The sequence below is a fragment of the Thermobia domestica genome, chromosome 1 (assembly GCF_964235325.1).
Source record: "Thermobia domestica chromosome 1, izTheDome1.hap1.1, whole genome shotgun sequence".
Lineage (NCBI taxonomy): Eukaryota > Metazoa > Arthropoda > Insecta > Zygentoma > Lepismatidae > Thermobia > Thermobia domestica.
In genome coordinates this window covers 175,790,865-175,935,043 of record NC_137454.1, presented here as the reverse complement: position 1 = coordinate 175,935,043, position 144,179 = coordinate 175,790,865, and the positions used below count along the sequence as shown (strand labels likewise).

General features: G+C 36.8%; 3 protein-coding genes across 4 annotated transcripts; 1 reads left to right on the top strand and 2 right to left on the bottom strand.

Moving 5' to 3' along the window:
- Positions 1-17,214: 17,214 nt before the first annotated feature.
- Positions 17,215-33,955, top strand: LOC145691437 (nucleolar protein 16). The gene is made up of 4 exons (XM_081766900.1): positions 17,215-17,431; positions 26,848-26,956; positions 31,127-31,321; positions 33,750-33,955. Exons 1-4 carry the CDS (start codon positions 17,331-17,333, stop codon positions 33,897-33,899), a joined length of 555 nt encoding a protein of 184 aa, XP_081623026.1. The 5' UTR covers positions 17,215-17,330; the 3' UTR covers positions 33,900-33,955.
- A 15,859-nt stretch (positions 33,956-49,814) lies between these two features.
- Positions 49,815-76,965, bottom strand: LOC145691421 (uncharacterized). The gene is made up of 4 exons (XM_081766899.1): positions 76,563-76,965; positions 69,055-69,232; positions 62,470-62,651; positions 49,815-56,343 (listed from the first exon to the last, which is right to left on the bottom strand). The coding sequence occupies exons 1-4, from the start codon at positions 76,710-76,712 to the stop codon at positions 56,164-56,166; spliced, it is 690 nt and encodes a 229-aa protein (XP_081623025.1). The 5' UTR covers positions 76,713-76,965; the 3' UTR covers positions 49,815-56,163.
- A 22,447-nt stretch (positions 76,966-99,412) lies between these two features.
- LOC145691395 (uncharacterized) lies at positions 99,413-134,989 on the bottom strand. Of its 2 annotated transcripts, XM_081766897.1 has the most exons (5): positions 134,831-134,989; positions 126,384-126,590; positions 123,681-123,764; positions 112,405-112,610; positions 99,413-102,750 (listed from the first exon to the last, which is right to left on the bottom strand). In XM_081766897.1, the coding sequence occupies exons 2-5, from the start codon at positions 126,461-126,463 to the stop codon at positions 102,050-102,052; spliced, it is 1,071 nt and encodes a 356-aa protein (XP_081623023.1). In that variant the 5' UTR covers positions 126,464-126,590; positions 134,831-134,989; the 3' UTR covers positions 99,413-102,049. The 2 variants fall into 2 exon arrangements, with proteins under 2 accessions (XP_081623023.1, XP_081623024.1); XM_081766898.1 differs by lacking the exon at positions 123,681-123,764.
- Between the last annotated feature and the right edge of the window lie 9,190 nt (positions 134,990-144,179).

Here is a 144,179-nt window from a genome sequence, read left to right as displayed (position 1 = left end):
TAACTATAACATCAGCAATAAAGAAAGTAAGGTTTAATTTGCACTAATTATAAAACATTACGTTAATTAAATAATAATAATAATACGGAGCGAGCTCAGGCTACTTGTTAGGATTCTTGCTTCGCAATTGGATAACACCGGGTTCGAATTCGGGGTCCAGCCATCCTGACTGAGGATTTTCCAGGGTTGTTTCTCAGTTATACTGGGCAAATGCTAGGTTAGTACCTTGATCTAAGGCTCTGGAGACCTTCCTTCCATTCCTTTTCCAATGTTTTCATCTGTTGATTACTATAGTATAAAGTGGCCTCTGAGGATGTATCTGGAGCTTATAGTAAATAAACAATAACGACGTAATATATCTTCACGAAACGTGTGGGTTAATTTAACTACAGCCTTACAGTCCCAATAGATAGCTAAAGTTTTAATATCAATTTCCTGACTTTTAAATACTATTTTCATATTATTTCAGCTTTCAATTTTCTCATGTATGTTCCCACCGAGAATTGAACCTGAGATCACATGAACAAATGCGAACATGTTAAATATTTTTGAACACTTTAATATACAAAACACAAAACGCTTCAATGATACGATGCATGGATTTGTTTTGGTTATGTCCTGCAATGTATCATTAAAGAAACCTGGAGAGTGAAGAGAAAAGGGGCTCTTTCATATTTATTCCTTCAACAAACTCCTGACCTCAGAAGGGCAAGTCATAAGTTAGGTAATAAAGTCATGCAACGAACACAACCATATCGCTCTCCTGAAATTCTAGTGTGTATGTTTAAAAATCTACTGTTGTTCCACGTCAACCATTCAGAAACTACTATTAATAAAGAGTTTGATTTGTCTATTATTCATGCAATTAGAAGGGCCTTATATAAAAGATATTTCATTTGTATAGGAGAAAAAAGTTTATTTTCTAAGAATAAAATAAATATTTTCAATGTGAAGCTAACATTAAGTTTCGAAGAGGAGCTAAACAGAAGAATTTGTTACCATTTACATCAGTTTTCAGACAGTTCACTATACTCTGAAATGGGAAGAAATCAAACTTGGAAACATTTTACTAAAGAGACTTCGACAGAACATGTAAATATTGCAAGGTTAAAATAAAATAAAGAACAAAGGTAGCACAAACGTGTTATGGAAACATTTAAAAGCACAGCAACCTACTATATCAGTGAATCCGAAAAAAGTTTTAACAAATTTTAGATATTCAATTTTATCATCACAATTTCAGATGTAGGTTTGGATACGAATCAAGATCTGAGATTCGAATTTCGGATCCAGATCCGAGATCCGGATCTGAGATTCGGATCCGAGATCCGGATCGAGATCCGGATCAGACAAGATCCGGATCCGGATCCGAAAATTTTTGGCCATCCCTAGTAGATATTGCTCGTTTTCAAGCCACACTGGTGTCATCTTGCGCCATGTGAGCTTTTTTGGTGGACAAACACTGTGTACGTAGATTTTCTCGGCGTTTTTCCGTTTCCTCCTACTTTCTTCATTCTACCATTTCAGTCATTTCTCATCATTACCGTCTCCCTTAGCCTTGCTGAATAATCATGGGACGTTAAAGTATATACTTCATTTCATTTCAAAGCATATTAGTGGTGTTATTCTTCCAAAACTAAAGATAAATGTAGTAATGAACATCGGTAATACCGTGCACCATAGGTGTCGACTACATGGGTATGATCTTGGCTCCGAGACTCAAGCATCCGTTGGAAATTTTTAATGTGTGCTTATAAAATTAATTCCGAAATAACATTTTCATGACTGACAAAAACTTAGTGCATCTGACCGAAAGTTTGATTTCATGGGAAGATGCTTATACGTTGAATACTTGTTTATTAATATAACTTTTAGCCTCCTTAGGTATACGGCGCATCGAGGATTGAACGATATAACCATACCCGCAACCAGAGGGGGGCTAGGAGGGCCTTCCCCTAAACTTTTCGTGACCCCTCCAGTCATCACTATAAAAATTACAATTAAGGTATTTTAAGAAAATTTTTAATGACTTGCCCCCGAACATATTCATGCCCACCCCAAACCTCTGTGACTGGTTTCGGGCCTGAATATAACATTATACTATATATTATAAAATTGAAAGTCACTATTTTTGTGACCCCTAATCTCATGAACCACCCGACCGATCTCGATCACATTTTCAACATAGATGAGGTTTGGCCTGGAAGTGTTTTCATCATTTCACTTTGACGGTAAAACTTAGGGGAGGGGATAAGGGGAGCTATAAAATAATAAATAAAACTTAATAACTCTTGAACCAAACGACCAATCTCGATCAAATTTTTAACATAGATAAGGGTCAAGTCTGGAATGTTATCTGTCAGTTCACTTTGATGGAGCAAGTAGGGGAAAAGGAGGAGGAGTAGATGTACAAAAATCAATATAAATAAAAATAAAAGTGACTAAGTTTGTAACTTAATAACTCTTGAACCGATCTCAATCAAATTTTAAACATGTATGAGGTTCGGTCCTGGAAAGTTTTGTAGAGTTTGTTTCAGTTTGATGGTACAACCTAGGGGAGAAGGAAGGGAGGGGGAGGTATATATAAAGTAAATAAAACTTAATAACTTTTGAAATACCCAACCGATCTTGATCAAATTTTCCACATAGATGAAGTTCAGGCCTGGAGCGATTTTTATTATTTTACTTTGACGGTGACGTAGGGGAGGGGAGGAGGGAGATATGTGTAAAAAAATAAAAATATAAGTGACTGTGTTTGTGACTTCATCACTCTTGAGCCAGCCGATCGATCTCAATCAAATTTTCAACATAGATGAGGTTCGGACTTGGGGTGGTTTTTATCAAATCACTTTGACGGTAGAACTTAGGGAGGAGGAGGGGGATAGAAAATACATAAAAATAAATAAAATTTAATAACTCTTGAACCACTCGACCAAACTCGATCTCATTTTCAACATAGATGAGGATCGGACCTGAGATGGTTTCTGTCATATCACATTGACGGTGCAGTTTAGGGGAAGGGAAGGAGAAATATATTTAAAAATGATCTAAAATGACCGATATTAAAATGGAATTTATAGTTTTGGGGGTCGCTCAGATAAACAATGACACTTTTGATGCTGTTTAAATCCAAATTCATCCCCTGAGCTTGGCGGTGGGAAGGGAAGAAATATAAAAATGATCGAAAATGACACATAATAATGATCAAAAATGACCAAATACTGTGCCGGTGCTGTGCCATCAGTTGTAGCTCAGAATACTTATTAAATGAATGCAACAAAATGGGGATGAAACTGATGCACAACTCGGTGCATAAATGTAAATTATGTTTGAATTTAAATAAAATTCAAATGTTTATATTTTGAAAAATGACTAGTTGTGAGAAAGGTAAGAGAAAGAGAAAGGTCTTTAACTAAAGAAATGGAATGGGCACTAGCCTGATAGATCCAACGAGGTTGGCGTCGTCCTGGTCATCTGGAACGGTGAATGTCTTTCTAGTGGTGAGCCTGGATAAACTGGAGACAGTGAACATCTGGGTCTCTGTCCTGTTGATCTGCAAAGGGCGTCGAGTTCTCTCTTGACAATGCGTCTTTCTTTACCATAATGTTCTCCTACACCTTCATTCCTCTAGTCTCAACTTAAGCTCGATGTTTCTGCGGTAATAAACCAACAGAATGGTATTCCTGAGTTATGGAGCTGGTTATTCTCCAACGGTGCGATCCGCTTCTCTCGTCGATCCTGCACCTATCCTAACCGTATGTCGAATACCCTCTGTCGATGTGTCCTCCGTGGTTTTGTCTGGCTGTAAAATGCTTACTTTGGAGTTCAATGAATGGTGAAGTATCAGGCTGTGCGTAAAGATATGCGGAAAGGCAAGAAGGAAACTAGTCGAGTTTATTAACAAATATGTGATTACAGAAGCTGTCTGAAAATGTACAATCTTAATAAAAGTTTTGTTCCGATGGATTTTAAAGAGTTCATGATTCTGTAGAACATAGTCGCAATTTAATAAAATAATTGAATTTGGCGAAGTAAGTTAAAAGTTCACACAGTTATCTCACAGTCATGTCACTATAACTACACAGATACTTCACAATATTAGTGTCGAATTCATAGATTTCGGAGTCGCTAAAGTGAACAGTGATACTTCCGATCCCGTTTAAATGTAATGTAAATTCAGCACCGCAAATTAAGGAAGGAATGAGATATATAAAAATTATCGAAAATGACCATTGTCAATGTCGAACTCATGGTTTTCGAGGTCATTGAGATGAACAATGACACCTCCAATGCCGTGCCTCGCATATGGGGGAGGAGGAGACAAATAAGTTGATTGAAAATGACCGATATTAGTGCCGAGTCCATAGTTTTCGGGGTCTCTGAGACGAAGAGTGACGCTTCTGATGCCGTTTAAATCCAATTCACCCCCGCAACTTGGGGGGGGAGGGGAGAGAAATATAAAAATAATCGAAAATGATTCATATCAGAGAGCGCTTTACTAATAATAAAAAGTGACTGACTAAGAAAGTTATTATTATTATTATTATTATTATTATTATTATTATTATTATTATTATTATTATTATTATTATTATTATTATTATTATTATTAGTTTAACCCAACGAAGTGGGTAATTGATGCTAGTAGGTCTAATCCATATTCACAAGTAAAACTTCAAATAACTTGGAGTTTGATGCCGTGATTTTGTATTTCTAATACAGGTGAAAAGTATTTATATAAATTGAATTTACACAAAAGACATAGACAGTTAAGTCGTTTTCAGTTTTGACTCAAATATTTTAAAATATTAAGAGGTTTGGTTATAATAATTATTACTTTTATTTTCTCTCCCTCTTTTTTGGTCAATATTGCTAAACATATTATCATCATCATCATAGCTATTCTTCCATTATTGACAGGTTACTTGCTGCAACTGAGAAGGTTCGACGGTGTAGCAATTTCATCTAGCACGTCACCTTCGCTCCCTCCCCCACTTTCCTTCCACAATATCATCTAGCACGTCCCTCATAATACAGTTCCTCCTCAGCCAATATCCTAATAAGTTCCTCTTCCTCCTCAGCCAATGTCCTAACTAGTTCTTCTTCCTCCCCTTAACAATATCTAAAATTCTTCGTTTCCCCTACTCCTAATATTTCTAACACCTTCTCATTCGTTGTCCGTTCAACACAGCTAATTCTCTCCTTTTTCCACCATGCCCATGTAACGAAAGCCTGCAATTTTTAATCGCATTTTCTGCTCCATAGAATACATATTGGAATCAGGAAAACGAAATCGCAGTATTTTATTGGAAGTTTGTTTAATACAAGGATTAGCTAATCGTGGTTGAGAAGAAAGATCTGATGCCTTTACAGTGTAAAAATAATTTTGCAATTCATGGTATTTCAATAATCTGTGCCGTCTTGATTTTCTTTCATGCGGCTCAGGGATAGACTCTCCAGTTTGGGAACTAGCGGAGTGTTGGATCTGTTAAAAAATATAGAAAGATTACGAAACGTTGTGATTTAGGCATATCTTATAAGTAGTGAAGCGTGGGCACCCATTAAAAAGTAAAGGTCATCACCTATGTTGTACACTATCATTATACTTACACGAAGTTAAACTATATTACATTTAGTAACATACATTGTATTTCTATTAGTAGTGGCGCATTGTAGAGTTTATTATCCCTTATATCCGTAGTAAAGTTTACCTATGAAAAGCTTGAGACTTCTTAAATGCAAGACTTGCAAGACCAAGACCAAGATGAAGACTGGGTGTACAAGACCAAGACCAAGACCAAGACCAAGACCACCCCGGTCTTGGTCTTGGTCTTGCATTTGCTCATCACTAGATATGCTCAAGCAAAATCTTTGGAAAGCATACCGCCTCTGCTTCTTCCCCCCCCCCCACTCACTTCGCAATCACTATTGCACAATAATCAATTTGATGGCAGAAGTCTAAAGGCTGGTTCAACAATAGTAAGCCTAAGCTTTGCAAGCCTCTTACCTTTTAAAGTTTTATATTTGGATATTCAAAAATTTTCCTTTTAAGTTCATTTGGTTAATTGTCTCGTATACTCTTGGCTGCAGGCCAGCAACTAGAGAGGGGCTAGGGGTCCTGGCCAAGCCCGTAGCCAGCCCAAAAATTTAGGGGGGAGGCAGTCGAAGTTTGGGGAGCCCGATACAACCACATTATAATTCATCACCATATTATAGTTCACTTGTAAGCCTACCGTGAAAATTTTAGGAGGGGCCAGTAAAAATTTAGGGGGGACGGCCCCCTAGACCGCCTTGGATACGGGCCTGGGCCTGGTCCCCCTAAACTTCTCGTGGCTCCTCTAGACTTTAATACAAAAAAAAAAAAAAAAAAAACACACACACACGCAATTTAGATATTTGTAAGATAATTTTTGATGACTTGGCCCCCCTAACATGTACATAGCCCCTCAAACCTTTGTAGCTGGTTTCGGGCTTGCTTGGCTGTGTAAGTTGTCACGAAGTTCTGGAGTTGAAATTGTAGGCCTATTAAAGTGTTGGCGTATCGCTGTCACAACAGTGGATTGCGTTTTTTTTTTTTTTTTTTTTTTTTTAATATTTTATCGTAAACCGGCTGCACAAAACATGTTTCTGTTCACTAGATTTGCATTATGTGCTGATAATTATTTATCCAATATTGTGATGATTAGCAATATTAAAAGTTTCCATATTATTGAATGGAATACGTATACAATACAATGGAATACAACGGAAGAACGATATTCATTGAATACTAATTTTATAAATATTTATTTCTGTTAGGGTGATGATAGTGGGGAGTAAGACATTTACATATTAGTCCTCATTCACTCCCTCCCTCCCCCCTCTCTCTCTCTCCCTTTCTATAGATTTTTCATGTCAAAAATGATGCAAAACTGTCAGGAGTAGAGACGCTCTTTAGGGTTCTGTCAAAATTACTGCTCTAAGTGGTCATATTTGTTCCATACCGTCACCCCATCTGATGTCACTTTAAGCACTGATCTCGAGGAAGTAGGGCCCGCTCTTAACAGACAACTCCCCCCCCCCTCCAAAGCGTGTCACGTGAGACAACAGACATGGCGTCAGTGTTGGAAACGTGAACAAGCTGTAACTTTGTGGCCTCAATGTAACACAAAGAATGCGATTGTAGGTAAATTTGCGATAGATTTCGAAACGCAAGATTTTCCTTGACATAAGTAAGTCATAATATCATATCTTCATGTCGCAGAAAGATTAGATATCGTCTATCGTCTAGCGTAGTCTGCCCACTCCTCGGCTGGCCGCAACTTCTCTTTTCATATGAATACCTACTTTGCACATCACAAATAATTTTTACATTTTACTACACTTTTATTTTAAATTAACTTTAAATAACTAAAGGGAAGTTAACATTTACACGATATACATACTGATTTGATTGACAGCATAAGTGTTCAGCACTTGTAGAAGTTACACCAACGCTTACTGAGCCCAGTGCCGGCAGCTAGTGCTCTCAAACGCGTCAGGTCAGGCTTCATCGGGTCAGGGCTCGAGTCGAACCTCCTTGGGTCACAGGTCGGGTAAGGTATGCTCTAGCCACGGGTCGGGTCGGGTCAACTTTCTTATGCGTCGTTTCGGCTAAAACCTATTCGGGTCATGAGTCGGTTCAGGTCGACGTTCAACTCGACCCGACCCCTCGACCCGAGAAGGATTTAGCCGATTCCGCGCATAAGAAAGTTGACCCGAGCCGACCCGTGGCTAGAGCAGCCCTGACCCTAGCGTAGGTGACCTGACCCGACCCGTGTCTCAAGCAGGCTTGACTCGACCCCTGACCCATGAAAGCCTGATCTGACCCATTTGAAAGCACTACGAGGCAGCAAACAGTTAAGTTAATTTCGTGTTCGCCTGTTAAAGTTGTGTAATTTCAAGTAAAAATAGCCATAAAAGATAAGCTACAATTGACTGAAATCATCCAAAGACGTGGTGTATACATTATAATTTATAAACACCTTAGACAGAAAAACAAAAAAATACCTGACAAGTGTCCTGCAGTACTCGAATGAGTCACATCACGCTCATTTGTTTCTTGGGACTTCACAGATTCAAATAGCCTACGTTGTTTTGGGTCAGATGCAGCTTTTTTTAAATCACATCTTCGTTTGTGTTCTCGCTTTTTAGCACCACTTTTATATTTTTTTCTTTACAGTAATCTTACAATCACACCTACACCTACCATCCATACTGACACAACGACATCTGTCTTCCACGACAAACGGCACGTAACTGGTGTTCCAATAATTGAATTGCTGCTATCGGATTTGCTCTTCGATGTAATATACAAATAAAACACGAACCGAGGACAGCAACTTCATAGTAATTGTTTGAGATTTGTATAAAACAATCGTTGATAGTAGCGACTAATTTCTTTTCGCTTTACCGCACTAAAAAAAAAAAAAAAAAAAAAAAAAGCCTGATCCTATTTCTTTCTTCGAAGCTTGGTCTTAGGACAATTTAGTTCAAAACCGTTCCGGCTCCACCTCCACTTTCCACAATAACAATATCTACCAAACTATTGTTTCTTTAAAACATCGCCACTCGCTGGCTTGTAAAAGGAGCGGAGTAGGCAATGGTATCCGAATCCAATCACAGCCTGAAATCTACTGTTTCTTATATTTAAAAAAGTAGTAGTTAACGTGCTCGTTTTAACAGCTGCTGTATCACAAACCCCGCAATGTTTTAGGGCCTGACTGTCTCATAGACGGAACCTTTTCAAGTTGATAAACGTGAAGAATAAGGTCTGTACATGAAAGTTTTAACTTTATGTTTTTTATGCAAAACACGAGTTTACCGGAGTTACCCTGCCATATTTTTGATGCTGGTAGGTTTAATTGAGCACATCTTTTTAAAATTCGTGGAGGGGGCCCACCCTGCATTTGCAGGGTAGCAGGGTGGGCCAGTCCGCCCCTGAAACTGATACCGTTAAACTCAGCGACCTCAAAAACAATGATTTCAACACTAATATCTGTCGTTTTCGATTACTTTGAAACTCTCGCCGCCTCACTCGGGAGTTGAGTATGACCTTGAAGTTGAATTGGATTAAAACTGTCACTATTCATCTCAGCGACCCCAAAAACTATGAATTCAACTCAATTCAGATGTGTTTCCGAAGGGGGAGGCAAATTGTTTAGAGCACAGAGGCGCACAATATACAAATACGGGCCTGCATATATGTTTCACCAATTATTACTATTATTATTATTTCCTTGCCATACGCGATTGGTTAATTCTTGTGCCTTAAACCGTTAATGCTGCTTTGTTACATTAGCCTTGTTGTTCGTGAACGAATTCATCCTGAAAATAACGATTATTGTAGTAAAATAATGGTTTGTTCAAAACTGCCCCACGTATGTTCAAATCTACCCCATGCTTGTTTTAATCTACCCCCCAAGGGGGTACATTTGAACGATATCCCCTGCGCCCTTGCATAGAATGACAAGATCAAACAAAATGCTCTATTTTATGGCAAATATAGTGTATATTATATTTAGCTTTTGCTACAGTTCTATAAGGAAATTTACTGTGTGTTTGGAAGCAAAAACGAATATTCGAAAATAGATGTTCAAATGTACCCCCCTCTCCCCTACCTATAGTAAATGTTTTACTACCCACTACGATCATCCTAACAGAAATAAATATTTATAAAATGATTTTGCTTTCCTAAATTTTCGCTTGAGCATATCGACGGTCTAAATGTGGAAGAACATGGATGGTACGTTTACTTAAACATCGCATTTACAATAACATAGTGATCTAAAGTGGATTATGCTTTTTCGTCTAGTTTTCAAGGCACTCTCGTCTCGTCTCTAGTATCCAGTATTTAATAATTCTTTCCAATCTCATTTTTATTTTCAAATGATTCTGGTCTCCTCTTGTTTCGTGGTCAACATTAATTTTCTTACAACTGTAAACACCTACTTCCAGATAATGTGAAAAGAAAAATTTTGTTTTTTTTTCTTAAAAAAAATAAAAGAGTTCTGTCAATGCTGGGTTCGAATCCAGGTTAAAAATTTTAGGCGGGCAGTACGGTAGTAAGAATTCTTTTGAGTGGGAGAGGGTTGGAATTGCTTGCACAAGTATTAATAAAAATCAAGGACACAAATTCTGCCATTGAATAGGGTGATAGGGAAATATTATTTCTTTCGAAGCAGCAGTAGCGTAATCTTTGATAGTACAAACATAAGCCCTATTTGTTGACTAATGCTAACATCGTACTTATTTCTATATGTAATTTTTTTCACGGCAAATTACAATTTAAATCAGTTATTTTTACCGGTATGCCATACCAGCCGATTTTCTAACTTTCGGATGCATAACCGGCTCATACCAGCTCACTTTAAGCACTGCTCCGTAATTTCCGAAACGACACGATAAAGACATACACTCCTTACATTAACACAGATTTCGAGGGGGGCGGTGGCTCAGTGGTAGAGCGTTCACTCCGGTGCTTGGGGTCCCTGGTTCAATCCCAGCTCGCGCCGTGTGAACTTTGTGGTGGACAAATACCGTGCTCGTGGGTTTTCTCAGGGTGCTCCCATTTCCCCCTTCTTTCTTCATTCCACCATTTCATTCATTTCTCATTATCACCGTCTCTTTTAGCCTAACCGGCATAACCGTGGAAAAAAACTTAAAATATTAACACAAACTTCGAATAACTGATCACAGCAAGCCTTCTTGACTGATAAAATTGGCAACTACTGAAAGATAAAAACAAACACTCATGAGTGACTGAATAATACCAAAAGCACGGGATCTTGTTACAGAGGAGACCGTGCAACGTCGTGATATAATAAATCATGAAAGTGATCTCAGATCTCTTTCTGTTGAGTTTTAACTTGTTATTTTTCTTTGGCCAAGAAACTAAACTTTCAATAATTGTATTGTCTGGCCACTATACTTTCGGCTCCCTTTTATATTCTGCAATGGGAAGCTTGTTGGGTTTCACTATTGTTTTGCTTGCACCGACATGACTCTGAAGCTGGCTCATTCTTACTTTAAGAGGACGTGAGTCACAACAAAATTTTAATGAAATGCTAAGAGCTTGATGTATGCAAATTGCCGCCGTGACTGTTCACAAGAATGTTTGTTGTTGCACAAGTTTTCCACATTTTTCTGTTCCTCCTCATACCTTCTCTCTTTATTACAATTTTCATTTGGCCCCTGTCTGGGTGGCAATCGCCGCTTAGCCACCTCGGCCAGTCCGGGCCTGTGTATAGTAGAATATACCGTATACAAATCAGTTAATTAAAAATAGGAATATAAAGTTATCTCCGTTTGGGTTTTGATTAATTTGTTCTATGCTGTGGACTTGGAGAGTGTTTTCTCTTACGTATTTACCAAGTGTACATCTGAGTAATTACAGTGTTAACTTTGTTAATGTTCTCCAATGTGCTCCAATACGAATTCTACTTGGTCACTTGTCAAATGAAAGTATTGTTTAAACTGAAATAAATTCATGCCGTGGAAGTTGATTGTGCTTTTATACACTTTCTTAGGAATCTCATAATCACTTGAGAATATAATAACCTTCGAAACATTTCCAAACGACAACGGCTCTTAGTCAATCATTCAATCAAAGCGAAACTTCTCTTTGCAAAATACGACACAACCTTGCAAACTCTTCTATTGCACTTTTCAGTTTTAAGAAGATGGTGGAACAAGTCAGAAATTCCTGAGAAGTCTTTGCAAGTTTTCGCTTCGTACTTTTCACTTTGCAGATTTTTTTTTTTTTTTTTTTTTGGTGGAACATTAACCTTGTTGCATATTGCAAAGCGCAAAGTGAAAAGTTGCAAAGTTCAATGGTGGAATAGGGAGGCCCCTGGTCTTCAACTTTCATCAATACTTCTATTTATTCATAGATTTCTTCTACTTCCTCATCTGTGCAGCTTGATGTAGACATATATACTTGGATTATGGTCATATTTCTCGGTTCGGTTGCTATCTTCAACATATTATCCTTTCGTTGTATTTCCAACTGCCTATGACTTTCTGTCCTATCTTCTTATTCAAGACAAAATCGACTTCTGCCGTACCGTTTGCAGCTCCTCGGTAAATCATTCTGAAGTCCCCGCTCCACATGTCTCCTCCATCAGATCATCTAACTTCGCTGATTCCTAAGATATCTATCTTCATGCGTTCAATTTCTTTCTTCAGATTTTCTAATTTTCCGCAATGTAACAGCGATCGCACATTTCAGGTTCCTATCCTGCGGGCGTTTCGTTTGATGACGACCGAGGAGGCCCTGCTATGTTTCCCTCCATTGCCGGAGACGACCCTCTGTGAAACAGTAGTGTCGTATTCGCTAACATTACATTCTCTTATTTCTCTTTCCATGTTGTTTTCTAGGGACTGAGTAAAGTGATGGTGTCCCAGGTCCTTCCACCTCGCAGAGAAACAGCCATAGATGACATCCTATTCCTGTCTGTTTTTGTCCACATCTGAGCCTTGCCGATGTCAATCATCTTCAGCCTCAGTGTGGTAATAGTAGAGCTGCTGCCCACTACCATAATATCTCTCTTCGTCTGACTCCTATCCCTAAAGACCTGTCCGGCATGGGAAGCCCTCTGATAGCGAAGCTATTTTCGGCATAGCTCTTGGGATCATTAGAGTACGCAAGACACCCCCCCCTAAACACGGCAAGGTGGATATATATTGGGAGGGATTGTATATTAAATTCTCAAATTAATACTTTTCATTGCCTCAAAATTTAATAATAGTTATGGGCATGCAAGCACTGTAATTATATAAATCGTGAATATTATCAACAAAATATACTAACAATATCTCCCAGCGCAGATATTTAGGTTTTGTTTATTACTATAATGCATACTTGGAACATTAGATAATTATGGAAAAGAGCAATGAAAAGATATTTATTCAACAACTGCCGTTCTGTCTCACGACGCCATCATACTTATTTTGTATTTTCCTGGCTATCGAATGCTGCTCTTGAATTGGATTGTTTAGAACAGGACCGAAACGAAATTTCTTGACGAAACTATTGGATTCAAGACAAAAATGACGTCAGTGTTAACGTCTTTTTCATCAAATAGTCTTGAATGGTCTTGAACAAAAGTTTTGTTCAAGCTTTCTTGGATCGTCTACAAACAGTATAAGAACAGAACTCAGGTTACGAAAGCACTGAATAAACGCTATGGTTATGGCCCCTTCACCATCAAATATATCTTGATTACACAATGATCTAGATATCTTGCAACAATTAATTACCTTTCTTCCAAGACAATGGACATACCCTTTGAAATAGTTTAGTCATTATTTGATTAATAATATCATTTTTCTTTTATAGTTCATCTTCCGGTGGAATAAATGAATAGAATAAAAATACATTACTAAACATATTAGCTCTGTACAGTGGCGTATTTAGGGGGGGGCTTCCGGGCTTAAGCCCTCCCCGAAATCTTGCGTACTATAGTAAAGTATATGAAATATCTTGCAGAATTTTCACATTTTCAGGCAAAACCCCCCCGAAAGTTAGCAAAGCCCTCCCCGAAGCAAAATCGTAAATACGCCACTGGCTCTGTATATTACACAAAAATTCATTATACTGTATTACACACATATATAATGGAATTAACATCAGTCATATCAGGCACGTAACCAGGATTTCGAAATAGGGGGGTGGGGTCCGTGACGAAATACTGTGGTTATCACACCAGAGGCTCGATCATTCTACACTATTTTAGTGGCAACATATATTCGTTCGTTTACCCAGGATTTCGTAATCGGGGATAGGAGAGACGTGACATGAAATACTGTGGTTACACACCAGGGTATCGATCAATCTAAACTATTTTACTGGCAACATACTCATATTGGTTTTTTAGGACAATAAAATGAGGATATGTTAGTAAGTATTTTAATAAGAAAAACTATGAAGAAATCTTGAGTAAAAGAAAATAAAAAAAATATTGAAAAAGATATAGTCTTCCGAGGTTATTCGAACTCGGTTCTACATGTTTTCTTTCTTCTTTTTCTTATCTTCGTTAAATGCCATCAAGAATAGTAACGAGATACTCTTTTGGGAGTAAAGACCAAGGATGTAATAAATAGAGGATCTGCCCATATGTATCTTCATCCTATTAAATCGGTGAAGCCAAAAAAACACCAGAGCACCGGCACGTCTGATTGGCTACTCTCGTTTCTGCAATCGTCTGATTGGCTACTCTCGTTTCTGCAATCGTCTGATTGGCTACTTTCGTTTCCGCCATGATTGTTGGCTCAAAACATTGCGATTTTATTGGGCGGAGTGGGCATAGTAGGGTTGGCGAAACTGTGACGTATGGCTTCAAGATTTTGTTGTAAGGGTGGCTTCAAGATCCTCTATTTTATAAGATCCTTGGTTAAGACATCCTATAAAATGGATTAAAGGTGCCGCGAAATTCAAAATGGCTCATATTATTGGTGATTCTGGGAATTTCTTTAGTTCTACCTGAGAGTCTATGTTATCCATGCAAGTAGATGGAATTCGGAATGCTTCGTTACAATAATACCCATTTTCAACTCCTTCCGGTTTCCTCCACACAAAGTTCCTCATAAAAAAAAGTAACCAAACACTCGCTGTAGCTTTATATTTTTGACGCTGATTCATCTTTCTCTTGTTTCTTTTTGTTTCGTCCTTCCTTAAGTCCGTTTCACACGGAGCTGAACTAAGGCCTCAACCCAGGCTACAACTTAACAGTGTTGCTACAACTTAACTTCCATGCAATTTCTTTTATCTTTAGGAGATGTAGGGGTTACAGACGATCCTTAAAACTAGGTAGATTTTACCAGCAGAGCCTCTCGTGATCGCTGTATTAAACAGACGAAAAACGTTTTACACACAGGGCATTCATCTGTCGTAGTCATTGCAGCGATATTTGCTCTGTTGCTGACACAAAACCCGCCCCCCTCCAAAAAAAAAACGAGAGAGAGAGAGAGAAAGAGTAAAGAGAAGCTGGTAGACCAGAGAGTGAATTCTTCGCCGCAATAATGCACAGAAAAGTACCGTATTTTCAATGGTGAATAATCAACTACTTACCGAAGATCCTTGTTCCTACAATATATATATATATATATATATATATATATATATATATATATATATATATATATATATATATATATATATATAATGGATTATCCAGAATTACATACGCTATTGAAATTAGTGACTCCGAAAATTCCGCAGCGAGATACGAACATGGAGGAGTCTGTATCAGCTGAAAAATGGTCTGTTGATCCTTGGATCCACCAGATTGTAGAACTGAAAATCAAATGACTTGTCCAAATATGTAAATGAGGGCAGTTATCAGGTGCGGAAAGCTAAAATAAAGAAGAAAGAGCAATTTTCTAGTATAGGTACCTACAAAAATGCCCACATAGCCCATAAAGTTAACTTATACCGCGCCGGGAACCCATCTCATGCACTACACCCCGAATTTTTGCATTGCGCCAGGATTGTAGAACTGTTCCCTAAAATTTCACGAAAGCCACATTAACTCTCATTGTTTCTCTTTTTGGCGCTGGTTTACTTTCGATGCATCACATCTGAATTTTATGTTTACAACTGTAGGATTATTAGTCTAAAATTATTTCAAGTGCTTTACGACGAATAAAATAAGTGAGTTGATATAAAAGATGCCTGTATAGAAACTATTTTCCACTGGCGGTGAATTTCTGCACAGTTTACAGAAGTTTTATTTTGTTTACAAGTGGAACGCTACTAGTATCAAACCATGAAAAATGCTATTGAAACTCGTATCATTGTCAAAACCCACTCGTTTTCATTATCCTCGCTTATGCGGATACCCACTCGCTAACGCTCGGGCCCTACAGCTTCGCTCTACTATGACTTGGTTAGATAGCATTAGTGCTTTTTAGTGGCGACTTAACGCAGGTTGTTTTGTTTTTTCGGCTGTAGTTTTTATGCATGCATCCGGACGCTGTATTTATACGCAAATCGTAAAAGAATTATAATTTTTCAACAATTGCTTATGATACCCCTTTGAATTTTAGCTATGCCATGTGGTTATTTTCATGTCGCCCAGCATAAATCATTTAGAAAACAATAAGAAGGTAATTAGTGAAAGAATTCCAATTTTTGAACAATTATTTTGAGTGGTGGGCCAAAAGGAAACCTACACGTTTTTTTTAACATGTTACTTTTTTGGTATACAAATTGCGCAATATACTTAAATCACATATTTTTATTATTTTAAAAGATGTAATTACATTTGTTCACACCTGTAGTGTTCGGGCGGATACCTTCACTTCATACCTTCTCTAAGGTCTTTATTCTTGCACTTTTTTTAAAGAATATAAATCGTGCATCATGTTATACAAAAAATCATATTTTTCGTATGACTCTATTAATACTATTAATGCTTCTCTTGTCCAGGCAGCATTATTTGAAATTACAACGAGAAATAAAGTTGAATGTCGTCAGGTGCATCTCTTTTCTGATTGGTAGTTGTATGCAAGTCCAGAAGAAAATAGAAATTGCTTCTATTTCTTCGAAGTCAGGATCCAAATAAAGACAGCAGAAAATTTCAACCTGAACTAGGGGCAAGTTACTTCTCACACGATCGTTAAGTAAGGTCGTGAATAAGATCGTGAATCGCATCCTTATTTCAGTCCCGTTTGAGACAGGCTTTAATATTTTTTATTTCTGGATCCGAAGGGGAAGGCCCGACCCCCGTACCCAACCCCTTGGATACGTGCCTGGTCATATCTAACAACAAGAGGGAATGATTATTTCTCTCCTCATTTTTCAATTTCCATGGGAAGAGGTTAAAGCACACCTTGTAGCCAACAAACAAAATTTGATGAAGTTTCACTGTATAGATCAATAGATTTACAATGTTGGGAAGTCTTTAATTTTCTCATTTTATGTCGAGAACAGAGCCCAACAAACCCCTGCCGTCTTCTAACCCACTCCTACTTCTACTACTACTTATACTATGGATCCGTAAAGTAAAACTGCACGCACAATTTTCCTCCTTTTTCGACTCCAAGTGTGTTGGTAAAACAGATTTATGTCTGCACTCTGCTAATTTCATCTATCAATAGGTGAAGGTGAATCATTGCCACGACACTTGGGAACATAAGGGAGGGGAGAGTTTTCTTCTCCCTGAAGAAGTGAATTTAGTGACCGTTTGGGTATGTTGATCTATGGTGACGGTGAAGGTGAACGTGAAGGTGTGCTCTAATGCCTTTTATTTAATTTGTAATTTGTGAATGGTGTAATACTTAAAAACAATATATTATTGTTATATTGAAATATGGGATTTAAAACGAAGAAAGCCAGACGAAGAAAGAAGTATAGATATGTAAATCATAGAAAAGTAAAGGCAAAACACACAAAGTTGCCTCCTATTGCGTGGTAAGTAGTGCCGTGCAGGTTTACAATAGGGGGTCAAAATATATATAAAACTTACTTTTCTTGCTTTCAGTGATTGTCTGATGGTTATAGTTAAGGAGCCGTACTTCCCATTTAGGGAAGGACGAGAAACGCCATACTTTCAGGAATTATTCATTGACTATCTAGGATGTTAAAAAGTAGGTAATAGACTGAGTTCTTGCCCTTGTACTTAGAGTGTTTTTCTAAAAATATGTTGTTTTTTTTAATTTAATGTTCTTTAACTTGAATTAATCTGGCAAGGTTCTAGAACACAGGTCCCCCTTCCCACTGAATTGTAATAATGACAGAAAACAACGTGGCTTGCGAGGCCCTAACCCACCTTCACTTGCTGACGCTGGCTCGGCAATACTGTGCGTGAATTCAATATTAAACTTTGTTTCAGAAAGGAACCAAGTTAGCTACTTACCTATATGGGGGACCTGTGCTCTAGAATCTTTCCAATTAATCTTTCGCTTAAGTCGTTCGCTCTTAATTACGAATACTTCTTGTTATCATTCTTTGCTCTTCATAAGATATATGTACATCTGTATTGTGTTTCTGTGTAAAACTAGTACCCCCAACTGATAAGTGTTGTAAACTGTGCAGTATTCATTAATAATGCAAATGATGAATCTTTACTTTGATAAGTGTTGTAAACTGTGCAGTATTCATTAATAATGCAAATGATGAATCTTTACTTTTTCATGTGAAAGCATCACCTTACTACAGTATTATGGAAAGAAACGGGGTATGTTTAGTACAAGGGGTCCAGAAGCACGTAAAAAAACAAAATTTACAGGAGAAATGAGTGATGCAAGTATTTAGACGTAACATAACATAACCAAATCTAAACTAACCTAACATAAACTAACGTAAACTAACCTAAACTAACGTAATATTAGTAGAAATAAGCGAAATTCTATGATTTTTTGGGAAAATTATGCGGGACTCCTACACTAATATAACATAAACTAAACTAACCTAACGTAACCTAAACTAGCCTAACTTAATTAAACTAACCAACCCTACCCTAAACTAATCGAATGTGAACAGAAATTACCAAAATTGTGACTTTTTTAGAGAAAAGAGCTGGACCCCTTCTGCTAAACATAGGCCAAAGAAACTTTTAGAGTGAGGTTAGGGAGGCGAACCCCCTATCAAATACATGTTCCTAAGAAATGAAAAATTACAAAACGCATGTAAAAGTACTATTTCCGGTGTAGTTTTACTATATGGATCCACAAATTGCAAAATATACAGAGAGATTTGGGTAAGTGTTTAATTTGCCCATTTTATGTCGAGAACAGAACCCAACCAGCCCCTGCGGGGCTTCAAACCCGTTACTACTACTACTGCTAAAGTCGAGACGTTCTATTGGTCCCCAACCGGCTTCCTTTGTACTCAAGCAGAAAATTTATCCTAACCGCCCTCATAAATAACTCTCCAAATAAGCCATAAATGGCCTGTGTTTGGTGTCGAAGTGATACGTTGTTGCCATCGCTAAACGTATATTATCGATGGATACCTTATGTAATAATAATAATAATAACACAACCATCATTAAGGGAATTCAATATAATAGTATGGACAGGGACGCTCAAGGACGGATTTCTGGTAGGTGGCAAAGAAAGATTGTATTTTTTTCTCATCGGTCTTTTTGCGGCACTGATGCCTTACGTGGGGGAGGGGGGAGGAAAGATGCGATCCATTTAACATGTTTGATTCGTACAAGCGTTATCATTATGGAAGTTGAACAATATTAATAATGTGCTATATTTAAGAGTAAAATCAGGACATATCATGAAGCTAATGATTGATTTCTTTTTTCTCTTCATTAACACATATCCAAATTGAATTCAAATTAAATGAAATATTTCAGTTTAACGTCCCATAACTATGCCCTTCAAGCTAAGGGAGACGAAAGGAGGGTGCAACGAAAATAAAGTAACGAAAAATCTAGATAAATCTGTCTTTCTGCGAAGACTACTGAAGAATCAGTGCGCAACAGGGTGAAAATTGCAACATCGCTTTCTTTTTCAGCAGGTCAACTGAAAGGACTTGTTGAATTATCCCTCCCATGTAACAAAGAAACATGTGTTTTTCTTTAATGGTGTTCCGCTTCCTTTGAAGCCGCCTGGGGACGGTTTGAGCGATTTTACTTTACAACTACTACTTTTAGTATGGAACGGTATAGTTAAACTGCACGCTATTTCTTGTATTAGATTGTCACATACGTGGATATTTGTATTCATAAAATGTAAGAACTCCTAGGAGTAAATGCACTCTTACTGCCTTAGAAAGTGTTTGTAAAGAAGTTTCATTATTGAATGCAGATTGACTTTATGAGGACTGGTTATGGATAATTCTACTTACGGGGGCCACTCCTAAGAATTCATACTTTTTTGATAACTATTCTACTTTTGGTTATTACGTTATATTTACCTTCATGGTTTGTATTAACCCCTGATTATAACTACAGTATACCTATATGACGTACGAACTGCACATAAAACACAAACCAAGTTGTCCTAGGTGGCCATTAAAAGTATGAATTCTATCCAACCGAGTCAGAGCAGGAGCTAGCGTCCATAGGGAGCAAGCGCGTCAGTGACGGTGCGTATACACATAGACATGGATATTGGAAAATGACTTAAGGGCATAAAAGCACATGCGTTGCGTGTGACATAGTTTTACGACACATATATGATCACTTTGTCCACTGCCTTTACATATCATTTCTCTTCATCATGTCTTTCTTGTCGAGTTCTGCTTGGTGCATACTTTCCATTTCGTATTTCTACCTTATTATACATGTAAGAGATAAGACCCTGCCTACTTTTGGTTACTTATACAATCAACTGACGTATTTCTTCCGTAGATTTTACAAATTTATGCTGCTATAAAATGTACCATCCAGTACTTTACTCCATTTCATCACATTTGGTTCAGATGCGACTCTCCTCTTATTAGTTTCCACTCTACATCTCTGTATTTCCCCATGTTACTGCACTATGCACCTCCTAGGTTAGTTAATAGGATAGTGGGTTTGAAACAATGTCATTGTGCTCTATTGCCTGTTTACCTCATCACTTCAATATAGTCCATAGTCCAGAATTTTTCATTGTTCTCCCTAATTAATCACACTTATGACCTTTTTTGTTTCTCTCATTCTGACATTTCGTCTGATTCTGTTCATTTCGCCGTAAATTTATATTTCGGGGCTGCCATCTGCGGCAGTTATCTCAAATGATTTCCAAACACATTCTATACTGTTATTATCTAGCCACATGCCCAAATAATTGCGTACAGTCAATGTAAGCTGGTGTGCCATAAAAAATTCTTCGTGAAAAAAAAAATAGAGTTGGCTCAAGCATTGTCTCTCCAGGTAGATTTTTCCCTGTGTAGGGTGGGATACTGGACATATTCTGTGTTCCAGTCTAAGTTTTCTTGTCTGTCGAAGCGTGCACTCTGAAACGTCGAATTCCACCTGAAAAAACCCACTTTAAAACCTACCTGGGTTATTGACCTATTTGTTAGTATATTATTGATACAAGTAAGGTGATCACATTGTAAGTGATTTTTATCAGATTTTAGACTTTCCTTGGGCGAATTATAGGCTTTCACGCTAAGGTATACAAGGACATTCAACATCAGACCTTTATAAAGTTCTAAATGCACTCAATGAATTATTATTATATATTTAAAAAAAAAAAAAAAAGCTTGAGATAGTTATAGAACAAATTAATGTATGGGTTATGCTTATAGCCTATTTGAAGTAAATTAAGCAGTTTTGTACTTTAGAAAATATTTTCCGCGAATAGTATGCTCGTCGACTTGGCGACACCGAGGGACATTAACACTCATACGTTTGACGGGTTTAAGGTCATAGGTGCCGGTACTAATAGTACATATGTAAATACATTAGTATTATTTCTTACCTTTGATGTAAAACACAAGGTTCTTCAACTAAAATTTGGTTTTCCAACAATAACAGTTTAATTCAGTCATTTGTTGCTATTCTTCAAATAAGCATTCTGTAGAATCAACACCAGCAATAGCGTAAAAATTCTTGTCAAATTTAAGAAGCTTAATGCTCGGGGTTCCGAAGACTATGTGTAACGCTTAGTATTTCAAGTGCTGAGTTCAAATTTCCTTACTAGTGGAAGTTTTGATGTACACACCGTGAAAGAAGTGCTCGAGAAATTCCCGAATTAAACGCAGAAGGATCGGAAATGAATACTTCAACAATAAAACTATTTATTTTACGCTCAAGCCTGCCATACGTCCCGTTTTGGGGCCCAGGTGTCCCGCGTCCCCGTAAATTTAGTCGGGACAAAGAAATGTCCCATATTTTAACTCCGTTCCATTTCTGCTATCAATATCAGCTTATTCGAAAAGTGAAAAACAAAAAATTCTGGGAATCCTGTAATTAGTGAATGAACAGTACGCTGTTGCATGTAACAGTTTCGAGGAAGTTATAACACCACCCTGTTCGACTTGATAGCGAGCGAAAATTGCAATGCTACTTTTTCCATTGCACTTGATGGAAACTCGGATACTCTCCGGAACATACATATATATAAATGGCTTTGAGTGTTTCTACATTTACAAACAGGGAAGATGACTATTATAACCTTTTCTTCAGCAACACATTAGATAAGTTAACAAGAATTATAATCTTTCTCACAGGCTAGGGGCACAGAATTGTGCTTTGGTCCAGGTCTTAGAAAAATGTAAATCTGGTCCTGACAATTATACACGACACAAGGAGAAAAATCAGCTTTTCATCAGATTAAACTGACGAACATAGTTTTGGCGAAAAATATTGAAAGTAGATTGTACCACTGATTTAAATAATTTGCATATTGTTTTCCTGTAAAGCATTTTTATAGCACATCTTAAGTGTTTAGGCATCTTCAGTCTGTACAATTAATTGCAGGGTACGAACAGAGAAAAGCAGTTGCTGCTTAGTGAACTTTCGCCTATTATATTATTGAAAAAATATTAAATAAAATGAAATCTTTTAGTTTTAGTCTCACGGTTATGCCTGCTATGCTCAAGGTGACGGTGATGATGAGAAATGAATGAAATGACGGAATGAAGAAAGTGGGAGGAAACGTGAGAATCCCGAGAAAATCCACGCACAAGGTGTTTGTCCACCACAAAGCTCACTTGGCACGAGCTGGGATCGAACTAGAAACCCCATGCACTAGAGGTGAACGCTCTACCACTGAGCCACCGCGGCCTATTATACTTTTGTTCATAACCAGACTACAGTTCATTGCATTGTGTTGGAAAGTTGAAGGGGGGATCTGAGGTGTCCTGTATTCTCATGGAGAAAATATGGCAGGTTTATTTACGCTGGAAGAATATGAAGGTTCATTTTACCACAATATTTCATATAAGACATTTTAAAGCATTTATTTATTTCATACAACATGAATTGTATGTTTGTTTTAAATTAATAGACCCCTTTTGGTTCATATTTGGCGAACGTCAGTCAGGCTTCTGGATGACTTGATCTACTTTGTTCGTTTGTCTGCCGAGCTCCTTCATGGCTATGCGGTTAGTATACGCGTCTTCGACGGGGGACCCGGGTTTGCTTCCTGGAGGGAGCTCTTGTGGTTCGGATTCCACGTTAATCAGTAGGCCCGTCTCATATAGCCTCGCTGCTGAAAGGGACGTTAAACACAAAATCAACTCAACTCGTTTGTCTGCCTCTACCACACACACTACAGGGTACAACTTTCGGCCTTTTAAGTTAAAATTTTCAGAATACAAGCTCGAGACACTCTAAATTTCCTGTATAGATTTTGGCGGCATGCCAACGTAAAATATCAAAATGGCGGCCATTTTTTCAAAACAGCGAGTATCCACGCTACGAAGTGCAATTTTCAGTCTTTTAAGTTGAAATTTTGACGCTGGAAGCACGAGATATTCTAAATTTGCTGTATAGATTTTCTCGGCGATCGAATGTAAAATTTCAAAATGGCGGCCATTTTTTCAAAACAGCAGTAAGTAGAAAATTGTTGCAAGTTGTGACAATGACAATTTTGAAATGTAAATCGCATTTCCCCAAAGACATTGAAATATTGTGGTAAAAATGATTAAACCCGAAAAAACCTATATGAGCCCAGGTGGGTTGGGCTTTTTCAAAAAAGCCCGGGTTTTTTCAAACCCTGCTTTACATGGTGTGTGAGAAAAGTAATGAGACTGGCAGCACTGCGGGCGATCTGGCAACGCTGTGTCTACCGGCCTGTACTCTACCGGTTTGTTTATCCCTTCCACTTCCTCAGTTCGAGTTACAACTCCGTACAGTTAATACATTATTTTTGACAGCGCCATCAGTAAAGTTGTGTTTTTGTTGTGTGTCACAGAAATGCATCGGAATTTAGAGCAACGTTGTGCAATAAAATTTTGTGTTAAACTTGCTGAATCCGCGAGTGTGACTTTTGAAAAGTTGAAACAGGCCTATGGGGAACATTGCTTATGAAGAGCACAAGTTTTCCGCTGGCACAAATCATTTTTGGAAGGCCGAGAACACGTTGAAGATGAACCTCGATCAGGGAGACCTTTAACTTCAAAAACTGACGAAAACGTTGAATATGTAAGGGCTCTTGTGAGATCAAACCGTCGTTTAACAATAAGGATGATGAGCGAGCAGTTAAATTTAATCACTTTCACCGTACACCAAATTTTGACAGATGATTTGAACATGCGAAAGATTGTGCCAAAATGGTGCCGAAAAACCTCACATCTGAACAGCAGGACAATCGAAAAAACGTGTGCGTTGATCTTCTTGAGAGGATTGCCAATGACCAAGAATTCTTGAATTGTGTGATCACAGGTAATGAATCCTGGATATTTGAGTACGATCCTGAAACAAAGCGGTAAAGCGAAGAGTGGCACACTCCGTCATCTCCTCGGTCGAAGAAATGTCGAATGAGCAAATCAAAGATCAAGATGCTGATTTGTTTTTTTGACAGTAAGGGTGTCGTGCACAAAGAATTTGTTCTACCAGGACAAACTGTCAACCAAGTGTTTATAAAAGTGTCTTTGAAAAGCTCAGGAAAAAGAGTGATTTGTGTGAGACCAGACATTGCAGACAAGTGGATGCTTTATCATGACAATGCCTCGTATCACACGGCCATTTCCATCAATGAATTTTTGACCTCAAAATGCATTACTGTTGTTCCTCAACTCCCCTATTCACCTGATTCGAGTCTTTGTGACTTTTTCCGAAATTGAAACATGTCCTAAAAGGACGTCATTTTGGAACTCTGGAGAACATTCAAAAGACTGTGACCGACCAGTTGAAGACTTCCAGTGCTGCTACCAAGAGTGGGAACAACGACTCCGCCGGTGTATAGCTGCCCAAGTGAACTACTTTGAAGGGGAAAACATTGTTGTTTGAAAGACATAAAAACTCTAGTTAGTACAAAAAAGTCTCATTACTTTTCTGACACACTTCGTATTTTGAACAGCTAGGGCGGATGTATTTTGCACTACGCCAAAAGTATCCTGCCTTCGTAAACCGAAAGCACGCCCCGCTGCAACAGAATAACGCAAAACCAGACTCGACTGACAAAATGCAACAAGAAGTTCAAGAATTTGGTGGCATCGGATTGATACCACATCCAGCCTATAATCCTGACCTTGCTCTTTGGATTACTACCTGTTTCAGTCCATTACGCACTGAAATCAGGATACGTTACTAATTAGCAGGAGATGGAAATAGTAGTGACAGACTTGTTTACCTCTCAGGACAAGGCGTGATATCGAGGAAGTGGCAGGAAGATAGCTACAGACAGTTGAGCATCAGAGGCTATACCTTGAATGTCAACCTGCTTTCATTGTATAATAAATACAGGTGTGTTGTGTACCAGAGTGTTGCAACGCTTATGATTCTTCCCTGCAATGTAAAATTGGATCTGCAGTTCAGCGTCCCATTTTATGTCCTGTAGACTAAAATAGAGATATGATAAATGCAAATGATTAATGACGGAAAATTGCGCGGAATGAAAAAGTAGTCGTAAACGAAAGAATTCAAGTAAATCCACGGCCAGGGGCCGCGGTGGCTCAGTGATAGAGCGTTCACTTTTGGTGCACGGGGTCCTTGAGTCGATCCCAGCTCGCGCCAAATGAACTTTCTGGTGAACAAACAGCGTGTGCGTCGGTTCTCTCGAGGTTTTCCCGTTTCTTCCCACCTTCTTTATTCCACCATTTCATTCATTTCTCATCATCACTGCCCCCTTTAGCCTAGGCGGCATAACTGTGGGACGTAAAACTGACATATTTCATTTCATTTTCAAATTCACGAACACTGTGTTATCCACAACACTTACATGGCTCTTCACATCAAAGATGAGTTCTCTATTATTGTGTCATCTTGCCTCTTCTGTAGTCAATGTCAGTTATTTAGTGATGGATACATATTTAATATTGTAATGTTTTGGTAGAGTCAAATGATAGACCGGGTGTCTGTTCCCCTTTATCAAGTTTTATTACAAAATATAATAAATACAAGTGTCTCTAATTCAATGTCTCTTTCTAAATGTTTTGCGGGGTGCCCCTTCCACTCATGGCAGTTTCCAGAACACTTTGGCAGGTTGTAGGGTAAACTCGGATTATAAGATTAAGATGGAATCCCTAGTCCAGTGCGACATAGGGTAAGAAAGAGGTGCTCCTAGTCCACAGCGACATAGGAAGGTAAAGGTTAGGCGATCAGTTGGTTGACTGATGCTGGGTCCCTCGGTGGTCCTCCTTTTATTTGTCCTCCTCGGGTCCTTCCGTGAGGTCTGTCTGCTTTCGGTGTTCCTCGGTGTCCTTCGTGTCGGCTTCTTGTCTGCTAGGGTGTTTATAATCAATAGCACGTGTTGAGTTGACACGTGCGTCTGTTGTGATGTGGGAATCCTTGCAATATTTAAAGTGTACAAACATTTAGCATACACCCATTCTTGCAGTAACACATGGTTGCAAGGCTTTTTGTGTTCTTTAGCTGCGCTGGGAAACGTATGACATGTTCATGAATATTTTTTTCTTTATGGAAAATCCTGTCTCGAATAAATTAATTTGTAAAATTAAATTCTATGCATGTTTATTCCACACTTCCCAGTCATTATCGAAAAATTGTTATATGTTCCTCTCAGAACCCATTACAAGGCAGAAAAGCATTTTACAAATGATTTGGTGTACAGACAATTTGATCGTATTACATTAGTAATAATAAATCGCAATAATTGTGAAAAAGCTCATTCTCAAAATGAAGTAGCAAATGTAAAATATAATGAATATTTTAAAGTATTGATGGGTAAACTGACACTAAAACTCACTCTTTTAAATAATAATCAATAGTTCGATTGATGAGAATGTAACTTTTATTTTATTTTATTTTTAAGCAAAGAAATTAAAAGCGCTTGGGACGACAAAGCTTCAGTGGAGACGAATATGACTCGCATGGGATTAGTGTATGACCCAAATGCAAAAATAAAAATTCCTCGAACTAAGGTAAGACTATTTTATTTCGAAGTACTCTGGCTACATTAATTACTATTGGGTATTTTATTTGCATCAGTATTAAGAATGTAGAAATGAACTTAAGAAAATAAGTGTTTGTCAGTTTACTTTTGACAAAAAGAAACGCTTATATATAACTCTCGCAATGTATTTTATGGTGGTTTTTTTCCCATATCGTTCTTACTTATTTCATTTTAAAAATTTCTGGAATATATGAATGAAGTACATTACATTCTAGATGTTGTACAGGGTGGCCAAAATAAAACGGGCTCGAAAAGCGTTTATAATTCTAGCACTAAATTTACCCTTGTTAATGATCAGAACTGTCCTTTGCAGAAGATGCTGGAAATGGCCACCGTTAACGTCAATGCGGTGCTGTGCTAGATTTGTCAAACAGTGAGGCAGCTCTGCGTGAGGAATGGAAAAAATGGCGTTTTCAATATCACAATATTGCAAACGGTGATTATATTCAATGAGAAACAGCGGAAAGGCTATTACTCACCGCAAAAAAATATATAGCAGAATTTTCTTCTACATGCAACAGGTAGCGTTTTCGGAAGTTGCTACTTCCTTCATCAGCCTGTGGTAGACTTCAAAAAAGGATAAAAAACATAAAGAATAGATGTTAAGAAGAGTTAAATAAAGAATTAAATAAACTGTTCGATGAGTTTAAAATCAAATTCACCCTAGAATAAAATTTACGAAGGAACTTGAAGAAAATGGTGCTCCTAACTTTCTTGACACTACCATTAAAAGCCATAACAATAAATTTGTTACTTTGGTATACCGCAGACCTTCTGCTGGTACAAAATATATCAACTTCAAAATCATCACATTCATGGCTTCAGAAATTAAATGTTTGGAAAAAACTTTTTTAAGAGAGCTCTTTTACTTTCAGACCCCTCTGAGGATCTCAACACGGAAATACAGTATTTATTACAAATTGGACAGGAAAATAGTTTCCAAAAATTTTTATTGTTAAAATGGTACAAACAAGTACAACAGGAGATCGTCGATACCCCCCATCAACCAACAACAGATGTTGTAACTGACAGATGGATTGGTGTCCCTTTGGTTCCACATTTTTCAGCAAAAATCAAGAAGATTCTGCATAGACACAACATCAAAATTTCAAAGTTCCTCCAAAATCTATAGATAAATACATAACGATTTTAAAGCATTTTTTACAGACACTTTACAAAGCGGTGGCGTCTATCGGGTGAAATGTCAGTGTGATAAAGTGTATATAGGTCAAACAAAAAGGAACATTTGTACTAGAATAACTGAGCACGTTCGTACCTCGAAATCTCGGAATTCGCAACAGTTATCCGGTCTAGCAACGCATTTTAGAGATTATAACCATCAAATCGTGGAATCATATTTAATTGAAAAAGCAAAAACAGCAACGGAACGAAAAATTAAGGAATCACATTATATTCACAAAGAATGGCCTTCACTTAACCTGGAAAGAGGAGAAATAAATATTATTTGGAGTAATCTTTTCACTACATACTTTCACCATTTGAAAAGCAAGAACAGAAAACAGTGAACAGGAGTGTACAATGTCAGTGAGTTTCTGTTCCCGCGTGTTTTAATGTTTGACAAATTTGTTTTTTACATATCCTAACCTTTTAACCATCCTTCATGTTTTTATCCTTTTTGAAGTCTGCCACAGGCTGATGAAGGAAGTAGCATCTTCCGAAAGCGCTACCTGTCGCATGTAAAAGAAAATTCTGCTACATATTTTTTGCGGTCAGTAATAGCCTTTCCGCTTTTTCTCATAGCGTTTTCAGTGTTCCCATAACACTCAACAATGAACTCACACTGTTTTATCATTAATACCATATTATGTTCCATTCAGTTGATCACTAAACACGTCTATACTTCTCACTTCAAGTGTTCACTAAAGATTTTTGCATCTCGTTGCACGGGTTGCTATCACTTGTCTATGTATGCTCTTCTTCCGCGTGCTTATGTGTCTGTACATGCTCCTCTTACACCCCGTGTCTGTCTTCTGTTTACATGGCGTTTTCACGAAATTCCGAGATAATTTTCCGGACCAGTTTTATTTTAGCCATCCTGTATAAGTATCCAAGATTTGTCTTTATATTGTTACAATATATATGTAATATGCATTCATTTCTTAAGCAAAAGAAGATGTTGTTTTCGAAATTATTATTGATAGTCGTATAAAAGCAGTCATATGGTAAAGAATTTTTAGCTTGTGAGGTAGAACACGTTTATATTGTAAGGTTCGTACGGTTTCACATAGAAAAAGAACGGCTTCATCTTGCTAGACACTTTTCGTGTGTAAACTTGCAGAAAACGAAAACGTGTGGTATGACTTACGATGTAAAAGTATATGTATAATGTGTAACTTATGTATTGTGAAGTTAGATCTGCAGAGCTGAAATATAATAATTATAATTTTTCATTTTAGCAAAGATACAATGTGGAACAATTTATTACGATTAATTAACAGTCACTTTTTTGTGCTCTAGGATTCCTAATTGGATTATTATATTACTGGCATAATTTCGGCAACCAATCCTACTATAACGCTATATTAACGTATGCTACAAATTAATATCGAGTTTACCTTAAAGCTAAATATATCAGAACAATGAGAGCAAAACGCAACTGATCAGAAATCTGTAATACAGTTAAAGATATAGGGCCTTTTGAAGAGAGTCGTTTTGACTCTCTGCAGAGTCGTTTTGAAGCGCGATTAGTGCCATACTAAAGAGTTCGACTAACATAAGTCTCCTGCAGTAGTCAGTGTTTTAGTATGATGCTAATCATACTTCGAAACGACTCTGCATAAGGCGGATATACTTAAAAAAAATTAAATGAAATCTTTAAGTTTAACGTCCCACGGTTATGCCGGTTAGGCTAAAGGAGACGGTGATAATGAGAAATGAGTGAAATGGTGGAATGAAGAAAGTGGGAGGAAACGGGAGAACCCCGAGAAAACCCACGAGCACGGTGTTTGTCCACCACAAAGTTCACACGGCGCGAGCTGGGATCGAACCAGGGGCGGATATACTTGAGTGTTGTCCTTAAACAATTTCTAGGAATTAGAAATGAAATAATTGTTTGGAATTATTTGAGATGCATTTGACATTACACCACAGCCTGATTGAACTCAAGTTACTTTTCCTTACAAAGCCTACTTAATTGTAATGGCACAAGGTCTTAACCATTACATCCATCAGCATTCGAAATATTGGATTTAGTAATTAACATAGGAACACAAATTGCTGATATATATAAATTTGAACTGTTTTAACTCAGGAAGGAGACGTGTCATATGAATGCAAGTTGCACACCAAGGATTCTTTGGCACATTTTTTTCTGAGAGAGTGAAGTACACCACGTAAGTAAAGACGCACGTGAGAAGAGAGAGAATGACGTTGCCTGTAGGGGAAAAATTATATGAAAATACACTCTTTGACCGAAAACATTTCCAAAATCATATCATGAGAAGTTCATTAGTTTTAGGTGTAGCACATAATAAAATATAGAAATATGTTGATGTGTTGAGTAGGTGTAGAAAATGTTTTAAAGATTTTAAATCTCACAAAACGCCCTATCAACTGACATTAATTTCACAACAAGAGTTGACCCCATGAACTTCATAGCTGTACTTGAACGGAAAGAACGGTATCCAAATTCCTTACTGAACTTATTAAAAACTCGTATCTTAGTGTTTTCAACATACATCTAAAAAGTAATTACATAGAAATGGAATTTCTACTTTTCTTTAACCTCCCATTGAAACCAAGCGAATTTGGTTGAAACGAAACTACTCTCAGATTGAACCTTTCAACACAACGTCTGTAAGTCGAATATCCCAGTCGAGACTACGTGGATATAGTTGTGACCATATGGCAACTTACTGTAAAGGGTAGTCATAACTACGAAAAAAAAAAGTGAACAAGGTAAATACGCTCAGGAATACTACCAATCATCTTACATCAAATTACATAAATAAATAAATGAGTTCTAGGTATTTCTTGATTCTGGACCACTCGACATGTCCGTCATTGTCACCTGTACATTAAATGTTATAATTCTGGTTAAATCAGCCATATATTAAATTGCAAGTAACAGTTATATTTACTACTACGAATGATTTTTTTTCCTCTCTCTATTTGGTAGGAAGAGTTGAGGCCTCTCCGGTTAGAAGATGAAGAGCAAAATGACACAATGGATGTGGAAGAAGCACCTAAGATTCACGTAGCGGAAACTTTAGAGAAACAAGCAAAAATTCGAAAGCCAAAATTGTTTCGACTCCCAAAGTCTCAAGTACAGTGGATAACATATCTGATTGACAAGTATGGAGACGATTACAAGGTATTTGTTCACGTCTACTTTCATTCCGGTAAAAATATTACTGGCCATGAACATTGTAAGCACATGGTTCTGCAAGAATCATTTTTAAAATTGCATTTTAAGTTAATAGTTCTGTTTCAAACCAGTCTTAAGATTGATAGCTGAAGAATAAGAAGTTAACAGTACATTTGCTTATCACAAAGAACTTTCAGAATAGCGTGTAGCATTGGTTTCTCAAGAACAGAACTTGCGTAAAACCAAATGGTTAACGTTCCTGTGTTTGGTGCAAAGACCAAAGCTCGATTCATTATGAGAGTTATGTGATTCAAATTCCACTTTAACTGTAGAACCACATCTTATATAGTTTTGGTAAGGGGCATTAAACTCCGCACAAAAATAAACTACAATATTGCGTCATAAAAGAAAAGAAAATCCCGGGCCTCAATTGCTGTACCATTGTATTCGTCAAGTGAAACTTCCTTTCCCTTCTTTTAATCCGACATTGGTATTTTTATTTCTTCTTGCGTTATTGCGCTTTAAACATGGTATGCGGCTATTTTCGGCTTGCTTTCAACATTTTTGCACATGACATTTTGTCCTTGTTTCTTACTTGTAAAATCAACTTCCAAGCGTTTTTTTTTTCTTTCTTTCTTTCTTTCTTTCTTTCTTTCAACATCGTGTAAAGCTGATGTCGAATTGAATTATTGGGAAAATGTGAAGAAAATTCCAGTCTATAAAGAAACAAAAACTTCGGTACAGAATGTGTTTATATTGGCCTGTACTTGAAAGTATAATGCTTATGTGATAATTTTCTGCTCAAGTACAAGCACACCTCTATAAAAAGTTCCTTAACCCGAGAACTTACTGTTAAAAAAAAAATAGTATTACAATAAAAATATGCAGCATTTTTATTTAATATTGAAAATGTAGGCAGGACTAACCAGTCATAATGGGTAATGAATTTGTTGGGGAAAAAAACTTGGAAAAGCTGTCTGCATGTAATCCCGCGGACACTTGTTTTCGATCGAAGTTTGCTTGTAACTTTTGGTTCAGTTGAAGGGATAGATTGAGGATTTATTTCCAAATTGCAGAAAGTATTTTCTGTGCTGAATACGTGCGAACTGATGATAATTTCTGTCCGTTATGAAGAGGATACTAAAAGCTTGAGGGGAAGAGTATGGAGACGATTACAAGGTATTTGTTCACGTCTACTTTCATTTCGGTAAAAATATTACTGGCCATGAACATTGTAAGCACGTGGTTCTGTAAGAATCATTTTTTAAATTGCATTTTAAGTTAATATTCTGTCCATAGTCTGTTACTAGTAAGATAGTCTGTGTCCATAAAAGTGGTTTTCTCCCGTAATAAAACCTATTTTTGTAGGGAGAAGAAAATCTGTTCGTATTATGTAGGTATCTGTAAAGGGACGTTTCACTATAAAAACGTTTCGTATGTATGTACGAAATATAATAGAAATACCTAACGAAATAATAGAAACACCTAAAATTGGAATCACGTCAGTTGTCTGGGTTGGCAACGACCAGGTGACGACCACAGCTGCAGGCTGTTAATGGTGATGTGTTAGGTCAAATTTTGTACTTTGTGAGTGGCAGAAGAACGGTAGTTGCAATAAATGTTGATATATTACTAATATTATAAACATATTTGTGAAATTGCGCTTGTTTCGTCACACTGCTTAAAAGAGTTTACAAATACAATTCAGTATATTGGGAATAATAACTTCAAGTTGAATAATGTTTGTCGTTACTGCAATGTTTTGTAGAAAATATTGTTTTATTATTATTATTAATAATAATAATGAATTATAAACTCCATATTCTGAATACTCTTTTGGTTGCATTTTGTCTCCTAGATATGTAGTAGGTTAAATTATTAATTTAAAAAAAAAAAAAAAAAGTTAAGATTTGCAGTTAATGGGTGAATTTGCGGTAATCCGAGTCTTTAATTTGAAATGAATTAACAGTGTAATAAGTTTCATGTAAGTAATGGTAGCAAACTCTAAACAATACAATAAATACCTTACTCTAGGTGTTAATATGGGTATGTTGTACTGTCATCTGAAACCATTCCTAGTTTAAAGGTTCGGAATAAAGTGACAGCCTCGTCGTTGAAAATTCAGCAATTGCATACAACAGAAAGAAAAAAAAAAAAATGCGCTGGAAAAGATAATTACTTTTAGAAGGAGCTTTATAGGTTATTGTGAAATCTATTAATCCATCGAAAATTGAAAGGCAAAGACAATCCACTTTTGGATAAGACCGAACAATGTCTCGTAACTACTGATCTTGTGCAAGAACAGCTTGTAACATTTACAGATTCTGAAGGAGAAAGGTATAATTAGAGTCACGAAAGAAAAGAGGTAAACGAAGTAAAATTATACTTAGTTTTAATATGTATAGTGGAGAACTCATTTGCATGTTCTTTTCAGGCCATGGCAAGGGATTCGAAGAACTATTACCAGGAAACTTGGAAACAGCTTCGCGCCAAGATCAATAAATTCAAAAGCATTCCAGAACAATACGAGGCGTATTTGAAGTCCAAGCAGAATGTAGATGAAATTAAAAGTGAAAATACGTAAGAACTTGTGTACATACTGTATAAAAGTTTTATTAATAAAGAAAGCGATTTTTTATACTAATGGCGTTTTTATCAAGAATTTTGCAAAAACAACTGTGGCAATTCGATTTGAGAATTTAAGAATTTCATCTTGAGAATTTAATAAACAGCCCCCCAGACTGTGTTGATTTGAAATGCTATAACTAGACTGAAAGTTAATCTCTGAAAAGAAGGAGTATATGTTATGTGCCATTATATAGTTATCTCAAAAATACCCATTTTAGATTTACTATCACTTGTTGTCTGCGCCCTTAACAATATGCTTCTAGTGTAAAAGTAAATACTTATACGTAGTCAGAGACTTGTAATTAATTATTCAGAGAGCAATTGTTTTGTGAACAATCTATGGATACTTTGTCGTATAATAGTATTATTAAGTATTCTGCGTTTGGGCAGGTCTTGGGAGTAACGAGGATTTTATATCTTTATTTAAGGTTTGGGCCTGTGAATGTTTCTTCCATTTTTGTCGATCTTCAGCTTCCTTTTTTAACTCCCAGTAGTTTCTTGTATTTTTCAAATCATCGATCAGTTACGTTTTTCTTCTTCCTATTCCTCGCATTCCTTCCATCTTTTCTTGTATGGCTGTATAAAGAAGAGAATTTCTTCTCAAGATATGCCCAATCCAATTGGCCTTTCTAGGAAGGATACTGGTTAAAAGCGTCCTCTTCTCTCCTGTCCGTTTTAAAACATCTTCGTTTGTTACTGTGTTCATTTTATCTACTCCGTCTTCCTCCAATACCACATTTCGGAGCTCTCTAAATATTTCTTCTCTAACTCTAATTGTCCAGGTCTCTGAACCATACTGTCCAATACTCCATATATAGCACCTGACCAACTTTTTCCTTAGTCCAACATTAAGTCTGTTAGTTAAGAGTGATCGTTTCTTGTTGAATGCTTCTTTGGCTATGAAAATTCTTGACCTGGTCTCCTTGATGCAGTAAACGTTTCTCGTCAAAATACTTCCCAGATACTTGAAATTAACGACCTCTTCTTCAAGTTCTGTTTGTTCCATTCTGACCTTTAAGGGCGTGTTTCTACGGCATTTTCTCGTGACTTTCGATTTTTCGATGTTGATTTCCATTCCATATAGTTTCCCAGTATCTCCTATTTTGTCAAATCATCTGTAGTCCTTCTTCGGTTCTAGCTATAATAACTATCATCTGCGTACCTGATCTTGTTAATGATCTGCTTTCCAATCTTGAAATCTCCATTAATACTTCCTTCATTAAACATTTACTGTAAATGAATAATTGTAGGGCTGCTACGCGACTGGAAAAATTGGAAAAATCAGGGAATTTTAAAAATTTGAGCAAAATGTCAGGGAATTTTGTGAGGTAAAAGTTGCAACTTTGAACTGGACGCACACTCACTACATGCACTGGATACAATCGAAGATGAGGACGAGTCTGCAACTAAGCAAAAGTTTGGGAAATCATCTGTGCAATCATACACTCCTGATCACGCCAGTAATGCACCTACATAATGTAAAAAAGAGTATGTTAAGGTGCATTACTACCACGACCTGGTGTGCATAATTGTTCATCAGATGGTTTCCCAAATTGGCTGAGAAATTCTAGTGGTTTTAATTCTATGATATGATGGAAAAACATTTTGCTCTGTTGGCAACACTGGTCTTTATAGCGCATTTTGAGGAAGAACAAAGAACCAAACGGGAGAGTTGTAATACAGCGTAACATAACAGAAATTAAAAAAAAAAGAAAAAAAGGATACATTTCGTGTTCAGGTAAAATAGTTTTAGCAACACTATCCTAAAATCTGGTTTATTAGTTGGCCGTAGTAAATGTATTGTAAGTGCTATTAATGTTAACATTTGCTGTTAAGTAATTTTGCGCCCTGGTGAGTGATTTTTTTTATATATGATCTGCAAATTCGCACAGTAATGGATTACACGTTAAAAAAAAAGTTTGCGAAAAGCTTTGGGCATACGTACATAAACATGTTTAAAAAAAAGTATGAATTCGAAAATTTTAAACACCGAAAAGTTTCCTGTAGAAAGCATGATATTAAGAACTGTTTCCACTCTTCAAGTTTTCGCTCCAGTGTTCATACAGAAACATAAAATTTCAATTTCTATGAGTAATATACGTATTTGATATGACAGTTGTGTATATCCATCTTTCTTATACGACGGTACTTTGTTTCTCCCACAGGTTAATTAATGCACCTCATATTATGGCTAGCTCCAAGTATAGGTTGTGTTCTTTTAATTCCCAGTGGCTTACAAATAGTGACTTCTCTTCCTGGCTTCTGCCTTGTTAATCGGACAAATTCTCATTTTACTGTAAAATCTGTAGGAAAAGTGCTTCTCTTAGCAACATGGGGAAACTAGCGCTTGTTAGCCACATGAAAGGTAGAAAGCATAAGGCCGCAGTAACTGCTGCTAAATCACCCAGTATAGCGGCCATGTTCATGTTTTTCAAAGACAAACCGGTATCCATGTGTGAAAGAAATGAAGTGGTTGCTGCATCTGTCTGTAGTGACAATTCCCATGACTCGACAAATAAGGCTTCAGTTTCTGGACCTTCTCCAGAGACTGTCAATAAAACCCGTGCCTGTGGTAATAATGCCCCTGATTCGACATGTAAAGCTTCAGTTTCTGAACCCACTACTGACGAGGGAACCTATCGAAGTGTAACTCTGACTTCAAGTCGAGACTATGGCCGTTGGATACCTTGTCCCAAAAGAACATAACACGAAAAGGGATACATCCTCGATCGCAACCGTTGCCAAGATATAGGCGTGAAAAGTTAGAAATTGAGCTCCATACTATACATTACAGTCAGATTTTTTCGGGTAAGGAAATTCAGCGAATACATATCAAATTTGTGTGGGGGAGTCCAGCACCTTTTGAATGAAACATTTGTGTCCCTGGGGCACTCGCAGGGTCCCAGGCGGGGTCCAACTCAAAATTTGCAAATGGAACCGGGGTCAAGTAGCATATTGTATGAAAACTATTGTTAAATAAAAGAAGATATAACAATTTTCAATTCTCTACGATAACCCTGTGCAAACGGGCAACTGGTCAAAATGTCAATACAAAAAATGAAATGAAATCTTTGAGTTTTACGTCCCACGCTTATACCGTTTAGGCTAAACGAGACGGTGATGATGAGTAATGAATGAAGTGGTGGAATGAAGAAAGTGGGAGGAAACGTGAGAACCCCGAAGAAACCGACGCACATGGTGTGTGTCCACCACAAAGTTTACCTGGCGGCGGCTAAGATCGAACCCAGGACCCCAAGCACCAGAGGTGAACGTTCTACCACTGACAATGAGCAACCGCGGCCCCCAAAATGTCAATCAGAAAATCTATGGCCACGCTTCTAAATCCTTTAAGTTGCGACAATAATAAATCAGAAAGGCATGTTTAAAAGTGCAAGGTTGAAGTAAAGCAAATTGCTGCAGAATTTCTCCCTCAAAAGCACCCTCCAATATATTTTATTTCTGCACCATTATTCCAGTTTTCTCCAACCCCACTCCTCTCCAAGTTGCCTCACAGTTTCAAGGTCACTCCTTTTCGTCTTTACCATCATATTTCTCGTTCAGCACACAGTGCAATCTGTGAATTTGGGGTCCCGATGCGCGAAGCACATACCGTTGCCTTTTGGCCTTCTCACTCTCCACGACGGTTGCGATTGACAATGTATCCTTTCTCTTCTAGGACACGAAATCCAATGGTCATGGTTATTCTATGGTCCATTGGTCATTCGAAGTCACACTTATACTTGGACCGTTATGCAACTCTGTGAGAGACTGCAGCATTTTGCTTTACTTCAATACCTTGCACTTTTAAACGTGTTTTTCTGTTTTGTTATTGTCGCAACTTAACGGATTTAGAAGAGGGCCATAGATTTTTTGATGTAGGTTGTATTGACATTTTGAGCAGTTGCCCGTTTCCACAGGGTTATCGTAGAGAGTTGAGATTTGTTCTATCTTCTTTTATTTAACAATAGCTTTCATACAGTATGCTACTTGACCCCCGGTTCCATTTGCAAATTTTGAGTTGGACCCCGCCTGGGACCCTGCGAGTGCCCCGGGGACACAAATTTTTCATTCCAAAGGTGCTGGGTTTCCCATACAAATTTCATATGTATTCGCTGAGTTTCCTTACCCGACCGTTTCCGAAAAATCTGACTTTGTAATGTATAGTATGGAGCTCAATTTCTAACTTCACGCCTATATCTCCGCAACGGTTGCGATCCAGGATGTATCTCTTCGTGTTATGTTCTTTTGGGACAAGGTATCCAACTGCCATAGTCTCGACTCGAAGTCAGAGTTACACTTGGATAGGTGCCCTCGTGAGACTAAAACCCGTGTGTGTAGTGATAATCCCTCTAACTCGACACATAAGGCTTCAATCTCTGGAACAACTACAGATACTACAACCCGTGGAATGCGAAAATTTCTTACCAAGGAGCAAACAACAAAAGCAGAAATATTATGGTGCTTGCAGTCAGTTTATGTTCATTCGTCCCTCTCTGCAGCTGGCCAAATCTCAAACTTGTTTCCAATTATGTTCCCTGACAGTGACATAGCTAAGGAAATCGCAATCGGCAGAGCAAAAATGGCATATTGTCTAGTTTATGGTTTAGCACCGTATTTCTTAAAACAAACAAACAAGCGATGCATCTGATAGTAATTGTTTTTCTATTTCTTTTGATGAAAGCCTAAATAAAATAAGCCAAGCTCAACAAATGGACTTTCTGATCAGATTTTGTTGAAGGAAGAGAAGGTTGTTAGCAAATACTTTGGATCGTCATTTTTAGGACACTCAACAGTAGCCGATCTGTTAGTCGCGTTCAAAGAAAAACTTCAGTCCTTTGACTTAAGACGTCTTCTGCACGTCTCAATGGATGGACCGAATGTTAATGTTAAGTTTCTCCGGAAATTTAAAGAAGAATTGTGTCAAGAGTTAGATGGGGGTCCAGTTATCCTAGAATTTGGTACATATGGCCTACACAATATGAATAATTCTTTCAAAACTGCAATAATATCTACCGAGTGGAATATCGTAGATTTTTAAAGAGCTATATATGTATTTAAAAACGTACCCGCAAGAAGAGCAGATTATGTCTCCTTTACTGGTTCATCAAAGTTTCCGAAGAAATTTTGTGCCGTACGTTGGGTTGAGAATACGGAAGTAGCTGATAGAGCACTAGAAGTGCTTAAGAACTTAGTTAAGTATGTTGACGTAGCAAAGAGAGAGAAAAAAGAACCAAAATCCGCAAGTTACGACACTATGAAGAAATATTTAGAAGATAAAATGATTGGTCCAAAATTAGCATTTTTTAAATTGCTTGTTTCTGATGTTTCGAAGACATTTCAGGCCGAACAGCCCATGGTTCCTTTCTTGTATTCTGAATTATCAAACAGTGACAACTGCAATGAATAGATTCGTGAAACCTGATGTAATGGCTACAGCTACAAACATTGCTAAGATTAATATAACAGATCCCGAGAACTTAGTTAGCGCAAGGAACATCAACTTGGGATATGGCGTTCGTGATGCTATTAAACAAGTTGAGAATGCTTCTCCGAAAGATATACTTTTGTTCAAACAGAGTTGTCGAAAATGTCTGCAGACACTTTGCACAAATTTGCTTGAAAGACTCCTCTGAAATTCCAGTTCACGAGAAGTCTGTCGTTTTGTGATCCCGATGTAATCTCTAGAAACCCGGAAGTTGCCAAGAAACGGCTTCGTTCGTGCCTTGAGACGTTTGTCGAAAACAAGTGGATTTCTGGAATGTGTGCTGATCGTGTAGAGAGGGAATTCACAATTTCATGTTCGGATCCTAAGTTTCTGGAAGAGATTAGAAATTACTCACGGACAATCCGACTTGATACATTCTGGAAGAATGCTACTGCATGTAGTGGAACTGAACTGATGCCATGTAGTGGAACTGAACTCTGGTTTCTCGCTTATTGTACCTGGAAAAATTTCGAATTTGACCTGGAAAAATCGGAATTTCATTTCGCAAAATGCGTAGCAACCCTGAATTGAGGCGTCATATTACATCCTTGTCTGACTCCTCTTCCAATCTCCACACTATTAGTTTCTCCTTCATTCAAGCGCAGCTTCACTCGTTGTCCTATGTACAGGTTACGAATGAGTCGTGGTCTCGTGTTGACCCCAACTTCTTTAAGTATCATCAGAAGCTTGGTCCAATCAACCCGATCGAAAGCTTTATGTCAGTCGATGAAGCACAAACACAACTCTTCCTTTACGTCAAGAACTCATTCTGATATAATTCTCATAAACCCAATAGCATCTCTGGTGCCTTTTCTTTTCCGGAATCCAAATTGATCTTCGATCTTATTTTCCAGCCGCCTGTTCAGTATGCGCGCAATCTTTCCAATACGGGAAGTAAGGCTAATGGTTCTGTGATTTGCATTTCTTTGCTTGCGTTTTCTTAGGTAATTCAATCATTGTAACATTATATCCTTTGGCCATTCTCCACTAGGAATTAAATTGTAATGAAGTAAATTATCTTGGTGGATTACGATTTAGTAGTTTCCAAAAAAACGCATTTGTTTTTACCATGATATTCTTAAGAAAAGTGTATCGCTCGTTTCATTTAAGAGTCAACGTAGTTTTATAATGATTAACAGACAATCGTAAGCCCACGTTTTTGTCTTATTCTTATTTGTAAAATTAAGGTATTAATTACGAAAATCTTAACAAAAATTTCGAGAAACAAGTACAAGATGACACAGGGAGTATACTTGTTTTTTAATGAACATTACACAGTTAAATTAACACGAAACTGCATTATTTTTGTTGTAAATTGTGTGTGAACTGATACCATTTATTTTACATTTACGAGTCGTGGTTGGTGGAGCAACACGTGTTTACGTACGATGCCTATGTTAGAAACGGCGATACAGTTGTTATTCTGCTGGTACTTCAACGTAGTTCTGCATGAGGTAGTTCCAACATGTAAAATCATCTGAAAGCGGGTTAACAATTTAAGACCACAGACATTGTAATTCTGAAAACACCTCCAAGTGTTGAACGTGCGGTGAGAACACCAGAGAATGTGGAGAGAGTGAGAGCAGCAATTCTCTGTAGTGCACAACAGTCGGTTCGGCACTATTCATTAACATTACGTTTGGGACGGGAATCGGTTAGCAGAATTTTGAAAAACTATTTTCGTTGCCATCTGTATAAGATTGTTTGCATTAATTACTCGCAACAGAGAATGGCCAACGGGTAATTTTGCTGTACAAATTCAGGTTTTCATCTAAACGAGTTCGCTAACCAGCAAAACGAGATATTGGACACCGGAAAATCCAAGGCAATTGCATTAACGACCTTTCAATTCACTCTCAATGACAGCGTCATGTACGGTATCCAAGCGTAACGTTATCGATTCCTATTTTCCTGAAAAGGATGGTGTAACGATAATAGTGAATTCCAATCATTACCTGGGCATGATAACCACACTTTTTTTTTCTGTCAGAACTACATATGTTGCACGTGGAACAAAATGTGTGGATCGAGTAAGATGGTGCTACAGCCCACAGAGTCTCACACTCCATGAACATCCTATGAGAATTATTTCCTGATTATGTGATTTCCAGGTTTGGAGTTTTGTCTTGGCCTTCTCGATCTCAGCATGGACGACTTGTTTCTGTAGGAATATTTAAAGAAGCAATTTTACGCCGATAAGTCCATTCATTAGTCTAACTGAAGATAGCTTTTTGTAGAGAGGTGCATCAGATCACTCAAAATATATTGGATCGCTTGTGGGGCAGCTTGAACTCGACTTGAAAATTGTGTTATGGAAGATGGACATCACTTTCCAGATACGATATTTTGTACCTAACATAAATGCTATTTCTTTCCACACCTATTCAGACCAAAGTTGTGAAGTTGAGTATCATTGATTTGGAAATTCATTTCGATTTCTTCAGAAGGGGTTGGACAGAAATGTTCGTGTTGGATCAGTGGTAAAGCACGGGAATTCTAATCGTAAGGTCATTAGTTTGATTCCCAATTTGGGACAAACTTTTTGGTATTTAATTATACATTCCTCAATGCAATTTCGAAGAATCGAGACTGGTTAATTAAACAATCTTATGAAGTTAAAATATTATTACGATACTACTATTTTCTAATACTATGATTTGTTAGCGAAAAATAACTACAAATTTATTCAGAATACAAGCATTTTGTAATAAAAAGTTCTACCATTAAAATTATTTTTTATTGTAATAACCCTCAAATTAAGCAAAATTTGTGAAAAAACAAAAAACTTATACACGCCAAGTGGAGGAGGAAGGGTTTCGGCCTTGTGTTACAAAGTGTGTTAAGTGGGAGGATGAGAATCATAAATAACGTTACGTAATATGTGAACGGCCCTTAATTGCCGCCAGCGTTCTTTGGCGCATTTTACTTTCAAAAGGTTTTATTTCGAGAATGTGGTTAGGTAAGTAAAAGATAAGCGTAAATATCATAATGCTGTTTAACTTGAATTCCAAGAAATTCGTGCAAAAATTACTTAATTTTAAGCAGTGTTGTTAACTTTACCAATTTTCATTATATCATTAAAACGGGTTCATATATTAAATTGCTGTAAACAGCGTACATGATCTTTACATTTATTGTAAACTACCTACCCGATTTGATTATACTAAGCACTTCAGGGTGGCGATAAACCGGAAAATATCAGGGAAATTGAGAAGGCCGCTAAAGGGAATTCTGCTGAGTGTCATGGAATTTCAATTTGTTTGCTTGTTCTTTAACTGGAAAGTTAGTTGTGTTTTCCACTACCGATGTGTAACGAACTTCTGTCCTGTAGTTGGACACATTACTTGTTGCTTCGTTTGTGCAATGGAGTGTCATATTGGTGAATCATCCACAAAATTCAGTTGGGGATCAACGATCCAATGGTAAATTCATTTACGACGCATGCATAATTCCAATTGTTTTTCCGTTTCGTTCCCACTAGTTTCGATTTTATCCAAGTTTTCCTGTTCTCCATTCTTATCACACGAAAGAATTTTGGAATACGATTACTCGCATTTGAGCTACTGTTTTTTCATTGTAATGTATTTTAATTCGCGAAGAGGTTTATTTCAGAAATGCTTATGAATTCACAAAAATGACTGATCAAGTTGCAGTTCAATATATGCATTGGGTCTATACTCAGTGGATAGCTAGGCTTATTTCATCGGATTCTTGATCTTGAAATATAGGATACGTCTATAAGATACCAAAGGGTAGTTTCCACTTTGTGCTTACAATGAAAGATTTATTGTTATACATTTCCAGGTACATGTTTATATTGGTGTTCTATACCTTGTTTTAACCAAAATCCTTAAGTTTTGGAGAACTAGGGAAGCAAATAGGTTCCTTCTTGCTGACATTAAATTATCACACGTAACATTTAATGAAGGGAACTAATCCAAGTGATCGATCATATGTCAGATTGTGGGTGTGAAATGTACATATGGTATTAAAACACAAATTTGGTGGCATAGTCGTTCACTTCTTGCGCCTAAGGTTCTTCGTAAAAACCTTGGGTGCGCGATATTGGTAAATAAAAACCAACTGGGCGTTTCCCCCTATTCACATCCCTTTCTTTTCTACATCCTTCACTCAGTAATTACTATCTCGTTTGTGGGACCTTAAACTAATGCTTTAATGTGAAGTACAGATATTAAGTAATTAGTTTTCGTTTCTCAATAACTGTAATGCATCTTCGGGAATCGTGAAACTACATTTTCACTGATTGACTTCTTTCAACCGTGTAAATAATGTTCCGAAACGCGATTTAATTTTCTCAGGAATAAGCTGTTTTATACTCGCTTTCTAGCATTTGTTTTCGCGATAGTATTCGTTGCTGGAAAATAAAATTTTGTAAATATCCAAATGTGCGAACCTAATAGTTTAATACAAATTAATAAAATCATTACTAGAGACCGGATATTTAGGCATTAAAAACCTGGAAAATAAGCACTAAAATGTACTTCGAAATAATAAATATAAATAATACTCAATACAATTAAAAGAAGTAGATTCAACTCATAGATGATGATCAAAGAATATAGAAACATACCTGTTTGTTAATATCTTCTTTTACTGTATATATAAAAACGAAGCTTGATATGCATTCCATATACAGTATATATATATAGAGTAATTTACCACGTGCTTGTGTTTACAAACACCTTATATATATATGTATGTGTGTGTGTTATTATATATTTTCACAATGAAGACTTACTTTGAAGAAAATGCATAGAATAGGCAACATTAGGCACTAAAGCAGTTATTTAGGTAGTAAGGGGCGACATAGGAAAAATAAAATTGGCTTAAATCGAAACTATAACCATCTATATGAACTTTAAAACGTTATTTTTGATTATATTTTTAATATTAAAGAATAGGCATTTTGCCTGATATCCGGTCTCTAGTCATTGCTACAAAAAATACCGGGTGAATAAAAGGCAACTTGAGAATAAGTATATACAATTTATTAAAACACGCGAACGTGTTTCTTCTCATTTTCATTTCTTATCCTAGGAACTTGACAATGCCTAGACTGGTAGTCCCAAAAGAAAAAGAAGTACCCACATAACATTGCATTGATTTGATGCAGTGGATCAAGGTGGCATACGTGGGAGTAGAAAAATATTTTATGCAATCGTAAGCAACACTTTTATTTACGATTTAGTATATTGTTGTTTAGAAAGGCGGTCGAGAATCAGAAGAGTGCATAGTAAAAGTATTTTGCTGGTTCAGCGTAGTTGTTCAAGCTACAGAGGCAGGATCGAAAATGATGAGCTGTTGTAGTGAGGTGTATGCAGTGTTTCTGTGTATATAACAATCATGTCAGTTTTAAGCATTCCAAAATCACGTTCATTCTTCTTAGGTTGTTTGATAATTCTTTATAATAGATGACAATTTTTTTGCTCTTGCAACATTTGCCAGAAATCTTTTCATGAGACGGCATAGTTTAGCGAGTCACATGGTAGGTTAAATTCACATACAGATGCCCGCGTGCACTTCTATAATGGGAACAATTATTCCTTTGTAAATCAATAAAAACAATCGAGTGCTCTCTGACTATTTGTACCTCATCTGTACAGAACTTAAAAAGTTTCTGGCGATGCAAGTGGGTACGAGTTCAGCATACATTTTAGTTTACAGGTTATCACCATACGTTGGGAGTGAACTAATTCAGTTGTAAAAGGGAACATCTACGATTTTGAAGTACCGTAAAAGGACAACTGTTTACGTGTTGTTTGACAAGGGCGCTTTTAGGTAATTCTACAGCTTCTGACCTTTTAATCGCTTTCACCCTTCAACTTAAAAAAATGATTCAAATTTCAATAGATGGCCCTAGTGTAAACTTAACATTTCTGCATATCTTTAAGTCAGATAATCAAGATGTCACCAAATGACCCTATAATATAGCAGCATGTGTGTTACCTACTTTGGATATATAAACTTTAGGCTGCAATTAAGGTAACGAATTGGAGAATCGTTGAATTTTAAGAGTCCTGCATAACCTACTTAAAAATGTTTCAGCACGCCGTGCCGATTACATTCCTATAGAGCTAGAAAATTTTTCAGTGAAGTTTTGTTTTGTGTTGGCTTTAAAATACCATTGCCCAGCACGCCATTGACAGTTATCCGCATCTTCTGTTGTTGCATATTCAACGTGTCAGGGAGGATAAGAAAGTTCCGAGCTCTTCGAGCTATCAGATCGTGTAAGGTGTGCTGGAAGAAGATAAAGTGTTTATTCCTGACGTTATCTTTAAGGCGCTTGCTTCAGAAGTAGAACCTTCCCTTACTGAATTTCAGATTGACTCTCTTCTCAGTCCATTTCTTTATAACACTTTCTCGGACGTGATAAACAAATGTGATGCAAAATAAGTTTATAAAACTAGAAACTTCTGGTTCTTCGAGTTCATGTATACAAATTGATGTGGAAAATAAAAACCTTCCTGTGAAAAACGTTGACACTGGCCTTTACGATATATCAACCAATAATGGATTTGGACATTTTGGATTTTCGCAAAAGTATATACGGAAATTTGTTCTTAAACTTCTCCTGAGAAGTCACCTTTAAATTATAAATTGACTAGAGCTTTTTCGTATTTGAATCAGAATCCCCCCCCCCTTTTTTTTTTAATTTTAGTAAATAACTTAGACAATGAAGATTAAAAATGTAGAAAGTGGTCAAATATTATCCATAAAACTCAATTAAATGAACTGTTTTCAAGATCCTCCGTATCATGGGCGGCGATTAGGGGGAGCAAAGGGGCAGTTGCCCCCCCCCAACTTTTTTGAAGTAACTTATTAACACATTCCGGACAGACTGCGAGCATAGCTCGCAGTGGATGTTTTGTCCCTGTAGACGGGCTGCGAGCTATGCTCGCAGTGTACTATTCTTTTTTGTAGCAATGAAACGATGGGCGACGCTCGCACCTCGTTTCGTGTATTTGTAAATGGTAAGTACGTGGTTCAGATTCCAAGCGCTAGGTGGCGTGTGTGTTCAGTTTTTGTCACAACTGAGCTGTAATTACACCTTTGTAGGGATACGCGGTTTTTGCCTTTACTTGTGAAAATGGCGAAGAAGTTGTTGAACTTTTTCACACAAAGGCTAATTACCTGCGATTTTCGAGTTTCTATGTGGACATAACAAGTATCATTGTTGAAACTCTCACAATGTGTATTTTGTGGCTCTTTTCCAACTATAGCTTACATATTACATGCGTATAGGATATTTTTGTAGTTTTCGTTACATTGTAAAAATTTTTCTCGCTTTGCGTAATTGATATATGTATATATGCAGTAAAAAGTTAGAAAATGTATAGCAACTGTTGAATGTTACACACCTGTGTAAAGGGGAAGTTTTGTAGTTTATAAAATGGTATAATAAATAGAATTGTGTTGAAAACTGTATTTTCTATGAATTTTTAAAATATGCCAAAAAACCGTCGTCTACAGGGTAAAATCAGGTATTAAAAGGCCCATCCGGAATGGGTTAATGTATATAGTTTCATTTGGAAATGTAAAGCTTTTGTATGTGTTACTGGTTCATAGAAAATAATGGTTCCATATAGACTGATATTTATTTATTTTGTAAATTTATTAAATAATCTGATTACACAATATTCCAGACAGAACTTTAAGATGTTCATGAGCAAGGAATCAAATCTCTTCTTACACCTTCGTTGTTTAATAGTACAAAGGGATAGTACCTACTTCCGTTCCTCTTGTCAATTTACTTAATAAAATATGAAATACGATATTTTAATCGAAAAAGATAGTATTCTCTTAGTCATATAACTTTCCGTCAAACAAAGTGTTAGAAACAACCAGTGAAACTAAGATTGATATGCAAATATTCAGATCATGTCTTGCCTAACCACTTTTAACGTCCAATCGCCGTATAGTGTATAAATTTGAGTGCCCTTCTGGTCTATAGTGAAAAGTTTGAGATCGGTTACTGTCTTTTTTTCCCTATATTTTTGACATTCCTCACTGCTTTTAAGTTATTCACTGAATTTCAAGAAAAGTGGGGCGTGAGATTAGTGAAAAGCCTTAATTCCCAGTTCTGAAGAGCTATCCATAACAAAAATCGATCAGGAGTCTTTCTTATAGCTTTCGAGCACTTTCTTTTTTCCACCGGGTCTACGTGATCTTTAGTTCAGTTCCTTCGTAATATGATTAACATACGACATCCTACTCCCAAAATACTGCTCATTTTACTCTGAATTTTATGTGTGGACGTTAGTAACATTTCAACTTTTGTCCGTTTCAAAAAAAGATATTCTTTTTCTTGCCCAATTTTAGAAGCCACTGCTACCTGCTTCCATACCTTTGTCATTCCTCATTTCGACAGCAGACCCTTCCCATTCTCATTTAAGCGATCTTCGACTTGAGAAATGGTTTACCTATGATCAGCGTTGTTGTACTATAAATGATGCACTTATTACATAATGGACGTTCTTGCTTTAAGAACATATCACATGTGATTAGATGTAATGCAGATTACAGATGGCTCCTTACAAAGTGAAAAAGTCTTCATCCCCGCATTGCACCGCCCGATGGCTTTCCCTCCCAAACAGTGATCAAGATGTCAGAGGAAGCGGTAGCCAGTGGGAGAGATATTAGGAAAATATTGTAGGTGAGGAAGTTTCATCCTTTGCGCGACATGTGGGCGATTAGTGTCGTCTAACATGAGAGCATCATGTCTGTTGACCTTTGAATGGTTGCGGTGTCTCATGGAGTTCGGCACTACAACGATACGCAATGATGGTTTCACCTCGCTGAAGATAGATATGATGGATCCCTCATACCATACTAGCACAATACCTTCCGCCGATGGGAGCATTGTTGTTCAACCATTGTCCTGACGGTTTACAATTGTCACAGCAAATCAATTTTTCATTTGAAGAGACAATCCGATGTAGGAAACTTTACCGGATGTTCCTTACACTCAAGAATCTGCACACCTCCAGACAGCAATTCTTCTTGTTGGTCGGTGTCAACTCTCATGTAGCGCACACAGGCTCATATTTATATATTGTGCGCGCCTGTGCTCTAAATTTCCCACCTTCCGCACAAAATTTACTCCCCCCCCCAATACACACACCGAAAACGACCATTATTAGAATTGAATTCATAGTTTTTGAGGTCGCTGCGATGAATAGTGACAGTTTTAGTCCAATTCAACTTCAAGATCATACTCCACTCCCCAGGGAGGGAGAGGGCATTTTAAAAGTAATCGAAAACGACAGATATTAGTGTAGAATTCATAATTTTGGAGGTCGCTGAGTATAAAGGTATCAGTTTTCATTATGTTCATCCGCACTCCTTGGGGTGGGGTGGGAGAGGATGACTTTTTAAAAATAATCGGATAAGCTGGCTAATTAGTAACTACTGTAATTAGAGCGAACTGAACACATTTTCTCTCGGGTCTCTGCGGGTTGTTAGTTTTAAATATTACTTCATTGTGAATCTTTAAAAAAAAAAATCAAAATTTTGCCGCCCCCTAAATTCTGCCGCCGTGTGCTCGAGCACAGAATAGCACTTACCTAAATACGGGCCTGGGCACACATGAGTCCAATTTTCTCACCTTACCGATTGCACGGAGCCGTTGATCGACAGTAATATGGTCCATTCTGTACTCGTCTGCAGTGGGACCAACACTTTTCCGATGGTCCGCTTCCATGGTGTTCTTGAGGTCATTCGAACACGATGTTGTCGATGTCCACGGGGCTCATTTTGTAATGCTGTCACCGGGGTGAAATTTGACAAACCAACGGTGAACTGTGCGTTCATTCGACATTCTTGGCCCTTTGTGTGGCTTTACTCCAGTTTGAAGCCGTAAAGAAAAATCATTCACAACTGTATTCTTCATGGCCTTGTTTAACAACGCACTGCCTCCTGACTTTGGGTACTCCAGTTTAAATAGCAACACCGGAAACTAATATGGATTTAAAAATTACTCATATTATGTCACTGTGATATGACATCATCATATAAAATTCAAACACAAGGCTGTGAAATCGAATGGCGAAAACAAAGAACTCTTGAAGACTATATACAATATTTTGCATATTTATTTATTTATTATTGAATTTTATCATTTCTTTTGAGCACAGACGAGGAACCGAACAACGGTTTAAGGTGGAATGCGAACCACCGTATTGAGTCTAATTTTAATGCTCTTCCACCGGGTATCGAAACCAGCTGGAAGATTAGTCAAGTATCTCACCAAACATTTTCTACAAGAGAAACGATATAGGGAACCATGTAAATAATTGTCAAAATACTTCTCAAAGGAAGGAGCCACTGTTTCCATAAGAAACAAATAGTTCATTAAAACACATATCACAAGAATCTGATACGGCGCTTTTTATTTCTGGTCCACTTTGAATTTCTGGAGAGAGACAGAGAGAGAGACAAAATTACAATTTTGCTATGCTGTTTCACAGAAGCTAAGTATATTAATATTGGATGCATCTATTATGTATAAAAAAATACGTTCGTGCAGAAGTTCTTTCATCTTACAAATATTGTCAAAAATATACCGTTCATATTAGCCACTCTACGATTATTTTTTTTTTCGAGCAATTATTTCGATATGACAATAATAAAGCGCAAGTTATATTATGTTTTGATATTAACAAACACCATCATATTATTGAGAATATATTTAAACCAATGACACACGTAGCTTGTCGAACTTTTAAAATAAAAATCCAATAAATTATATTATACCTGAGATACAGACAAAGAAAACTGACAAAAAAATTTGTTCATCAAAGTAAAGCTACGATTACAACATATCTATACATATATATATATATATATATTATTTTTTCACAAACCATGGTTTCACAAATATTATAAGTAACAATATTTTAAAGCTTAGGAAAATATTAACATATCAAAACAACCGCATCTAGAGGTTACAATTTTTTTAAAAAAATCTGATTATATCCACTGAGAAAATAACAAGACTCAAAATGAAAGCTTAAGTACAAACAACAGTATATTTATAAAAAACAACAGTCAAAGACAAAAGTATTGTGCTCATAATTTAAAACGTTTATATAAATCTATTCCACATATTCAATCTTATGTTAAAATCAGCTTCTACAGAAACTTATCTCCTCGTCTTGGTTTTCAAAAATAGAAAATCAAAAAAACTAGGTCTCATAAACTCGTTCAGAAATTCTGCAATATTTACAGTCTGAAAACAACATATCTGTACTCTTATGCACAAACTTCATTACTATTATTTCTGGGTAATCTTTATGTTTCAACTCCTGCTTTCATATTTATAACTATAAGCTAAGATCTTAACTTTTAAAAGAGAGCGAGAATCATAAAATTTTAAAATATGACAGAACAGGAATGCTCAACACAAGACAATCTTGGCTTAATTTTAATTCTTACACCGCAACTTATATTAAGAAAACGTGATTTGAAAGCTATATTCGAGCTGTAGAGATAAAAGAAATGCCTATGATTTTAGTCTTTGGAAAGGTTTACTTTTAAAATGTCATCTCAATCACTATTTGGGGCTTTACACGACGAACTGCGATTCCACAAATTTATGGGTGCGCACACGTTTCGGAAGCGGCTGCAGCCAAGAAATTATAGTTTTAAATTAGACAATCTAAAACTCAGTTTTCCCGGTAATTAAAAACCTTTCTTCTCCCTAATAGTTTTTGATTTGTTGTTTGCAGTTTAACGTCTCTTCAACTCCAAGGTTACATAGGATGCTGAATTACTGTTTAACGTAGGACTCGGGCTACATGTACCATTAAGAATCAAACCGTCTTCCGACATCGACAACCATTTACTCATGAAGAATGGCTTGTGACCAGGGTGGAAAGAAATCATGATATTAAAATAATAATAATAATAATAATAATAATAATAATAATAATAATTTTTGTTGATTTTTTTAAAATTTAAATCGATTTGTTATTTAAATTAAGTCTTTTTCCTCATATAATACAAGTACCGAACTGAAGAAAAAACATTAGGAATTAGTATTAAATGTCAATTATGCCATTGAAGTGAAAGTATTAGGGCTAAATTTTGAATTAATCCCTAATTGTTAACCTATTTCAATCTCAAAAATTGTTTCTTAAGCATGAAGGAAAAAGTACAGCAACGTTTATCAAAATGACATTTTTTCACAAAAGTTACTGATATGTGGCAGGGGTATAGTTAAAAAAAATCGAAACTAGCTTGCGACACAAAATACATAAATTTCGCCTAAAATTATAAAATCTTAAAAAAAAAAAAAAAAGTTTTGAAGATATCGGACCCCTCTAAATACGCCCCTATTATCTGGGAACAAACAAACAAACGCGCACACAAAAGAATTTTCGTCTTAAATGTCGATGGTGATTTCCCCGTTGAAATAGTTAACGATTTACAATATAAACCCTATGTTACGAAGAGGAGAAAACGGGATTTTTCCTAATCATCCTTTGCATGACACGTGTTTTCATACTGTACTGTACATACATTTGAGTTGATGAGTTGATTTTGAGTTTAACGTCCCGTTCAGCAGCGAGGCTATATGAGACGTGGACCTACTGATTAACGTGGAATCCGAACCACATGAGCTCCCGCCGGGAATCGAACCCGGGTCTCCCGCGCCAAAGGCGCGTACACTAACCGCTTAGCCACGGAGGAGCTCTGTACATACATTTGAGTCTCATTGCATTATGATTATTATCTTTCATAATCGAGATAACAAAACAGAAACGAAATTTCACTTATTTTCACTTTAAATTAATTTATTTCGGAATTTGATTTATGTCAACGATTTTTGTTTAAAAAATCAAGTGATTTATATCTTAATTTAAATCAGACTGATTTAAATCAATCCATCCTGCTTGTGACCATATTCTTCAGCATAAAAAGTTAGTATATTTAAATAAACTTGCCTTACTTTAATCATTCTGCTGGATGTAGTAGAAAAATAATGCACTTACGAATCATGTCAATATACTTGAAGGGTCGAATTTTAACCTACACCACAATGATATATTAACTTCTAAATAATGACATTTTTCATTAAAATAATTCAGGACGACTATAACACTTTATTTGATAATAAAGGGCACGATGTCGTATTTTGTTAAAAATACTCAAGAAAAATATGTCGTTAAATATTATAAAATACTAGTTAGTTAAGCAAACACAATATACTGTACGTAGTTCAATCTGTCAAACTACTCATCAAATAGATTATGCAATAAATGATATCGAATTAATATATATATACCGAATTTATGTTATAAGAAGAGTTTGTACTGTGCTATTCTCTAGTTACATATGAACTCAAAAAGCTATCATTAAAAGTATAACGCTGCGAATTCAATGTAAATATGCAATTACTGCAATCCAACTCTACAAATGATCATATATTTATAGATTCGTCAAGAAATATATAAGCAGATGATTTGTTTGCTTACCACGTTCATTTTCAGCACCGACGCGTTAACATAAAGTGTTTAATGGGAGATCCAAACATATGCGCCAACCAGAAATCTAACCTGCGGCCTTACACACAGACGTCACGCTGTAGTCACGCGGCTACTCGTGAGCCAAAAAAACAGAGATAGAAATAACTGCAAATTGAATTTCTGACGCTTCTCTTTACCAAATTTGTGAAGATACAGCTAACCAGTCTCCTAACAAATAACATTTTAATAAATTCAAGTAACCTTCTCTTTGACAATGGAGCAACATCAAATTTCTGTGCTCAACGGGACCTCCCCAAGACACTAGTCTTCTAATACTAGAATAGAACTGATTAAAATCAAGTTTTAGAACTGCATATACATACTATAAAATTATGTTAAATTACAGGCAATAACATTAGTATTTACAAACGAATTTTATTGTCATTCAAAAATTTTTGCTTTCTAATATTTTGCGGCTGGTCAAGCACAACTGAACTTGTCAAATGGACTCTTGACTGAACTGAACATATATTGACGAAAATGAAGACGTCAAAGGTTTCTGGGTTATGCAAAGACTTTAAAAAACAAAACTCTGGAATATCTTCTTTTTTAAGAAAGTGCTACTATGCAACACATACTCCAATGAAAATATTAAGATCTGACATCAATATTTATGTTCAGAACCCATACTAGTCTACTGAGAAACGTAGTAGTTACTTGTTTACAACATAATTAATACTTTTGTCCAAGGTTGTGATTTTTACAAATATACAAAGTATTTAGATTCTGAAAGACATAAATATATGCTAATACTACAGCCTTACTATATATATATATATATATATATATCTTATGTAAAACTCATTATTTATATACCTGTTTGAGTTTCTCTTAGTATTAAAGAGAGCTACATTTAAAAATTAACAACAGTTTCCAAAACACGATGATATAGCATGCCACAAATAATATTTACAAATTCAAAATATACAGTTCAAATATGTCTGTACCATAAATCATTTCACACACTTGTCACTGCAATCCATACCTGATACTCAAGATCATTGGCACTTATCATTCTGCTTTTATTATTATTATTATCATTATGTTATTATAATTATTGAATAATACATCAACTTGCCTAAAAATATGCATTCTTTTGCAAAATTCAGTGATGGAATGTCTATACATATTTCAGTCTTTATTAATTTTGCTCTTTGGCAAACTATTTAACTAACATCTACATTCCAAGGCAATATAGTGTATTTTCTTCCCGCAAAGAGAGATTTGAACCCAGTACCAAATACATTTATATCATGTGCACAGTTGAAGTTTTATTGACATGTCTTAATACTATAACATCCAAAGCAAATATGAGTTCCGTAAAACAATTTTTACGTTCAATTCAAGAGAAAATTTAAGATTAACTTTTTCCCGTCATTATTCCATGGATATTACAGTAAGAAAAACAGTATTTTAAGAAAGCTATGCTAATGAAGACTGAGCTCCTAGCGGGAATTGAACACAAAACCGAGCGCATCAGCCACTTAGCAGCTGGGATTGGTATTGGCGAAAGATGTTTACAAGCTATGAAGACTTAAATTGGAACTACACTACAACCTTAGTTGTGGACTGACTTCATTGGCAACTAGAAACTAATAACACAACTATGATCGTGTGAAACGATATGACTAATTTACACAGCATTTAAACGAATTAGATACGAATCACCCAACAATGATCGGAAATGGAATTGCTATGATGTATGGAAGCAGAAGGTTTTGATAACGCTCAAGAATCTATCAGTCTTATCACTTTTTGTTATTTTCAAAGTCCAGTGACCAACTTAATATTCTTTGTGGTTTACTATGAACTGATCACTATTGCAAGTTGGAAATATATACAATTAGGCTCGTTTAAATAATATTTCCAACTCCTAAATCTGGAATTAAACGATGAAATGAGAAATTAAAATCAATGTTAAATAAAAATTCATCAAAGGAAGGTTTTGGAGTTTAACAACTATTTTCAACATTGCGATCCACTGGTTAAAGTGGGATTTCAACCACTACTTACGCTTTTATCGCAGTCTTAGAATTCCTATTGAGGATCGAACCTGGTTTTAGGCGCGTCAGCTACTTGTGGATGAAGTCAAGAGTTGCCAGATATAAATTTTCAATCAAATAAGAATTGACAGCAGTTTAACTTTTCCTCACCATTTAACCTGTCTCGTAAAAATTTCCTCTTGCAACTGATTTGAAAAACAAAAAAGTTACGGCTTCAGACCTGAAACTTCGAACAGAATAAATACATAAATAAGAAAGGAAGTATATCTATAATTCTAAGCAGTTCCTATGCGTGCATGTTGATGTTTTTTTTTTTTTTTTTTTTTTATTTATTTATTTATTTATTGTACTTATTACAATATTAAACTCAGTTTCAAATTACAAATTCAGTTGTTACGAAATACATGGCTATTGTTATTCTATCTCTGTAAAATCAAATTTACTTTCAAGAACATTTCTTTCTGAAAGGTTATTACCTTTTTGTTAAGGCACAAATTTTGAAAGCAAAAATGTTCTTACCCCTTGAAGTATTTTCGCTATTTTGATATGATGTATGCTGACTGTCCTCAATCGTATCTCCTAAGATGAACTGAATAACTGAACAACAAGGATTCTATTCTTTGACTGGTTTTTTTTTTCTTTCTTTTTAATTCATTCACTGCTACGAAAAAATGCAATCTTAACTTTCCTGTTCCCAAAAAAGAATTTTTATCCCCAATCTTACCTCCTCCCCACCCAAAAAAATTCTTTAACCCATTATGCATTTCTGAAACATGGGTTTGCTGGTTTATTTGTTCATATCGTGATTAGACTGATTTCAATAAAGGAAATCAAGCACAAAATACGTTCATACTCGTTGAAATGTTTCTGAGTTAAGAATTACACATTATGTAACGGGAAGCACACACGTATCATGAAATTAAAATGAATATTATTTTTGAATATATATGTCTTTTCTTTTACCTTGTCTCCTTTGGGTTTAAAAATTAATTAATAATATTATACATTTTATTGCTTCAGAATGTAGACTAACAAATCATGTGTAATGCACTCAGCTCATGAAGCTAGCATGTTCAGTCATGGAATTCATCTTATTTATAACATACATACATTTCTTTTTTTTTTTTTTTTTTTCATTATTTGTTGTGCTAAAGCTCATGTAAACAAGAGATACAAAAGAAAGAATTAACTACCATTACTCATGGTAAGTAAAGCATGTTCCACTTCAGCTAGTGATGGATGTCGTGTTGTAGCACCAGGAGGGGCTTGCGTTCCAATGACCTTCACTTTGTGTTGGGAGGAAGGTATGCTTCCTAAGTCAAGAGCATCAGCCACTTGATCAGGAGATAATGCCCCACGCACATCCTGTTAAAAATGATTGTAAGAATTATAAATAGCTATACAACGATTGAAAAAAGTTTTTAAAGGTTAAGAAATGAAATAATTCAGTTTTACGTCCTTCGGTTATGCCGTGTAGGCTAAAAGAAACGTTAATGATGAGAAATTAATGAAACTGTGAAATGAAAAAAATGAAAGGTATCGGGAAACCCCGAGTAAACCCAGAAATTTTTTGTATGCACTTTTGGATTGTGTATGCGTGACTTTCCTTACACTGATATAGACTACCATCCACAGATTCTCAAATTCGAAATAGGGCCTCTTGAAATTTTGCTTTTTCGCGATTTTGGACTGCCCTAGCTCTGAAACTATGCACTTTACGCCATAGGTCCATATGAACTTTTTCTCTTATTTTAATGTAAGGAATCAACTCTTACAGTTTGTTGGTATAGTTCATATTTTATATATACAGATGGTGATCAGAAAAATGGAAACACCTGTAGTTGGCAACACGTCAGATGTATGGGTTGGCAGTGGTGTCGTGGTGCCAGCAGCGCCGGACCGGTGGTGGTGGTGTGTTAGGTCGGTCTCCATACTACGTCAGGCGCAGTGGAACAGCAGTGTCCAGTGGCTGCAGCAGACGAAGGTAGTGTAAAATGGGAGACCTCTCAGATTTTCAAAGAGGGCAAATTGTTGGTGCGCGGTTATGTGGAGTGAGTGTGACGGCAGTGGCTACTGTGTTAGGTGTGTCGCGTGCGACAGTGTCGAAGGTGATGACGGCCTACACAACACACGGGAAAAGCATATCGAGGAAGCGGAACAGTGGGCGGAAGAAAATCATGAGTGACAGGTCACGCCGGGTATTAAAGCGCATTGTCACGCAGAACTGTTGTGCCACTGCGGAGCAAGTGACGGAGGAACTCAATCAGCACCTCCCCCACCCTGTTTCGACAATCACAGTCCGCCGCGAATTACATGACATGAACTTACGGGGTCGTGTTGCACGAGCCAAACCGCTCATCAGGGACCATAACGCTTTCGCACGCCGCAAATGGTGCCACGACCATGCAACTTGGACCGTTGAGAACTGGAAACGTATGATATGGTCGGATGAGTCATCCTTCACCCTATTCCCAACCACGGGCCATGTTTATGTGTGGAGAACGCCCAAAGAAGCTTATGATCTGCACTGTCTCCGCCCAACTGTGAAACATGGCGGCAGCTCGGTGATGCTGTGGGCCTCCATATCATGGTTTTCATTGGGTCCTGTGGTCACACTTAGCGGACGAATCACTGCCAACGATTATGTCGCAATTTTAGGAGACCACTTGCATCCTATGGTCCGGATGTTGTTCCCGGACAATGACGCCATCTTCCAGGATGATAATGCACCCATTCACACAGCTGGCGTTGTTGCAGCGTGGTTTGAGGAACATCGGGATGAAGTTCAACACCTCCCCTGGCCCGCCCAATCCCCAGATCTCAACATAATTGAACATCTGTGGTCCGTCTTGGAAACACGACTCCGGCGACGATTTCCACCTCCATCCTCTCTCACAGAACTGGCCGATGCTCTGCACGAGGAATGGTGTAAAATTCCACTTGCTACCATTCACGACCTCTATGCCTCCATCCCACGTCGCATCAAGGCTGTTCTGAAGGCGAAAGGTGGCCCGACACCATATTAATCTGGTAAGTTGCAATTTCGTTGAGGTGTTTCCATTTTTCTGATCATCATCTGTATATACAGGGTGGTTCAGTAATGTTGGACAGCCCTGAATAAATCGGAAACGAGAAGAGATATTAGTAAGAATGTGGTGGATCCAGATATTTGTGGAAAGGTGAGGTACCACACAATGTTACCAGCTCAACAGTGTTGCCAGCACAGTACAAAGTTGTATTTTTTTAAATGGAACATATAGGAGTTTATGCCATCAAAAGAATTAGTACAGAATGTGAATACCAAAAAGCGAAACCGCTCCTGTCAGTATTGCCAAATAAGGAAATTATAAAGCTTCAAAGATCAAGAAATTAAAGTGTCCGTAGAGCAAAACGAGCAAAAAGGCAAAAAAAAAATAATAATACGGAATGAAAGGGGGTAACCGAAAGAGTAAACCAGAGAACGCACAGCATCCACCACAGCAAAGGGGAAAAAATTGAAAATGTTGCAGTTGCCATAGGAGGAAAAGTACCCATATGACGTAATGCTGGAAACACCATAGAAAGTCTATGTAAGGTTCAAGAATCCTAATAGCGTTTGTTCGAAAGCGATATCTCTAACCATTCCCGAGATACACCAAAGGTGTGTGAGGTTTGCAACACTGCATAATAATTCCCTCGCCCTCCAAACTACAAGAACGAGTAATGAAAATGACACGCCAAACAAAATGTAAGAACTACACGGGTCTAATCGTCAAATAGAAGGCAATGATATCTTTATGTTTACAAGAACATATGATGAAGTGTGGGATTTTCCCCGTAACTCGCATGGGACTCGGAGACATCATTGTCACGCAACGTCCGTGACAACATACACATTATGGTACACAAACCAGATCAGCTGTTCTTGTGATGTAGTGGTTAACGATTCGGGCTACGACGTAGATCGTTGGTTCGATCCCATTCAGGACTACTGTTTTTTCTTGCAAACATCACTATCACTGAGGCAACTACATTACGAGAAAAGTACGGTAAATTACTAAATAGAACGTACCTCATTCCAGCAGATGCTCAAAGTGTTGACCATTGGCATCTAAATACATTCTGAGACGTCGAGTGAGAGATTGGGTTGCTGCAATGGAGTGTTCTCGGGTAATGGCGTCGCAGGCACGTTCAATGCACTGTCTCATATCCTGAGGTGTGGTTGGCGGTTTCCTATACACAATACTTTTGAGGTATCGCCACAGATTAAACTCATGGGTCAGATCCGGCGAGCGTGCAGGCCAATGGATAGGACCACTGCGTCCAATTCAATGTCCAGGAAACGTGGCATCTAAGTGTCGCCGATTTACTCTTGCATTATGTAGAAGTCAACCATCGTGTTGAAACCACATCTGGCGACGTTGAGCAAGAGGAACATCTTCCAACAACACTGGAAGTGTGTTAGAGAGGAAATCATAATATCGGGCGCCGGTGAGATGCCCTCAAAGAAATACGGGCAAATTATCCTTCCATTGAATATTCCACACCACACATTTACGGACCATGGTCGTTGATGGACTTGCTGACGCAACCAACGTGGATTGGTAGGCGCCCAGTAGTGCATGTTATGTCTATTTATTACACCGTGATTCGTCACTGAAGCCTCATCTGAACACAAAACATGTAAAAAGAAGTCAGGATCCCTAGCAACCTGCTGAAGTTCCCATTCACAAAATTCCACGCTTGCTATAAAATCAGTAGGCACTAGTTCCTGATGGAGCGACACATGGTATGGGTGGTAACGACGACGAGATAAAATCCGCAATACACTGGTGTGACTAATACCTCTTTCTCGAGCAATGTCTCGGAAACTTGCGTGAGGGTTCACAGTAACCGCTGCTACGACATCGATTTCAACATCCTCACCAGTTGCAGGTCGTAGACGTTGATTTGTATGACAAGTATCAACACGTCCTGTTTACCGCAAACGGTCACAAAGTGCAGAGAAAACTCGTCTATTGGGATGATGTCTGTGCGGAAATCTTTCTGCGTACACTCTCGCTGTTTCTGATTCATTTTGTGTGCACTCTCCATACACTAATAGCATATCCACATATTCATGCCAACGATGCTCCATTTTACGCCTACCCCACTTAACGCGTACTTCCACACTTCCTGCATTGTGTCGTTGTTACAGCAGTACCGAGTGTATGAGATCTTACTCGAATCGAACGATTTTAACACGAACTCCCTGAGCTCATGGGTTACCACAAGGTTGCAAGGGAGACAGGCTGTTTGCCATTACAACAAAGCATGCAAATAACGAAACTCCCTTGTGCCGTTACAATATAATTTTGCGCATCATTTGTTTATGCCTACATATTGCTCTTCATATGCTAGTTTCTTATACTGTCTGGATACAGTTTATTGATCATACTAATACTAACAATAAATTTGTGAATCAGTGTTAGATAAAGGCAAGAGAAATGACGTAAAACCTACCTTGTGCAGTCGTCAGCAAAAGAATAGGGACCCCAAGTAATGGAATTATAGTTCTATAGTCCCCATTCTTTTGCTGGTGACTGTACATACCGGTACCAGTCGATGTTCAAAGTTACACCCGTTATCATTTAACACAGTTTCAGTGAGATCGCATTAACAACATGAAGTATTCAGGGGAAACGGTGGTGCTGACATGTTTAATACGCTACTGAAGTTGAGGAGATGGTTTCATTTTCATACAAGATGTTACTCATATTCCCAAATGTAACATTCTTCCATTTCAGATGTCCATCTGTAACCAAAGTCCTACTCTAGGAGACAGTCTTGTATGATTGTGATGACCATGGTATTATTATTATTATTAGAATTGTTCTTTTCCTTTCTCTTTCGTTTTCTTCTTCATAGTAATAGTAGTTGTAGTAGTAATGATTATGGTGGTGTTTCTTTTTATTAGAAATGACAGCTTGGCAAGGTTGGCAGTCACTTGCTTTTAGCATGTCAGACTTTATGTTGTGAGAACCATCAACAAGCATGCTACACTATTGATGATTGTTATAACTGGCCTATTCCAGCGTTCAGTAAAACTTATTATTCAGAACCATGGTTCACTGCTACAATCATGTAATTGTTATTCTTTGTAGACTTTGGAATTCTTATGTGTGCAACCGACTACATCCTAACGCGAAGCCAAGGAAGGTTACTAAAACGTTTCATAGAAATCGTCTCTATCTAACTTAATTATAGTGCTTGTTGAAAGAACAAACACAGTAGCCCTGAATGGGATCGAACCAACGACCTACGTTGTAGCCTGAATCGTTACCCACTACATCACAAGAACAACTAATCTGGTTTGTGTACCATAATGTGTATATTGTCACGGACGTTGCGTGACAATGATGTCTCCGTGTCCCATGCGAGTTACGGGGAAAACCCGCACTTCATCATATGTTCTTGTAAACATAAAGGTATCATTGCCTTCTATTTGACGATTAGACCCGTGTAGTTCTTACATTTTGTTGGGCGTGTCATTTTCATTACTCGTTCCTGTAGTTTGGAGGACGAGGGAATTATTATGCAGTGTTGCAAATCCCGCACACTTTGGTGTATCTCGGGAACGGTTAGAGATATCGCTTTCGAACAAACGCTATTAGGATTCTTGAATCTTACATAGACTTTCTATGGTGTTTCCAGCATTACGTCATATGGACACTTTTCCTCCTATGGCAACTGCAACATTTTCAATTTTTTCCCCTTTGCTGTGGCAACCCTGTTACTCACTGGATGCTGTGCGTTCTCTGGTTTACTCTTTCGGTTACTCCTTTTCATTCCGTATTATTATTTTTCTTGCCTTTTTGCTCGTTTTGCTCTACGGACACTTTAATTTCTTGATCTTTGAAGCTTTATAACTTCCTTATTTGGCAATACTGACAGGAGCGGTTTCGCTTTTTGGTATTCACATTCTGTACTAATTCTTTTGATGGCATAAACTCCTATATGTTCCATTTAAAAAAATACAACTTTGTACTGTGCTGGCAACACTGTTGAGCTGGTAACATTGTGTGGTATCTCAAAAGACGTCCCCCTTCCACAAGTATCTGGATCCACCCCATTCTTGCTAATATCTCTTCTTGTTTCACGGGAATAGAAACTCACTGACATTCTTCTATTTCCGGATGTTTTAATGTTTGTATTTTACATATCCTAACCTTTTAACCATTTTAAAATCATCCTTCGTTTTTTTTTTTTTTAATCCTTTTTGAAGTCTACCACAGGCTGATGAAGGAAGTTGGATCTTCCGAAAGTGCTACCTGTTGCATATAGAAAAAAAATTCTGCTACACATTTTTTGCTGTGAATAACAGCCTTTCCGCTTTTTCTCATTGGTTAAAACAAGTTAAAACTGAAATATAGAATGTTCTATAATGCAGTTGAAGCATAGTGAGAACGTGACGATGTACAAACCTGAGGATAACAGTTTACTTTGTGATAAAATGCTTATCATGCTAGTTACCTGTTTGTTGGCAAGTACAAGTACTGGCACTTTAGCCAACCTATCGTCTCCCAGTAAGGCTTTCACCTCCTTCACTGCTTGAGGCAAGATATGAGTATCAGAAGCATCTACTACGAACACTAGTAAATCTGTGTCTTGAAAAAAGTTTCCCCAATAACGACGTACGTTTTCATTTCCTCCAACTGAAAGAGAAAAAAAGAGAGATTGAAAGTATAAAATTTACTAATTTCTTTATCCCTCAGCAAATGGTAACATCCTAATCTCTATTAACTACATGAGTGCATACTATAACTGGAGCGAGTTTCTATCATTCAACTCAATCGGCATTATTGTGTGTGTGTGTTCCATGGTAACCCTAAAACTTATTCGACTTCAATAAAACTTGTTATATATTTTTCACCAACCTTCTGAAATAAGCCTATTGTTTAGGGTTGGAATCCATGAAGAACAAAGCAATAAAAGGAGGTCAAAGGCACCCCATACTACAAATTTTAACATACGCATAGAAAACAATTTTGAAGAATAAAATTCATACAAATTATTTGATTTTTTTATATATATATCTTGGAAATATTTTTATAGATACAATGAATATTTTAAAATAAGATCAAGTTAAAAATATTTTGCGGTAATACAACTCTTCTACGGTTACCCATTGAAGCATATGTTTAGTGCCTCAGGACATGTCTAATTTATTTAGTTTTTTTAAAAATGTTATATTTATTTGATTTTTTTTGCGTTCTAAAATAATAATATTTTTTATTTGGAATATAATATTCAGGCAGAAATTGCGTGAGTTTGGTGAGAGGAGAGTGGTTACAGAAGGAAGATTTCTTCCAGTGCCTTTCCCGGTGGAAGCGTTCCTAGCATCGCTGCTACGTTCCCTCTTTGCTGTTATTCGATTATAACAAAACATAGTGTATATCTTCTTTAGGAGATTCTGATGGTCCCCACAGCTTGGGATTAAAATTTGTCAAAAATGAAAGACTGAATTCCCCCTTCTACTGGCGTATGTTGAAATTCTGAAAGAGTTTACTATAGCTTCTATAGGATAAAATGTTTACAATACAACAGCATTTCTCAATAGCCTACATACCATACTTCGATTATTCCATAACGCATGCATAACTGCCTTCGCAATAATTATGTGTCTACTAGAAGTTGTAAATTAAGCATCTTACCTGAAACTATCAAGGTCGAACTCAGAAAATGAATTCCAAAGAGATGTAAATTATTGTTTAAAAAACTTGAAACTGACTTAGAATGCAGTTTTATACAATGTAAATTTGAGTTGTCATTTCATGGACCTTGGACATCCTGAACTCTTTTTTTCCCGTCTTCTGAACAACATATCAGAATTAACTTTAGTTTTTGAAGAGGTAGGTTAGCTGACGCAGAAACGCTTGAATTCGGCATTGCTACTTGAACACAGTAATAAACAGGAGCTCTACCACCACAATGTATAATCAACACAAGTTAACAGTAACTAATTACACTGTAAGTTTTTTTTTCTTTCTTTCATTTTTTCTTGGTCCAGTAGTCAGAGCGCGTAAAGGTGATTTGTCGGGTCAGGAATCGAACACACTACAGAGGTCAGATCCCACTTTAAACTGCAGATCTCGTCTTTTATAGCTTCGTTATGGATACAGAGTGTACATGCAAATCAATCATTAGTTTCGCTTCGCTCCACTGCACCTTATTTGTTCTATTTGGAAGGGTGATCCAAAAACCAACCATGGTAGTATCAAAAGAACATATGGAAAACGTAAAATATTGCAATTTGAGTACATGTATTATATTCTTTCCTTTATGTTTTTGAAAAAAGATACTGGAAAAAGTATTGAATGTAACAAAATATACTAAATACAATTAATCTTGTGTTGACGGAAGCAATAGGTTTTACGTCGTCTGCTTAGTCTCAAATGTTTCTCAGGCGACCACCAAAACTACTACCTCTTTTCAGTAAATGAAGCTTCCGCCTCTGTACGATTAAGCAGAAAGTTATGAGGTTCTCGCAGAATTCAGTGGTCCACTTGACTGCTATTTGGCATGTGTTTCATCTCCTCAACATTCTTCCACGACTCGTAGCGTTGATACATATACGTTGGTTGCTCACTGTGCTGCAGCGATATACTTGGATTTTTTTTAATCCGTTAGAAGGCGATGGAGTTTGTTTTGGACTGAAGCACAGATGACATAGTGGAAGCAAAAGGGCATTATAAAATTGTATTTTGAAGAATTTCCCTAATAAAACATGTTTTAATTATTTGTTTACCGGCAGTACACGCGGTAACATACATAAAACGCCACTACCCCCTTCCAATTCAAAGTATGTTCCTGGCAATTTTCGTTTTTACAGAAAAAGGTTTTGATTTTCATGTAATATGGCGTGTGTTTTCTTTGAGACTTCACAGTCATCTTCTGGATTTGTGGAATTTGTAAACCATTCTTAGATTTAAAATAATAGGAGACAAGGGCAAGAAAGAATTGCTCTGACTGCAAAGAAATATATGAAACTGAAGAACATTATGGTATCGATGATTAAGAAATTGAACCTAGAGAGATGTGAGGATCACAGAACTATTAGTCTCTTATCACAGTCAGCAAATATTTTGTTTCGAGAACTAAACAGAAGTTACAAGAACAAATAAAAGTTACGGAGGAACAGTTCGGGTTGAGAAGAAGTAAGGACACAAAAGATGCAATTGGATTATTAAGGATGATCGGTCAAAGGTTTATAGAAAAAGGGAAAAAAGTGTATGTTGTATTTATTGATCTAGAAAAGGCTTTTGACAGTGTGAATTGGGAATAATTATTGAGAGTTCTAAAGGTCATTGGGTTGGAATGGAAAGATCCTAGACTCACAAGAAACTTATATATGAACCAACAAGTAAGTGTTAAAATAGGAGAGTGCAACTGGAAGGGGAGTTCGAGAGGGATGCTGTCTCTCGCTTACATTATCTAATATCTATCTAGAATAGATAGTGAAAAGGAACCTACATAATGAAGACGGCATCTCACGGTTTCTAGATGATATGGTGTTTGTGCGGAATCTGGAAAGGAAATCAATAAGGCTTTGGAAAACTTGAGGAAGGACTGTGAAGAATATGAGATGAAAATAAATATTAGAAACACTAAAGCTATGGTAACTGGAACGAAGCGGCCGGTGTCAAATATAGAAATGAAATGAAATCTGTTTTGCGTCGCACACTTATGCCGGTTAGGCTAAAGAAGACGGCGATGAGGAGAAATGAATGAAATAGTAGACTGAAGAAAGTGGGCGGAAACGGAAGAACCCAGAGAAAACCCACGAGCATGGTGTTTGTCCACCACGAAGTCCACACGGCGCGAGCTGAGATCGAACCAGGGACCCCAAGCACCGGAGGTGAACGCTCTACCACTGAGCTACCGCACCCCCCGTGTCAAATATAGAAGTAGGAGGGGAGAAAATAGAACAAGTGATAGTTTTTGATACCTGGGTAGTATTATTAGTGATAAGAAGTGTGAACGTGAAATAAAAGCAAGGATAGGAATGGCGAAGGAAGCCTTTAGAAGGAAGATAAGTCTATTTTGTGAGACCTTGAATAAACAGTTAAGGAAAAGACTCATAAAATGTTTCGTTTGAAGTATTTGTACTGTATGGGGCAGAAACATAGACATTACGCAAAATGATGAAAAATTACTGGAAGCTTTCGAAATATGGGTGTGAAGAAAAATGGAAAGAATTAGCCGGGTCAAGGGGGAAACGAATACGAGCGTGTTAGACATAGTGGGGAAGAAAAGAACACTTTTAGATATTATTGAGAAGAGGAAGAGAAACTGGTTGGGACATTGGGTAAGATGGAACTGTATCATGAGGTACGTGATAGAGGGAATGGTGGCAGGAAAGAGAGGGAGGGGGGCTACGAGGCTACAATTGATGGACGATATTAAAACAGAAGAACTGTACATGAATACGGAGAGGTAAGACCGTGGAGTATGGAAGCTTCTCAGTTGCGACAAGTGACCTGCCAATAATGGCAGAATACCTATGATGGTGGTGGTGATGAGAACAAAAGGGTGAACTTGTCCTTCCCCCGGTTAAAAAATATGTTCAACGATTACCTACGTAAACATTATTCCCTTTTTAATACAATATAATGCACATGCTATCACAACTCCGCAACGCTTGAGTTGATGTCGAACAAAAATGAATATTCATTTTCACTCCTCCCTCCTGGCCGTATACACCCACATTGTATGACTATAAAAATATGTTTCACAGTAGCTTTTATACAATAAAATAATTCGATTTTGGTGGAATACGGTGTATCTTTTCTGAGGATTTCCAATTGTCGTTATTTCTAAAGCCGAAATAGATCAATAATAAGTGAGTGATCCCCGCCCAATTTTAAACAAAATATTTTCCATGAAAATTCCCGAAAGTACTATCAGTGAAAGTACGCTACGCATACTGAGGATTGCTGCTGCCGTTGGAGACGCTGAGGGCTATACTTTGTCTCAAAAAGTATTTATGAGATGCTTCATGATATTTAAATTCTAAAATTTTACGACACCGACCGGGAGCCAGAGGTACAGATCACTAGAGATATTTTATAGAGACAATATACTTATTCTCGGTGTCCAGCTAAAGTAAACCAATTTACGAAAAGAAACTCTTTGTGTGTATAATAAAATTCATAAGAATTTAGTTTTCATGTTTATTTTTCTATGTATTGAAATATTATTTTGCGAAATTTATAAAACCGAAAACAAACGACGTGATCATAAACATGAGACATACAGATCTTCATTAATAAACTAAAAAGGTACTCCTCTTGATCTTCTATATCCATAGTTAACAAATACGTAAAACGTCGAATTTTCCCTGGCAGAATTCAGTAGTAAAGACATAGGTAAGAAAGATTTTATTACAAATAGGATGTACCGGAATTATTTACAGCGATTTTTTAAAAATATATATTTGTAACTAAAAACTATTTGCTGCTACCAGGGTTGGCAAAAACCATGGTTTTTATTGAAAAAAGAAAAAACGGTCTTATTGGTTTAAACCCGATTTTTTTGGTTTAAATAATTTGCTCTATGTATTTATATCCCATATGGACACAAATAAGTTTGTTTCGCCTTAGTGTCAATATGCAAGAACCGGGTTATGCTGAAAGGGGTCACATAAGCATAAAGCCCAATCCAAACCGTTTCTCGACTTACATCCGAGAGAAATTGTTCTCCATTTGAACTCGAAACCGGGACTAATTCGCCACAAATGCGATACGTCTGCTGACACACTCAGGAAGGACTCTTGATAAAAATGCGTTGTACTGATCTTTACATACTTGTTAATATAATTGTCAAGAGTAATTTCAGAAGGATAAAAAGATAAACAGTTGCACAAGTGAAACCATTATACAGAATTACATATGGACCATTTCAAACTACTGCACAGTACAAAAGAACTAATTTAGTCCAAGTTAGTTCACTACGACTTTTATTAGTCCAAGTTAAAGCAATACAACGACTTCATTTGCATATCACTAAAAAAAGTCAATAAAGACACCAATAATTATTTGGAACCACTTTGGCTCTGACCCATTTATACATAAATAGATACCAAAGATACTTCTGATTTCAATAAATGCCTCTCGTGAGGTTTGTATGACTCCCTCAATGTAAGGCATTTCGATGTATTTTGTCAATAGTAAACATTATTAAAACGAAACAATATTTAGAATTTTTCTTTGATTGCAATTGCGTAACAATTAATAACAAACTGTAAAAAAACACAAAAGAAACATTCATAAACTATAAAAAGAAAAAAAAAAGTTGCTTTTGTAGTGTAATGTCTGAGTAACGCATGGGAATTTAGGTCTGAATATAATACGAATAATATACGGGAGTGAAACGTGATAACCCACAAATGTGTGTTCATTAAGATTTCGAACACTTAGATTTTTACGAACATTTTTTGTCTTTTGGTTTAAATCATTCTTTTTTTAAAACAGCTGGTTTACACCAAGGTTTAAACCAGCCAACCCTGGCTGCTACACAGCATAAACACCTTAAATCTGTGTTGTTATCCTATGGTTGAAACGATTCCCATATATCCTATCCGCGCTAAAGTTTTTCTCACCAACAGGGTGTCTACTAAAATTCCAAAATGAAACTTCGTGACTTTTTCGTGACCTTTTTTTTTTTTTTTTTTTTTTAACAAATCATAAAATTTCGTAACATTTTCAAGAGCGAATTTGGGTGCGAATCAGGCTGAATTTTCATCCATGCGATAAAAACGTAATTTGCTTGCGATTTGGTAGCGTCTAAAGCCGAACGTAGACATTTTTGGTGGTAAATTTTGCCGTTTTATACAACAAAATTTTCCAATCTGTACTTACATTTGCAGTTAAAAAAAATAAATAAATAAATTTAAAAAATCGTGATCCAAAAGCCAAATTTCGTGACTTTCATGGCCGTTTTTTGATTTTGTGACTTTTTCGTGACATTCGTGACCGATAGACACCCTGACTAAAGTTTTAAATGCGGACACAAATAGAACATTCTCAAGCGGCTTACAATATAATGAAGCATACTTACTCTCCCAGATATTCAATGAGAGTCCGCCATTATGAAGACAAGTAACGTTGAATCCCTCCGTGGGTCGTATTTCCTGATGATTTTTACATGAACCGGAAGTTATTTGCTGTAAAAGTGTGCTCTTCCCACAGCCTTCTAACCCAAGTACAAGAATTCTTCTTTCAGGACTTTCTTCCAACTGAAAGTACAGAAAAAAAAAAAAAAAACATTAACACAATCTTGAAATGCTTTGAAGATTGCATTATAAAGGAAAAGTCAGCCCAGAGCAACTAATGTAAGGAGAAAACGCTATACATCGATCCCTGTATGTCTGTTTTAGAAGTCTTCGTCAGTTATAGCCTTCTTAGTTCCTTAAGTGTACTTTTTCCTAATCTTTCTATCTTTTCTTTTAAACTAACTAACTCTATGGCCTATGGAACCTGGAGGTTCAATGCTGCGTTTACAAAAGCTCTCCACTGACTTGTATCCTTAGCCAACTGGATTCTGATTCTACTTTGTATTCCCATTTCTGCAAGATCCATCTCAATATTGTCCTAAAATCTGTGCCTAGGTCTTCCTAATAGTCGTTTTCCGTTTGGTCTTCCAGTTAAGACTTTGAGAGCGTTCCTATTTTCTTCCATCCTAGCCACATGACCTGCCCACCCGAGACTCCTAGACTTGATGACTCTAACAATGTTTGGTAAACTGTATAAATTATGTAGTTTCACGTGATGAAGTTTCCGCCATTCCCCGTTCCTGTTCCTCTTCCTCTTGGGTCCGAATATTCGCCTCATGATCTTTTCTTTTAAGCGTTTATTTTCCTAATAGTCCCATGCATGAGGATCTAACAAGAGTCTTCGGAGCTAGACCTGAAACTTCTCAACCGCTAACAGTGTTAATATCAGAACTAATAGACTTCGTTATGTTAATGTTCACGCATAACTTAACATAGATGTACCGAATTTGATTGTTCTTTTCCAGTTTCAAGACATGATGTTCCAGTTCCATAAGAAAGATAATGATGAAGTGAATCTACGCGAAGGCAATGCACAGTGTTCACAGAAGTGTCGCTAACCTGTGCCACACACAAGGCATGTCTTTTATGCCACGTAAGGGTCATTCCACGTCAAATCAACCAAAATTTTGGGGAAATTTAACCAACTATCGCAGATTTGGATGATATTTGTTAGAGTTATAAAACTTTTTATGATGATTGCAAATATATAAATTTTATTGCAAGCCGTTCAGAAGTTATTGCATTTCAAAAATGAGAAGAAAATCTAGTTTTAACAGTCATGGCATGATATTTCCCAGTTTTGTAAAAAATCGGTTCCTACTATTCCTAGAAACATGTTTCTTTATTTATTCAGATTGTCTTGAAGTTGTTTACCATGAAAAAAATGAAAACTTCCCGTAGAGTTGACAGAACATTTATAAAGTCATTTGAAAGGTAACATTTTGAGAAAAAAACTAAAACGCCATTTTGTAAACTTTAAACCTTTATTTCTCAAAATTCCCATCATGGATTTCAATGAATTTGTTTCTGTTTGAAAGCTTATTACATCTAGTTTCACATATACAAAAATTGTGAAGGGCCATTCAAGCACTGAGGAGATATCCCAGTCAGTGTTGCCAACTGATTGCAAAATAAACTTTTTCCAATAACTTCCATACGATTTAACATACACACTGCAAAATTGGTGTAAGTACTCTTTGGTATCCTAGAAACACGTCTGTGAGCATTACCACTCCTCCCAAGCAACTCAGTTTTCAGGGTTACCAACCAATTTCAGTGTTGCCTGTCACAGCGTTAGACGTATTTGTCATATTTTGCAGTAAGTTTATTACATCTATTTTCACTATACAAAAATTGTGATGGGCTATCCAAGCACTGAGGAGATATCCCAGTCAGTGTTGCCAACTGATTGAGAAATAAATTTCTTCCAATAACTTCCATACCCCCCCCCCAAAAAAAAAAAAATATGGTATAAGTACTCTTTGGTATCCTGGAAATACGCTTGTGAGCATTACCACTCCTCCCAAGCAACCCAGTTATTAGGGTGTCCAACCAATTTCAGGGTTGACTGTCACAGCATTAGACGTGTCTGTGCCCACACTTTGCATTATTACCTGCGACATTACAAATATACGAAATCGTGTGGACCAAATACCCCTAATTACTGAACTACCAATTTCGTAAAAACAATATATACAGGGTGGGCCATTTTAATTAATCCACGGAAATATCTGAAAAATGATAAAACATAGAAGAAATGTTTCAAGTACACGTTATATATTGCTAAGGGGGAAACCCAATTCCGCCAAAAGTACCCCTCTCCGCCCCCCTAAATGGGGGTAAAGGGGGGTAACTTTGAAATGTCAAATGGGAACATGGGTCGAGTAATATCTCGTTCGAAAGGTCTTGGAAAACTAAGTAACGCAGTACCAAAAGATGTTCCATATTGTGCACCGGTTTCAAAATGGCCGCCATAATATGGTTCGGAAATTCCAGTACCCGTAGTGTGAAAACCATGGAAGGTAAATGAATGGAACAAAATTGAAATACGTAAATATCATAGGGCATATCGAACGGTGTGGTCCCTGTGATCCCAGTGGCCTCCCTAAAGGGGTCTTGTGGGCTAACTTCAAAATTTCAAATAGTAACATGAGTCGAGTGGTACCTCGTTCGATAAATCTTGCAAAATCTAACATATTGCAGGAGAAAACGATTGATGTGAAATGGCAGTGTTCTCAAAAGGCCGCCGAAACATAGTATCCGTGTCAGAGAAAAGGTTTAGTTCTCATAGTATGAAAGCGATTGGAGATAAATCAACAAAAGAAAAACTGGAGTAGCTAACTGACGTAAGGCACATCGAGAGGTGTTGTCGGGGTGACTCCAAGAGCCACCTGAAAGGTACCGGGGGCCAACTTGAAAAATTCAAATAGCAGCTTGAAGCGAGTAATATCACGTTACATAAACAAATTAATATCAAACAGCTTCTGTAAGAAAATTTTCGACATGAGACACCGTTTTCAAAATGATCGCAAAGACATGGTGACTGTGTCTAATAAAACGTCTAGTGCCCATAGTATGAATACGGTTAGACATAAATGAAAATAACGAAAATTAAATAGGAAAACCACGGAAGCGTTCCAAGGCTCGAGAATAATACAACAGAGATAAAAATATTAGAGTAAAATTGCCAAAATGTATAGAGAGAAATCCAAGTCCTGCAAAATAATCTCTCCCTGCGCTCTGTATGTGAGTGGGGTGGAAAGTAAAGTGAAAGTTCAAACGAGAACTCTACTTTAATTCGTAAATTAAGGCTAACCTTACAAATAGGTATGGTGTGGTTGAAACATTTGTTTGTAAGGATGACGCTGTAGTGACTAAAAAAAGAGAAACTTTTATGCAATGCGTGCTGGTTATTCAGAAAGCATTTCGGGGATATACGTACACACCGTTTCGTCCCTCAAGCTCACAATATGACATGAATGCTAATAGTTAATCAAAATGTAACTGTGGCCATCCGCGTTAACTTAGTGCACCAATTCTCTATGCATGAAGTCTGCCTTCCAAACAGCATTGGGTAGGTCAAGCGTACGCCCGAACCGTTGTCCGGTCGGACATTGAAATTTTGAAGTTAGCCCACAAGACCCCTTCAGGGAGGTCACTGGGATCACAGGGATTACATCATTCGATATGCCCTATGATATTTACGTATTTCAATTTTGTTCCATTCATTTACCTTCCATGGTTTTCATACTACGGGTACTGGAATTTCCGAACCATATCATGGCGGCCATTTTGAAACTGGTGCACAATATGAAAAATCTTTTGGTACAGCGTTACTTAGTTTTTCAAGACCTTTCGAACGAGGTATTACTCGACCCATGTTCTCATTTGACATTTCAAAGTTACCCCCCGTTACCCCCATTTAGGGGGGGCGGGGAGGGGTACTTTTGGCGGAATTGGTTTTCCCCCTTAGCAATATATAACGTGTACTTCAAAAATTTCTTCTATGTTTTGTCATTTTTCAGATATTTCCGTGGATTAATTAAAATGGCCCACCCTGTATATTCAATTATACAGAACACTATGTGTTCGACACCCTACTAAGCTGTACGTAGGGCTCAAAACCCGTATTCACTCTGCTCTCATTTCCAAACAATAGTGAATTTTTTTTCTTTCTTTCTTTCTTTCTTTGAAAATGTCTATGACACTAGAAAAAGTACTATATGGTTCAACGCTCCCAATCTTTCCGAAAGTCAGAGTTGCTTACCCCGCACAACGGAGGGCGTATCAGCTAGTATATCTTTAACAAGTAAAGTTTTATGCTGCTGTTCTGGTATAGTATATATTGTTAATGTTAGAATTAAGGAAACTATTGTATTCCAATGTGATTCCCCCAACTAATTATGACTATCAACGCAAAAGTTACTCCATTCTTTCAGATGATATGGAACATGACGTACCAACGGTCTTTCAAACACAGAAACTGGTAATGTCGGATTTAAAACGAAAGTTTCCTCATATAACAGAAGTGGAATATTTCACTGATGGGTGTGAAGCCCAGTATAAAAACCGCAAAGCCTGGTGCCAAAATGGTCTTCTTTTCCTACCAGACATGGAAAGTCCCCATGCGATGGAATTGGTGGGACTGTGAAGCGGGTTGTTACAAAAGCAAGCCTTCAGAGACCATTGTCTGATCAAATAAATACATGTGCCTTTATGTTTCATTTCTGTACAGAAAACGGTAGCACGAAGTTCTTCTTTGTGCACAAAGAAGAAATGCCTATTGTTCGTGCCATATTTCAACAAATATTTCTGAGAGCAAAAACTATCCCGGGGACACACGTGCAATGCATTGTTTTGAAAAAACCGATCCATTCAAGATGCGAGCAAAGCGTACAAGTCTGGATGAAGATTTTAGTCAGTGAATAGTGATGGAGGTGATGCATCAGTAAAATTCCTACATCCTCATGGTCCATCTCCTGCATATTATTGGACTGAAAATGATTCCTGTTATGTTCCGTTTAATCACATCTTATGTAAAGTGGATATAACAACTGCTACTGGCAGAACATACCACTTATCTCCTAGTCTCTAAAAGTAGTTACTTCAATGTGGGAAGCGTTTACAAAAAGCACTTGATGTTAATATATATAACTACAGCAAAACCGAAGAATTATTTTATGTATCGCCCTTGTACTATACAGATAAGAAAAAGATATAATAATAATAATAATAATAATAATAATAATAATAATAATAATAAGAGGAGGAGGAGGAGAAGGAACGGGTTAGAATGCAATTCAGCATTCCTTTGTTTCCGTACGATGTTGCCAAACGTAACGCGCTTACAATGCCTTCTAGCTAGGGCTGAGTGTATTTCGAAAATATATGGCTGTAATCATATTTCTCGACGGTTGACGCTAGCGTTGTAACTACCAGAATACGCTACGAAAGCTCACATGTAATTTAGGAATATTACAAGAGTTGGCATACATTCTCTCTCTGTTAAAATATTGGGATCAACATTATTATCGATCAATTCTGCTGGTCGAATCTTTGTTTCATTAAATGTTTGTTGTTTTAAATTTTACAATCACTTCTGCTTGTCCATCAGGGCCACTTATCATACGTCCTCCCGAAAATTTTAAATTGTAAGGCTTGTAATTTAATATTTCATTGAAAAGATAATGGGAAACATCTTTTATAGGGAAACAAGTCCCTCAAGTCCGTTTACAAGTCTTCTTCTCCCGTATTATTGACCTGCTTTTCTTCTAATTGCATTTTTTTTTTTTAATATTTAAGATTTATGGGAAGTTGGCCAACTATGTTTCTCTGATTCGGTAGTTTTATATACCTTGTTTGTTTTTTTCAGTTAAAAATGTTTCGTGTATAAAAATTGATTGTATTTCTTTGTTCGCAAAATTTGTGAAATTAAGCTGCAACACTAGTAAACGACAATGATTTATTGTAAAACTTAAAATGAAAAGATTTTACACACACTTTACTTTAAATACAGTGAATAAATATTAGCCCATGACTGATTTTTAAAAAGTCAATTTTAAATTACGTCACTGCTTGTATATTTCATTGTGTTTCTACTATATGTAAGAGCAGGGGTAAAAGTAAAGAGGGTCGCGGGAGGGCACCATTCTCCCACTTCCAAAACTATCTACGGCGTCCCTCCACTTCCAAAAAAAAAAAAAAAAAAAAAAAAAAAAAAAAAAAAAAAAAAAAAAAGCAAATATAGGCACGGGGGACGACGTGACGTTATCCGTCCCCCTAAATTTTCAGATCTATTTTTAGCCCTGTGTAAAAGTAAACTGAGAGCATGACGATTAACGTTTAAGAATAAAGGTTTTCGCTCATAATTGCACGAGTAAAACAGTAATAGAAAATTATGAGTTTTCATAACTAGTATAGATCTTAGGTAGTTATTTAGTAGCAACAGGATATAGGGAATATACACTTTTAAGCAAATTTCTGATATAATAGATTTTCACTGTACTGCTACATGACAGTGTTGTGGTAGAACTAAATAACTTGAAGAGTAGATAATGAGTGCGGGTAAGACGGACTCAGAAGGATATATATATATATATATATATATATATATATAGCCTATATATATATATATATATATATATATATATATATATATATATATATCATTATAACACGGTCTTCTAAAAATATTTTTCCAATTTTCAGAACTAAGGGACCATGCCCCCCCCAGGATATTATCCTAGTTACGCCTATGGTAAGAAACAATTTCTGAAGGAACATAGAATTGATTGCTTGAAGAAAAAAGGGATGGCATTTAGTATTTCCCCAACTCGTCTCATAGTTCATAGTACCTTGTTTTAGTCTAAATTGTGATAAAGGCAGAAGTACAAAGGCCCTGGGGGCTTCTAACTCCCTTCGCTAGCTGTCCCTAACTGAGCTATGTTTTATAAAGTAACACACTGTAAATCTTACATGTGCAAGATTGGGGGAGATACTAAATATCAGCCGAAAAAAATACACACGTAATTAATAGATGAATCTATATTATAAATCTGCACCAAAACTATAAAATGCGCGGACTGTATCAACAAAATGACAATGAGAAACATCATCTGTGTATTTAAGATTCTCGACAATAACTCAATCCATTTTGGCAGTGCAGTTAAGATAAACTTCGCAATGTACACTCCAGCTAGGCATTGATAAGTAGGGCCGCTTTAGAAGGGTATAGTAGAGCTGGGTATAGCAGAACACAGCAGATAGGGGATGCAGTTTTACAGATACAGATTCTAAAAAGTATCCTCGTGCACGGGAAATCAGAAGTAGCTGTTCTTAACTATTACCCTTAAATACACATGGAAATAAGCTGTTTACCTGTATTATTTGACTTCAGCAATTAGGAACTACTTAATAAGCCAACTTATGTTAGCTCGATTCTTCTTGATTATTTTATTCATGTCTATGACCTTGACATTGTACTTGGAATAACAGTTATGTTTTAATGACATACCTTAGAAACATCTTCGAACCCTTCATCAATACTCTTATTATCTCTTCTTCTCCAATACTGAAGAACACTATACGTTAAAGCACTCAGTGCAATGCCTGAACCAAATATAACTAGAGACTTGGCGAATTTATTTGCCCAAAATGATTCCATAGTTTCTGTCTATTCAAATCGAATACAATTTTTCACAATGTAAAATTGTCTTTAAAAATATAAATTATTTACAAATAATCGCATAGGTTCCTGAAATGTAACATAGTTTTGTTTAAGTTATAAACATTCTTGAAACAACCTAGCTAAAACATATTGTCATTCATTTTTCACAAACTCCACAATTCTATTCCGTGCTACGGATAGCACAAGCACCGGAAAAGTTTTGACACACACACACATACAACACTCAAGCTAATCCTGCCAGACTGCCAGGTCTTACGTCTGGAATCCTCATCCTAAAACGAAATATTCACATTATCGGAAAAAGCTCTAATTGTATGGGAACTAATTTCGTAGCGGTTTCAGTCAATACAACCACTTGCACTTTAGTTTGTAATATTCAATCACATACCGATTTTGTAATATAACGTCAGAAATGGAAAATTTAAGTTTTGGATTTTTTATCACCATAAAAAGTTCTCAATTAATATTTTGTGTTGTAATGCGATCTGCAGATTTCGCGAAGAATGATGCTGAATGAGGCCCCCACACTTTTGCTCTTTAGGCTAAAAAGAACACAGGGGCGGACCAAGACCTGGAATACCTGGGGCGCCACAGTCAGGGGGCGTCAAAACAACCTCAAAAAGTAAATTTTATAACGTGTTTTCTACTGACTTTTTTTTTTTTTTGGTTTGCGAGGGAAATATATGATGCATTATATGCACTGTTTATTGATCCCAGAGGTGATAGCCCACAGGATTGAGTTTCAAGTTCATTTTCTGTCTCGTACTTTGACGTACAGTTCTTTTCAGAATCAATCTTGTAAGCAAATACTCCAAAAAAGAAGAAATACACAATCAAAAGCAGTTGAAATGATCGCAGAATTGAAAAGTCATTTAGAAGCAATGCGGACCGGTAAAGGGTTTGAAGAGCTGCTAGTGAATGCAAGAGAAATAGCAGAAACTTTCGAAATCGAACTCCTATTTCCAAGTGAGCTGCAATTACGACCACGGAAAACCAAACGTCAGTTTGAATATAAGGATCCTGATTAAGTGCATTGCGGATTACAAACTTTCTTTCAAAAGTATCTTTTATTTTCATGTTTTGGATCAAGCCACAAGCTCACTAGAAGAGCCTCACTAATGCCTAAAACACTTTCAATATGCATGAAATGTATTTAAGCCACCATGGTAACCTATTTGGGTTTTTATACAGGTAGGGATGCGCTCGAGTCGAGACATGTCTCGAATCTCGACTCGACTCGACTCGAATTCGAGTCGAGATTCGAGTCGAGACACACTTTGTAAAATTCGAGACGAGTCGAGACAAACGTATTTCTCGACTCGAATTTTCGAGTCGAAACTCGAGTTGAGTCGAGACAGTTGGTAAAAATCTCGACTCGACTCGAATGTCTCGAAAATTTTTCTATAATTTTTAATATTATTTTGAAGAAAGTGCTCGATCAGAAACACTCGGCACGAGAATTTCGGAAACTGCAGGCCTTGTCAGGTGTTCGAGGAGTGCTATGGTGATTGTCTTCAGCAAGTGGCGAAACCAAGGGGAAAAGACGTCAAAATGTCGAGGGGTTGGGTGCCCCCACCTCATTACAGATGTCGAACGTCGTAGGCTGGGCAGACTGGTAAAACAGAACAGGCGGCGAACTGCGTCGGAACTAAGATCAGAGTTTAATGCTGGGCAAAGTACAAGTGTGTCTGAACTAGTGTTGTCAAATTTCCGGAAATTTTGAACTTTTTTTTAAAAAAACGTTTTTTTTCGAAAAATTGAAAAAAATAAATATGTTTGTATTAGGTTAATTTTACTAGTAATGATATATCTTTTTTTTTCAAACACGCGAAAAATTTAAGTTAAAAAATTTCAATATTGCGAATATTAAAAAATAGCACTCGAAAATAAAACTATTCCAATTATTATCTATATATTAAAATACTAGATTTACGCGTATATGTTTCTCCTCACAGAAAAGTTTATATGTTTGTCTCCAATCCTTTCAACAATGAGATCTCGAACCCACAAGTGCTAGAAACGTGCCGTTTTCATTTGTCGATTCCAAATTTTATGTAAATTGTCCAGTTCTAATTGAATATTTTTATATAAAAAAACATGGCCATTAGTTCTTTATTACATTTATAGGGGTACACAAGAAGTACTGTGGGGCGCGGTGACTCAGTGGTAGGGCGTTCACTTCCGGTGCATAGGGTCCCTGGTTCGATCCCAGATCGCGCCGTGTGGACTTTGTGGTGGACAAATACCATGCTCGTGGGTTTTCTCGGGGTTCTCCTGTTTCCTTCCACTTTCTTCATTCCACCATTTCATTCATTTCTCATAATCACCGTCTTCTTTAGCCTAACCGCCATAACCGTGGGACGTAAAACTAAAGATTTCATTTCACTAGAAGTACTGAAATTTCTGAAAAAGTAAAGCACCATACCCTACGAGTTATATATTCCAACATCACATAGTTGTATATAGGGGTTGTATATCTGTCAGGCGTTTGTTTTATGGCCAAATTATAATGAAAACGAAGGATAACCATTTCTCCAGTCTAAGATTAATCTTCATTGTTTGGTGAGGGTTTTTTTTCAATAAACACCGTTTATCACTGACATAATTAATTGTGTGTGTACTTTATTTACTTATTAAATAATGCATGCAAATGCATACATACACGATATGGGCATTCAGTAAATGGATACTTGAATATTTGAATTCAATTATCTATACAAGCCGGCTACGAGTCTTTTGTCCAAACTACTCTTTGGGATGAGCTTCTTACCAGATGTGTAGCCTACCGAAGGACCACACATATGTTATCGAAACTATTGTGCTATTGTTTTTTTTTATGCTTTGGCAGAAAGTTCTGTAGATATCGAAGCCCGCCAGTGAAGCCATATCTAGCATCTTGGTGCTAGATCTAGCATAATTCACTCCCATTTAGCATATGACATCTTGACTTTAGCATCTTGGCAAAATCTCATTCTTTCCTCTGGAGAACAGAAAAAGAACGAAAATTTAGATGCCTCACTGACCGTTGGGAATTATCCCTTAGTTGAAGCGATGGTTGGAGAAATAAAACCAGTTAGTATTTCCGCTGTTGTATTGTTGAATTCACAGAAATGTTCAAAAATAAGCAAAACGTGACTGTACAAGATGTTTACTTACCCATAGTTTTATTATTGTCAACTGAACCCTGAGTGTCTGGGATGTTTCAGTCCCTTCTCACTTTACAACTTGAGAGGGGAGGGGGTATGACCGCTATGTTTTGTATATATTTCTTAAAATGTTATCCATTCTTAAAGTATAAATTCCCCCTTCCTCCCCTGATTCTCTTTCCAATACAGAGAACCGACTCTTTAAATGAGGAAAGAACCCTGAACCCTCCCGAAAATGCAAAAATGAATGATGCGTACAAATAACAAATCTGTGGATGAATCAAATAATGCAGATACATGAGAAGATGATGACGAGGATAACAGTGCTTGATGCAGCGCAGTCCACCACATGTAAATAGATTTGAAGGATTCATATTTGTGTATGTGTACGTGTGTATGTACTTGTTTCTGAGTATTTATATGCGCGTGTGTCTTGTAATTGTTATATTAATATCCACTGGATTAAGTGAAAGTATAAAATGGATTTGATGACTGCCAAATTAACGTCACCTTGGTAAGTCATTATTTTTTAATATTTAGTAATATTAAATTAGATTATAGTTTAGCGTCGTTTTCAGGAGCAAAGCTCTACAAGACGTGAACGTACAGTTTAACGTCGGATTTGAAACACATGAGCTCCTAACATGAATCAAACCTCGTTCGAAAAAGGCGCATACGCTAACCACATAGCAACGGGGAGCTCAACATTTAGTGATATGTATATTAAGTTGTAAAATTATATTCGTTTAATTTTCACTAATATAATCTTCACAATGTAAAGCATTCGCTAGGCACGTTATCTTGTTTAAAAACAAAAAGCCTATCTCTTACGTTTCCGTCTCGGGGTTGGACTGCGGGATGATAGAAATCCGAAAGAGATGTTTTTATTATATTTTGTACAGTCGATCTACTCCTTCATAATCTCCGTGTTTGATAACAATGAACCTCCCTGGCTCACGTATACGTAATATAACAAACCATGCACATTATATGCAAGACTAATATAGCAAACATTGAAGATGCCCCCTAGAAAATTTTCTTCGACCGCCCATATCTGGAGGTACACAATTTCGCAACTCAGTGGATACGATGTGGATGTATTCAAAGTCTACTGATTTACCCATAAAATTTAAATTTTATAACAATATTCTCAGTGAATACTTACCTGAGGAGAACTATTTTTTTAATTCGATCGCTAAAGGAGTTTTTTTTTTCCACCAGGTCTCGGTAATCGTCTGGCACGAAAACTGAAGTTTCTACAAGTGTTTCCCCAGCATTTTTTTTTTTTTTTTTTTTTTGAGAAACGGGTCCTCCAGGAGCGTTATTTAGGGTGTAATTCCTGCGTTTGTTATATACATACATAGATATACATAGATATAAATATAGATATACTGTGTATATATATAAAGATAAGTAGGAGCGGGTCTTTAAAATTAGTTCGGAAAGATAATATGATAATCTGGCATAATTTGCAAGAATCTATCTAGTCTAATATAAATAAAATAAATAGTTTGTTTGTGTTTGTCTGTCTGTATGCAGCCTGGGGACCAGACGAGTGGACCGAGAGTTACCAAATTTTAGTCAGGGGTACTCTGGCCTAGGCCCCAGATCAAGACGAATCTTTTTTTTTTTTTAATTCGAACCAGGGGGTCTCAAGGTGCGCTTACAGGGTCATGTAAAAGTGGTAGAAAATGGCCGATATTACTGTCGAATTCATAGTTTTCGCGGTCGCTGAAATCAATGGTGAAACTCTGATCACATTAACTTACAAATTTACCCTATTCGGGCCGGTGGTCACCGGGGGGGGGGGGGGGGTCGGATACCGAGACATGTAAAAGTAATCCAAAATGACCGATATTAGTGTCAAATCCATAGTTTTCGCGGTCACTAATATCGATGGTGACACTTCCATTTGCGATGATTTGCAAATTAAGCTATAATTGTATGCGGGCCGGGAAAAAATCTTTGTTTTGCGTCCCACGGTTATGCCGGTTAGGCTAAATGAGACGGTGATGATGAGAGATGAGTGAAAGGGTGGAATGAAGAAAGTGGGAGGAAACGGGAGAACCCCGAGAAAACCCACGCACACGGTGTTTGTACACCACAAAGTTCACTTGGCAGGGCTGGGATCGAACCCGGGACCCCAAGCACCAGAGGTGAACGCTCTACCACTGAGCCACCAGGGCCCTCAATGAGGTTGGAAGCTGGTCAGTCATGGCGGGAGGTGGCCCATGCCATAGGAGTGGCACAGAGTGTGATTTCCCGATTGTGGAATCGATTTCAAACAACTGGAAGTGTTCGAAGAAGACAAGGACAGGGCCGTCCACTAGCAACCAAAGCCAGAGACGATCGTTATCTCTTGTTAACAGCCCGTCGAAACCGACGTCAGAATACAACTTTGCTGCCGCGAGTCTTCCGAACAACAACAGGACGCACAGTATCTACTCAAACGGTCCGCAATCGCCTTCGAGAAGGTGGTCTCTACGCACGTAGGCCTATGGTGTGTGTCCCATTAACTGCATGACACCGTGTTGATCAAAGAGCGTAGGCGGAGGATCATCGTGGGTGGGGACGCAATGAATGGGGCAATGTTTTGTTCTCTGACGAGTCTCGATTTAGTGTAGAGCCTGATAATCGACGTGTTTTCGTCTGGAGAGAGTGTGGAACACGACACAATCCCATGTTTGTGATAGAAACATCCCAGTATCATAGTGGTGTACTGATAGTGTAGGCAGGAATCAGCATTGGTGGGCGTACTGAGCTCCACATCATCCAAAATGGCTCTTTGACGGCTCTCAGATATAGGGATGAGATCACGAAAACTCTTGTTCTTCGTTATGCTGGTGCCATTGGTGATTCGTTCCTTTTTATGGATGACAATACTCGTCCTCACACATCTCGGTTAGTGGATGAGATGCTGGATGCTGAGGGTATCGCTCGGATGAAGTGGCCAGCATGCTCTCCGGATCTCGTTCCAATTGAGAAAGTCTGGATAATGCTTGGCAGACGAATTGCCGCTAGGCCAGTAAATCCAACAATCATTCCAGAGCTGGAAGTCGCTCTTCTGGATGAGTGGCACAACATCCCCCAAGAACTCATCGATAATCTAATTGAATCCATGCCACGCAGGTGCGAGGCCTAGTTGGCTATTCGAAGTGATCATATGACATATTAAGGAACAATCAGTGTTGTTGCCTTGCCTATTTGTGAGCAGTTCGAGAGGTGTACACATAACCGTCTTGTGTCATGAGCCATGTGAACAAGGTTTTCCGTGCCCTAACACCAGTATGTACCCCATTTTTCTAGTGTATCTTAAAGCATTCCTTCTTGTATGATAATATGAGTCAAACACAAGCTTATTCATACACTATCTTAACGTCTTGTGTGATATTTCAGCTGAACCCCTAATTTTTTTGAGCATTATATACAGTATATATATATATAGTGGCGGATCCAGGATATGATCAAGGGAGGGGCTAAACCATAGTTTGCAGTTTTATCCAGTGTAAAGCAGGATTGAAGCCCATTTTATGCAGTGTATACTTGAGTGTGAAGGGGGAGGCTATAGCCCCCTTGGATCCGCCTCTGTGTGTATATATATATATATACATGATCGAAAATGGCCTCGAATCCATACTCGCTGAGATGAACAGAAGATGCCGTTTAAATCTACAAATTCAGCCCCATTAGTACTCTAAGGAGAATGGTGACATGTAAAGATAATTGAAAATTATCGATATTAATGTCAAATTCATAGTTTTGGGGCTCCACAAGTTCATTGGTGAGAGTTTTGGTGCCCTTTGTGTCCAAAAATGAAACGTATTCTCCCCGTGCGAAGAACGGATATTCTGCTAGTCTGTAATAACTAACGGAAGTTTCATTTAATATATTTCTCGCTGCTCAAATTTACTCACTTGTGCGGTATATGTGTGTAAAGTAGAATTAAAACCTGTTGCTCTAAGTATTTTTCCGTTAGCGAAATACATTGTATATACACTAGGACGTCGATAATCCTAACGTCAAAAATCCGAACGCGGTCCCTAGAAGCTTTTTACATTTTGTCTTAACCCTAGCGATAAACAAACAATAGCGTGTCCATCGACGTTATGTGAAGTCAGTGTTTTTACAAAAGTTCATTTATATGTAATTGTTTGTCATGCATTTTTATTTTTATTTTTTCTTAGGCCTATAAGTTTTAAGTGTGACTTAGAGTACAAGCAAGTTCTTCAGAAACATTAAATGTAAGTAGCCTTACGTACGGTATTGTAATTACTGTATGTACTGAATAACCACTGTATCGATAGAAGAACATACCGTACAGTATATGTAAGCCTAAAAGACATTTTCTTGGTCATTTTCGAAAATCCGAACAATTTGAAAATTCGAATACCTGTGGTCCCAATTAGTTCGGATTTTCCACTTTCCACTGTATATGTTGCAGACATGTTGCAGCAAGGAAGATCACTAGCATCAGGCCAAGAAATAGTTTTTAAACTACATTTTCCTGTTTTTGCCAATATTTCCGAACAAATGATTTTTTCTAATTTTTTCAAAATTTCCGAATTTTACATAGAACAATGAAGATATCTCTATGAAATATATGTTTGATTTAACATATTAACTAAAATGATTCTGTGATTAACAAAAATGATGATTTTGATAATACCCAAATTTTCCGTTTTTTCCCCAGCTCGGGAAAACAGTAAAAAAACTGTTTTTTACCCAAAATTTCCGTTTTTATCACAGGCCTTCACAACACTAGTCTGAACACACAGTGCACCGAACACTCCTAACGATGGCGAATGTTAACACCGCGACATCGGCAACTATAACTGAAATGAACACGTGACCATCGCCACTAGACCTTGGCACAATGTCAGAGCGTTGCATTGTCTGATGAATCCCGATATCTTCTTCATCATGACGATATGAGGTTGCGAATACGTCGTGTTTAAAGGGAACAGCTCCTCGACATCTGTACTGCGGGACGGAGACAAACTGGCTGCGGCTTAATTATTATCTAGGGAACATTCAGGTGAGCATCCATGTGTCCAGTGGAGCTCGAGCAAAGCACCATGACGGCCGAGGTGTCGCACGCTGCTTGCAGACTACGTACACCCCCTTCATGACGGCCATGTTTTCCATCGGTAGTGGAATTTTTCGACAAAATAATGCACCATGTCACAAGGCCAGGAGTGTGATGGAGTGGTTCGAGGAACACAGGAGCGAGTTCCAAGTGATGTGCTGGCCCCCAAACTCTCCGGATCTGAACCCAATCGATCACATCTGGGATGTGATTGAACGTAACGTGAGGGTGCATCACCCCCTCCCGGGAGTTACGGGAATTAGATGACCTGTGTGTGCATATGTGGTGCCAACTCTCTCCAGCGACCCACCGAGGAACATTGCGACCATGCCAAGACGCGTTGGCGTTGTTATTCGTGCCAAAAGTTGGACATACTAACAATTAGGTAGATAGTCATAACGGTCTGGCTGATGTGTGTGTATATTTTAACTCGTATATTTTGTCTCGACTCGAATTTCGAGACGTCTCGACTCGAATTCGAGTCGAGTCGAGACAGAGACTGTCGAGTCGAGACACGAGTCGAGACAGCACCATATTTTCGAGTCGAGTCACGAGTCGAGACAACATTTTCTCGAGACGAGTCGAGACAGGCTTAAATCTCGACTCGACTCGACTCGAATGCATCCCTATATACAGGATCAAAAATGGAAACAAGGATTCCCCCTTATGAAGAAATGTACTGACCTTCAATGGCTTTAACAGATGAAGAATATTGTGAAATTGAAGGTTTCCAACTTCAACAGAACAATTGGTTTTACTCTCCTTACTACCAGATGAAAATGCTAGAAACCCCCTTGAAGTATTGAAATACTTGAGCTGACTGATAATCTCCCTAATGTATCAATTACACTTAGAATTGCCCTCACTCTTCCTGTCAGCCTGGCTTCAGACAAAAGGAGTTCCTCAAAATTAAAATTAATTAAAACCTATTTGAGATCTACCATATGCCAGGGGTGTCCCGTGGGACTCTCGCATGTCGATTAAGTTCGACATTCTTCAAGACATTGACAAATATGACATTGCCAGAGATTTTGCAGACAATAAAACTCCTCGGAATGTTATATTGTAATTGTGTGAGGTGCTGAAAACAATTGTATTTCAAATTGTTTAATTTGTTGCTAATTTTCAGTAATGATGGGATTTAACTCTTTATTTAGTTTTTCTTAAGTTTTGTTATGCTATTAATTGTCACGCCTGAGGCCAAAGGTTGCAAAATTAGGAAAACAATTTGTATAAATTATTCTAGATTTTAAGGTACTGTTTTTATGGAATAAAAAGATATGCATGCTTTCTCATAAAGTTCTATAAATTGATTTGGATATGATTTACTTACAAAACTTACGAAAGTTAGAGGATTTCTTGTCTTGATGAAACCTGTTATTAAGTTTTAGTATTGTAAGAGTGATAAGCTTTTGTATAAATTCATGAGATACGTTTTATGAATGCTGAGTACTCCTACTAGGACCTATATAAAAAGAGTTATTTATATTGCTGTATGCATGAAATGTATTTATTGGTATTTCACGTTATTAGAATAGATTGTCACATAACGTGTATATGATCGAATGACTCCTGTTATTGATATAAATTGTTTTCTTATATTGATAACAAAACAATTTGCAATATAGCAGTAAACATATCACCATTAGTAGTGTTCAAAAAATGCTGTTCGATATTGTTTATGTTTATATACTTAAAGCGTTTTTCACAGTCCTTTGCACCCTTCAAAAACAAACCGCGTAACTCGATGATGTATCACTGCGAGCACGACTATTTGCTGATTGGTGAAGAGGAAATTGTTTCGTCTGTTTCCCGCAATATCTCTCCTGCAGCACGTGCATGTATTTCTGCCACGCCTCTGCGATGTGCATTACTCGTCTCACTCTCACACCATCGCTGTGATATGGGGCAAAATATCCAGTACTATATAATCTCCCTCTCCTTTAAGAGCAACTGAACATTATTTTTCTCCAAATTGTAATTACAGATGAAACTACAATGTGTTATGTCAAATTACACTAGTCAACAAGATTTTAGCTAAAGAACTAACTAACTAACTAACTCTATAGCCTATGAAACCCGGAGGTTCAATGCCGCGTTCCCAAAAGCTCTCCACTGACTTCTATCCTTAGCTAACTGCATCCAGTTTCTACTTGGTATTCCAATCTCTGCGAGATCCATCTTAATATTGTCCTCCCATCTGCGCCTAAGTCTTCCTAATGGTCGTTTTCCGATTGGTCTTCCAGTCAAGACTTTGAAAGCGTTTCTACTTTCTTCCATCCTAGCTACATGACCCGCCCACCTAAGCCTCCTAGACTTAACGACCCTAACAATGTTGGGTAGACCATATAAATTATGTAGTTCCTCGTTATGAAGTTTCCGCCATTCCCCATTCCCGTTCCTCTTGGGTCCGAATATTCGTCTCAGGATCTTGTTCTCAAATACTTTCAGTCTATGTTCTTCCCTCAGAGTAAGTGACCATGTTTCGCAGTCATACAGAACAACAGGCATAATTATCGTTTTGTATATTTTAAGCTTCAAATTCCTCGATAGAATTCGCGACGACAAGAGATTTTGAACCGAATAGTAACACGAATTCCCTGCTTTTAGTCGACATTTAATTTCTTCGTGAATATGATTTTCCTCTGTTAATATTGATCCTAGATATTTGAAACTATCCACTTTATCAAAAGTATTATTTAATATTTTAACGCATCCATAATTTGCTGTATTCCGGTTCCGACGCACTTCCATGTACTGTATTTAGTTTTCTCTGCATTTACTTCTAAATCCATGTCCCTGTAAGCGTTTAATAAGATCTCTGCATTTCTTTCTATTGTTCTCCTATTAAATTTACATCATCAGCATATGCCATAACCTGGTGAATACCGTTCAACTCTAGGCCCTGGTTGCTATCTTTGATTTCCCTTATAGCGTATTCCAGAACGAAGTTAAATAATAATGGCGACAACGCATCTCCTTGTTTCAGGCCATTTTCGACGTGAAAGTTCGTGGACAAAAAATTTCCTACATGGACTTTACTTTGGGATTCATTTAAACATATCTTAATTAATCTAATTAGCTTTCTCGGTATTCCAAGTTCTGTAAGGACGTTGTATAATGTTTCTCTCCTAACCGAGTCGTACGCCTTTCTGAAATCAATAAATAGTTGATGTACCGGGGTATTGTATTCCCACTTTTTTTCGAGTATTTGGCGAATGGTAAATGTTTGGTCGATAGTTGATCGATTTCGTCTAAATCCGCACTGATAATCTCCAATAATTTCATCTGCGTATGGGGTCAGTCTTGCTAACAGAATATTTGAAAGGATTTTATAGGATGTTGACAGAAGAGAAATGCCTCGATAATTATTACAGTCAGTTTTGTCGCCTTTCTTGTGAATTGGAACAATGATTGATTCTTTCCACTCTTGTGGCAATTCTTCCTTGTTCCAGATAAGGAGAATGAGTTTGTTATCTTATTCCACAATTTTTCGCCTCCAGCTAAAATTAACTCAGCCGGAATTTCATCTACACCCGGAGATTTGTGTTTCTTTAATTTCTTTATAGCGGTTTCTACTTCTATTCGGTTGGGTTCTGGAATATATGGTTCTGCGGTTATCACCTTTTCTCCACGCACACTAGTTTTTGGTTGCGTGTTGAGCAAATCGTCAAAGAAATCTTTCCATCTATTTAAGATGCTATCCGTATCAGTGAGAACTGCACCGTCAGACAGGGGCGGATCCGGGGGGGCGGGACGATCGCCACCCCAGAAGAGGAAACTTTCTTATTTTATATATATAAATAAAACCCATTCAAAGTTTGGAGCCCTTAAAAGTAGCAGTATGACAACCCACCGCCCCCCCCCCAGATGTCGGTCCTGGATCCGCCCCTGCCGTCAGATTTTTTAAATATATAAGCACGAGGTTGATAGCCTTTCTTAAATTCGTTGATTCCCTTATACATGTCCCGAATGTTTTTATTTTTACTATTATCTTCAAGTTCTTTAATTTTAGCTTTAAGAAAATCGCGTTTCTTTGTTCTAAAAGTTTTGGAAGTTTCCCACCTGATATCTGCGAAATTTTGTGTAGTTATTTCATTCGGATTTTGTAGCCAGCGTAATTTTGCCTGTTTTCTCTTCTCTGCTAGTTTTATGCATTCCTTGTCGAAACATGGTTTGTTCCTACGTATTTCCGCGTGTCCCAATTTTTCTTTTGCTGAAATTTTAATGCTATCTCTAATTTCAATCCTAGTATCCTCAACACTAGTGCCCTCCGAATCTTCTAAGGCCGAGAATCTATTCGAAACTTCAATCTGCTATTTCTCTCTTACCTGGCTCTCTTCTAATTTCTTTAAATTGAATCTCTCCGTTTTCGGACAATGAATATTACCTTTATTCAACGATAACCTCTCTCGTATTATCGCTGCTACCAGGTAGTTGTCAGTGTCACAATCAGCCCCTCTGAACGATCGGCCATCAATTATGCTAGATTGCCTTCTTCTATTTACTAAAACGTGATCAATTTGATTGTGTGTTTTTCCGTCTGGTGATGTCCAAGTGTATTCATGAACGTCGCGATGTGGGAATTTTGTACTCTTCACGATTAGGTTTTTGGATGTTGCAAAATTCACGAGTCTAACACCGTTGTCATTACTTTCCTTATGCAGACTTTCGTTCCCTATGGTCGGTTTAAAAATATCCTCTCGTCCTACCTTCGGATTGAAATCCCCTAATAGAATTTTCATATGGTATCGCGGGAGTTGGTCAAATATCCGTTCCACTTCTTCGTAAAAACTGTCTTTTATATCGTCCTCCTTATCTTCAGTTGGGGCACGTAATTTAAAACAATATCACACCACCGTCCCTTAAGAGTAATAAAAGAAAGTTTGTCAGTAATAAATTCAACCCGTTTAATTGCTGGTAATGTTCGTTTGTGAATGAAAAACAATGTTCCTAACTGGTGATTTTTATTTCCTTCTCCGTAAAAGAACGTAAAGACTTTAGCACAGAAATGAAAGTACCTGATTCTAATAGAACTTTCCACGTAGAATTCGAATCTGCAATCAGTTTTTCTCTATCACCCTCAGTTTCTCCGTGACAGAGGGAATTTTGGAAAATTTACCCTCAAATTTCCCCGCTTTTTTTTTTTTTTTTACAATTTTTGTACAGCTGTAGCTCGGGTATCTTTAGGTATATAAACCCACAAATTGTATTGTATGTTAGCTTGATTTATACTTAGTAAGCCCTCTAAGTTTCATAAGAATCGCATTATTCTTTCTAGAGAAATAAACATATTTATATAAAAATATGCTATGTGTACTGTTCACTTTACCATATTCATTAGTACAGATAAAATCACATATAACTTCCACGAAAATTACAATATAAGCACGGTTTATATCTCATTGGACTTCCAATGAAACATATTTTCAATGATGTGTACATCATGTCGCCATTTTTGTATGAGGGAATTTCTAGAAGGATTTTGAAAATTCCCTCCAGAAAGTAGTTTATAAGATTTTTTTGGTCTCAACTTGCTATTTGTATATAGTGATACAGAAACAGGAACTGCACTAAAACATAATTTTATGTCTACTTAATAAATAATGTTAATTTCATGTGAATCGCATTATTCTGTACTCATACTGGCATAGGCGCAGACTTGAAGAAAATATTGGGGGGGGGGGGGGGTAAAACAATGAATAAATATATAATCATTTTCAGCCGTTTCTTACCAACTGCTGGATAAAGGACCCCTTCCCTCGAGATCTCGGTCTGCTGCATCCGCTCCGCTGCTAAATTCATGACCTAAGTCAAATTTGTGTAAACGCATTACAACAAATACATTTTCATATTCTGGGAACTTCACTGCACCACATTGATCTTCTCTTCTCATATCAGTGTTGCCATAGTGTTGGTTGAAGCTTCAGTGCTCTATTAACTATTTTAGGATTTTTGGTAACTTTTGTTACCATGGCGTACTATTGTCTTTGACCTCTTATTTAGGTTCTACAACAGGTACTTAAGTCGTTTTTTATTAGTCAAGTCAAGGATGGACCAAAGAACGCCCCAGATGCGTTTTGGAACCAGATGGTCAAGTTGGCTGCGCCAAGTGGGTGCGGAAGGGCGTGACGTTTTACTTTTTCTTAAGGCGAATTTCAAAATTTTTTCACGCCTGTAGTTTTCATGATATCAGATTGGAATTGTATGTACCTTTGGATATTTCTCAAATTTTTCTGAGATCTCTACGTGAAGCCGAGTCCGGGCACGAGGGCCGCAAATGTTCCGAAGGGCTGATTTTTTCAAAAAAAATCAGTTTTCCCGATTTTTCCGGTTCAGGAATACGATACGTACATGTGTGTGACACCGTTGGAAAGGGCTTGTTATACGAAAGAAAATAACGTTTAAGCCATTACTCTAGCCTAAATAGTAATGACGCAGTAAATTTTTATAACAAGTATATACGTATGTGTGTGTATAAAGAGAGAGCCTAAATTCAGACTTCTTACATGTTTCTGCCCTTTGTACTTAAGATACAAGATTGGAACTTTGCACGCGTATTATGTACATTACAATGTATTTTTAGCAAAAATTGAGATCTCTACGTCAACCCAGGCCTAGGCCAGAGGGACAAAATGGTTTGGTTGGATTTGCAAAAATACTTCTGAGTTTTTCCCTAATTATCTGGTTTAGGTGTATGATACGGACATATGAGTGATACTGTTGGAAAGGGCTTATTATACTGAAGAAAATGGCGTTTGAACCATGACTCTAGGCTAAATAGGAATGACGCAGTACATTTTTTAAAAATATTTTATACCTAGCTATATATAGAGGAAGTTAAGATATTATGGAATACCATTTTTGTTTCGCTTGTAACTCAGTTAATAATTGCACATTGAAACAAAAAGGAAAACAAGTATACGCCTTACATATTTGGCTTTATTTATGTATATCTTGATAAAGAAGTTTCGTTACAGGGGTGGGTAAAATTTATAATTTGTAAAGAAACCACTTTGGAGGGTAATATGGAATACAAATGCAATAAAGAAAAGAAAAAAAGTTTTCTGTTGAACATACAATGAATATAGTGACAATATATGAAAATTCTGAATGCCAAGCAACAACTGATTGTGATTACTTAAGTCATAAATATAATACTCTGCTTCAGGATCGGCACAGTCATTGTGTGCTCACATTAAACATGATGAACGCTGGACCCAAGCTCACCCCTTGTATCATCAGACAATTTGCTGTAATAAAAAATACATTTCGCATTGTTATCATCATAAATGTATGTTTAATTGCCCAATACCGATAGATATTTTTGTAATCGGAATACCATACGGAATATGGAATACCATGCTTTTCTTGCGGGTATTTCATATTGCCCTTCACGCCAGCTTGGAAACGAAAGAGCTGTTAAACACATTCGAAGGCGTATAGGATAATGGCGCTTATCAAACTACCACTCTGTATATCCAACGTCATAGTAAATAAAGAATTGTTGTTCTATTACATTTCAATAGGAAAATACAGGTTGTAAACCACTTACCTGTAAAAGTATTCCTGAATAAGAAATCAGATTTTCACGTCTACCAACAACAACGAATGTCACAATCACATGGAGACTGACTGTAGAGCATCATAGGGACGTGAGGTAGTAGTTTCTTTCTTCTCCGCTTGGAAGCAACACATCACAGGCGAGCTAATGATGTATTCCATATTATCCGACTATTCCATAATACCCGAACTTCCTCTATTTATATACATATATGAAAAGATGGGTCACCTTCAGACTTTCAAAAATTTCTCCCGACTTCAGTTTTCACGATACAAGAACGAAATTTTGCTCACGTATTATGTATATAACAAGATTCTTTTTAAAGATTCAGATCCCTATGTGAACCCAGGCCCGGACCAGAGGGGCACAAAAATTTCGATTTTTTTTCGAAAAATCTCATGTTTCTTTTTTCAATTTTCTTATTGCTGGTGTATAATATGGACAAGAGAGTGGTACCGTTGGAAAGTATGATCTATCCTGAGAAAAAGGAGGTACGAACCACGATCCTACGATAAATAGTAAGGAAGCAGTAGCTGTTTGAGTGAAAGTCTAAAATTTACCTCAAAAAGTGGAAATCCTAAAAAGGTTAAACGCCGATTTGAAAACGGTGCTTTTTATCAAATAAGGATCTTTTTGTTCCTAATATTGAATTAAGGGCACGACGTAATTTACGACAGAAGTTCTTGCTCCTCTTTGGTAATTCTTCCTCAACTGGATTATATTGGGGGGGGGGCGAGGACCCCACCTTTAAATATTGGGGGGTCCAAAAGTGCCCTGCCCCCCAAAGTCGGCGCCTATGCATATTGGACACCAAGAAATTAAATTAGGGTAGCCAGAGGGAAAGATACTTATGCTAGTGGCTGTACAAGAGTGTCAATTCCGGAGGTGTTCCGGTCCTCAAGCACCCCACAAGAAAGAGGAAAGAGAAAACTAAAAGCAAAACTCTCATATTCCATCGCAATTCTTAAATGACCCTAGGGCTTTTCAAAGACCGGAGATAGGCATATAAACTTTGAATAGACTTTAGTAACAATGAAAACAACTTTAGGGAGGGCCAATTTTAAAATTTTTTCGTTTAAAGACGATCTGCTACTCATAATTGGTATTACATACCAACTGGTGCATTTAGATTTAGCAAGGGGAGACAAGATTGCCCAACGACAGAGTTTGTTTATTATTATTATTAGTAGTAGTAGTAGTATACAATTTACTGAGAAGCATGTTTCTCAAACTCAGAGTGGAGGCAATTTCCCTCATGCCATGACTTTCAAAACCTGAACCATTGACTCTGCGAGTTGATGTTACGCGTAAATATGCAGAAAGCGTCCTGACTGGCACACGCTGTAATTCGAAACATTTCTTTGATGTGACGGTGCAGGTTGAAAAATAGATAAAATATTTAAAAAAAAAAATGATAGGAAGAAGAAATTTATTATGATTGATACACATGTACATACCTTGGTCAGGGCGCTAAGTGATGGGACTGGGGAAGTACAATGTTTCTGCCATTTGGTGGTGCTAGCGCTGTTTGGTGAACTAGAGACTGAGGAGATGCCAGAAAATACCTTGCTTAGCGCAAGAAAAACACGTAAATATCTTTGCCCATATGCACACACTAGATGAAAAAAACAAATATTAACCATAATAATTCATTTATATTCAAAATAACAAACTGGAGCTCAGTATGTAGAAAAAGAAATTTTAAATGTAAATTTAAAAAGACAAATGTTTTAAGAAATTCTACTTACCCTAGCTGGAGGAAAGTTTTGTCAATTTTCTCGTCGATTTTGCAACTGATGCAGAACTTCTTTCTCTTGACATTTCTTTCGAGCGAAAAATAAAACGACACTTAATGTAGTGGAATACTAACTTTGGTAAGTACATGAACAGGTGATCCTCTGAACAACAAATTTCGGAACACGGGTATTTCGTACATTTCCATACAATCAAAAAATACGTCACCCCAAAGTGCATCTTCTTTTTGTAGTTTCTGTTCCAACACCTTGTCGACGTGTCTTATTACATCATAAAATGCTATAGAGGGGTATTTGAGGTAACTATAATGGTTGCCTCCCAAAATCTTTTAACCTAGTAAGAATTTGAACGGCATTTGTATCGCTGGGAGATTCAGAGTCACTTTGCAAGGATGCCAAGCAATTCTTGCACGAAACAAGTTGTTTACTTGCACTGTCAAGCAAGTAGCTGCACAAATAATAAATTACATTATTCCCCCTTATGGTTGTGCTCTCATCACTAGCGGATAAATTAAAAGGGCCTAATTCCGGTTCAATGTCAGTTAATGTAATTAATTTCTTTATGTGGTCTTGAATGCCTTCCTTTATCTCCTTGGTTTTGTTTATCTCCATTTGAGCCATAGATTTTATCTGATGTGTAAAGGATGTTAACTTTCCATCAACGCAATCTTCAAAGTTTGCTTTTGAAGAAAGTGCTCCTTTCACGGGTACGTATATGGACTGAAGCAGGTGAAGGTGGAAGAAATCAATTGATGTCGGATGTTCATCACTACTCAAAATACGTATAAGATCAAAATGTCTTTCAGCAGGATCTTGGTTAAATTTAGCTGTTAAAACATATTTGTAGCTTGAGGACCAAAGCAATTCGCACAATTCAATAGTGCTTTTAACTGTCACTCGAAGATATTCTAAAGTTTGTTTGGATGCAAAGGTGTTGTTTGAACGCTGAAGAATTTCGAAGAAACGTATCAATACATTGTGAAGTTTGTCTCCTTTTCGAAGTCCTTCTATTGGGCGTTTGGAATTCAATGCGTCAAAAACCTGATTTATGTCTTGCGTGAATAACTCTGTATCTTCGCTGCCTTCGAAGCCGGGCACTCCAAGTTCTCGGTAAAATTTCATACCTGTTGCAACAACTGTTCTACTGAAAAGCTGTGTGGCTAATTTTACACTCATCTTCTGAAATGCCTTAGGGTTTATGTGAGAGGAAGTTAATTTCGGAACTACTCTCTTACTAGTATGTGATTTGGTCTCGGAACCATATAGTTTTCTGCAGTAATCAAACCGCACAGAACAACCAAAGTAAATTACACTTCCAAATTTTTGAAAATTATTCCTAATACATTTGATGATATGACAAATGTCTGTCATTGCCTCAATTTGTCTATTGGCATCACAGGGAATGAAATTCCTATTATTGCCTAAATTTCCTGATATTCCTAAATTTTTCCAAGGGTTTTTGTTTGGTTGACTACCATCGCATGTGAAAGCCACTACCCTGACGTTATTATTTTCTAATTGGGTAATCACTTGTAAGATGACTTTTGCAAGTGTATAACCATCAGTAGCATTCTTGCTTAAGTAAATTGCAATGGGTTTCACCCACGATTTCATAAGAGGAGCGAGAAAAAATACTAAAGCATGGTCGCCTAAAACATTCTTATCTTTTTCTTTCGTGAATTCACCCATGTTCATGAAACCATCGAAACTACACTTGCTCTAATATCCTCACGTAATTTTACTTCATCAAAAATCAGAACACAATTACCACCATTTTTGTCACTATCTTCCATGTACTTAGCTATAGCTGAGAGAGCATGAGGATTTATGCCATAATTACACTTGAGACCGTGCAATAATTTACGAAGTAAAGAAATGGAAGGCAACGGTAACAATTGATGATTCACACAATGTTCATATCCTTTCCTTGATTTTATTTTTTTTTTTTTTTTTAAAAAAAAAGCAAACTTTCCAAAATGAATTCTGATTCATAGAGCACTCCGCATTTCTTTGATTAATTCTTCTTTGTCATGGTACGAACGACTAGCTTTTGTTTGTCCGGTAGTCTTTCCGTTTTGTATTGCCTTATAATAGTTCGTAACTCTTCAATTTCTTTAACGTGATCACGTCGCTTCTTCTGGTTTCGAGTGAGCATGTGTTTTAATCGTTTCACTTCTCTATGAAGACGCATTACTTCATTTACAGGGTTATTTGCATTACTCGCACTTGAGCTATCTTCAGCACTATAAACTACTGGTGTCGCACTACCTGGTTTTGGGTTCGCAATTATTTCCGATTTCTTTTTCTTCCGGGGTGAATGGGGCGCCGACGTTTATAGGGTATTTTTCATTTACGCAGATTGAAACTTAAATAGCTTGGAATCCCGGGAAAATTATGCGGCACAGCATTTGGGGTTAGTTTTCATTTGTCATGCTTTATTTCCACTAGTTTCCCACCTACTGTAAAAGAATCTACTTTCACTAACATGTCATCACTGAAATGTATATCACAGACAGGATTAACGCACGGTCACTTCTAGGAATTTTTCTGTTCCACTCGTCTACACAATCTTTCGAAGGTCTAAAAAAATGCCTACCATTGCCTTTAGTATGTCCTGACTTACAACCTCGCATAATAATAATAATAATAATAATAATAATAATAATAAACATTTCAAATGATTTAAAAAATTCACCGGCACTAAAATTACACGCAGATATATACTTTGTTTTCCCTCCGTTTTCACCAAACGAGCGGCGCGCCGCATGGTGTTGGAATTTGGAGCTATTTGCGTCTAACTACGGGATCTTCCACTTGTAATTTAAAGCGCCCTGCCTTGGTCAATTTTCGGCGTGGCACAAGCTCCCGCATACCCGGCGTGTAAAAAGCGCCGCTTGAGTGTGCGCAGCCAGTCCAGAACTAATCGCTTGAATACTTCACGATCGTTAAAACATTTCGATGAAGGTACATTTTCAGGTGAAGAAAAATATATCACTGAAGGAAAGGTCGAGGCAGTAAGAGGGATGATTACATAGCTTCCGTCGAAATTTTTGAATTGTTTCAACAGTACGAATAACTGCATGAGGCGGGCGTTGTTATGGATCAGAATAATTCCAGAGCGTAGCATTTCTCTCCGCCGATTTTGGATGGCGCGTCGCAGATTACTTAGTGTTTGGCAAAATACATATCTGCCATAATTGTTCGTCTTGGTTACAAGGATTCCACAAGAATCATACCATCTTATCAAAACACGGTTGCCATGATTTTGTGAACTGATGATGTTTGTTTGAATTTCTTCACTTTAGAGTGCCGCCACTGCATTGACTGCTGCTTCAACTCTCAGTGGGTACGACATCTAGGTTTCATTCCCCGTCACTATGTAGAAAATAGGCCATCTCCATTCTTCCCCAGTAGGTTAAAATTACTTTCAGCTGTCCTTGTGTTCCTTGTGAGCGTCTCTCAATATTTTTGCACCGGTCTTGCACTCAGGTTGATATCCCAGCTTGTCGGGTCACAATTCGATGTACTGTTATCGCAGACACTCTTGGAAACCCTTTGGCGAGTTCAGTTTTTTTGAACCAGCGATTGGACCACACTTTCTCGCCAACGCGTTCCAGCAGATCGTCTGTATGAACATTAGTCCTTTTGCTATTATCATCGTCATATTTGAACGTCCTTCCCGAAACTCTCCGCACCATTGCCTGACCTTCCCTAAAATCATAACTAGTGGTCCCGATGGATGTTATCTGCATTTTGTCCTTTGGTGTTCAGAACTCGCACAACGGATTTCACTTCATATTTAGCGGAATTTTGTATTACGGCAGCCATTTCACCTTACTGCTACTTGCATGTACGCAACTTCATTCGGACGATTACATATCTGTTACAAGCACAGAATATTAGGGCATGCTCCTCAACTTCATCAGTATTGCCAACCCTGCGTAACAAAATATGTCCTTTTTTAACATGAGCATTGTCTGCCCAAAAAAAATTCGGCCTTCCTTTTGTTTTTGACATGCGCCTCGTATATGTGGCGCGCAACTAAATTTGTCGGAGATGTATCGGACGCACTATTAAAAGTTAATTCCTAAACGTCCCACAAACTTCCGATAAGAATGACCAATATGGTAAATTGCTGTCTAAACCTGGCGCTTAAATAATACTATTACAAATGAATAGTTGTTTCACGATTTCTGATCTTAAGCAGTAACAACGGCTCCGATAGTTATTAAATGTGCTCTAATTTCTAGGCTGTAAGAATACACAAAAGTGTATATATATATATATATATATATATATATAATTACATTTTGTAAATACTCAGATTTTATTTTCTAACATTGTTCATTGTCTTGCTTTTAGTATTAAAAATAATAAGTGAGGTGGATCCTCGATTCCTTTAGTTTTGTTTTAAACTAAAAGTCAACATATTATAAGAGAAATTAAGAAAATTGCCTCTTAACATATCCTCCATAGATGACTGAATGAAATTCAAAGCGAGCAAAATTTGGCACTGGAATAGCATACTAAATTTAATTTACCCTTTTGCGACAATTTCTTTATTTTACTGTACATGCAAACATGCATTCCGAAATATTTTTTAGTTTTACTATGTACGAAGTCAATCAGTCGGCTTTATTTTCAAGACAAAAATTTCTATTTATTTCATTCACAGCTTTAAGCTAAACAATTCGGAGACACTGTGTACACTCATGTCCAAAATTATTGTCGCATGTCTATAAATATGTTGTTGTAGGAATATAATTTGATAACAAATTCGTCCGGTATTTCTTATAATGTTAGTATGTGTATAATCAGCAAAGACATGTATGTGGCACATTTCATGTCAAAAGAGCAGTAAATAAGGACAATAAAACGAAAATAAAACTTTCTTGTCCATTTAGCAACATTTTGTTTTACTTATTCTAATTTTCGTATTTATAATTATTCTTCTATGAAATTTATCACAAATATACATTTCCCGATTATACACATAGTATCAGTATTAAAAGTACCCTGCAAAATCATTATCAAATTATATTCTTACAAAAAGACAGTTATAGATATGCGACAATCATTTTGGACACGAGTGTACAATTAAACATGGAAATGAACGTATCAAACACTTTTGAAATTTTACTGATGGACTTTTATTGATCTAAAGAAAGATGCATGATCGTAACAATATCACAATGATTCAATGAAAAAAATTAACAGTCTTTACACTGAACAAAATACATAATTTTCAGTTAATACACTTAGCATGATTTGTTAGTTAATTTTAGTCCTAGCATAAATTTTTACCATTGTCACAATGACCAAATATATAAGGCAAGTTAGAAATATAATCACAAATAAAGCACACTGTGCAAGCTTGATTAAAAACGAAACATTGTAGAATGCAATTGACCAGCTTCTAAACTTCCAATGCAGATTAAAAAACGTGAACATGTAAAGCATATCACACCAAATGTACTTAATGTTTTGTAGTAAAAAGATTTTGAAGCCAACACATTTTCTCTTACACTTTGAAATCCATTTATTTTTCAATTTTTAATACGAGAACGAAAATATATAAGTTATTTTACAATTTTTAAATAATATTTATTTATTATATAATAATTATTACTAACGCTTGATTCTTAACTAATTCTTTAGTCTCAATTACACGTTTCATCATGATAATGAAATAAAGGTATTTTATATTGTTTTGCTTGTACAGTAAGGGACACTTCTGGTACACCCATATGGAAATTTACGGCAAAAATGTACCATCCAGAAGTGTCCCTTACTGTACAAAACGAGGTTTCTGCACACAATTGCAAATTTGAGTATTATCTTAATTGAAAAATAATAATAATGCGATACTTAACATCAAATTGCCGATTATTACTATTTCATCTTGAAAATTATTACACTGTTTCTCAAATATAATACTTTCAATTAATCAGCATTCTGTGAACACAATCCTGTATGCCTCGTTAAGGTTTTGTGTTACTCAGCAATTGCTGCTTTCATAACTTTTACAACTCTACAACGTATATGTACGTACTCACTGTAAGGAGCACTCAGTCATGAATTTGCTTAAGTAATATTAATACTACCTTGCTCTGGAATTAAAACCCAGATGCTATTTGTTACTTTCATTTGTTAGTATGTATTCCGTGAGATTTAAATTAATGTAATGGGCCGCTCTGCTTCGGCAATTATATTAACTATATAGTCTACCAAAGGTAATCAAAACTGTGGAATCGGAGTAGGAAGTAAGAAGAAATATTAATGACCAGCTGAAATATATTTTCCCCAGTTCTTTCTAACCAAATAAACTTTTTGTGTAGGAGACATATAATTCCTTCACCATAAGCAGTTTAACCTAACTGAACTGTTACGAAATAAAGCAAGAATATTGCATATAGAAGACGATCACATCAATATTGTTGTCACACACATAGTATATACATATATATCTATATAGTCCGACATACTGGCAAATAGTAGTCGCGGTCCTTACACCTGACCAAAACAAAATACAAACACCGGAAGAGATCAGTACAATGAGAAAAAAAAATATAATAATTTGATGGCTTACAATAAGAAATGAAGTATTTATGTTGTTGAAATTTTACGTGATCTCTAATTTTATCAACTATCTCATTTTTTCATTATTACAAGGACATGAAAACAAGAGAATGAAACTTACACACACACACTTTCTCTCTCATTTACTACGTTAATGAAATGATATATTAAAATCAAAGTATTTCCCAAACCTTAAAAACATAGGAACTACAGAATATAAATGGAAAGTCACTTGCGCATGAACATAATCTAGAATAAGAGTCTTTTTTGATGATACTTCAATAGTAAAGAAGCTTGTGTTAGTAAAAGAAATAATTTCAAGATTCTAAAATGTGAGTAGTAGTTTCAAGGATGTCATAGCAAAACTCAGTAAATATATCCAGGACAACGTTAAGATGAAACCAAGAACATCTTTCAACTGTTTGCAACGCTGATTGTTTCCTGGAACTATTGTTTGTGAAATATAGATTGTTTATAATTAGTCCATTTCAAAATCTTTTACACGGAATTTTATCTGAGAGAAATATAGTATTTCCACATCACAAATTAATGTTAACTTAGTAGTTATTACAGAAACATATAACAAAATAAATAACATCTACATAATCTATGTGACCACATCCGTATATTTTTATATTGAATTTTTGCATTTAACATAGCTAACATATTCTCTTTGACATTACCATTTATTAGTTTCTTCGGAAATTTCGTTCTTGGTTTCATCTTGTATTATCCAGCCAGCAGACAAAAACGGCAGAAAATATTCATTCAAAGAGAACATCGTCGAAATTAACAAGCAAAGTTAAATAGTATTACAATAGGGAAGATGAAGAAAGAAAATTTATTTTTAATTAGCATGAAACTGGATATCATAGGATTGCAAATACACACTATATGTTTACCCATACGTGAGAAAGACATAATGGAATGGAAACAGAAAAGAAATATTCACACCCAAACATTTTATCAATACACTTGTTATACGGCAAAAAAAGGCACGATTATTGAGTATATATTATTGTGTGGTGATTATTATAAGTACATATATAATAAGATTCAAGTGATAATATTGCAAAACTAGCAACACTAAAACTCTTTATAATACTCTTGTAAATCCTACGTGGTTTCGCTGTTATTACTACAATCATTTCAATATATAGTAAAAATGGAACTTGTAACTCAGCTTACATAGATGTCGGAGACCAAAAATTCATTTCTCGTAGCTCAGAAGGTTTAGGTTTAACAGCTCGAATCTTTTTCCTGTTGCTGTTGTTACTTTCTGTAGATAAAACTGAAGAAAATGACTCAGAATCACTGTCCGGAGAATTAATAGGAGGAGTCGAGGAATCACTCTCGGTCCGTTGTTTGGTTGGACTCAGCATGTCACCCTCAGATTTGTTTCTGCGCAGTTCAGGTGATGAACGAGCAGTTTCATCTGTTTCAGTGATTGGAACTAAAGTTCCCGGACGTTCAATTGCTGCCGCTGAGTTATCCCGTGGACCAAGAAGACCAGATAATATCCAGCTGCCTGTGTAGCTTACTGTCTGCTCAGGATTCTGAGTAACCTCAACTGTACCACCAAATGCTCCTGTAAAATACCTGTTGGGTACTGGAGCATTTTTTCGTACTATATGAGGCGATGATTCAGGTGTTGGGCTAGGCGTCACAAATGGAGTTGCAGGAAGAGATTTACAAACCCTTTCTATAAGTTTCATATCGCCTTGTTTTGTAGGCTGATTTACAGCAAGCTGGTTAGTCATCTGGTAAGCTACTTTTGTAAGATTTTCCGTACAACCAGTAGCTATGTTCTCTTTTCCGGAGTCTGTATATATTACCTGGGGTTTCTGTAGTGCTTCTGAGTAGAATCCTGAACCACTTTCAGGTTCTGAAAAATGATTTAAAAACAGCAATTACAAAACTACATCATTTTACAAAAGAAATATACATTTCAATAATAAGAAGACTTGCATTCCACATGAACTTTGATATTAGAAATACACTGATTTATTTACCCACATAAAATGCCATCTACGTTCAATTAAACAGTTATTCACATACGAAACTACAGAACTCTTATTAACTGTGGCCACAATCTAATTTCATCCAAATTTTACTTAGGTTGTTCAGTCTACATTTGGCCAATTTCGACTTACCTAAAAATTTAGAAGAATCCATGGGCCAAATCCGTAAGTGCTCGATGTGTTTCCCTTGGTTCCTAACAATAGCCCGATAGCGTAATTTCCACTGTAATAGGCTTCGCTTAAGAACTGGGAGGGGAATCTTGTCCCATTCCCTTTGCACAGCTTTCCAAAGTCCTTCCACAGTTGTCATACGCGGTTTTCCCAAAGCCCGCTTCAGCAATCCAAATCCACAATAGTCCATAGGACTTGTATCTGGAGATTGAACAGGTAACTCATTGAAAGGTATCACCTGTATACCACTTGCCTCCTCCGTCTCCCTGTAGAATGCGAGGGACGATCGTGAGGTATGTGATGAGGCGTTGTCCATGTGAATGCGCACCAGATTGGCGTCATTTTCGTACAATGTTTGAATCTCATGCTCGTAGATCGGCCGCATGATCTGCTTCTGAAAATACTGCGAATTTATTTTGCAGTTCTTCGCCACCCTACGAATCTTCAGTTTACCTCGGTAACAGTAGCCAGTAACGACCATGAACCCTTTTCGGAAGGACTCTTTACAGACACGGAGCCACCTTCTGAAGTTCTTGGTGCCTTTCTCTCGGTACATGATGGCTCTCGGTTTGCCGCAGTCGGAAAGGTAAATCCATGCTTCATCGAGCGTTACGACGTACATCCACCTTTGTTTTGCCAGATACCGTTCGTACAGCTTCCGGGCGTTACACTTTCGTTCCTTTTGGTGGGCATCCGTGAGAAGATGGCCGCGAGCTTTCATGATTTTTTCCAGCTTGAGTTGATGGTGTAACGTCCGGCTCACAGTCCCCAAAGACACGTCAAGACGATTAGCCATACACCTTTGTGTTGGCGGATTTCCTTGCATTGCCATTTTGCGAAGTTTCCTCTGCATGGTGGAGGTGGCCTTGGTGCATTCCCGCTTCCTAGGCAACTTCGTTGGTGATCCAAATGGTGGAGCTTCGTTGCCCTTGTACTTTTGAATAACATTTTTATTCCACTTAAACTGATGTTGCAACCATTCTTCTTGCACTGTCTTCTAATGACAGAAACACTAAAGTGGTCGTCATAAAGAGCCGCAACATAGCCTTCCCAAAACCGGCTTAGTTTGGACGGCATTTTGGTCACAGAGCGGAAACCCACACACTTGGAAACAAATTTAACACAACACTCACAACAATTGTCCTGTTTTGTGCGTTATTGTCGTCCGCGCGGAAAAACAACCCCGTTCCCAGGAAGCCACGAGCCAGGTCAGGTGAGTCCATTCTGCCCGGGAGGGGGAAGGAACGAAATCGGCCAAACGTGGGTTGAACAACCTCTGTACACTCTTCTATTTCTGTTTTCCTTAATATACTTAATATATACACGTAAAAACAAGATTGCAGATGGTCGTCAAATTTTTAACTTCCACCAAAAATCCGTCCTTTAGCTCACGTCTTTCCTATGATACACGGGTTGCACTACTTTTCTTCAGTGTACCTTGTCTTTAGTTTATTTCCATGCGGAAAATAATCCACGTTTATCTACGTCGTGATCTAATAATTTCACCAAAGGGCATAAATCCACATAAATGATAAAAAGTTTTTATATTCACGAGCTCTCAGACGTTACTGAAAATTTGCTCCTTTAATTTAACTGAGTATAATTTAAAGGATTACAAAGATTTTAGTTTGTCTACAAAGATCACTATGTTTTGCATTAAAACCATGTAAGAAAGCCCTTGACCTTTTTAAAATGTTACAATATTCTTTTAATTTGTGACCTTTAGACCAACGGAGGTTAAGAGAAATATAAATTAAAGGGTTCAACGACTCATGAAAAAAACTGTAATGTACCACGTGCTAATGTACACAAACAATATTTTACTCTTGTTTGTAAACATCACCACATGGATTTACGACAGAGTATTACACACCACGTGGATTTACTGTAAGAAGCAGACGACGGACCAATGGCGGCTCCTACGAAACATATAACGACAGAACAGCAGCAGCGCCATCGCCGCTCTGGACGCCTATATAATGGGACAGCCGGCAGATCTTCACCAGTTTTCTGGTCGTCTCTCTATAGACTGGCAGTGGAGTCTAAGAGGCACCTATCCTACCCCAAAGTCTTAGATTGTAGCGTAGCTAACGGTTCCTAGTCTCTACTTCTCTTTGCTGCTTGCAGTGGAGCAGCGGGAGAATCCTAATCAAACTCGAGCTGGGCTTGCAGCAGAGCCTTGACAGGAACCTTAACCCCCTCTGCTTGCAGTGGAGTAGACCGTGTCCTACACCTTTCTCACGTAGCTCGCTACTGAGGACTCCTTCCCCAGGCCGTCAGGTCGAGGGTCACCTGTATTTACCCAGGCCCCTGACTTCGCGGTGCTGCCATGACGTTCACTCAAAACTTATATTGCATTGCTGTACCTCGTAAGAATTGTTGGAATGTTCTCTTTTCAATACTTACGATATAAAAATTTTCTTTGTAGTGTGTAGTGAGAAAAACTTATAAATTAATGAAAAAGTGCGTATTTTTTCGTACTTTATTGGTAGATTAATGTTTATAGGACTATATCTCGGAAACGAGATCACGTGAAATAATTTCCTGTGTACGATATGTAGGTGCATCTATTACCTGTAAGTTCTGAAAATTTCATTACTCAACACTTAGTAATTTTCTTGTTATTCAGCCAAAAGTGAGATATCATTATCTCTGAATTGCTGCGGTGTATTATCAATTTGAAAAAAACTTTTAGAAAGATCTTAAAATAACTTTTTCAACCAAACTGTTTCGAAATATAAACAATGACAAATATGACATTATGATCTTCTCTGCTATGCGCCCTTCGCTATCGCAGTTTATACGGAGTGCTACGTTGCCACATTTTCCTAACATGTAACTTAGCTCGGCGGGTATTTAAACTTGTCACGTACACTGTCCGGCACTTTTTAGAGGTTAGAAATTAACAGGATGTACAGTAAACGTACCAATTGTTTAAAATTAAGAAAACAAACTGTTTACCTTGTTTGGAATTGCATGTGATGGTCCTCGAAAATTTGTTTGTTTTTGTCGGTTTTTTCACTTATTGCACGCAGTACAAAATACACTTGCACAGAAAGAAATACACTCACAAAGTTTGTTATATGATACAATCTTAGTTGATATGTAATATTGAGTTTACACTTCACAGAAAATCTGTTTTCAGATCTAAAAGTCAAAGTACTTCTCTTTAGCATTGTCCATTTCGAAGCACTTTCCCACGCAAAGTTGAACTTCATATATCAAACAATAAATGCTAATATTTTATTAAAAACTTCCTTTCACCTTGCGGATGCTACACACTTTGCATCTCCTTTTTCCTACTCTATTAGGATTTGCGGATATTGGGGAGCACTGGATGGGTAATGGCCCCTTGCTACCAGCCTTGCTAAACCGGCTGAAGACTGGGATAGTTCCTTTACTTCAATGCCTCCTGAGTGCAGCAGTTTTTCTGCTACTTTCGCATAAGAATTTCGAAGTGCGATATATTTTCCTGCTTTCTTCCTGTACAGTATGTGAGCATTGACACGCGATAAGTCAAACAGCAAAAAAAAAAAAAAAAAAAAAAAAAAAAACAGCTTCTTCCACCATTTGACAGACATACTGATAGCTCTTGCGTAGTTGATTTGTAAAAATCGCGTAAAGCTGGCTTCCGTAAGCACATGTTTAATAATTTTCTTGTTTTCAAATGAAGTAACACGTTTTCACTTATTTGGTCTAGGAATTAATTCGTGCGGGTGGACAAGAGATGGCGCAACGAACGGAGCGTCCCACAGTTCCGTGTATCCACACATGTGTTGCAAACCCCTGTCATCGCGTATCGTTCGTAGTATAGGGCAGTGGATTAAAGCGTCAACAACACCAGTTTGTAGTTAAGTGAACATGGCGCAATTTGTGCCTGATAAAGTGTTTTTGCGGGGTGTCCTGCTGCATTACTTTAACATGCAGAAAAGTGCGACTGAAAGTCATCGTATTTTGGTGGAAGTGTATGGTGACCATGCTCTAGCTGAGCGAACGTGTCAGAAGTGGTTTGCACGGTTTAGAAGTGGTGATTTCGGCTTGGCAGACCAAGAGCGAGCTGGACAGCCAAAAAAATTTCAAGACGAAGAATTGACAGCATTGCTCGAGCAGGATTCGTGTCAAACGCAGGAACAACTTGCAGCAGCATTAGGCGTTGATCAAACAACAGTCTCCAAACGCTTGAAAGCCATGGGAATGATTCAAAAGATGTCACATTGGGTTCCACATGAATTGAAAGACAAAGACGTTGAAAGACGAAAAACCATTTGCGAATTGCTGCTTCAACGACAGAGCAGAAAGGGGTTTCTGCATCGAATTATTACGGGTGATGAGAAGTGGATCCATTACGAGAACCCTAAACGAAAAAAGGCCTGGGTGAAACCAGGTGAACCAGGTCCATCACAACCAAAACGAGATATTCACTGTGCAAAGGTTATGCTGTGCATATGGTGGGATATGAAAGGTGTGGTGTACTATGAGCTGCTGCAACCGGGTGAAACTATGAATGGAGAACGTTATCGACGACAATTAATGCGTTTGAAGCAAGCTCTGGCCAGAACACGACCAGAATGGGAGAACAGACATGATAAACTTATTGTTCAACATGATAACGCTCGCCCACATGTCGCAAAACCGGTCAAAACCTATTTAGAAAATGTCGGATGGGAAGTTTTACCCCACCCGCCGTATTCACCAGACGTTGCTCCTTCGGACTACAACTTGTTCGATTGCATGAACAACGATTTGATTGGACAGCAGTTTACTTCTTCAGAAGATATCGAAACAATGGGTCTCTGACTGGATCGCTTCCAAGGATGAGGACTTCTTTCGCCACGGAATCCGTACATTGCCTGACAGATGGGCGAAAGTGGTGGCTAGCGATGGACAATATTTTTCTTAAGGTATTTATGTATTTTGTGTTTGTACTACAGCTTCAATGTGTGCGCACCAACCGCACGAATTAATTCCTAGACCAAATAGAAAACAAAGATTTTTCTTTTAGTAATTTTTCTTTTTTTCAATCTGCTGTTTTGCATCTTGATTCATTTCTTTTTCTACTATTCCTGGTGGGAACTCATGTGGTTTGGATTCCACGTTAATCAGTAGGTTCACGTTTCATATAGCCTCACTGCTGAACGGGACGTAAAAATCAACTGAATTTCTTTTTAACTATAAAACTTCATCAGTAAAACTGTAGATAGTCCAGCATTTTGATTAATTCCCGGGACACCACTAAACAAGAATTTTGCATTTTTGGAGGGAATTTTATCGCTCCAAGCTACTTCAAAATATACTTTCAAATAGGAACGACGCGTTTTTTTTTCTTTCCCGGCGCAACCTCAGGTTCATTTGAAACAGTTACTATCTTCTTCACTCCCGGCTACGCAACTGAGCACAGAATAATCAATGTCATTACTATTCACAACTATCTAACTCATAACCGTCTAATTCGGAGTCATTAATCAGTTCTGCAATTTCATTATCGCTCAAAATTTTGCCACTTCCTTCTGTAATACCGCCGCTCGTAGAAGGAATATCCATAGTTTTTTTTTTTCAATAAAAAAGCACGAGAAACACTCAGGAAAATATAAATGTACATTCGCCCGTCTCACTTAAATGAACGCACGTGCGTGTGTTAAGTTTTTGACGCCTACAAACCTAAGAGAAGTGTTGAAAACGTAATCAGTGCGACGTGATTAGACGCAAAAACAGCCCTTGTCACCTACATATTGCATAGTTTTCTTTCGTTGGAAGAAAACAAAGGACCCATGATTTCTATTACATTCGTTAAAGAAATTTATCGCAGAACAACTTGGGTGAACACGTGATTGCCAAGGCTACATTTCTTTTTTCCCTTTAACATGTTCGTAAGCTGGAAAGTGTGTATACTGATAGATCTTGAGATAGAAATGAAGCAATTTTTAATAAGTGTCCAGGAAGATAGCAGGAGCTGCGATGAGTCAACAAGTGACGAAAGTGAATGAGTTAAATAGATTAAAAGATGAGTTTTTTGGCGTTTTATTTCAATTACATTGAGAAAAGTAGATGCATTGTTATTATTTTTAAGATGTTGTGAAAGGTTATGAGACCTTAAATACTTTTTCCTATTACATCCTTAAGAAGTAGGCTTCGCACTGCAAGCTTTCTGGACGCGGCAACACAGCACAACAGCGTTGCCACATTTCCAGTTACCGTATGCTGTTTCTTCATGTAAGCGCGGGGAATTTAAAGGCTGGGCTGCAACATGGCTCTCCGCTTAACGCACAGAATATGTTGGAATAAACATTTTTTTAAAAAAATAAATACTCTACCAACTAAACCTTTTTGTTTCAAGTTTGGAATATTTGGAACACTAGAGTTCCAAATTTTCGAACTGTATTTTGTACTTTTCTCTACCTACCACGGTAACGGAGATCAGAGCGTCATACATTTTAATTACACAAAAAGTATCAAGTGATGAAAATTGAACTTTTCACAACTTAAAGTTAATGGATGCATCTACATTTTGTACACAGGAAATTATTTCACGTGATCTCGTTTCCGAGATATAGTCCTATAAAGATTGATTTACCAAAAAAGTATTATAAAATACACACTTTCTCATTAATTTATATTTTTTCTCACTACACAATACCAAGAAAATTTTTATGTCTTAAGTATTGAAAAGACAACATTCCAGCAATTCCAATGAGGTACGACAATGCAATGTAAGTTTTGAGTGAACGTCACGGCAGCACCGCGAAGTCAGGGGCCTATCTTTATGAAATGGATAGTAGTATTTGTGGACACTATTGTATCTATTTGAGAATCTGTAAATAAACCGGTTGTGGGAGTCAATTCCGGACGATCAATTATTCGACCTAGCTCTATCTATAAACTGTAAGAAACAGAATTTTACAATATAAAAATATGTTAGTTTTGACATTTCATATTTTAGAAACCTTAACTGAAACAATAAAGTATATTAAACACTGATGAAATAACTTCTTGGTGTTACACTCGACGAAGGACTATGTCTGGTCAGAGTGCCATTTGTCGAGTCATGTGTAATATTCCAGTGTATCCGAATCTTGTTTGTGTGTATACTTTCAGGTGATTTTGCCTGGAGGCACAAATTTTTGGTATTGACCCAGAGCCGTGTATTAACTGGATATCATAGGAAAGGTATTTCAATTAAGAGGTATTGAACTCCAATCTAGAAACCCGAAATTATGGCGGTTAAAGCGCATGTGTTCACCACACATCACTTACCTATAAACCTATCATCTGGTTATAAATCTTGGTGAACTAGCCTATACACCCAGAACATTTCACTTTTTAAATGTGGTGAGAACATAAGCTCCAATCACTGAAATTTTTTAGCTTTATAGACATGAGTCTACCACTACTTAACCAGTATTTACTGATCATTCCATGACGCTGGATCAACGCTGAAAATTCTGTTAACCAATCCAGAATCGTATCCGGAAATACTAGCACTGAAGGCATGCGAATTACTCCTTTGGCTACGTGGGGAACTTATAGAAAGTGGCTATATGGAAGGTATTAATTTAAAGAAAGTAACTAAAGCAATTTCAATACTATTACGTAGATGCGAATGGAATGTCCGTTTGACATCTGATGGGAACTTCTCATAGCAACACATTACAGGGATGGACTACAGTCATGTGTCTAACAAGAAACTCAGTACACGTCCAGCAAGCAGGCTGGGGTACCAAGACAGTGAACACGGTCGTATGGAAGTGCACCGGAGAGAACACAACTGCGAGTGATTTTTCTTTACGAATTCAAACTGTGACATTCTGTATAGCAAGCCACAAAAACCTTAACAGCGCATCTGGACTAGGAATGGCAAATGACCGCACCATTGGCCGTTGGTTTGTCAGATTTCGTTCCGGTAACAGCATTTCAAAATGAGTCCCATGAGCATCGATCAACATCATATTTGGATGAGATCTCAGAATACTGTGGAAATGGACCCTTGGAAAACTGTTCGTGCCACTGCAGACGAGTTAAGTATACACCATAACACCTGTTTAGTGGTTCCGTGCAAACAGTACAATGAAAAAGTTGAACTCATGAGTGCCACATGAGTTTACATTGGCCGTGTGAAGGTGTGCAGTTCTCTGAATATAAGGAATAACCGGAAAAGTTTCCTGCATTGAACTGCCGCTTCAGATGAAAAATTTATCTCCTATTACAATCGCAAGTGGCCAAGACAATGATAGATCGTGATCAACGTCCAGGACTGCTTCCTAAATCATCTCTCCAACCATTAGGTATTGTTCCTAGTATGGTATGATCTATGCTGAGGTTGATTAATATCTTTTTCGGACGATCAATGTAGATCGATACAACCCTGAACTCCATTGAAATGCATCGCACATTTGCCCACAAGCATCCAGTAATAATCAACATGTATGTTTTCCTCATGTTGCACATCATCATACGCATAAATCTTGCTCGAAGGACGCATACTCTCCATGAGTTGCAGTATGGAACCCTTCCTCACCCATTAATTCCCCGATTCTCCCACTAACTACCACTTCCTCGGCATCTCCACCACTTCTTGGGAAGGATAATCGATCGATCCAACATGTAGTTGAGGATTTCCTCGCATTGCACACTTTAGATTTCTTCCACTACGGAATATATCGTTGGCTGAGCAATGGCAAAAGTGTACGCTTAAAGGAGATTACTTTGATTCATCAGGTACTATATTTTTCCCCTCTTTTGGAAATGATGAAGTTGTGACGGACATTTAAGAAGTGGTAGTATGGCTCTACCTTGTTTACTGCTTTTTTATGAGTTTTCCTCAACGGTTTCAGTCACTTATATGAAGATCAAATAACTTTGTAAGAACATCTTACTCTGCAATGCAAGTGTTATAAACTTAAAATTGAACAATTCAACTACTGATAAAGTTGTTATTTTTGTAGAAAAAATCTTGAAGAATTCATGAAGTGTATATTCTCCTAACGTAGTGAAAATAATTATTATAACTTAGAAACAGACGATCTTGTTCAATGATTCATCTATTTAGAGAAATTTCTATTTTGGATTTCGAAGAAAAACGGTAAGTACTTAGATATAAAGACACTGTTCTTTAAAAAAGAGAAAGAAAAAACGCGCGACTTTTAAACTTCATAAATCACTCTCATACACACAATTTTTACATCAAAGATTGCTTGGAAACGATACAGATTCAGTGAGTTGAATATATATATATATATATATATATATATATATATATATATATATATATATATATATATATATATATATATATGTCCTTATTATTCGAAGTACAAAGTAAATTTAATGCAGAGCATATGCAATATACTTACTAAAGTTTGGCTGAATACTGATGTTGGGAACTTTCTTTTGATGAAGAGGAGCATAATGTTCAGTTCTCTGTGAACCTTCTGAGGATGGTTTGCTGGTGCAAATTTTCTGACCTGCAGAGTGTGCCTTTGTTTTCGGGTAACGAATGCAAAAGAAGCTGTCATCATGAGACGGCGGAGAAAATGAAATTGATTCATCGAAGTCGTACCTAAGTTTAAATAAACACACATGAAATACAAATACACAAATATAAGACATATTGTAACAATGAATACAACACGAAGAAGTAAAATATGAAAACACATGAACATAATATGCTCTCACTATTATAACGATAAGTAGTACCCGTTGGCTACAAGTGCCCGCATATAAGCGCCATGTAATTTGTGTAGTTAGAAGATGAACAAATATATTCTGTATAAATATAGAGTTTAATTGTTGAAATTGAATGTTACGTAAAAACAAGTCTAATATCTAAATTATTAATCTAATTTAAATGTGTTTAGAAGGGGAATATTAAATAAATGAATTAGTTAAATCTCAAACTGTGTTATCACGTTTAGTGTTATAAAATAGTAGACTAGGGAGAATAAATATATATAACAAAATATACGTTATATATAAAATGGTGCCGAAACCCGGGACTGTTTACAGTATTAATTCGAAGTTTAGTAGAATTACATACATTCATATTTTTTAACGGATAACACAATTTCAAATAACTTACATGACGGATTATCATCTACTAATATTTGGTCTAGGAATTAATTCGTGCGGGTGGACAAGAGATGGCGCAACGAACGGAGCGTCCCACAGTTCCGTGTATCCACACATGTGTTGCAAACCCCTGTCATCGCGCATCGTTCGTAGTATAGGGCAGTGGATTAAAGCGTCAACAACACCAGTTTGTAGTTAAGTGAACATGGCGCAATTTGTGCCTGATAAAGTGTTTTTGCGGGGTGTCCTGCTGCATTACTTTAACATGCAGAAAAGTGCGACTGAAAGTCATCGTATTTTGGTGGAAGTGTATGGTGACCATGCTCTAGCTGAGCGAACGTGTCGGAAGTGGTTTGCACGGTTTAGAAGTGGTGATTTCGGCTTGGCAGACCAAGAGCGAGCTGGACAGCCAAAAAAATTTCAAGACGAAGAATCGACAGCATTGCTCGAGCAGGATTCGTGTCAAACGCAGGAACAACTTGCAGCAGCATTAGGCGTTGATCAAACAACAGTCTCCAAACGCTTGAAAGCCATGGGAATGATTCAAAAGATGTCACATTGGGTTCCACATGAATTGAAAGACAGAGACGTTGAAAGACGAAAAACCATTTGCGAATTGCTGCTTCAACGACAGAGCAGAAAGGGGTTTCTGCATCGAATTATTACGGGTGATGAGAAGTGGATCCATTACGAGAACCCTAAACGAAAAAAGGCCTGGGTGAAACCAGGTGAACCAGGTCCATCACAACCAAAACGAGATATTCACTGTGCAAAGGTTATGCTGTGCATATGGTGGGATATGAAAGGTGTGGTGTACTATGAGCTGCTGCAACCGGGTGAAACTATGAATGGAGAACGTTATCGACGACAATTAATGCGTTTGAAGCAAGCTCTGGCCAGAACACGACCAGAATGGGAGAACAGACATGATAAACTTATTGTTCAACATGATAACGCTCGCCCACATGTCGCAAAACCGGTCAAAACCTATTTAGAAAATGTCGGATGGGAAGTTTTACCCCACCCGCCGTATTCACCAGACGTTGCTCCTTCGGACTACTACTTGTTCGATTGCATGAACAACGATTTGATTGGACAGCGGTTTACTTCTTCAGAAGATATCGAAACATGGGTCTCTGACTGGATCGCTTCCAAGGATGAGGACTTCTTTCGCCACGGAATCCGTACATTGCTTGACAGATGGGCGAAAGTGGTGGCTAGCGATGGACAATATTTTTCTTAAGGTATTTATGTATTTTGTGTTTGTACTACAGCTTCAATGTGTGCGTACCAACCGCACGAATTAATTCCTAGACCAAATAAATAAATAAATAAATATATAAATATGGATGTCAGAGATCGAGTGTCATCCAACGACTGTGAAGAAACACAAATATTATCAGTAGAATCTGATGTCTCAACATGTACTCACACGGAAAAGTTATTTTCAAAACCTCTTCCAATTTTTACAAGATAACTTGAGTTCTCAGCTAAGTAGCTTGAAAAATGAAATGAACGATAACTTGAGTGCACAACTTAATAGTAAATTTGGAAGATTAGAGTAGTACATAGACAAGAGAATTAGCCGATCAAATAATCAATTGGAAGAACGAGTATTCCGTATATTACAAACCACACAACAGACCTTTCAACAAGATGTGGGAAACTTGAAGAAAACTATTAACGAAATTCAACAGCAAGTTGAATATACTCGCAACCATATTCAAGATTTGCGAAATGAAGTAGAAATTGTCAATCAGAAACACACAAACACATGTCAGCCACAAATAACCAGGTCGAAGGTGATGTGCCCTTTCATGGGAATAATGATCAACGGGAAGTAGTAGAAGCGTCTGATTCTGTCCAGGAATCTAGCCTTCAGGTCTCAAATCCAGGAAGAGCGAGTAAAAATAACGGATGCACCCCGGTGAAGGATATACAGCAAACTGGGAGCGAAGATTAAACTAGCAGCAACACTGACCGAGGGTCGATGCGAAGAATTAGCCACAGGAAGTATAATCACAAAGTTCCCCACAGTAACTCTAGTAAGAAAAATAGTAATTTAAGCTTAAAATTAAGTGATATTAAGTCATTTACTAAATTTAGTGGAGCAGTAGATGATATCCCAGTGAGCTCATTTCTAGAAAAATTTGAGACTGAATGTGATGTAATAGAACTAAGTAAGGATAAATATCTCCAAGTTATCCCTCGTATTCTTACGCCAACTAGTTCCACTTGCTTCGATTCCGTAAAAAGTACACTACACGTTCATACGAAGATTTCAAGTTAGCATTTTTGTGTAATTTCGCAAATGATTATGTATTAGCGAACAAAGATGCTGAAATAAGAAACCGGATATACGATCCCAAGATTGACAAAAGTATCACTGATTTTGTTGTGTCTGTATATAATAATTTAAAGCTAATTAATCGGCATCAACCTGATTCAAGAATTATTGCATCTATCCGCGTGTTGTTGCCACTTAGATCACAGCAAATGTTGTTGACTAATCAATGTATGAGTTTTAGTCACCTCTTATTAATAGTGCAGACATATGAAAGCATGTTGGTGCACAATAGTAATTTCTCTAGGAATCAGCATGCGAATAACACGGTGAAAAGGCAATCCAATTTTACAGTACGTAACATTAAAGTCGCTAGTTTGGATAACTCTTCGAATAATTCTGGCTGCGGAAGTAATGTTGGATCAATGCGGAATCGTGGTAACATTAAAAATAATAGACCGAATAGTCATGGTTCACGTGTATTACAATCAGAACCGTACGCTGAACGTTCCAAGATTAACTGAGACATCTAACAATCAAGCCAGGCATAACACAAATGTAAGGTCTACAAGGGAATGTGGAACACAATATACATTTATTGATTGTTCTCAAAATACGCCTTTAAACTAGTAAATGCTGGCTGGTACGGGGTTAATTCCACGTCAGCAGAAATCAGACATGATGAAGATTCCTTGATGCGTCTCCATGATTCAGAAAGAAATAATATGATAGATAATTTATAATAATGAAACTTTCTAAAATTTTAGAAAATATTCACTCAAATCAATATATACCAATGCGTAATGGTTCTTGGAATTTTGATGATAATGTTGAAGATGATATCATAAATAACGACTTGGTATTTTTGAAATCGTATAGTACTGTCCGAATACAAATTATGGTAAATTACACTTATACACAAGCATTAATTGATACTGGAGTTTGTTTCATTGTTATCATATTCATTTTGGCTAGAATTAACGAAGGATATTTCTAATCCTACCTTACAAAATGTCGATAATTTGTTTCTTGTTGTCTATACTGATAACATTAAAAAAAAAAAAAAAAAAAAAAAAGTCAAAGGAAAAGCACAAGTAATTATCACGTTGCAAAGTTTGGATATTAATATCGCTATATTAGTAATTTCTGAATTAAAGGAGAATTTATTATTAGGTCTTGACTTTCTTACACAATTAAAGGCAATTTTAAATTTCCAGAATAAGACATTTTCAGTTCATAAGATACAGATAAGGTTATTCTGGACTTAATTCCAGAAACAGAGAACCTTATAGGTTCAGTTCAGCTTATTGATGATGGTAATATTAGAGATGCATGTATTTCTGCAGAAGGTAATCTCAGAAACAATAACTTTGGATTTACAGGAGATAATATAATAAATAATGATACAAGTATAAACCTGACAGACAATCAAGATTTTTCATTTTATGAAACTGTTGACAAAATTGCAAAATCTTTATGTATGAAATATCCTCATTTTATTCCCGAATTTAAAGGTATCCTTATCAAGCATCAAAACATATTTCCTAGCCAACCGGGATGTTGTAAAGATTTCTCATACTCTATTCAAGTGGAGACTGAACATCTGATTGTTACCAGACCCTATCTTATACCTTACAAATACAGGGAAAAAGTTCGAAGGCAAATTCAAGAGATGTTAGATAACAGAATAATACGTCCGTCTCAAAGTATACATTTGAATCCGATTCATGTCGTACCCAAGAAGAATGGGAAACGTCTTCGGATAGTTTTAGATTTCAGAAACTTAAACAAATATATCAAATTACAACAAATTAGATATCCTCATATTAACGAAATATTGAGCTTGTTGCAGGGAAACTTTGTATTTGGAAATCTTGACTTGGTATCAGCATATAATCAGATATTATTAGATAAAAACTTTAGACAGTATACTGCATTCTCTTTCGAAGGTCAGTTGTATGAGTTTAATCGAGTAGTATTTGGCTTAAATAATGGAAGTGCTGCGTTAGCCACGTTTAAATCTAGTATTAGGACGAGACATGAGATCCAATGTGATAAATTATGCTGATGACATTTTAATAATGGGAAAAACACCAAATGAGTATTTGAAATGTTTGGATGTCGTGCTAGAACGTTTAGAAAAGGCTGGCTTGACAATTAATTTAAAAAATTAGTATTTTTGAAAGGTTCTATTGAATTTCTGGGGTATACTATTAATTCAAATGGGACATGTTTCTCAGAAGCAAAAGTTCAAGCTACCACGGATTTGCCTCAATCTACTAATTTGATAGAGAGACGTCAGGTTCTAGGACTATTCGATTGGTTTCGTAAAGCTATTTCACACTTCGCTGAAATTGCAGAGCCCTTATTTAGTATTACTAGAAACGGGACTCCGTGGCGTTGGTGTGAAGATCAGGAGCATAGTTTCCAAACATTGAAAACCTTCATAGCGAATAATATATTTTAAATCATCCGAATTTTGATCGTATATTTTATGTTCAGTGTGACGGATCTATATCCGGAATATCTGGAGTATTGTGGTAACCTAAGCCTACCGGTAATGAACCTGCGGTCATCCATTGTGTAAGTAGAACTTTGAAAAACTCAGAAAAAGCATATACAACGACGAAAATTGAACTATTAGCAGTTCGTTTTTCTCTTCAGAAGTTCGCTCCTTACCTAATCGGTCGATACTTTGTTGTTTTGACTGACCATAATTCGTTGAGATATATTAAAAAAAGTACCAGGATATAATACACTTTTACTCCGATGGTGTTTGGAATTGCAAGCTTTTGATTTCGAAGTTAGGCATATACAAGGAAGTTTGAATGGCCCAGTAGACGCACTCTCTAGACTGTTTCCAAATGAAGAACATAGAACTTTGTCCATACATACATTCTAAGTACTACAGGACAAGATAGCGTAGATTTCTGTCGAAGATTTAGTACATCAACAGAGGAAATGTGAAGAATATGCCCAAATCATACAGCATCTGACACCGTATGAAAGCAGATGTAATTGTCCTCGCAACTGGAATGTACTGTACTCGATGGAGAATAATGTACTTTTAATGAAAGATTTTAAATTTCCCGTCTCGGAAGAAAATGTGTACCACCACAATTCGTACCTCATATTCTCAAGGCATATCATAATGATTTTGGCCATCTAGGATTCTTGAAAGTTTATGCACTGATTATTAAATTGTTTTATTGGAAAGAAATGCGAAGTCAAATAAAAACATATATTAATGATTGCGAAGAATGTATGAAGATTAAACACCACCGTCAACCTATTTACAGGCCAATGTTATCGATATTACCGGAGAAGCCTCACGTTTGGATTTCTGTCAATTTATATGGACCACTACCTAGAGCCAAGACGGATGACACATATTTACTTAGTTATGGACATCTTTTCAAGATATTTGGTAGCTTATCCATTGAAAAAGGCAACTTCTGCTATAGCGCATAGAATTTTAAATATCTATATCCCTCATTGTGGTCCTGTTAAGCATATTAGTTGTGATAATGGAAGCCAATTTCGTTCTAATGTATTTCTTAGAGCCATGAACAATGCTAATATTAAAGTGCATCTCGTGATACCATATCATCCGAGCAGTTCACTAGTGGAAAATCCACATCATAGCCTGGGAATGTTATTTCGAAACTTGTGTAAATTGAAACACTCAAATTTGATTAGCCATGTAACAGAAGTCACATATTTTTTTAATTATTCTATTTCTGACTCTTGGCGTTGCTTCAACAAATCTTCATAACGGCACAGATTCATTAACCGCCGTTGAACAGCACTTCGGAATTAAATTAGATGAAACGAATGAAGTCGACTACTCAAAACTAACTAGTATGGTACAGTATCGTCGAATGACAAAGTTTGAATGTCGTGGAAAAAAAAAAAAAAAAAAAAAAAAAAAAAAAAAAAAAAAGCCAATAAACCAAAAATCAAGGTCAGTGATCTAGTATTTGTTAGTTTACATCCACAAAGCGACGCATCTTTGGGGAAAATTTCAAAATTTTGCGATTTATATGCAGGTCCATATATATGCATGAAACAGATTAATCCCAAAGTATTTGAATTATATGATGCACAAACTGGTAATTTTTTGGTCTACGTAATGCCGATGAATTAAAGAGATGGAAGTCCTCGAAGAGTACCAAAACTAAATGGCTACAATTTGTTACAAAAGTTATCCCAGAAGACATACTAAATAAAGTAGATCTGGGCTTAGATTAAACCATTACTTATATTAATAACCAACAGTAACACTGTCCTTTTGTTCATAATCATATGGTTTTTTATATCTTAAACTATTTTATTTATAATAGTTCATATTTAATTTAAACTTGTTTGTACACTGATATACGAGGTTCAGTCAATTTTTCAAATCACTCATATATTAATATACGAGGTTTAATAAATTTTTCAAATCACTTGTATATTGATATACGAGATTTAGTCAATTTTTAAACCACGGTCCAGGATTCTTTGTAAAAGTAGTATTTCGGAATATTTGACATACATTTTGTACAATTCCCATTCTTTCGGGAGCCATCTATATAAGCGCCCGCATATAAGCGTTATGTAATTTGTGTAGTTAGAAGATGAACAAATATATTCTATATAGAGTTTAATTGTTGAAATTGAATATTACGTAAAAACAAGTCTAATATCTAAATTATTAATTAATTTAAATGTGTTTAGAAGTGGAATATTAAATAGATGAATTAGTTAAATCTCAAACTGTGTTATCACGTTTAGTGTTATAAAATAGTGGACTTGGGAGAATAATATATACCGAAATTAACGTTATACTATGCGAACCTGAAAATGTAAATCGGTTGAATAAGGACGAAATTGTTATAGTATTTTGAAGTGTTTTAGCGCATCTAGTCTCAAAAGCGAGGCATAGCATATTCTACGAAGGCGTGAGAGAATCATTCGTTTGCCATGTACACAAACTGATAGGTGGATGCTTCCATCCTGATTATAATCCAAATATTCTCTTTTCTGAGCTGAAATACAAAGGAAGCAAAACGGAACAATATAAGAAAAGGCAAATATTACTTCAAACACAAGCATGATGACATTATTCTTTACAATTTAACATTTGATATCTTGCCTACATAGAATTTCAGATAAAATTTAGGTGGACATGTACTCATAAAGCAGCTACCCAGGATTAGCATTAAAGAAATGTAAACAATTCAATTCTATTCTTCCTTTCAAATCAAGAAATCTTTTGTAGAGTATATAAGTGAAAGCTAACAGTAACATATTGTCAAAAAATATTACTGTCTAAATAACAAAAATAACTTTACTGAAAAATAACGAGGCTCCTACTAAACTACGATCGTCCATGCTATGTGCGACAAAAGTAACTGATTGGTTGATAGACCAGATGTTTAATATCCCTTTTCCGTACCGAAGTTACCCTGAATAAAGGACCTACCTGCTTCAAGTGAAATGTGAACAACTACTCGGGTTCTGACCCAAGACTGGCAATCAGACTGTTCACACGCACGCATTAGCGGTTAGCAACGAAACATATATATAACTGAAATCTTCGAGTTTTACGTCCCACGTTTATGCCGAGTAGGCTAAAGGAGGAGATGATGATGAGAAATGAATGGAAAGGGGGAATGAAGAAAGTGGGAGGAAACGGGAGAACAAAGAGGAAACCCACGCACACGGTGTTTGTCCACCACAAAGTTCACTTGGCGCGAGCTGGGATCGAACCAGGGACCCCATGCACCAGAGGTGAACGCTCTACCACTGAGCCACCGCGGCCCCACGAAACAAATTAAACAGCTAAGGTAATGTATGAAACGTAGAATAATAAATTAAACTATAGACCAATAGTAGCGAATGTAAATAAATAAATAATACTAAAATCAATAATCCACAGACCCAGAAATAATCTGCAGACCACACTGAAATATAAAACAAGGAAAATAATAGTAACTTCAAGCAATAACTTCTCATTGTGATGCATAATCCGCTGGTGCTGAAAACAATATTCTGTTTCAACATGCAGGTTGGAAAATTAATTTCATATCCAATAAAAACCATCAATATAACTTTAGCATACTCAAAAGAAGAAAGAACGCATAGTATGAAAGCAGAAGCAACCAAATTCAAACTTAAAAAAGGAAAAAAAAATCCCAAATAGAACAAATCATGCGCCCTTGGAACCAATATAATAATTTCAAACAAAATGCACAAGAACTCAATTATTAACAAAGAGTAAATTTTCACATTTTTCCACATCACAGGGTAAATTACTAGTATCTGTTTTAGCAGAAATATCTTAGGATTCTCTTTCATATACATTAACTTTTTTCCAGATGGTAAAAAGTAATCAGAAGCTTATACTCAATTAACAAAGCTCTGTATTAAACAAATTATTAAGTTCCCAGTAAAAGGGCAAAAAAGTACGGAACTATTTACTTTTACCTTCAGAAAAAAGTTCTATCAAAAACAAAATAAAAACAAGTAATAAGAACTTTATTCCTCTTAGTTCAACAGAATTATACTCTGCTCATACTTACATTCACAGATATTAGTTGCGTTTTCATCCTTATAGAATGTTACACATTAGTTTACATTTAATGAGAAAACAACCAAAAATAGCTTGAAGAACATAGCTTCCATTGTAGCATTAAAAATCCGCGCTACGCTTCCCATCACTTCTCTGAAGTTTAGTGAGTGACTACCTTAAAACCAATACCGAATATGAAAAAGTTACAAGTGAACCAGATAGTATTTACAAAATCCTCTTAAATAATCTAAGAACTTGCTTCTATAACTTTCCTTATACGCCATGACCTTGGGTTGCGCAGTATATGACATTATAATTGACAGCCTTTGCAATACCTGCATTACTTAAAAGGTCATGAAAGTAAACATAATTAATTCATTGAATAGAAATTTCTAAGTAAATGGGTCACTTTCCGAAATTATCATTACTGTTTATTGTTACTGAGTTATTTACAATATATAGCCTGATGGAAATACCGTTTACACAACACTTGAGAGGTGACTATATGCATGAAAACAAATCAGAAAGTCCATGTGCAAGAATGTTGCAGAGTACGTCCTTTCCGAGTTATGGGCGGCCGAAATGTCGGGAAATGAACTTTGGGACGCCACGACGTAAATATTAATGACGCCAGAGAAAGCAATGTGGTGTATTTTACAGGCATCTTTAGTTTTCAAAAATGCCAAAACCAAGACAAGTGAGAGTATCGTTCGATTTACGCTCATTTCGACCTACTTTTACTTTGGGATATTCGGGAAAACCCTCCTTCCTTTGGGGAATCTCTTGTGCACGTTCCCACTTACTCTGCAGCTTTTTTGTCCATAGATTTTCTGACTTGTTTCCATACATAGGCTCACCCCTCAAGCGTTTTAAACGGTATCTGATAACAGCATATATATATATATATATATATATATATATATATACATACACTGCATATAAATGGGGGAAGCATTAGTGAAAACTCCTATAAAGGCGCTATATACGCATTATATTGTTCATAATAAGTTATTCAGTGCTTCTAATTTCTATAATTTGATATTAAATTATCATTCTAAGATCGGCATATTACAATCGTAGTAGACTGACTCAGAATACCTAACCCTAAAAAGAAATCGAACGTATCGTACATGAGAACAGCCGTAATACGCTATAGACTTGGAAAGCCAACAAATCAATCCAATATGCGGCGCAATGGAGACCTTGGTTCGATCCCAGACCATGTAAGTTTGAGGTGGATATAGTGGCCGTGGGTTTTCTCGGGGTTGTCCCATTTTCTCTCACATTTTCATTCCATCAATATTTCATAATCATTAAATTTCATTAATCATCCGTCTCATTTAGCTTATAAGGCAAAAGTATGCAATGTTACACTAGAGATCTTTTTTTTTTTTTTTTTTTCTTCAAATTCTGAAATGGAATTTCGGAATATGACCCAATTCTTTGTATAACATATGCTATCTGCCTATATACACGTACCGTATATCCATTAATACAGTTTACATCGTTTCCAGAGTACCAGTTAGTTAATATAGCATAAAGTCAAATGCAATGTACTAATCCAATTCGTTATCAAATAATATTAATAAATACATGTTCTTCAAGCGACTTTTGGAGACACTCCTTAGGATTTAATAAATTAAAATCATTTCAGGCTCATCCACCTAAAAATGCTTTGATGCAACCCTTTAACAAAAGCAGAGACTTAAAGTCTCACTTACGAACTACCAGACTCTGCGTTTTCTTCATCATTGGCTTCTTCTCGTATCGCTCTAAGTTCACTTGATGAACCAAAAGGACTAGCACTGTTATCCACAAAGAAATAATTCAGTTGTTAAACACTGTACTACATTTTCTGTCTATTATCTTTACGTATTGTGAAATATATACTGTATACTTAATGCAGACATGAATAACATGCTTAAATTACGTATAACAAATTGAGTCAATCACTACGTAGAGAAAAGAGCAACTGAGCAACTATTTAATGTTATGGTTGACAGATTAAAAATATTCGAGAAATCTTGGACATACGCGGATATCCTTCATAAGCTAAGGAACTTACAAATAAAGGCATGATGATAAAGCAATTGATGGTCACGATAGAATGGGAGAAGAAATATCTTTAATGCACGTGTGACTTACATAGTAATAGCTTTTCTTCTCACAGTAACTTTCATACAATTGGTTGGTCCTGAAGAATCAAGTACTTGATTATCGAAATATTCCTTCGTACTTGGAGTGCGCTCTCAGTTAGAGCTTATTTTTCAAGAGCATTACAAAACGATAATATTGGTGGGATAAAGTTAAAATGGAAAGGAAAGTAAGTGCAAAAAAGGAAGAGAAAAAATATATTATTAAATTTCATTTTATACATGTGACGCCATGAAAAATTTATTGTATCTTTTATCCACCTTATTTCGATATTTCTATCTTCAGGTGCATGACTATGCATCCAACAAGGATGAATAATAATTTAAGGAAATCCTTCTGTCGCGAAGATTTCGTCATTATGCTCTCAACTACGCAGAATTTTGCATCAGGTAACAAATGTCAAAATTTGTTTACCTGAATAGTACGTCGACGCGTTAAAAAAAACTCCAGAATTTAGCTGACTTTGTTATTCTCCACTTTTACGACCATGTTATTACTCTGGGGTTATTTTTTGTAGTACTATTCATCCATTTTTGGTTTTCATCTGGTATGCATTTCTTCATCACTTAACTCTTTCAAATTATGGCTTTTTAAAGGGCAAATTATAGACTTTCAGTCAAGCAGCTACAGCTTATACATATTTATCCTAGGAATATGGTTCATACCTCATTCTCTTCAGAATAGAACAGCCTTTCAAATGGTACCATTCACATTTCTCTATCATGTCCCTGAGGCGGAAAGTTTCGAGGGAATCGGGATTTTTTATTTTTTTCTTCAAATTTCGATCGTCTCCGGACACTCCCCCCCCCCCCTGTGTTAACGCAAAGATCTCAAAATCATCTCAAAAAAAACTAAGAGATGTAAACAATTTCAAGCTTCTATCCTGAATAGTAAGGGCGGTAAAAATATTTACCAATCAGCTAAGAACATTCCCACAATCCTGAGACATCCCTATCTATCCTAGGATCGTACATAATTGCCTTCACAATAGAAAAGAATTACAAACGGTGTCACTCATGTGTCTCCATATGTATCTGAGGCGGGAAAATCATGAAAAAAGGGATTTCTTATTTAAAAAATATCCCTTCTTTTAACCCTTTGGCCCCTCCGGACCCCATATTTTAACGCAGAGATCTGTAACAAATCTGAAAAATACTAAGGGGTGCACTGAATATGCCTGCAAAATTTCAATCTTCTAGATGCAAAAAGTAAGCCCGCAAAAAATAATATCCCCGCAACACCCCAGATTCCCGTATAAAACACAATCTCAGGCAAAAAAATATCCTGAAACATCCTTATTTGTCCTAGAATCATGGTTCGTACATCATTCTCTTCAGAATAGAACTGTCTTTCAAATGGTACAGTTCACATGTCTCCATGGTATATCAGGCGGGAAAATCGCGAAGAAAGGGATTTTTTGTTTAAAAAATCCTTTTATTTAACCTTTTTCGCCCTCTGGACACCTTGTTTTAACGTAGGGATCTGAAAGAAATCTGGAAAATACTAAAGGGTGCACTGAATGTGTGTGCAAAGTTTTAATCTAGCTGCAAAAGTAAGCCAGCCAAAAATTAATAAAAACAGACATAACAAGAAATATTATTTCAAAGTTATGAAGTCATCACATCCTATGCATGGAAGCAGAAAGCCGTGAAAGTATGTGTAACGTGTTCTACAATGCCTATACGTAAACAAACAAACAAACAAACAAAAAAACGAAGTACAAAGCTTTATTGGTACCGGTACTTTTTTAATCGAATAATGATGATTCTATCCTATCACCTAAAAATAGGTGATATAATTCAAAAGTGCTGAGTCAAAATTAAGCAGTAATTACTTAAATTACAAAATATATTCATCAGCTTTGTAAGCAAGTTTAATTTTATTAAGTTTGTTTGAACATATTTTTCATGTATATCAGAAGAAAACCAAATATAAAATAAGAAATACTTCAAGAAACAACCCCGAAGTAATAACAACATGGTCGTCAAAGTTGACAGAAATCAAAGCAACGGAACAATGAAGCTGTTTGAAACATCACGACTCATCTCTGGGCCAAATAAACTTTGACTTTTAATACAAAATTATGCGTTGAAATGTGAACCTTAACGTATTAAATAATAATAATACATTCTTAAAAAGCATGGATTCTACAGTTAAGAATTTCTTAATAAACGGTGTCACGGTGTTTGTTTTCAGCAGAAATCAGAAACGTTTAGCAATATAAGAAACATACTGAAATGCACATATGAAAGAGTGTGCCCGTAACTCACCTGTCACCAACTTTATTTTTCATCCATTGAGGCAAAGAAAATCCTCCTGATAGTGAGCGTTCTGGTTCTGTTGATCCCATGATATCCAGTTTCGTGCTTTAAAATTTTTGAAAATACCAAAAAGAAACGGAACGAAGTAGTAAATCTTGAAAAACTGCAAAACTTTGACGTTGGTACCTAAGAGTAAGCTGTTGACATTTTCCCCACCTAAAAGTAATTTAACAATATCTTAATTTCATAGTCCGGCAATATAACAAATAAGTAAATAAGTTACTAGATAAATCAGTAGAATTTCTTACCTTGGTATCGGTTTAAAGAACTATTATTAAATCATTTCACCATACAGGGTGTCTACTACTTCAGACAAATAAAATTCCCTGACTTTTCCAGGGTTTCCAGGCCAAAACATAGAATTATCCAGACTATATTTTAGTGAAGTTAAGTAACCGCTATTCTTTAAACATTTGTAGTTTTATAATATGTAGTCTCTTAGTTGGAACAACTGTTATAAAAATAGGAACAACACTTAAATAAGTACATATTTATTCCTTGATGGCCTCCCATTTCCCCTTATAGCCTCCTCTCTCCGCTCCTTATTTCAATACAACTTATATATATATTTCAAATACAAAAAGTGTGAATGACAAAACATACATGGTAATACACAAAAATGCGTATAAAGATTTTATATTTCATACCACGTATTCGTGAGGTAGGCTACACTCAGTTACATAAACTGGACAATTCAAGTGATTCACTTCTATTAGATTTTTTTATTATTCCAGGACATGAAATAGGGCTAGTACATACACGACAATACACACAGATATATGGATTCTAACCAAACATTGTGGATTTTAGTATTTTAAATTATAAAAGTATTTTATATTTAATATTTCTAAGTAGAATACTAAATACAAAATATCTAAATCTATAATCTAGAATCTAAATGAGATGACTAAAATCTATATGAGATTTACAATTATGATCACGATACCAGATTTTTCATGTGCTCAAACTTCTTTGATTTCTTTTTCTGCCTCCTCAAGGATTTTTTCCTTCTTTTTCTTCTGTTCTTCCAACTCTGCAACTGCTCTTTCTTTCTTTCGAACGATTTTTCTCCGCCTCACTTGTTGTCTGCTTCTTTCTGAGAGCCTCTTTTCATCTGGCATTTGCATTTCTTGATGCATGAATTAACTGTTTTTAGATTTGCACTGCCAACACCTCCGTGGAAGGTGACAACGTAATGTACTATTCTCTGCGAAACTAAATACTCTTCGTGTAGATTATTCACAAGAAACTCTTTATTCGATGAGAAACTGTGTTCAACAGAAGCGTTTCCGTGTGATAACACTAGAATTTTCTTAACGAACGAGAATTTGCTGGTGTTGCTGTCAAGAATGAAGAACCATAAGTGATCTAAACGATCCTTACATGTCAAAATTCTTCATTCTAGTGGTAACTGAATTTTGAATACAAACTTCACTGTAGAGTCGTCTTACTTCATCAGCAGCAGGGCCAGACAAATGATGATTCTCTACAAGCACTTCCAATGCTATGGTTGTTCCTCCCAAAGTCTCTTGTTTAAAACTTAATTGGGAGAGAGACATGTAGCACCACAAATAAGTCTGTATTTTAATGGCAATTTACACAGAATCTTCTTACAAAAACCTGTTGAAATATGGAAACAATTCCTCCAAAAACGAAGGATATCCAGTTTAGATAACTTCTCTTGTTGCAAATCCGACATCAACCTGTTTAGCCGAACACAGATCCTTACTACCATATTCTGGGCAAACTTTCATCGAGTTTTCAGAACTTGCGGTTTCAAATTTCGTAAGAAAAGGTTGAATGTATGCAGCAACAGTTTGGAAGAAAGCTAATTTAGCTCCAAGCAAAGTATCTTTCAGACATGATTTGACAATTTTAAAGCTGTAACAAGATCGTTCTCGATTACTACCTGAAACTCAATTAACACACTTCTTCACGTGTGGTAATAATCGCTGAGTTCTGTCTACTACATTCAAGTTTCCTATAAAGATATGACACCTTGCTAAATATATATATTAAATAGTTACAAGCATACCAAAAATATTCACAAAAATTACCTGCAAAATAATAAAAATCACAAAAGACGAGCGGAACGCCAAACTGCACTGAAAATGAAATTTGAAGGAAGTGGAATAGGAGTTTTAAATCTAATTAATGTAGGTTCGCCTTATATTATAGAGTTAACCATACATAGTTAAGCTCTAACTTATTGACACATTAAAATCAACAAGACCAGAACAAGTGTTATTTAGGACTTTATTTGGAAGACACCGGTTGCAATAGCCTAGCTACACTCCTAGACATGAGGATCATCTTTTAACGTGAAGATCAGAAACCAAGAGCTTCAGACTCAATGATTGCCAACTCCTTTCAGACGTTATTCACTGTATGATGATTTTTGCTGTAGCGAAAAGTTGTTTCCAAACATTGTGCACATAAAATGTAAAAGCAATGAAATAAACCTAACTTTAAAAAAAAACAACTTTTCCAGGTTTTCCTGACTAGTAGACACCCTAAACATACTTTGCTGTCTGCTTTAGAATCCATATCCTAGTTACACACAAGAGTCAATAAATAAATCTTTTCAATGAGCTGGACTAATCTAGGAGTTGAGGAGACGTAAAACATCAAGAGTATGTCTCCTTTGCTCTTTTAGGTTAATTCAACACATTGAAGTAGTGTGTAACTATAATATATATTACTAAAAAAGACAACAGAGTATATCCAACGGATTAAGTGATAATTCACTAAACTGATATTAAGGTCTGTGTCAAATATAAAAGTAGGAGGGGAGAAAATAGAACAAGTGAATAGTTTTCGATATCTGGGTAGTATTCTTAGTAATAACATGAAGTGCGAACGTGAAATAAAAGCAAGGATAGGAATGGCGAAAGAAGCCTTTAGGAGGAAGAAAAGTCTGTTTTGTGGGACCTTGAAGAAAGAGTTGAGAAAAAGACTTATAAAATGCTTCGTGCGGAGTGTTGTACTGTATGGGGCGGAAACGTGGACATTACGTAAAGGCATGAGCGGCGATTAGGGGGGGCAAGAGGGGGCAGTTGCCCCCCACTTTTTTTACGTGAAGCCCTAATTTATATAGTTTCATTTGGAAATGTAAACAGGGTGTCCACACAATTTGGAGAAAAAAATCTGACTTTTCCCTGACTTTCCATGAGGAAAGTTCCAGATTTCCCTTACCCCCCTGGATAACTTAAAAATATAGAAAAAAGAAAGAAACCCCAGCTTCCACACTCCCCATAGTTGCCCATGTTCTCTTCCGCTTCTGTTTCTTTCTTTTTTCAATTTTCTTTCCAAAGAAATGTAAATTTAAAACATGTGCATTGTGCCGATATTGATTAGCCCTACCTATTACCCAAAATGTACAGTTACAAACGGAAGTGTACAGTATACAGAGTACTTACGATATGAAAAAAATACATATTATATGCTTACACATTATAATACCAATTACACAGCATTATAATATTGCTTATAGTAATAAACAGTCCATACATGATTTTACTGATTATTAAAAAAAAAAAAAAACATATTATGTAACATATTTTTGCTGGTGCAGTTGTTAAATGTAACCCATTTAGAAATTTGTTTTCATCCTTTCTCGCATAGTTTTCTTCTCATTGATCTGAATATCCTTCTTGTTGCCTCCGCAGTTTAATTATCTTCTCTTCATCCTCTAGCTCCTTTAGTTGTTGCTGAATCTTCTTTCTTTTCCAAATACACTTGATATTGTCTCATTGAACTTCTCACTGAATTCATTGATGATCCACCAATTCTCGTCACAGAATCATATATGATCCGTTGAGCCACCAGAGATTTTTTTTGTAAGTTGTCAACAATGAGAATTTTATTTATTGTGAAACCACTTTCAAAAAATGCGTTTCCGTGAAAGAAGATAAAACACATTCATAACTGATCATAAGTCAACGAAGTTCTTCCCATTTCCTGAGATTAAGTAAAAAAAACTCATCAAGTCCAATACCATCTCTGTCATTGGCTATGAATTCATTCGAGTTTTCCTTAAATTCTTCAATCTGAGCTTTCACTGTGAGCTGGAGATACTGTTTATTCCCGTTCTCAGCCACTTGTCCAGATATCCTCTTGGCACCATGCAATTCTTCTAGAACAGCCTTTCCCTTTTGAGCAAATATGCTAGGATGCAATTAGATGTGTTTCTAGCAGAAAATTAGTTTCAACAACTATATCAGAGAACATTGACTCCTTCAATATCATCATTAAGAACACCCCATTTTACATAGTAAAGTAAAGAAATCAACCCTATTTCATAAATTCAGTAATTGAACAATGGACCTAAATCGAATTTTCACTGACTTTCCTTGACCAATCTGCCATTTCCCTGACTTCACCTGATACATTTTTACTTACCTGACTTTCACTTATTTTCCAGAATGTGGACACCCTGGTAATGGTTTTGAATGTATTATTGTTTCATAGAAAGCAATGGTGCCATATGATATTTTCCGTTGCGTGAGTACGTATTGGTTATTCTTCTTCCCGTGGAGTTAAGAAAGCTACAGAATTGTGTTTTAATTGCAATTCAAAGCAATTAATATTGCAATTGCATATTTCCTTAAATGTCATAGCATATGCTTGCAGTACATACTATATTTCATTTTCTAAAAGTAAAAACATTCATTTAATGGCATGTGTGGAATTAAAAGTATAAGTTCTTCATTAATTCCCAGTTTCAATATAACTTCTTCAAAATAAGCGTCATTATTCATTACTATGATTAATATTATCCCTTCTATTTATTTGTTTTGTAAATTTATTAAATAATCTGTCACAATTTTCCAGACAGAATTTTAAGATGTTCATGAGCAAGAACTCAAATCTCTTATTACACTTTCGTTGTTTAAGAGTATAAAGAGCTAGTACCTACCTGTATTGCTCTTATGAATTTACTTAATAAAACAGAAATACGATATACAATATTTTAAGTGAAAAAAGATAGTATCCTTTTACTTATACAACCTTTCATCAGTGTTAGAACAACCAGGAAATCTAACACTGATATACAATTGTTCAGATCATGTCTTGCCCCCCCACTTTAACTTCTAACCGCCGCCACTGCGTAAAGGTGATGAAAATCGACTGGAAGCCTTCGAAATGTGGGTGTGGAGAAGAATTGAATGAATTAGTTGGGTCGAGCGCAAAACGAATGAGAGTGTGTTAGAAATGGTGGGTGAGAAAAGAACACTTTTAGATATTATTAGGAAGAGGAAGAGAAACTGGTTGGGACATTGCCTAAGAAGATATTGTATCATGAGGGACGTCCTAGAGGGTATGGTGTCGGGAAAGAGAGGGAGGGGGCGAAGGATACTACAATTAATGGATGATATAAAAACAGCAAGATCATACGCGAAGACGAAGAAGTTAGCGGAGGACCGTGGAGCATGGAAGCTTTTCAGCTGCGGCAAGTGACCTGCCAATAAAGGCAGAATACCTATGATGATGACATTAAGGTAAGAAATTCTATTCATTTATTCAATATGTATCCCACAGCACCCATAAGGAAATTATTACTTACTTCTTGTTGTATGCTTACGATCTCTAAATTCTATACTATACAAGTAGTCCTCATTGATGTATGGAACTTAATGTAATGGTTCGAAGCTGCCAATATCTAATCGTAGTAAAGTATCTCTCTTAGTGGACACCTGCGGTTCCCTGCAAATCGGAATGGTGTTCAAGAGGGGTAATTATTTTTCAATAATAAGAAATTATGTACGTAACATTATTGTATTTTGCACTGCATGTATGTACACAAAGTATGGAATTTTTCAGTTTTACCTCCCATCGCTATGCCTCGTAGGCTAAAGGAGACTGTGGTGATAAGAATGAAATGGTGGAATGAAGAAAGTGGGAGTAAACGGGAGAACTAAGAAAAAATTCACGCACACGGTGTTCCATATGTAAAATAATATAGTATTTTACAATAATCCATTTCATTCTTATTGTACGTATAAAATAAATCCTGTAGGTACATTAACAGGTATTCAAGTAACTGGAAAAAAATCATCATGGAAGCATCACAAGAAAATAATCCCTTTCTCACTATACATGCTCTTTTAATTTAACGTCCTAGGATTATGCACTGAGTTTAAGGAAGATGAACTGATAGAAAAAAGAAAGCGGGAGGAAATATTGCAACTATGTGAAAATCCATGCACACGGTTTCTGTCTAGCACAAAACCCACTTGGCACGACATGCAATCAAATTAGGGACCTTACGCACCCTTCATTACACAGTAGTACAAGCAGTAGTTTAATGTATACTTGATATTCATACACATATCCGAGGTCTCTGAAAAAGTTTTTGCAAAGTACTACGTACAGTGGCGCCAGTGTCCCTACATTATGAAATTCGAAAAAATAGACCTATGTTTAAATTATCGGTAAATGTTTAGCAGAAGGGGTCTAGAAGTACGTAAAATATATATATATATATATATATATATATATATATATATATATATATATATATATATATATATATATATATATATATATATATATATATATATATATATATATATATACAAAATTTACGGGAGAAATAGAAGATGCAAGTACTTAAACCTAACATATCCTAACCAAATCAAACCTAAACTAAAATAACTAACTTAATATTAATAAAAAATAAGCGAAATTCTACCATTTTTTCGAAAATTATGCTGGACTCCTACACTATCTAACAAACTAACCTAACCTAATGTGAACAGAAACTACCGAAATTGTAACATATTTTAGAAAAAAATGGCTTAAGTTTAGAGTTGCCCCTCCAGTCTGAAGGTGCCCTTGGACTTTGCAAAACACAAAAAACAATGCTTAAAGTATTAAAAATGTTACATTTCACGTCAGTACTCCGTGGGCTTCACAAAAACTTAAAAGGTTTTCTTCATTATGTTTGCGCATCCGTTACACCTGTTCGCCATATTTTACAACTACCATGCTGCTGAAACCTTCCGCGAACGTTTCCGCATCCGGCAAATAGTACTAACTTCCACATATCTTTTCTCGCATTAAACATAACTATCCTGCCGAACTTACATTCCTAATCAAATAAAAAGTTCATATTATCATTTCTTATCTCATTTCTCCTGTAAATTTTCCTGATTTTTATAAAAAGTGAAAGGGTAACTCTAAACTTAACCCGAAAAAATAGGCCTAACTGGACCCCTTCTGCTAAACATTATATAAATTATCTTTGACTGTTTTAAGCCTATTCGTTCACAGCAGTTTGAAGAAATCGCTGTTTTGAATGCATCTATACCTGCATAAGATTTAAATCGCTCACCACACATTTTCTATGTATGGGAACAAACGTACGTGTGACAGATTCGATACTTTCTTGTAAAGATCACCTAGCACATGTTGGTGCTTATTTTTCGCATACCTGAAAAGGATGTCTTATTTGTAAAAATAATAACAATAATAATAATAATACAAACAAGACCACCTTTACGAAGTATTTCTGAACGTACTACTTTCCGATGAAGACGAACTAGACTGAGTGATATAAAGTTTACACAAATTTGGTATACCACTGATATAAGGTTTACACAAATCTGGTATACCATTGTATTTCACAAAGCGAAAGTATTGCACTCTATAAAAAAAAAAAAGAAGAGTCAACGTCAAGTTTACGAAAAACAATGCTAAAATTCAACACCGTCATTTCAACCAACATTCTAACAGTCAACTTATTTTTATGACGACGTATTCTCAATCTGCACATTTTATCTAACTAAACTTGTTGCTTCGTAAATTATTTTGATATAAATTCTATTAATTCTCAACAGCTTCGAAACACACATTATGTACGTTTAGATTTTATTTGGTTCACCACGATGTAAGTACAGGTGGCGGGGATGAATGGAATTAGCAAAAGTGAACTTTCAGCAGAACCTTAATAACAACCAATGTCAAAACGACCACCTGCGGGGCTTCTAACCCCCACCGCTCGCTCAGCTACATTTGATGAAATAAGTAACACATAGAGATCTTAGGGGAGAAACTAAGATACCCAAAATCACTTGTTCTTTTACTCAAGCTTGCAGGTAGTTCACAGAACAGTGAAAATGTACTTCATTGCGAGTGAGTGTTATATTTTAACAGGTGAAAAAATTTTATTAAGACAGTGTGCTGTAACACAGTAAAAAATTTAGTACAACATATTATGTTCGGAAATACGCAGTTGTCAAAAGTTTTAAAATTACTGCATATATAACGGCTCTTTAAAACTGGATACGAAGCCTTCTAATAAATCAATCAAGATCAAGGTTTCAACACTAGCAGACGATAAATCTAATTACAAAAGTCAATAACAAAGAAAAATTCATTGATTATATACTAACCTTGTTACAAAAATTAAGAGAATTGCTTCTATTATGAATATATATCCCCATTCTTGAATTAAGCAACACGAATTGGAAAAACTACAGGTAGATGCAATTAATATTGCACCATTCCAAACGAACAAAAGATGGCACCAGATCAGCTGCGTAAAAACCAGGGTTGGAAATTATTTCCAAACAAATTGTAACGTATTTTACAAACGGACGTAGTGGAGGCATATTCCAACGGTTGCGTTAACGCAACCCAAGAACTCTGTTTTAGCTTGGAAAAATAGCCAAAGCATTTACAATTGATTTATGCATAATTTTATTCCATTACGGTTCTAAAATTTTTCGAAAGCCTGGGAATTTATTCAGATACAGCCAGTGGCGTAAAAATGGCATTAGGCACCCTAGGCAAAATTCCCAGTGGCGTCCCCATCACCATCAGATAGGCTCCGTCAGCTATAACTTATGCCAGTACGTGTGCCAAAAATTTTTACTTTTGGAGGTGTTCAAAATAAAGGGGGGTGCTCTCAGAATAGTGATATATATTTTTAAACAAACTCAAAGAAATCTGTATCTTTGTTACGCAACTATGAGCAACTTGTCCACGAGCTTTCACGTCGAAAATGGCCTGAAACAAGGAGATGCGTTGTCGCTATTATTATTTAACTTCGTTCTGGAATACGCTATAAGGAAAATCAAAGATAGCAACCGGGGCTTAGAGTTGAACGATATTCACCAGGTTATAGTATATGCTGATGATGTAAATTTAATAGGGGATGATAGGAGAACAATAGAAAGAAATGCAGAGATCTTATTAAACGCTTGCACGGACATGGGTTTAGAAGTAAATGCAGAGAAAACTAAATACATGGAAGTGAGTCGGGACCGGAATACAACAAATTATGGATGCGTTAGAATATTAAATAATACTTTTGATAAAGTGGATAGTTTCAAATATCTAGGATCAATATTAACAGAGGAAAATCATATTCACGGAGAAATTAAATGTCGACTAAAAGAAGGGAATTCATGTTACTATTCGGTTCAAAGTCTCTTGTCGTCGCGAATTCTGTCGAGGAATTTGAAGCTTAAAATATACAAAACGATAATCATGTCTGTTGTTCTGCATGGCTGCGAAACATGGTCACTTAGTCTGAGGGAAGAACATAAACTGAAAATATTTGAGAACAAGATCCTGAGACGAATATTCGGACCCAAGAGGAAGGGAATGGGGAATGGCGGAAACTTCATAACGAGGAACTACATAATTTATATGGTTTACCCAACATTGTGAGGGTCGTCAAGTCTAGGAGTCTTAGATGGGCGGGTCATGTAGCTAGAATGGAAGAAAGTAGAAACGCTTTCAAAGTCTTAACTGGAAGACCAATCGGAAAACGACCATTAGGAAGACCTAGGCGCATATGGGAGGACAATATTAAGATGGATCTCGCAGAGATTGGAATACAAAGTAGAAACTGGATGCAGTTAGCTAAGGATAGAAGTCAGTGGAGAGCTTTTATGAACGCGCATTGAACCGGGTTCCATAGGCCATAGAATTAGTTAGTTAGTTAGTATTAGCAAGAGTAACTGGTTCCATGTTTTCCCTTTCCTCGCAGCTTTCATTTATGGAGCTCAACCAGCTTTTTTTTTTTTTTTAAAAAAAAAACTTTCACTTTGTAATAGATTGATTTCTGTACATTGGATCGTTAAAATAAAATTTCATATTAACACGAATAGGAAACTAAGTTCAAAGATTTCATATTAATACAAAGAGAAAACCAAGTTCAAATCCATTATTTTCTCCTGCTAAATAACAAATCAAAAATAAAAGAAAGAAAGAAAGAAAACAGACTCACCTGATTTTGAGTTATGATATTTCCCATCCCCAATTTCAGTCATCTGCATCTGTCCATCAATCTCTTTTCTCGGAAACGTCCGCGGAGCCCAGAAGGGTTAGGTATGAGTGGGTTTGTTTTGTCAATTCTTTTGATCGAAACACCGTCGAAACAATGATGTTATGTGGTTCGAGAAGCCGTACATGAGAACGAGGTCGCTTCGTATTTTGAAGTGAAATAAATAAAAAAAATAAGAATATTGCCTTCTTTCCTAAACGTTAAATCTTTTTTAATTTAATGTAATAAATAACCTATATGATACTGATTGATACTACTGGATTTGGGGGAGTATTGCTTTTCCATCCAGGGGTGGGTGTAAAGAAATTTGGGGAGGTTGGGGGTATTTTACTCCCTGCTTATGCGTACACACAAAACCGGCCATAAACTGGAAATTTTCAATGAGAGGGTATTCAACGTTTTTCTTTTTGTATCGTTGTAGTATGTCTTTTAAAAGTAAACTGGACAGAGGGTGACAAGAAATAACCCGTACGAATGTTTGTTACCATACATTTATTAAACCGAAGGTCAAAGGCGCCGGGGGCGCCCCCCAAACTCATGTGGGTCCTACGCATTGTATTAATGAATAAACAATATTTGGCATAATTTGAATGCAATTTGTCTTTAAAAATCCTCATATATGCTTTCTCCATCTGAATGGACCTCCCAAATTTATAGAGAAATCGGCGCCCTTGCCGAAAGCACTTAGCAAAACAGCACGAAATACCAAGATGATGGGTATTTAGGAGCAATATGTTCAGCCGGTTTCAAAGTGGCCACCCTTGGCGCAGTACAGACGTCCAAACGTGCTTAGAAATGTTTGGCGATGGGTCACAGTTCCTCGTGCGACAAGCCGTGCCACTCATGACGCAGAGATTGCTTCAGCGACTCCAAACTTTTGTAGCGTGTAGTGCTGTAACCTACCCAAGTTTCATAATAATATAAAATATTGTAAAGAGAAAAATGTGAGATGAAACTCCGGCTTACTGCAAAGCTGGTTAATTCTCTCTGAGTTGGAAGCACTGTATAAGTAACCTTGTATGTGGGTTGCGCGAGTTTCGTGTCGTTCGGGATGACGTCACGTTGCAAACGAGGTTTTCGCTCTAAGCTACGAGCTCTGTGCAGTGCTATAATTTAGGTGAGTGGGATACGTCGTTTGAAAATATAAATGGGTCTTTAAAATGTTTTCCGTATAAGTGAATCTCTCTCTATTAACTTCTTTAGATATTATATCAGACCCTGACTATGGAGTTTGTTCAGATTTTGTCAATATTATTTGTTATTCATGGAAATATTAATTTTTAAAACCTGTGAAAGAAAATAAAATAAAAGTAACATAGTTAATCATATTGTTAACGTAAATGGTTTATGTAGGCATACTTGAGCCTCAGTTAAAACTTGTTGATTCTTGTTTTTCTTGCAAGTTATATATAAGTCGCTAGTCAGGAATTGAATACAGCTATTACGGAAAATTCTCAGGCAAGTGGAGACATTAAATGAATTATAAATTTCCTAGATCCTTTTAGGAAAAAAAGGAATAGATACTATGGAATTACAGTTGAGTTATTGCTCGTAATTCATGCGTATTGACCCATTTAAGATATCTTTTCCTCCCACATTTTCATTCCTATGGGAAGCCACTTGGCAGTAGCTTTGAGTTCCATACATTTTTGAGGAAATTATTGTAAAGGTTCCTATGTTCTACATTGGATTTATTATTGGATTTAATATTTACTTCAAAAATTTTTTGTTACTTGAAACAAATCTTTTTTAGAAAATAATTTGCTTGCTAACGGAGATTTCTATTTATGCTATTGTTGCTTGTTAAATGGTTAAATATTATATATATATATATATATATATATATATATATATATATATATATATATATATATATATATATATATATATATATATATATATATATATATATATCACTTTCGGATTTGTTATAATAAAAAAAAATTCACTTGTTAGAAAAACCTTTTACATTTACAAATAGTCGTAGAAATTCTCCTGATAATAATAATATATATTTGCATACAATATAAGCCTTATCCAGTCTTGAACCTCTCACTCCACGTCGTCATTATTCTCAGCCGTAGGGAAGTGGAATTCTCCTTTCTCTTTCCTTATAATATTTTATATCCTAAAGGGGAAAGTGAGGTGACGTCCGTTCTCGCAGGACTGTGGGTAGTGGGGGCTATTTAAAGGTTATATATGTGTCGTTCACCCGTTACAGTGCATACCTTGGGCCTCCAAAATCAATCATACATCGTAGTCCATGGGGTTAAGATCCGAGGAGTAGAGCGGCTATTTCGCAGACGAGATGAAGCTCGGGAAATGGGTTCTGCTGCAGTCTTGCGGTCGTTTCGCCCTGTGGGTCGGAGCAGAGTCCTGTTGGAAAGTCCATTCCGTATTACCGAAGTGGCATTTGGTCCACAGAAGTACCACGGTCTCGAGAATGTCTCGTCCATACATGTCATGGTTGATCTTGACCCTTGATTCACGAACACCATGCGGTCTTGCCACTTCGCAAATTCCACCCCAGACCATGACGGATTTTGGTGGTGTTCGACGATGGATAGGTGCCAGGAGCCTCTCTGGACCAGGTACTGTCATGTTGGTGGTTGTGTGCCTGCTCCACGGTGAACAGCTAGTCGATGAAAAGAACGCACTCCCATCGCTGACCTACAGCCCGGCACTTGAGAAGATGGCATCGTTCGAATCGCACGAGCTTGTTTTCGTCAGTGAGCAGCTGAACTTTTTGGAGCTTGTACGCCTTGAGGTTGGGCTCCCTTTTATCCATTTGCCGCATCGATTCGTGGTTGATCTCTGTGCAACGAGCTATTTTTCTGACGGAAACCCTTGGATTTCGTTGCATTCTATTTTGATGATCTTGCGGTTGGACGAGCTCCTAGAATTGTCTAACTGTGTCTGAGATTGTAGGTTTTGGAACACCAAGCAAACGAACAATTTCACATTGACGCTTTCTTTGACAAAACAGTTGTAATATTGCTCTGCGTTTGGTTGACATAGTGAAACAAGAAAAGTTCCTCGTTAGGAAGCGGAAAAAGCATGCAGAAGTACACGCACAATACTTATTTGCCTACAGGACACCACATTCCATTTTTCGTTTCTAACGAGTTGCTTCTGTCCGTTCTTTTTCTGTTCCAGTAAGGCACATGATATTAAGACATTTCATAACTGCCACATATCTCTTTCTTAGTGCGAACATGGCATTATGACTTGAATCCCAGGTATTTGAGAGTTTCTTCAGTATCGTTTCATTTGTCGGAGATGTATTTTTGGGAATACAGTCTTATAAAGCCTTCCAGCGCTTCCGACTGCTACCAAAGAAGTTACATACATCTTGTAGAGTGGCAAGGAAATTATCAGCTTCTGTGTTAACTTTTGCAATATCCGATAAGACGAGGTTCAGATCACGTGCTGTGCAGTGAACATATATGGCATTCTTGGCATGTTATGGAATCCGTGTTTGCAAGCCAGAAATGTGACCTCTCATTACTGCTGCTCCATTGTAGCCTTGCCATCTGCACTTCTTAATGTCAATTTCATTTTCTAATGGGACTTTTATTATTAAATTTTCATAATTTTCTGCACAGTGTACGTACATATCATAAAATCCAAGGAAGCTTTCTGCAATTTCAAAGAGTGTGAAATGAAGAAGAGGCGTCTTTTTGGCGGCCCTCTCCCCCCCCCACACAGTCATAGATTATATTTTACATTTTATTACCGTGATATTAGAAAATACGTTGAAAATTTACGACCCGTTCGGGAGAGTAATGCTCCCGGAAGTACGTTTTTGCGCGCTACTCTAGCCAGCTGTTTTACGCGATATCCTAGTCAGTTGTTTGAAGTTGGTCACAAAATCTATATCATTTAGTACAAGGGGAACAAAACGAGCCTTATATCATGGAGTACAAGGGCAACAAAACGAGACCTGCGGGGCTTCTAACCCGTTCCTACTACTACTTATCTGCACAAAAGTAAGTAAATCACATTTTTGAGTATTATTTTCGTATTATTTTAATTTAAAAAGTATTATAAAAATGTAAAGAAAACTTTCTTCGGGCCGGGTTTGAACTCACGCCAAAAGAGATTTTCGTTACTAGCATATAGCGCTAGCCCACTCGGCCACAAGGACCGACAATAACAATCCTCTGAATTCTGCTATTTGAATGCAACGTGGCAAGACATAGATAACGCCAACCAATCAGAACTGTGTTTTTCGTCCCTACTTCCGGGAGCATTACTCTCCTGAGCTAGACCTGAAAATTTATTCTGGGGCGCTCGTCCCTTGGTGTTTGTGCTTGGATCTGGTAGCCGCGGTACCTGGCAATTATGCTGTGACGCAATCATGACAACACTTTTTAACTCGTTTTAATCCAGATCTAATAGGTCATAGAATCTGTCATTACTGTTTGAAAGCCTGTTGCGCAGGGGAATTTTATTTAAAGTTAGTAAGCTCAGTATAGGACTGATATCGCATCAATACAGGAGGATTAATTTCTTAAACACACAATGCTATAACCTCGACGAATTTACAGTAATGCCAATAATTTGATACACAAATGTAATAAACTGCGAGCGAAGTGAGCAGGAATTCTTATTCTTGCCATGTTTAAAAATAAAGACTGTGAAGAAGTTGGGGTTCAATTTATGTAATTTGCTTTCTTTTTTTTTATTATTATTAAAAACCTGGGTGTCCCCTAATGTACCGAAAGGCTATGCGCCCGTAGGCTAGGGGGAGTCGAAAAAATCGAAAGTTTGAGGACCCCTTTGCGATAGTGCGAAAAAGTTGTGCCTGCATGTAAGTATTACCCTGCAAAATTTCAGAAACTTATTATAAAATCTTCTGTTCTGGCAAGGTCTCAGAAGTTTCGAAAATTTGTTAAAAAATAGGAAAAATCTTAAATTTTGTAAATTTTCAATAGAATCGTAGACTACATTGGTGTAGGACGGAAAAGTTGTACATACATGTAGGTATTATCTCTGCGAAATTTCAAAACCCTAGAATCATATCATGTTCTGGCAGGAGGTGCAAAATTTTGAAAATTCGTTGAAAAATTCACAATATTTATGTTTTTAAATTTTTTAGTACTATACGTTTATCACAGTATCTTTCATGGTAGTAACGAAAAGTTGCGATTACATATATTTAACAACTATAAGAAGTTTCAGAACTCTGGAATAATAAAGTAACAGGTATTTCTGACCGATCGAAGAACAAAGCGACTAATATGCATCGGCCCGGTCCATGTGCAAGAAACGAGGAAAATTCAAATCGTCTTAATAGAAAGTCAAATGGTTTTCTTTGTAATTCTTAAAGTAATGCCTCAATCAGCTCGTTTCATGGCTCATCGTTATTGGACCAGGATATGTAGTTCACAACAACAAATCCAACATCCTCAGAGGTAGAATACCCAAACAAAATGGAGGTGGACGTCGGTACAAATGCATGTGGTCCTATTTTAGGTCTTCACTTTAATGGTCGACTTCATAACACATTGTCAAGACAAAAGCTTCTCGAGAAGTACTTCAGAGAACACTAATAGAAGAATTATTCTCTTGTGAAAAACCTCTTTCTACGTTGGACACGTTACACCTACATCTAGATGCAGTCTGGACACTTCTGAAAATATTATCAACTAAAATATATCACAACAGAGGTGCTTGGAGGTCTCAGCGTTATTGTGCTTGGTTGTGATGGAACACGGGTGAATACAGGAGTCCATAATGGAGTACTGCGCCGCCTTGAATTGAAGTTAGGCAAACCTGTCCAATGAGCTGTTTGCCTCCTTCATTTTAATGAATTACCCCTATGTCACTTGTTCCAGTTCCTTGATGGCCCCACTTCTGGCCCTTCCTCTTACTCTGGCAGCATTGAAAAGTCTTCCATTAGTAACATATGAGCCAATTGATTGTGCCTTGCCTTCAATTGATCCATCCATTCCTAGCAAGGATCAAAAATATCTGATGGATATTGTTCTTGCCATTTCCTCAGAAATATGTCCAGCAGATTTAGCCAAACGCAATCCAGGGCGACCCAACGCGTCTCGCTGATTGACAACAGCGAATATGATCTTACGGCTGTATGTTTCTACAACGAAACCTTCGGACGGCCTAAACACTATAGTCGATTTGAGCTCATTATGAGAGTGTATGTTCCATTCTGGTTCCGTATCAAAATTCAACATTCAATTAAGGATGGAGCTCGACACGTACACCAATTCACTGTAACCTCTAGATATTTGGACAAAACTGACCTGGACGTAATCGACAATGTGATTTCGCGAAAGGTTTCCGTCTCATCTCCAGAAAACATTATGATTGCGATGCTAACCAACGAAAGAGCACATGTTCGAAGAGTTACAAAAGCAAGAGCCAGAGAAGTTGAAGCAACAGGTGAAGCTGATTGTGTTCACAAATTAAACATTCCTAAAATAAATTTTGAAGCTAAGAACTACATTTACATGATTAACTGGCAGACAACCCAAATGACACCACCACCAGTCTTGAATAACATAACATCCTAGGATCAGCAAACCATGCTGCAAGAACAGGTTCCAACTGAATGGTCATTCGCTGAGTTCCCATGCCACACCCAAGCTATGGAAAGAACTGTACAACTAGTTACGGAGGCCTCCATGCAGGAGCGTAAATAAGGGCACCGCAGACTCCACATTGCGAGGGTCCTCAAGCCATCATTGCCCCCAAATCATGTAGTGGGACGTAGAGATGGGGCCCCAACCTACGCTGTTTGTGGAGAGGCCCTCAATACTTTAGTTACGCCACTGCCTCCATGAAAGTATTCGGTTATGAAAATCGTGAAGACCATTCGGACTACCTTGAAATCCAGAAAAAGTACGTCATGATTCAGATTCAAGGGCTCCCGGCGGGAGCTCATGTGGTTCGGATTCCACGTTAATCAGTAGGTCCACGTCTCATATAGCCTCGCTGCTGAACGGGACGTTAAACCCAAAATCAACTCAACTCAACTCAGATTCAAGGGTCAGTATAATATGTGAATTGTGAAACCTTCGCGCAAAATTTTTACAAACTTGAAATTGAAACTCGATAAATTTTATTAGGTATTCGTTTATTTTTCTGTTTGTTAAAACATAAACATTAATATTCTAATCTGTCAGGTATTTGTGTGAATGAAACATTTGAAGCCTAATAACTGTGTAGTTCTAAAACGTTGCTGCTTTACTTGAAACATATGCGTAGACCCTAAGTGTGATTGAAAGAACATGGTTCAAGTACTAGTGAGAAAAAATATATAAGTTCAGGCCAACTGCTAGAAGAGAAAGATTTATCCACGGGTTCTGAAACATTTTATGGTTTTTAAATATATGTAAAACGCAACTTTTCGTTACTACCATGAAAGATATTGTGATAAATGTATAGTATTAAAAATTAAAAAAACAAATATTGTGAATTTT

Coding starts and splice junctions, on each gene's coding strand:
- LOC145691437 (XM_081766900.1), top strand. CDS start 17,331: ATGGGATTTAAAACGAAGAAAGCCAGACGAAGAAAGAAGTATAGATAT. Junction 17,432..26,847: donor AAGTTGCCTCCTATTGCGTG/GTAAGTAGTGCC, acceptor TTTATTTTTAAG/CAAAGAAATTAAAAGCGCTT. Junction 31,322..33,749: donor AGTATGGAGACGATTACAAG/GTATTTGTTCAC, acceptor TGTTCTTTTCAG/GCCATGGCAAGGGATTCGAA.
- LOC145691421 (XM_081766899.1), bottom strand. CDS start 76,712: ATGGAATCATTTTGGGCAAATAAATTCGCCAAGTCTCTAGTTATATTT. Junction 62,652..69,054: donor CTCATTGAATATCTGGGAGA/GTAAGTATGCTT, acceptor TTTCTCTTTCAG/TTGGAGGAAATGAAAACGTA. Junction 56,344..62,469: donor TTGTACTTGCCAACAAACAG/GTAACTAGCATG, acceptor CATTTTTAACAG/GATGTGCGTGGGGCATTATC.
- LOC145691395 (XM_081766897.1), bottom strand. CDS start 126,463: ATGGGATCAACAGAACCAGAACGCTCACTATCAGGAGGATTTTCTTTG. Junction 112,611..123,680: donor AACGCAGAGTCTGGTAGTTC/GTAAGTGAGACT, acceptor ATTTAAACTTAG/GTACGACTTCGATGAATCAA. Junction 102,751..112,404: donor CAGTATTCAGCCAAACTTTA/GTAAGTATATTG, acceptor ATCATTTTTCAG/AACCTGAAAGTGGTTCAGGA.